Source organism: Vicugna pacos, chromosome 24 (assembly GCF_048564905.1).
Source record: "Vicugna pacos chromosome 24, VicPac4, whole genome shotgun sequence".
Taxonomy (NCBI): domain Eukaryota; kingdom Metazoa; phylum Chordata; class Mammalia; order Artiodactyla; family Camelidae; genus Vicugna; species Vicugna pacos.
The window spans coordinates 17,163,289-17,307,467 of record NC_133010.1 but is presented as its reverse complement, the minus strand read 5'-3'; the positions used below and the strand labels follow the sequence as shown (position 1 = coordinate 17,307,467).

Here is a 144,179-nt window from a genome sequence, read left to right as displayed (position 1 = left end):
TATTATCCATCCCTAGTTTCTTAGGTCTTTTTATCGTAAAAAGGTTTTTAATTTTCTCAAATAATTTTTCTGCATCTTATAAGATGTAAGTTTTGCCCTTTATTCTATTTACATGATGTATTACATTAATTGATTTTCAGATCTTAAACTCATCTTTCTTTCCTAGGATAAATCCCACTGGGTTACTGCATATAATCCTTTTGTTGCTGAACTTGATTTACTAATATTTTGTTAAATTCGTCTATATTCAATAGAGATATTGGTCTTTAGTTTTTTGGGGTTTTTTTTTAACCTGATGTTTCTGGTTTTTTATATCAGGGTGATACTAGGTTCAAAAAATGAGTTGGAAAATTTTCCCTCACCCTCTACTTTTTGGAAAAGCTGGTGAAGAATTTATATTAATTCTTTCTCATCAGTAGCAAGGGAATCCAGAAGGCAGTGAGATGATACACTCAGTTTAATGAAAGAAAAAGAAAGTCAACCAAAAACGGATAGAGATTATACAATCTGAAGAACAGAGAAGAAAGAACAAATAGTAAAGAGCTGAGCTTCAGAGAAATTAAGCACAATAACATATACAAAATGGGAAACATCAGAAGGAGAGGCAAAGAGAAAGGGGCAGAAAACACATTCAAAAGAATGGCTTTAAACTTCCCAAACTTGATGAAAAAGATCACTCTACACACCTATGAAGCTCAATAAATTCCAAGTAAGATAAACAGAGGAATCCACACTAACACATATTATAGTAAAAATGTTGAAGGAAAAAGACAGAGAAAATTCTGAAAGCAGCAAGAGGAAAAAGGACATGTCATAAACAAGGGAGCCTCGATAAGATTTCTCAAATAAATGTTTTTCCATTTGCTGTATGCCCTTAGGACAATTTCCAGGAATGTTACATGGTTGGGTTTTTTAAAATTTTTCATGGGTTAGAGTTGTGTACCTGAGGAGATCAGTAGAGCTCCTCAAATTGCCATTTTAGAAGTGTTTCTTCTCTATTTCTCTAACAGATGAGATCTGCCTTAAGCCAAGACCCAGGAGAGACCCCTTAGAAGAGGAACTCTGCCAAATCAGGAGATTCAAAGAGGAACCTAAGGTTGGAAAGCACCAGGGCTAACCTGCAGAATTGTGAAGGCTGTACACCCTGCTCACCAAGCCACGTGCCCATGGAGCTTGTCAGTCCCAAAGAAGGAGAACATTTTTCTAACATGTGTGAGCAGAGGGACATCTTTTTTCTAATTCACACAAAGGCACCAATGTACCTGCACAGTTCCAGAAGCCACAGAGACTCCAGCTGAAGGGTTATGTAGGATGAGTCAACCATCCAAAGCAGCAGTTCCCAATTCTGGCTGCTCATTAGGCTCACTTAGGGAGCTATTGAAAAATACCAATGTGAGGGTCCCACCTAGACCAATTAAGTCAGACTCTCTTAGAATGGGGCCCAGCCATCAGTATTTTTAATAGCCCCTCAGGGGATTCTAATGTACAATCTAATGTACAGTTAGAATTGAGAACCACTGATCTAGACCCTGGAGTCAGGGGAATGAGTTTCTTTGTCCCCAAATACCTCAAGAGGATGTAAGCTGATGATGGAGTTCCAGTGTTGGCAGCTATAAAGTGCTCTAAGTAAACAGTCAGTAAAACTGGCAGAGCAAAGTAAGTCAAATTACAGTAAGTAATTTCTGTCTTAAAAGAAATCACTAAAGTTGTCCCCAAGTAATATGAAAAACAGACAGTGGCACTGTAAACATAGCTTCCATACCCCCTACTACCAATCCTAATTGATAAGGTTCACCCAAGCCGGGTCGATGATGTCCCCTTGTGTCGTGATGATGGCTACAGTGGAAGGATTTGCCCACTCCTTTGGCCACATTCTACCCCATGCTATTCTTGGCTCAGATAGGATCAAAGGCTGTCTTTACAGAAGCATTAATTCCCAAATGCCAGAAAATACAGTACCTTATCCAAGGGACAGCCTATGATGCTTTAACAGAAGTAACTCTGTTTAGTTCCCAGAATTTTCTGGCTTAAAAAAAAAAAACTACTGTATAGAAATAAATCACTAGAGAAGAATAATGATGAGAGGATTTATGAAATGTTGGGTGGGATTCTCTAGGTCATTTGTGATCCCACCTTCGAATCCTGGATGTTCAGGCTTATAGACTGTCCTCTCTGTGCTCCATAAATGTTTTGTTGCCTCCTTTCCTTCTTTCAGAGACTCATGACTAGCCCAAAAAGATCCACAGGACAGTAAAATTGGAAAGCATAGTGGAGGAGATCTTCTATACACGGGAAAGCAGATACATGGCTTATGTGACCCATTCCCCCCACCCCACCCCTGTCTTTACTTCCCCAAATAACAGATACTGATTCACAGTGCTCTTCCTTGGCGACCCTCCTCCAGGCAGCCACTCCAGAGTTGAAAAATGAGTGGAAACTTCTTTACCTCTGAATCAAACCAAAGATAACTTAGTAGAGTGGGGAGAGTGTGTCCAAGAATCAGACTTGGGTTCAAATTCTGGTGTAACTCTTATAAGCTGTTGACCTTAAAAGGTTGCTCCAACTCTCTGAGTCTTGTCTGTGAAATGGGAGAACCAATACCTACCAGGGTTGTTGGATAAATTGATTTCAATGATCCACCTCAAAGTGTGCCTGATATATATCAGATATATCAGATACTTGCCCTCCCTCTCTTTCTCCCCACCTCAACACACACACACACACACACACACACACACACACACACACTCCTCCCCAGCATAAGAAAATGAATGAAGCCCTAGGGTTGAAATGACTTGCCAGTTAGTGACACACTGGTCAGTGGCAGTTACTAGTATTCAATGAAGGGATTCAATTAATTAAAAAATAACTACCTCAACTCAGGATAAAAGGCTTTTCAGTGTTACCTGGATGGGTCTGGTAGAAAAACATGCTCTTCCAATGCACCCATGTCATTTTAATATCTTGGTGTATTCCACACAACTGCCCAGTCAGAGAAACACACTAGTGGCCATTGTGTGCAGATTCTGGACTATGCAGGGTTTTGCTTGTACAATACAAAGAAAAGCACTGGATTCCTGCGCCTGATGATGAAGCTTCTCAGAAGGAATGTGTCACTCTTTAAACGATTAAAAAAGACATTTCTCTCAGCGGCCTTAGTTGGGCTTCCTCTCTTATCTTTCAGAGTGCCTGGCACATAAGGAAGTGCCCCCAGGAATTCTAAAGTCATCAGGAGACCCGTGCAGATCTGAGAGCAGCCTTCCCCCTCATTCCCTGCCTTACCCCCTGCATTTTTCCATCTCCCCAGCCCTCCTGTTTTCTGCATTTTTTAAAACTTCTTTATATTTATCCTCATGGTAGCCTGCCATGCAATAAAAGAATGGGGAAAATCTCATTAAAATTATATCAAAGGAAAAAGATGGAGTAGAGCTTGAAATTCCTGCAATCTACACACAATAACCTAATCAAGTAGAACACACAGGTTAAATGCAGTCCACCCTATGGTGAGCCCAGATGATTAAACCCCCTCTCAGGGAATTGCTACCTTCAGGATACCTAGTGGTGAGCCATATTAAAATGCAGTCATGAAAATACCTCACATTTTAGAGAACTTTTAACCTTCCCACTCACTTTCACAACTATTTATCTTACTGACTTCTGCATATGGGCCCTGGGGGGTGAGAAAAACTATTGCTATTATCCCGTTTTGATAGTTAAGGCAAAGGAGGCAGTGACATTTCTCTGAGGTCCCCTAGTTAGTGATGTGGAAGCCAGGCTAAGAGCTCAGTCTTGGTTAAAGTGGACCCCAGGCTGAAAAGATATCACATGACTGACCTAACAATTGTACTAGCATCTTCCTCTCCCTCGGCTTCTTGTTGGAATTTGGCATGGCCTGAATAAGTGGGAGAACACAGCATTTGCCCAAAATTGAAAGTCAGGGTCCTGAAATCTGTCTTCGCTTGGAAACACGAGAATAACAGGAAGAACAGAAATCCATATGCACAGTGCCGCGGTCAGTACACGGAATAAATAAAACTCTTACTAAAAGTGTACTGATTCTTCTCAAGGTTAATTCAAACTAGTTTCAGTCGGGGCATATTTTCTCAATCAAAGAATATTAAAAGTAGAATGTACAGGATAGTGGGGAGGTTTGAAAAAAAATTTTTTAGCCTTAAAAAGAGGCCCCAGATTCTAAGGGATTGTAAATCACTTAAGACTATTTCTTTGCTGACCCTCCACTCAAAATTCACCCATTCTGATTTCCATTCCTTCAGGGGCCTGATCTCTACTTTAAAACGATAGTAAGCTAATATGATAATATAATACATATTAATAATTTAATGCTCACCCTTCCTAGGTAATATATGTGCATTTTAAAATGAGCCTTTTTAGACAACACACTTTAATCTGAAGCAAACTTTCGAACGCATCGTTCTCTAGGTCTGACCTCTCACATGAGCTCCAGACCTGTATATTCTCAGCTTACTAAACATCTCCGCTCAAACCTCCCAGAGGCACTGTATTTCAGTGTGTTCAAAACTGATCTTCATCTCAGTCAATGACAACACCAATCATCTGTTTGTCAATGCCGGAGACCTGCGAGTTATTCTAGGTTCTTTACGACCCCACCCCCAGTTTATAGCTGGGTCAATCCATATAACTCCGCATGTCCCAAATTGTGTTCCATGAATATCCTGTTAAGAGGCAAAATAGTTTCCGTGATCAAATATGCTTGGAAAAACTGGGCTAGACAAAATTATTATAAGACTTAAGAGTTTCTAATACGTTGCCTGGCATTACAAATACTCAGAAGGAAAATATACTACTTAGTTACCATGATAAGATATATTTGAATTGTTTTACGATCTTGAACTGTCTCATGCAACATCTGTGATGTTGATGCGTAGTGTTATACCAGTGTACATATTTTTTTAAAATACTGAACTGCTGAGGCATTAACATGATTTGAAAGCCAGGAATGTGAAAGAAAACATGTCTTTCCAAATATTTATTGGAAAATCCGAGTCAAAATAGCACTGATATTTTGAGGGCACTTTTGCATGAAATGTGTTTATGTGCATAAGAACAGGAGAAGGTGGAAAGGATGGATGCTCTCATACAGGGAAAACAGAAGTTACCTCTGGGATGTGTTGTTAAAGAGGAAAGAAGGAGGTTGTCAAGGCGTGTTCTGCACCTGTCTATATGGTTTGACTTTGTTACAGCATGCATATGTTACTTTTGTAATTTGATTTCCTAAAAAATCAATACAGGAAAAAAACAAATAAATAAAATGCCTAGGATAGTAAGTATTATCTTAAAAAATCAATTTAAAAAAAATGCAAGAAGAGCTAAGATATTTCTTAAAAAACAAAATAATTTGAACTTCTCTTACCAATTATTATAATGTCCTTAAAGCCATAGTCATTTTTTAAATGAGAGAGTGACACGGGTATATCAACACACAGATGAGTGAAATCGAATATAAATAGCATAAATAGAATCGAGGAGATATGAAATTTAGTGCAGGCATTCCAAAGCAGTGCAGACAGATAAACTCGGCAAATTTTATTAAAACAATAGACTTGCCATTTCCCAAATAAATATGCTTGTATTCCTAACTTATTTATATACCAAAATAAATTCCAGATGGATCAAAGATTTTAAAGTTATCCATGAAGCCATGAAAATAATTGAGGAAAATGTGGATAACTACTTTTATAATCCTGGTTTGAAGGAAGCCTCTTTAAACTTATATAAAAGCCAGACATGAGAAAAACAAAAGATTTTATTTACAATCAAAAAATTATGCATCTGACAATTAGAAAATGCTCTAGAGCAAAAAACCACTCACTGCAAGGTTGAAATACAAACAATGCATAGAGGAAAATGCAACATAAATGACAGAAAGCTAACATCTTATTGCTTTAAAGACCCCTTTCAAATCAGCGAGAAAAAGCAGAGGCAAAAATTATAAGCCCCGATTTCTTAAACTCAGCTTTAATTTAAATTAAAGTTAAAATCAGAGGTCATAAGCCTTTCATAGCAGGAATATTGAGAGAATATTGAGAGAATATTGAGAGAATGAATCACTGATCAAGGCTTTCACATTTTATTTAAAGATAAGGAAGAAACTGCAGGATATTTAAAACTCAAACATTTATATTTAAAACTTGGACACTTATATTTTAAACCCAGGTACTTATATTTTAAACTCAGATAAAGATAAGGAAGAAACTGCAGGATATTTAAAACTCAAAGAAATTAAGAATAAAAATACAACCCAGATTGTAGTGAAGATTCTTTCTTATTATTTTTATACTTAGTCAGTGTCTTTTCATTATAAAATTAAACCCTGTATAGGCTCATTTGCAAGAAGTTCTCCTGTGAGGTTCTAGTTTATAAATAATGTTTTATTAACATACAATCTTTAATCTTGAAATTAATAAATGTTTATTTGTTATAGGAAAACTATTTATTCACTGCTCATTTGTTATGTAAAAAATGAATTTAAGTTAATTCATCGATGTAATATTTAACCCATTGATTTTTTACCTACATTATTCTAAACACTTCAAAATACTTAGGGGCACACTTCATTCTTCTTCAGGTCTCACAGGAAACCCCTTTCCCACAAAATTAGGATTTCTCTCTTTTGCTCCCCTTTCTTCATTGCTCGCCCAGGGGAGTCCTTTACTGACCCTCGTGGAGGAAATTCTGCCTCATCTTGATCAGCGGCATTGCCTGCATCGTGAGACTTTTGTTCCTGAAGCTTTAGCAAGATTTAGGCTTTGGAAATACAAAAACTAGAGACCAGAGTCTATGGTCGATGGGGAGACTCTGCCACGGTGAGAAAGATGGAGAGATAAAACAAACATTAGTACAAAATTATTTTCTCATCGCATTTGTTGTTCTAGTACATCTTCGCACTCCTGCAAAGGAAATTTACTCCTCCTCCAGGTGCTCCCAGCGAACAACATCTCTGTCCCAAACTAGTTTTTTGGAACAGTATGTCTCTCAAGCAAGTACAGGTGCTAACTTCCTCAGGCTCAAGTTGGTGAGCCCTTACTTCGGAGAAAATTTCTTGCCTCGCTTAACTGGGGGTCACTTAAACTAGGAGACACTCAGCTTCTCCCTTCTGCACTTACAGCCCTATCCACCAGAGAAAGTCTGACCACAGCAAGACTATTTCATATCAGTGTATAGTTTCAAGATAGTGGGTGGCTCTCTCCACAGCTGCCACGGCACTTGCTGGGGCACAGGAAACCTTTGTTCTTTGGGTGCTACTTTGTGGCTCAGGAATTCCTGCAAATCTGTGTATAGTCTCTGAGGACTGGCTGTCTCACCATCTCCCTCTGGTATTACCCATACAGCTGGGCACAGAGCCATCCCTCCAGCACCCATCAACATCCCTGCTCTTATCTTCCCAAGCAGTCCCCTCTACTCTCTGACCCAGGGGAATCTTCCTTTAGTCCAAGAGGAAGCCCTCCTCAGACCCTTTTCTACCAAACTCTACCTACATCCCAAGTCTTCTGGGTTCTTCCCAGGGCTTAGATTTTAGAAACCAAAGCTATTTCTCTTTCTCCTTAGATACCTGTCACATCCCTCCCTTGTGGCAATGACTCTAGAGGACTTACTTAATCAGATGGGGCAGTAGAGGAAAAAGGGAGAATAATAGCAGGGGAGAAAGAAAGAGAAAAACATCAGTTAATATTTTTAAATGCCATCACATTTGCATCTGCTATTACCTGATTTAGAACTGTCTTGTTCTTAAATCCCAGTAGAAATTAGTAATTGAAAGATGCCTTCCCTACAGGCTATTTTTCTTGTTCTCAGATCATAAGCCTTGCTCTTTGCTTATCCTCAGCCTGGAAGTATGTTTTACACCTTCACCAAGAAGCCTGGACCCATTTTTATAGCAAACACCTCTCTCTCCATTATTCCACTAAGGCATTCTCTGCCTACAGCTCCTGGACCACTTTACATTTCATTAGGTGCTTCATCAGGAAGGGGAGAAAGGAGTAGGCTTGCTCAGAATGACTGCCTTCATTTGTTGATTTCTTTGTTTTGCACCAGAAAGCATTTCTGCATCTCAGTTGGCATATTCAAGCACAGTCAAGAGAAACCCCTCCTGTCAATTCCAATTCCACTCCATTTACTGGCATACACAGTTGAATGAGCTGTTTAAGCAGGGTTGTTATGAAAAGAAATGCATTTGAATTTGCATTCCATATTCTTTCAATTATTTATCGGTTGGGGTAACCCATATCTGTGACTTTTCCCCTCTACCCTTCTGAATCATCAAGAGAAAGCAGAAGGAAGAGTAACTCAGCACTTTTTCAAGGCCTGATGGTGATTACTGCTTACTGTGCTGAACTGATCTTCATTAAGGACTCGTATCCTGGCTTCTCATCATAGCCTTTCAGACCTCTGAAGGTCTCTGGGTCTGGGGCCACCACTCTACGGAGCTAGATGAGATCAAGTGTGATTTGAGAGGCTCCACCAGATACCAGGTGTTCTACCTTCCCGAAATCCCCAATATTGAAGTTGTTTTTGAGGCTGCTTTCAAGAAAAGCCCTAATTAGTTACTATTTGAGTGATTCTTCGGGGGTTTGGAGCAGGCCCCTTAAAGGTCACTGTTAGAATGTATATCTGTGGCCTGACTGCCATGGGGAGTCTCCCCTAATTTTCTCTCATTATCATCTTAGCTAACCATCACCAGGGAAGGCTCAGAGAAGCTGGCCCTGCAAGGGAGAGTTTCTGTAAAGAACCTCAGGACTATACCCTGAACGGTGAAAGGATAGGGGTTGATTATCCATTATTCAGCCACCTGACTATGAAATTCAGGCATGCAAAACAGGTCCTTACTTTAGAAAACAAACAAAATGTATGTCTCTTCAATTAAACCTAGGAGACCAAGAACAAAGGGATAAAGGCAGTCACCCCTCATTCCAGGGCTGGAATAAGTTACCAAACTCGTATTGTTAATCCAGCCCCCTTTCAATTTAGTCCATTCCAATATTACTTGTTTCCACCAAAGTTTATGTAGCCATTTGGTGATTTCCTTAGGTTTTGTTTTTTTAATCTTTAAAAAAGGGCTGTGTTGGAAAACTGGGTGATGTGTCACTAGAAGCAAATACGAGATTATAAAGAACTGACATGGTAACTAAAAGTAGATTACAGAACAAAAGCCTAGAGAAAAGGAACATAAACAAAATTAAAGGGCAGCATTTGGAGGTCCTTTAATTGCATGGTAATTGGGAGTCAAAGCAGAATCTATTTAGAATCCACAAGGCCTATTAGGAGTCCAGAGGACCAACAGCAAGTCAACCAAAATTAGGAAAAGAAATCAGACTTTAATTGTAAACAGAAGACTAATCATTAGCTGTTCCCTTTCCCTAGAGTAAGTCATGGATAGTTGCCTGACATTTTACATTTTACTTTAAGTAAAAAAAAATTACACAAGTGGCCTACTCATTAGCAGGGTATTTTTTTGTGTTAGTGGCCATCAGAAATCTAGCTAAAGTCCAAGATTAAAAAACATCTTCCCAATTCCTCCACAATAACACACTCTCCAAATTGTCTTGTATCCACTACAGGTCTACAACTGTGATCAGGGGACACCACTTTTCGTATGTGCTCACCTGTGGCTTCATGCCAAGTCACTGCCTGACATGCAGACCAACTACACGTATGTTGAAAATATAGTTAGTCAACCCAAAGACTTTTGGAAATGTGTCTCACCACTAAGTAACAAAGAACTCTCTTCAGTAGCTGCCAGGGTCATATGATAGAGGTACATAAGGTCAACATAAATCATAATTACATACACATTGATATAAGATCAACAATTCTAAAACTGGTAACATCTTAATGACCATGCTGATTATATAGTAGTCAAATATGATTTTTAATACTTAACCTGACCATAACACCTTTAACTGCATTCGGGTTCCATTAGCCTAATACATTAGAACAACCTGTTGTTCAGTTAGAAATGAAATTATAACAAACACTGTTGAAATGGCAGATTATGTTGAAAATTACCAACTGCTAATATATATAAAATTCCCCCAATCTCTTAACCTTTGGTTTCATTTTAATACCCTACCATTCCTTTGTCAGATCCCTATAGTAATCTGCTCTGTGTAGGTTCTAGGAACATTCCTATGGTGATAGTAATAATAATAATAATAATAATAATAATAATAATAATAATAATAATAATAGAACTAAGTCTACTTTTTTATTTTAGTTTACTAAATATTAAGTTCTTTATTAAGTGGGTTTTTTTAGCTTTTGTGGAGGAGCCACAAAGTTCATATCCCAAGGACTTCATGTTACATAGTTTTAAAAAGAAAGCATTAAGTCTATCATCCATTTAAAAAGTACATGATGAGCATTGGAAAGACTACAAAAATGTATAAAGTGTCACAGTACTAATATAATAAAACAATGCCACAGGAGCTCAAGGAGGGAGAGAGAGCTTCCAGGGAAAGGATTAGGAAGACTACACAGAGGTGATAGAAAAAGAACAAGGCTGAGAAAAGTCAAAAGAATTCTGTTTGATAGCTGAGCTGATTGATATTCCATTCATTTATTTAGTGTATATCTCTTGAGCTAAAAAATGTCATGGGTGGATATGCAGAGGCAGATACACTCTGAATGTTGGCATAACTACCAGCAGACTGGCTAAGTTAGGGCTGTGGTCAGAGATACTGTTCTCAAGGTATTGACTGGGCTTGGACTGACTCTCTTGGAGGGCCCTGAATGCCAGCCTGACAAGTCTGGGCTTTATTCCGGGCAACATGAAGCCAGAAGAGAATGAGAATTAGATGATCTAACCTCTGGTGAGGTTTATAGCTAGGAGAGGAACAGTAGTCTCAGGTTTAACTTGGGTAAAGGGAAGGGAGTCGAGGACAGAAGGCAGATGGAAGGTGGTATTTAAAGCCACCAATTTATAGATTATCTAGGGAGGACCACATGTAGACTAGAGTGACAAGAAAGTAAGATCAAAGAGACCACACTGCAAAATACGAGACTGAAGGAGTGGACAGTGGTCAGAAACAGAAGAACTGGGGGAAATGGGGTCTCAGGCACCCAGAAAGTGAGTTTGATGAAATAGAGAGTGAACAATGCACCTTAACGCTACAGAGAGGTCACATAGGATGGAAACTGAAAGTGGGCAATTAGGAGTACTTGATAAACCAATGTGCACAGTTTTGTAGTTTTGTGGGAACAAAAGCCAGAATATTGTGGATTTTGAAGAATGAGTGAAAGGGAGGAAGAGACAAAAGCCAGGCAGAATACTCTTTGAAGAAATAGAGCTAAAACGGACTCTAGCAAGGAATAGTAGTATCTTGGCCAAGGAAAGAATTCTTTAAGATAGGGGAGATCTGAGAGCATTTATATGTTTTAGGGAAGGAGTCAGAGAAAGGGAAAATTAAAGCCACAGGGGTAAAAAATGAATCAACTGATAGAGTAAAAATATATAATCTAGAAAGTACTTTATAAGAAGCAATAAGCAGGGAACAAATGCCATGGTTTTCCAGGACCCTTGAAACCTACCACCACAGAGAGAGTCAGGAACAACATCAGCATGTTGAGAAAAAAAGACAAAGTTAAAAAAAAAAATAGGAAGCTCCAATCAGGGCCAGGAATGTATTGAAACACAACACAGTTGTCCAGCATGTGATGATGAGGACCTCATCGGGGGACCTGAACAACATTCCAGGATGACATCTCCGTACATGCCTACTGCCTCTACTGCTGAAGCATCACAGATGCTCCTGACAATCAAATAAGTTCCAAGGGAGGTTAGTCCCTGTTTTCAAAGACTGACACTTGTAGGCACTCCTTGAAAAGGGCGGGAGGGATTTCCCAGCTGTGGGTTTGATAGATTCAGCCAGGTCTGTGGAAGTGACAGGAAGAGTGAAGAAAGGTTCCTTTATACTAAAAAAGCTATAAAGGGTAGGCTGCCTTGTTTCATCTACCCTTGGACAAACTGGTATAATTCTTGATGGCATTTTAATTAAGTAGAGGAGAATTAGAATGAGCAAGTAAAATTTACCACATTATATAAATGACTTCCAGTAAATTCCTCAAGATGCAACCCCAAATACTTCACTGGGACAGTCGTAGCAAGTTAACTGCTGAATTTCTGAAGTGAATGCTTTGAGGACAGCACAGGTCTCTACAAAATCTCCAGTTACTCCCACTTTCCAAAGGGTACCTACCCACTGACCACTGAACAAGGTTATGTTGTAAAAGATCCAGGCTGAGCAGAGACCCACTGGGAGGGCTACAGGCTCTCTAAATTATCCCAGGGCCTCTTGGTTTTGCCCATTAGAAGGTTAATCCTAATTCCTGTAAATGAACCAGATTTGAAAATAGGTGTTTAGGAACAGAAGCGGCCCCAATGCCATGGCTCACAAAGCAGCCGGGCAAGTAGCATGTTCAGTGCACCGTTCAATGATAATAGGTTTATTGAGAGAAATAAAGGCTAAACTGGGGATAGGGGAGAGCATTTTACCCTATATGACCTCTTAGAAAAGTCACCTAGGGTGTCCTGGGGGAAGCAGAGCAGATAGGAGGAAAGTGGGAACATGGTCTCCCTCTACCTCCCCATCTGAGTTGGTGGCCCCTTGTTATAAAACTAAAATAGAAAAAAGAAAATATTTCCAATTACTTTTACAATTATTTTATTTGTCATTATTTTCTGTATTGAAGTGGGTCAATTATTTGTCAAGTTCTCTTGTTCAGTCTCCATTATTAGGACACAACAGAGCCCACAAACACTATCGGGACAGCATCATCTTCTCCAAATCTCTCCCAGCTCCTGTCCCTGAGGACACTCTCTGTCCCCACAGACCACAGATACACAAAGGCACACCCAGAAATCCTGACAGCTCTTCTCAACCAGAAGCTGGGCAAAAAGAACGTGGGTGGAATAAATCATAATTTGGGGGGTCTAAAGTTCCACGTTGCATTGCATTGTTTATTTCACCAACCCCAAAATTCTGCTTTAAAAAAAATGTTTAAGTCATTCTGTCTATGGAAAGAGAAAATTATATGGATTGTTAATTCTCTTTATGCCTTTTTGCATAAAGATCATTGGGTTTTCAGACCACTGATTCTGCACATACATACACACACCACATTTTAGCAGCCTGCATGTGCTTCTTTGCAAATGTTAATATCTCTTTGTTAATGGGAATTCTTGTAGTGGGTGTACATATGTACACTATATACTGTTTTTGAGTGATTTTTCCCCTCCTGCTTCCCATTATTTTCTAAAATAATATTTTCCCTACTTGCAAATGGAATACTTGTTTATTATAGAAAACTTAGGAAGGAAAGGAAAGCACAAAGGAGAAAATAAAAATCATTCATAAGCCCCTACACAGAAATAAACACTCTTATTTTGGTGTATATACTTCTAACCTGGTTTTCTATGCATAAATACAGTTTTTTTCCTTCCAAAATAGCATTATACTATGTATACTATTTTATAAACAGGTATTTTTCACTTAATATGTAACACACATTTTTCGATACCATTACATATTCTTCAAAGCATAATTTTCAGAAGATGCATAACATGCCATGTACCTAAAGTTATTCATCCCCTATTTTTGGATATTTAAGTTGCTGTCAGTATATTATTATTAATAGCCAAATTATGTTGAACATCCTTTTATCCTTGCTTAAATCCAGAATTATTTCCTGTAAACTGAGTTGCTGAGTCATTGGGATTAGACAATTATTAAGGCTTTCTATATACTGCTTTTCAGAAAGATTGTACATTTTACATTCTTACCAGCAGTATATCAGAGTGCATTTCCCCTCATTTTCCAACACTAGGTTTTCCAGTATTTTGACATTCTGTCCTTTTGGAATTTGACCATTGTCTCTAAACAGTAAATGAATGGTGTTAGACCTGTCAGGCAAAACCGGCCGTCAACATATTAAATCTGATCACTGAACACTGTTCTAATGTGCCTCCCATACCCTCACTTTCTATGGCTAATCTGTTCTTTTTCATCCACCAAAATGTTTCTGATCAGATACCTAAATGCTCTTAAGTAAAAATAAAGGCAATTTCAAACAGTTGGGGATAGAGATTCCAAATATGGTTCTATAAAATGTAATGAGGTTTTGAATTGTAAAACTCTCAGTTGAGGGGAGAGTTCTCGGCAATGACTGTGATACTAACAGGAAGATCTAAAAAGCAAACAGCTCAGATCCCTGAACGGACCTCTGAGGAACGAAAGCTGGGTAAAAGCTAGCAGGATTGAACAGAACAATATCAGAGTAAATAGACTGTACCGATTCCAAGAGATAAGATTGATGAAATCCAGTGTAGTGCTAATATAACCCACCCACATAGTTATATAAATAGGATTGTGGAAGACAGCTTATGGAAATGTGTGCCCTAGGAAAAAAGAAAAAAAAGGAAAAAAATTCAAGCTGTGTCAGGCCAAGGCAGCAGGCTTGTTTTATGTAATGAACAAACTCTCTCCCCAAAGAATCCTCCTAAAACTGGATCTGAGCCTGATAGGCTAATGTAAAATGGATGTATTGAAAATAGTTTCTTTCAACTACTAATGCTGGTACAGATGAAGTTATGATCTACAACCAATTTCTGGTCTTAAGCAGCTTGGAGCTCAGTAATTAGTATGAAAGGTAACTTCTAGCCATGTTTGACAGAGAAACCCATTATTTCTGTGCGAGGCCGCCACCTGGCCTGCAAGTCCACCAAAGTAGTAAATGAGTCCCGGGATGCTTAGGAAAAGCTGACACATGGAACTAATCTTTAATTTATTGATTCACTACCTCACTGAAAAAAAGTAGTATATCAATAAATGACTTCAGTTAAGAAGTTAAGGTCCAAGAAGAAACGATGAGGGTTTGCTGGAATACATTGAGTACATCAAGGTTTATAGAAAATAAAATCAAGGGCTTCGGGGAGAAAATTGATGTCTGGTAAGGACAGAAGAGCATCAAACAATATAAACTTTAAGATCAACAGACTTGAAGATCTATTTTATTATGTCCTTCCTTTTTTCCTGCCTTCTTATTTGTACAAAATAAAAAATAACAACAATAAACTGCAAATTTTCAAATAAACTAATCTAAAAACAGCAAGTGGAATGAATAATTTAGAACTCTAGGATCCAGCAAAATATGACTTTGTAATTTATACATAATTATAATGATCAATTAAAGAAATCACTGTATGAAAATTAAAAATAGGGAATCCTAAAATGATTAAACAAAAAAGGAAAGAGAAAAGGCAATGATGTAAAATTAAAATAATCCTTAATTCTGAAGATGAAAATGGTCCCTAAACATATTTAAATTACTTCTTGCTCTTGTAGTCTTATATTACTCTTTCATAAGAAAAAATTGTAAAATTTTTCTTTATACCAAGAGAAAATGTTGTTAAAACATATTTTGAGTGTCCATAATATGACATATTAATAATCTAGAGATGTGCAAAATTATTTCTTTTTAATAAACATGAAAAGCTGATTTTGAATAAAATTTTAGAAAAATTTTATAATATACATGTAGTGTAATTTTTGAGAAGCTTTAATGAAGAACAGACCTACCCGTGATGCCATTCTTCAACACAACTGTTAAAAATTTTGTGTATTCTTTTTCAACATTTTTATTCGTTTTAATGTTTATTATAGAGTTACCACCATAGTGTTCATAAAATTGGGTATCTTTTTTTCACTTACCAGTATATCAGAAGCATTTTTCATGTTACTGCATGAGAGCTACCAAATAGTCTTCGCAGTGTGTCATAATTTTTTATTGCTTTTGTTGGACATTTGAGTTACATTTATGTATTGCTATGCTATAAAAACCACTGTGATGAACATCTTAATGCTTTGATTGCCTATAGAAATTGATTGCAAAAATGCCAGCAGTTCTTCCCCTTTCAGCATCCATGCCCTCTTGCCATGCAACTGTTGAGTGCCCTCCCGCTCTGACTCAGACATGTGACTTACTTGGCAAATAGGATATTAGCAACCATGGTGCATGCACGTGTTTTCACATTGGAGCCTGCTCCCTTGCTCTCCTGGGAACTCTGCCACCATATCAACAAGCCCAAGCTAGCTTGCTAGATGATGAGACACACAGCCCAGTTGCTCTTACCCCTTCTCCAGACTTGCCAATCACCCCACATATAAGTGAAGCCATCCTCGATCACTCAGCCACCAGCCAACACTCCAAATGAACACAGAGATTTGAGCAAACGTTGAAATCAACAGAGCTGGCCCAGACAAGAAGAAATGCCAGTGACCCACAGAATCATGAGCCAAATAAATGGTTATTAGTTCAAACCACTTTGTTTTGGAGTGATTTGTCATACAGCAGATATAATTAATATAGACTTCTGTATTTCCTTAATGCTACTTTCCCAGGGATAAATTTACTAGGTCAAAGGGCAAGCACACTGACTATATTCTTTAGCTATCATATTCAGTGATAACAAATTATGGTTAACAATCCAACTTCTCAACCTTGAAGTGGCCCCAAGAATAGATTAGGCATCATGTAGCTATTATCCGAGTGGTTTCTACAGTCTTCAGACTCTTCTTCAGTGAGCCAGAATGTGGTATTTGGGATGTCAATCAGCTAAATGGGAATCCCTTGCCACGATTTCCTTAAGACCCAGAATTTGAACCTCCAACTCTGATAAAGAGACACATGTCCCGGGTCCCACATCTGCTAGTAATGTGGGAAGTTTCCTGTCCTTGGGCATCCTCACTCTCTGGTCTGATGAGGTCCACTCTGAAGCAGTGAAGTGGTTTCTCACTTTCTTTCACGCATTCACTCAAACACATTTATTTAGAGTTTATTAGATAATGAAGCAGGTAGTGGGAGGCAGCAAGAAAATGGTTCCCACCTTAAGGATCCTCTAATCGTCTAGAGGAGAGGAATAAATGCCTAGCCACGCAGATTCTGGCAGCAATCTCCAGACTTTCTATTAAAATATATCCTGAAACACACTTTGTTTACAGTCACCCAGCTCCTACTTTGATCGTAATTTCATTTCTCTTGGCTTCGACAGTAGTGAAAAAGTGATTTAGAACAAAAATAATTTTTATATGGACTGCATGGTGAAATGATAATCTTTTGGCTATATTGAGTAAAATAAAATAAATTATTAAACTTAATTTCACTTGTCTCTTTTTATTTTTTAATGTTATTATCAGTAAAATTTAATGCCTGGCTCACATTTGCAGCTCACATCATATTTCTATTGGACAGTGTTACCCTAAATTCTTTCAAAGTCTGGATGAAAAGGATACTGATTTAAACTAAGCAGCAAATAAATCACTTGAATGAAGTTAACTGCAGTCTGGACAGGGGTGAAGACTCACATAAAATAACAGGACTGGGTCAAACTGTGGATTTGGAATTCTCCCTTGGTGTAGAAACTTGGAAGATTAGCTAAGACTTCAGCTGCTGACACAGAATCATCATATAGCCCTCAAGCCCCACATCCCATTTCCCACCTCTGACCACATCTTAGCCATGACCAAGTGGGGATGTCAAGCAAACAACAAATGTATTAAAGCCTTACCAGGTCTGGACATGGAAATAAAAGACTCATCTCCATTAGGAAGGAGGGTAATGAAGACAGAGAAGGGGTCATGCAAAAAACTTCTTGTAGGAGGAGAGGAAGATTAGTCAGTGAAGGAGTGGACAAAGGGGTCAGAGACATATGAGGAAAATCGAGCATTATCAGTAAAACAAAGGATTTCAAGTGTGTTTGGAGAAAACAGGAGAACCATGGTACCAGACACTACAGGAAACACCAGGTTGAGAAGAATTGAGCCAAAACCACTGGATTAGTGATCAGGGAGTTATCCATGAATGTGAAGAATAACTCTTTAGAGAGATGAGAACTATAGCTAGAACGCAAGAAGGTAAGTAGTGAGTGGTGATGAGAAAATAGAAACAGAGAGGACAGACTACTCTCCTTTAAATGTTTGATAGTGAAAGGAAGGAGAAAGACAGAAGGGTGCTAGGGGATAGTTCAACCTTGTACAGAAAACATATTTCCAACAGCAAAATTCTAAAGCTAAATTCACGTTCTCTACCCAGGTAAGACCTCTGTGAAAACCACCTAATTCTCCTGGGCTCTGTCTATTCATTTTGGAGAGAGCCCAACAAAGCCCATATAATTATCTACAGCTTGTTCTCATCTGTTTGAAGTCTCTCCTTGATTGTAAACTCTGGATCAATTGTTTTGGTTGAATTCAAGACAAATGGTTCATTGTGTTATTGGAATTTTGTCAAAAATCCTATTTCTCCTTTAAATTTCCATGTTATTGCTGTTTAGAAGACTGTCAATTTAAGTATATTCCATCTTCTAAATATAATTTTAATTTGCAAGTTACCCAAGTAAAGGTTTGCTTTCACCTTAAAAAGGTGGAAAGAAGGGAAAGGGAGAGGAGGGTGGGAAAGAAATGGCAGCTGACTGTAATATCTTAAATATTATATATATATATATATATATATATATATATATAGGAAAATAAATAAAAATCTCTCTAGATTTGCTCATTAGAGTTCTTTGTCATTAATGAATACTCCAAGAAAATTTAAATTTACTTACATTACTTAGTTCCCTGCATCCTATCCACCCATCCCCAATCTACAGCCACTTTCCCTTCTCCTTTCTAGCTCACAGTCACTTTCAGGTTACAGCTGAACATCACTTCCCCATCGCTGCCCTTCCAACTGGGTTAGGATAAATGCCATATGTTACTTTCATAATCCTCAACATCCTTTATTTGCAATTATTTGTTTACTATCCATCTTTCCCACCAGTCAACAATCTAAAAAAGTAGGAACCATGGCTGTCTTGTGTAAGCTGGGTCAGCACTCTGCATAGTGCCTAGCATAAAGCAGGTGCCCAATAATATTTAGTTAAGTGAATAAATACATAAAGCTCTGAAAAAGGTGATCATCTAGCAACCCTCATTCTATCTCCTGTTCCTGACAGAATACAGCATTACTTTCTGAATTCATAGAATCAAAGACCATAGTACTTCTGTGATACTTAATAATAATAAGTGATCACTTAACAGTGATACTTAAAGGTGACTGGGTCTAAATACTTACTTTAAGCAACAGAAAAAAAAACAAACACAGTCTTATGAAGCACAGGTTGAGGGAACCAGAGCCTTGCCTGTTCTGCCTCTTATTTTCAAGGAAATACACCCACACACACCTCACACAGCTCCACAGAAACTTGGGGCTCCATGGACAACAATTATAAAAACCATGAGACTGGATTAATATCCACAGTATGTTAAAAAAAAAGGGGGGGGCCTAGAAATCAACAAGAAAAAAATGACAAATCAACCAATAGAAAAAATGTACAAAGGTTATGAAAAGGAAATTCACTGAAGATATACCAGTGATCAATAAAGGTATGTAAAGATGGTGAACTTCTCTGCTAATTAGGAAGATGCAGGTTGAAGCAACAAGGAAAAAGACTTTACCAAGGAAAAAGACTTCACATTGGTAAAAATGCAAATGTTATCAAGGTGAGAAAGTAGAAAAAAAAAAAAGGTGAGAAAGTGAGAAAGCATTGTTATGGAAGTGGAGATTGGGCAGCAATTCCCATTTTAAATTGTATTTGTCTTTTGACCTAGAAATATTACTTCTAGGAAACCATTCCATAGAAATTGCAGGCATGTGCATAGAAGTAAACATCCTTGAACATATCTTTGTGCATTATTCTTAATAAAGAGAAATTGAAAACAAACCTCAATGACTATCAGTAGAAGATTTAAATAAATTGTAACATTCATACTATGGAACACTACGAAATCATTTTTTAATGGTAGATAACAACAAAAACAACATGTATAAAAGTAATAGACGATAGAATGTTAAATTGGGAGTTTTAACTGAGGCACCAAGATGCAGTGAATATAGCATACCAAAGTTAGATATCAGCCTAATTTTTAATGCAAATAATCCAAAAACTAGTTACTGAACTCTTAAACATCTCTCCCTATTCAAAGATTAATTTATGGGAAATTAAGAGATCTGAGGAACACTTCTCTGAAAGGAATACTTTGCTGAAAGCCACAGATGTACAATGAGTAGGACCAAGGAGGAAGGGTTTGAGGTGCTCCCTGTATATCTCAAGTTAAAAGAGAGTGACTCCAGAGAAACTACTTAGAGAAAGAAATAAACCATCCCCTAGAGTTAGGGGGACAGCGGAGAGTGAACCGGTGTCTGATTCCATCTGAAATGTAGAAAATGAGAGACAAGCTGTCTAGCTACTGATGGATGAGCTGAAGGAGAAGTGGCTGTGCTGGGGGTGGCCTGTACTGCCACGGTTGATGAAGTAAAAAGACTTGAGTGATTCCCATGGGCCAGATGTTGTCCATGGGGAAGAAACAACCAGCTTGATGTCTTCTTGGGGCCTGTCTAATTGGGCTAGTTGAGAGGGTGGACAGGCTTCAGCAGAGAGAAGCTGAAGGCGGTAATATATTTCTATGGACTGCACAGTGGGAAAGCAGTTCATCATTCTTATCAAGGGAAACACAGGTGGGAACTCCCTCATGGCTGTGGATATCCCAAAAGAACCCATGCAAACATCCATAAGAGAAAGAGTCCATTGTTAAAAGCTGCCAGATTTAGAAAGCACAAAATCATCCAATCAATTTCCTGCCCCCTCACTGATTTCCTTCTCCCTGTTTCAACCCTGGAAGTGTCAGCGACCACAGAAGATGTCAGAAGAGGGCTAGGAAGATAAGATGAAGAAAGAGCTTGAACTCAATCTACCTTTCCCAGGACAGACTTCCCACCTACTAGACTGCTCACACATCTGGTGCTTCAGGACTCTTCTACATGACGTCCCTCTTTAGAACAGTAGCCTAGACTTCTTACATGGCAGCCATAAAAGACAGGAAGTAGAAACTGACAGTCCTTTATAATGCTAAGTCTGGAACTGGTCATCTTCTATTATGTCATTCTTCTGCCATGTTCTGTGGGTCAAACCAGTCCAGCCCAGATTCTAGAGACTCTGCTTCCCAGTGGCGGAGTGGCATTTGTGTACATGGAGGGAAGAACTCATGCCAGCCAGGTGTGGAATCAAGTTACCACAAGATTTCTGACCAACATTTAAATAAATCTGAGATCCTGTTGACAGGGAAAAAGTGGAAAAACAGATGTGAAGTAGGCAACCACTTCAGTATTTACTTGGGCAAATTGTCTCTGAGAAGAGGTGTGTTTGTATTCCAGCCTAATCATGGGCTCCATTATGAATTGCAAACCAGAATGACCATCTATGAAATAACAATATGGATTCCTTTAATGTACCCAATCACTTATTCAGTGTTAACTACCATAATTTTTCAAAAATCGTAAGATATTTTAGCTGATGGAAATTCATAGATCATTTTATCCAACAAATCATTTTACCCATCTAGAAGCAGGGATTCAGTAAAATTACATACTATGTCCAAGATAACAGTAAACAGTAGAGCCAGGACATTGACGACTAAGACTTGCGTATGTTTCAGGCCCTCATTCTGCCTTCACAATACAGAGTTCACGTCTCTGGTAACAGAGAACTGGATTGGGAGTCATAGACCAAGTCCCATGTATAGCATTGCGTGACACAGGCTGTTAGTGGCCCCTGAATATTCAGCCTCACCTTTTTCATAGCAAAAGACCTCCGCTTTTACTTAGGGCATGTGCTGGACTAAAACACTGCATCTCCCAAACTTTCTTGGCAATAGATACAGTCATGTAACAAAGCTCTGGACAATGAGATTTAAGCACAAGTGTGTGTCTTTAGGATGTAGCCTTCACCCATGGTCCTTGTCTTCCCCCTTCGTTCACCCTTCCTCTGTTCTGATGTCTGACTCCACCATGATAGCCAGACACTAGCAGCCAGGTGGGACCACACAGAAGCAGACAAGGGCCACACCCTAGGGAAGTGGAAGGAACCCTGGCTTCTGACAGCTCTGCACAACTACCCACAAATGATCTAACTTCCCCCCACATTTTCTTCCTGTCAGCTTCTGCAGCCTCCATAGTCTCCAGGTATAGCATTGCTACCCTCCCAGACACAAAACGACTCAAAACTCTGGCATCATCTTTAGCTCCCTTGTTTCCGTCATCAGACAGCAAATCCTTCACCACATCTTTCTGATTCTTTTGTCACTGCATGCTCTGGCTCTTCCCTCCTAGCCTGGATCTGCCTGAGCAGCTGCCTGATTGGTAGTGATAGTGACAGCAGCAACTAAAGCTACTCGCCAACCTCATGAGATGATGCTTTGCTCACTGACTTGGCTGTATCCTCTGCTTTTGTCAGTCACTGTCCATTGTGTTTTCTGTAGGCAGTGCATCTTATGAGGCAGAAAAGAAATGTCAGGGGTAAAATCTTCCAACAAACCTAAGAGAGTCTGCCATTCATACATTCACTCAGTTTTATCATGTATTTGTTCTGTGCTAAGACCTGAGCTGGTGTCAGGGGCGGGGGGTGGGGAGGCCGGGCAGGGGCAGAGGATGCCTGAGACATAGCCTCTGCCCTCAAGGACCACCACTTCCAAAGGAGAAGATAGTTCTGTATACATAGAAACCAGAAACAAATAACTAGATGAAAATTTATTTTCAAGAAGAAAGTCCCAAAGCCAAGTTTCTGTTTGCCATTCAAGGAAGAACAATGCAAACACCACCCAGAGTCTCTTAGGCCCAGTCTACACATTTGGAAGAGAGTCCCAAAGAGCCCATGCAATAACCTACAGCACAATAACTTCTGTTGTAATCTCATAGTGGTTGCAAAATGCCCATCTATCGTCTTAGCTAAATGGGATCTGGGTGATTATACTCCTTCCAGATCTAAATATCTATGTTCTATGAAATACATAACTAATGACAGTTATGGTTACCCAGACACAAATACATGAGTGCTTAGTGATAGGAGTGTCTTGTGATGGGCAAGTTAATCCAGGGGGGTTTAACAGAGGAACTACCCACATAGGCATTCCAGGAAGAATGAGAGTGCTTTCCTGCCAATAATACTTCCAACTGAGTAAACCACTATCAGAACCCTCACCTGCACGTCATACAAAAGTTTCCACATATATGTTTCATGAGAGAATGAGGCAAAGCTACTTAATAAATAAAATATTATGGTTTCATTGCACATTTCTATTTTTATACTTCTTCTAAAAATGGATTTCAAGTCACTGATAATGAAAAACATCTATACAATAGGAGGATTTTGTAACAGATAAGACAGCAAGAGACTTAGAACACTAGACGGATGGAATTGATCAGAACAGTCACCTCGCAGCTTCCCAGCAGCTAAGGCAAAATGTAAAACACCCTGGGCTACATCATTCTCATTAACTGATAAAAAGAAGGTTATCGGTTTATCAGGATCTCTTTTCAATTTTCTGAGGAGAATTTATTGTGTAGATCTGTACAAAAAGGACATTGAACAACTTGCAAATAATCTATTAAAAAGCAGATTTTAAAATACTTTAAATCAATGCTCAATAAAACAATGAAGCATAGTGTCGAATTGTAGTCTGTGTAGGACCACCTAATACAATGTCGCTGCTAGCTCTAGAACCTTATTTTTAGAAGAAATGAAGGTCCTGTCCTAGAGAATCTTTTGTAAAAACTGGATATCCCAGGCTCAAGAGCCCAACCAGCTGAGCTGTCACTTTACACAGATACGTTTCTGTGTGACCTGGAAATTTGCAGCAGGACTGTGAGGGGTTCTCTGAATTCTCAGTCAACACCTGCTGACCACTTGGTCAAGGTATGCCAAACCAGCCCACCAAAGTACTAGTACAGAGGGTCAGAAAGAATTCTCTGAAAAACAGCCTTCATTCTCAGTGGGTTCACGATGAACTCTGAGTGCTCTGAACTTCACTGAGTGCCACTGGCAGCACTGGAGAACCTTCCCAAATGGACCAGGTGCATTTCCACAATGCCAAATGACAGACTAGGGCTGCTAATGCTTCTTTGTTTTCTCTCCGAAAATTTAAGAGCATGGATTCCTCTAGTCCTCTGAGAATGCTGACTTGTCCCTTTGACATCCCAGGCTTGGTCCAAGCTTGACCACCAGACATCTGCCCAGTGGCTATCTAGCTTCTCATTCCTAAGAACGGAGCAGCCGTGCTCAGTGCCCAATGCAATTCGAAGAACAGGGACTCCGGAGACCAAAAGTAGACGTTCCAGAGTAAGACCGAATTCCAACAACTGCTGTCCAAACTTGGTTACCCAAGAGTTTTGGTGGGTATTTAGAACCCACTTCTTACTCTGAAATCTCCAGACTCCCTAGATCCACAAAGCAGAAGCAGTAAGCCCCAGAAGCCTTTAAAATTCTTTCCCTAAATCACTGTGGATCTCAAAAATCCCAAGTGAGGCCAGCAGAGGAGGGCAGAACTGAAGGTTGGACGGGTCCCTATGCCTCTGCATGTGTTTCTTCCACCTGGATGGAACTGCCTGTCTCTTGTTCATCTATCAAAATCCTACTCATCCTTCAAAACCCAGGTCAGACCTTATCACTTCTGGAAATATTTCCCTGACAACTCCCTCTCTCCAGGAGAATAAATCACTCCCAGTTCTATATTATTTCTTTATTTGTACAGACTTTACTGCTGCCTGTATCATTTTGAGTTTATTTCTCATGCTCAACTCTAAACTCCACAAAGGCAGAGATTTTTATTCCTCTTTGTAATCCTCAGTGCTAGCAGAGAGCTTACCATTTTCTAGGGGTTTAATTAAGAGTTTGTTGAACTCTCTGAACAAGGGTTTTAAGCATGACTGAAAATTCCAAGGGTTAAGAAAAATTCCAAGGGTTACATTAGGGATTTGTCAGCATCCCAGACAGCCTGGGTAAGGTCTTCCTACTTTCAGTGCTGTCTGCTATACTTCACATTAGATTCTTAAGTTGTGAGTTAATCTTTAAGAACTCAAGACCTGTAGCGTGACAAGTTGTGATAAGGAGGGATCGTGTGTTCAGTGAGGTAACAACACATTGAAGGAAAATGTTTTGAAATGTTTACTTCTATTGTTCCCTGGTTTCTCCCCATTCCCATCACAGGGCCACTAAATTCTTCCACTTATATACTGATAACCTCTTTTCCCCTCAGCTCATGGTCAAAAGTCTCTCACTATAAACTGACAAAGACTCTGTGCCAACTAAACCTTGACAAAGACAAACTTTAGTCGGGACCCTGAACCTTCTTCTAGACCATCTGTGCACCAACTTGTGAAAGTTAGTTTATGTAAGAACTCTGCTAAGTCAGCCTAGCCAGAACACCCCACCTTGCTATCTGATCACTCTTGTTATCTGATCGGGTTCTTCCTCCTTCACAACCCCCCAGGTATTGTCTCATCACCATGGCCTGTCTTCAGCAAGAATCCTGTCAGGTGGGTTTAGCCAGAAGCCCCCTTAGCCCTGATGGTTCCTCCTAGGAGCTTTCCTTCCACTGACCCCGACCCTGTTCCTGGCAGGAAGTCCCACTTGCCCATGCTGTGTTTGGACTTGAGTCCAATTTCTCTCCCACACTGTAAAATCCCATGCCAGTGAAGCTTGTATCTATCACGATGGTCCTGAATAAAGTCTGCCTTAACATCCTTTACAAGTGTCACTGAAAATTTTTGTCTTTAATAGAACCAGAAGGAAAAGCTTCAGGCACTTAACTACTTTGGGAGAAAATAAAATCTACTAACCTAAATCCAAGGAGAAAGATTCAAATGCATATTTGCACAGTGTGTTTTCCTGTTCTTAGAAATAAGAAAATATTCTCTTCTCAGCTTTAAATGGGAGAAAAGAAGGGAACGGAATCACAGGGGTGGCGGGGGTGCGTTTGAAAAGAAAACTGCTAAAGCCAAGAGCATGGAGCCCAGCCTCTCTCTCCTGCATTGGAGGAAACTCAGCTGACAGCAGCCAACCCATCATCCAGGCATTCTGTGGGTTGGAATGACTCTCATAAGGGCACTGGAATTTTTCCTACCCTCCACTCCTCATCCATCCTCTCACATCACCTTCATCCCATGGTGGCCCAGGACATTAATAAGCTCCTCTCAGAGTGGACAATGGACGTCATCACCTTCTGGGTGATGGCAGGAAGGAAAAGACCCCCAGTGGGCAGGGACCATACAGAAGCATTTGAAATCAGCCATAGCACAGCAGTGAGATACATGATCCCCATTACAGCAGCATTCTGCGATGTTCTGAAATATGGAACCTTCCCATGTTCAACATCAGGCAACTCAGGTACCAAGGCTCCCTCAGTCCCAACAGGACTCTAGTTAAATGATCTCTGGCTTGAGGAGGGAGCCGTCATCTCTGTCTCCAGGCAACATAGTTACCCTGGATTTTTAGGTTATGAAGACTTTCAGATTCTATCGCCCAGCTTCCAGCTAATACCCCAAGTGCTAACATTTTTAGTACTGGGGGCTCACTTCAAAACTGTGCTTAAAGTTAAAATCTAACCTAAAATATACATTTTCTACTTGGTGACTGAGGCGTGAAATGGAATCACGTAGGATAAGGAAGTGGCAGAGCAGAACAAAGAAACAATACCAACAACACAGAAATTAGTGTTTTCTGAGCTCTGGGAAACACATGTTTGAGAAAGCTAATTCCCCAGGAAGTACTTGCTACTGCGTTGTAGTTTTTTTTCCTGTTCTACTCTACCACATCCTTATCCCATGTGATTGTGTTTCATGGCTCAGTCACTGAAAAGAAAATGTATATTTTAATTTTGAAGTGTGAATTCTGAAACATCTTTGAAGTGTGCACTGGTGCAACAAAGCTGAATCCCTAGGCCTGACAGATCAACAGCAGAGGTGAGATGATTGAAAAGAAAGTTGAGAGCTCAAAAAGTTGATTCAGCAAGAAAATTTGGGATGACATTAGGTGGCAAGAAGTAAACAAGTGGCAAACTAACTGTTGCTCAAAGTCAGGTATATATTAAGACCACCAAAAACAAAAATTCAAGCGCCTCTAGAAGGCAGGTGGTAGCAATTAACAGGAGAACAAAGGGTTTTGTTTGGTTTTTTTTTTTTCTTCATTGATTTTTCTGGGAGAAGTACTGCAATGTTTGAGCCCAATTACAAGAATTCTAATAATAATCGCTTCACTTGTAAAGAAGAATAAATCCAAAGGAAAGGTGTATACAATAGTTTATTGTTTTTTAAATCAGAAGTACAGCATTTTAAGAGTCCAGTCACATTTTTTAATGGCAAAGAGGGCTACAATTGTTTTTCCAAGACAGTTATTCAATAATTCTTACACTCACTGTTTGCTGTTATAGAGAAAAGCTTTGGAGAGAGGGAATTGATGGTCATAGAGGCACAAGACCTGCAGAAGTTCCAACACAAAAATGCTCCTTATGTCTAGTTGACGGTTCTACCGGCGTCAACAGCCATCTGGGGCTTGAATGTCATTTGGCATTTGTATCTCTAAAATTTATTTAATCATTTCTTTTTGCCTTTCTAAAAAACAAAAATAGGGAGGAAAATCAACTTTTTGTATCCTGGGAGAAAATTTCACCCTCAATGGAAAAGAGCTTTATGCTTATATATGTTTTCTTAACAATAACAACATTTGTGTTACCCAAGCAGCCTTCTCCTCAGCTTTACCATAAAAATCTATTGTTTAAGGAGGGACATGATTCCTGAGCTAGTCATCATGCTTCAGTTTATTTATTGCACTAAAGGAGAAAGAATGTTGATCCCTTAAGCCCTCACTGCACTTCTGAGGGACCTCAAGATTCCAAAACTTCATTTGATGATTGAAAGAAAAAAATCCTACAGTGTTGTATATGGAAAGCCATGTTTATCCAATAGGCCTGAATGCTACGGATTCACCAAAACAAAGACATGACTGAAGAAAAGAAGTCTTGGAAAAAAGAGAAAAAGCATCCCTGGATAGCAACAGGCCAGCTGTTCCTCCAAAAAGGCCTTCAGTTGATGGCACATTTTTTTCAGACTTTTTCTGTAAACTAGTTCAATTATCTACTAAACCTCTCCTGAACCTTTCACTAGCAACTTTTCACTCCTCTCTGTTTCTTAAGACAAAGTGAGACAAATAGCCTAAACAGGAAAAGAAAAAAATGTATAGTAATGCTTACTAAAATCAAGAACTTAGAGTTCTTCCCTTAAAAATGAATTAACAAATTTTTCAAATCATGACTTTGTCCATTTAATATTTTTATTTGAGAACAAAGTGTACAGAGTCTAGAATGTACACACATGTGCAAATGGCTCAAAAACCATATGTACAAATTCAGAAATTAAATCCCTTTAGTGTTTCACATATTTGAGCTCACATAAGCCAATAAATTTTGAAGTTGTGGGTTTCTAGAGAAACAAGAATTTTCCAACTCCTGCACAGTGAATACTTTATACTTTTTAAAACATATAAGTAAATCCAAACTGAGAGACATTCTACAAAATAACTGATTTGTACTCTTAAAAAATGTCAAGGTCATGACAAAGACAGACTGGAGACTGTTCCAGACTGAAGGAGACTAAAGAGACTTGACAGTCGAATGCAATGGTTCATCTGAGGTTTTCTTTTGCTATAAAGGAAATTACTGGGAAAACCAGCAATTTGAAAAAGGTAGATCAGATAATAGTATTATATCAGTGCTGATTTTGTAAGAGAACTTCATTGCTTTAGGGAACATATCAGTATTTAAGAGTAAAGGGGCATTATGTCTGCAACCTACTCTTGAAAATACAGTTCAGAAAAACTTAATAAAATGCATATAGGTATGTGTGTGTATACATTATAGACACATACACACAGAATGGGGGCAGTATAAATTAAGCAAATGTGGTATAGTATAGAAATCTGGAGACTAACTGAAGGGCATACAAATTTTTTTTTTACTGTGCTTGTAAGGTTTCTGGAAATTTGAAACTATGTCAAAATAAAGAGCAAATAAAAATACTTTAAAATAAAAAAATTAAGATCAAATTTTCTACTACATACACTCTTACACAACAGTTAGTAGCACTTAAAAAGAGAAACATATTAAGGGGTCAAGACTTCTACTAGGCTGCTTTACCCTAAAACTATGTATGAGGGAGCACTATTTCAAGAAGGAAATACCTAACAATAAGTTAAACAAAAACAACAAGCAAGGATCATTACAATTACAGCCTGATATCTGGAAAGAGACTTTAGAATGTGGACAGGTTTGTTATGGGTTAGTAATAAATATATTTTAAAAGCTGAAGCTTACTCATTTCAGAAAATTATTATCAAAGGAAAGGATTGTCCCCCAAAAGATCAGTGCCTTTTAAAAGAGCAGGATATCTCCCCACTCCCTACTATGCTAAAGGAAGAGGAAATTTGGGGAGAGTAAATTGAAGGGAATGGAAGCAGGAATACCCCACAATGATAAAAGTCCCTGTGTAAAATGCCCTACGCTGGATCCTAGGGTTGGGCTCACTGGATGATTGCTTTAAGAAATGGTTTTCTAGGAGCATATAAGGGTTCTTCAACCTACTTTACACCAATCAGTGGATCCCTCCTTTGGAAGGGATTCACTCTCCCTTTTTTAATCGATATAGAGAAAAATACCAGTGCCAATGAAATGCAGTTGGAACAAAGAAGTCAAGACGTGGCCCTAAACAGTCTGCAAAATGCAGTGGTAAAACCAAGAAAAGCATATGCCTCCTGCATTATGTTTAATGTATTTAACATTAGTAATCTGGTCAGAAACTTAATATGACTTTTTCAAATGTCCCTAGTTCTTACATTAAGGTCTAGGAGAATAGGCTGCTCTCCTCAGCCCCTTAAAAAAAGTTCTCTAGGCTAAAATAAGAGAAATTCATTATAAAATGTGAAGAATATGGCTGCATTACTAATTCTTTTTTTTCAGTTTCAATAAAATTTCAAACCAAAGTGCTTCATTTTCCAATATATTTTATTAATATATAAATTTGCATTCAATTTTATAAATAAGAAAACTCCTGAGCAGGGAATAACATATTAAACTTATAAGCTTTTGCATAGCAAAGGAAACCATAAGTAAAACAAAATGACAACCTGTGGAATGGGAGAAAATATTTGCAAATGATGCAACTGACAAAGGTTTAATTTCTACAATATATAAACAGCTGATACAACTCAATAAGAAAAAGACAAACAACCCAATCCAAAAATGGGCAGAAGACCTAAACAAGCAATTCTCCAATGAAGACATACCAATGGCCAATAGGCACATGAAAAAATTCTCAGTATCACTAATAATCAGAGAAATGCAAATCAAAACTACAATGAGGTATCACCTCACAACAGTCAGAATGGCCATCATTCAAAAGTTCACGAATGATAAATGTTGGAGAGGGTGTGGAAAAAAGGGAACCCTCCTACATTGCTTGTGGGGATGTAGTCTGGTGCAGCCATTGTGAAAAACAGCATTGAGATCCCTCAAAAATCTAACAATAGACTTGCCATATGATCCAGCAATCCCACTCCTCGGCATATATCTGGAGGGAACTCTAAATCGAAAACATACATGCACCCCAATGTTCGTAGCAGCACTATATACAATAGCCAAAATATGGAAGCAACCTAAATGTCCATTAACAGATGACTGGATAAAGAAGTTGTGGTAATATTTATACAATGGAATACCACTCAACTATAAAAAAGAATAAAATAATGCCATTTGCAGCAACACAGATGGACCTAGAGATCATCATTCTAAGTAAAGTAAGCCAGAAATAGAAAGAAGTAAACCAGAAAGAGAAAGAAAAATACCATATATCACATCACTCATTTGTGGAAGCCAAAAAGAAGAAGAAGGAGGAGAAGGGGAAGGAGAAGGAGAAGAAGGAGAAGCAGGAGATGGAGACGAAGACAAAGAAGAAAAAAAGACAGCAATGAACTCATCTACAAAACAGAAACAGACTCACAGATACAGTAAACAATCTTATAGTTACCAGGGAAAAGGGGGTGGGAAGGGATAAATTTGGGAGTTCGAGATTTGCAAATGTTAGCCACTATACATAAAAATAGGTTTTAAAAAATTTCTTCTGTATAGCACAGGGAACTATATCCAATATCTTGTAATAACCTTTAATGAAAAATAATATGAAAATGAATCTATGTATATATACGCATGACTGGGACATTGTGCTGTTCACTAGAAATTGACACATTGTAACCGACTGTACTTTAATTTAAAAAAAAGTTATGAAAATGGTGACTTGTTTAAGCCTTACCTGAGTATCTCTAAAAAGTCACGTGAATTATCACAAGTTGTCTAAATGTCGGGACACAGGCTTAAATTTTAAATATTCCCACGTAAAAAAATACGAACCACTTTTCTCCTAATCTGACTTCATTTTCTTTGCTCATTGAGAACGCTACTCACATTCATTTTGAAGTTTATGGCTTTAGCTCTTTGAGTTATATAAGCCCCTAAAGGTCAGAGCACTTTTTTTTAGAGAAAAAAGTGTGTTTTTTCACCCTCAAGTGACTCAAGTATGGCTAAACTGACCCAGCGGAAGCTTTAAAAAGACTCACATACCTGTTGGTTTGGAAAGTTTTAACCTAAGAGAATATAATTCATAAACTAAAATGAGACTTTGCAGTAGCCTGTGTCAGAGAGGGGGAAATTTCCCCTTCTACCCTTGTTGAGTTCTTCTGGCTAGACTGATAATAAAATTGACGCAAGACAGATAAACAGGAGAAGGAACAAATTTTAATTCATGCGCATGGAGGTCTCATAGAAACGGGACTTAAGAAGTAGCCAAAGCAGGCAGCTTTTATACCTTTTAGACAAACAATAAATCAGTGAGGAATTGACAAGACAAAGAAACTTAGGCTTTGGGTGCTCAATTAGGGAAGAATCTAAACAGAGTCTGGGCTTAAGGCAGTGAACTAAAGAAGGAAAAAGGTTTGTTTATATAAGCTCCTAGGAGCTCCCCATCTCTGGTGAAAAGGGTGTCCTTGTGCCTCCAGATGCAGGGAGTGCACTTTTCACATGAGACAGTGGAGAAGGGAGTGGAAGGCAGAGGCTGATCCATTCAACCTAAAATAAAATATGATCCTAAAAGATAATCTAGGCAGCAGGAAAGAAACCTGTCATTTGGAATAAGATAAAGGAAATCAACCAGGAGTCAACGGAAAACCGTTTGGCATTCCTCAGGGGTTGCCTACCACTGACCTTGGGTCATTGTAAGGGAATGAAATCCTGACGTCGTCCTTCATTGACCAAAGTGCTCTGGACATCAGGCATAAACTTTGTATTAATAATGAGATGTAGGTGTTAAATAATGAGATGTAGAGGATAAAAGGCCCAGAGGCAAGTCCACCTGCTGGCTATCGCCCTCCAATGTCAACCAGTCGGCTCCGGAATTGGTACTTACCTCCCATAGACACTCTCGACTCCAGTGAGTGACCCCCATCCACTACCAAGGGCTAGCAAGCCAAGGAAAACAGTACCAAATCAGTGCTCCAGATGTAAACAAGAGGGACACTTTGGAAGGAAGAATACCCTTGCCGCCCCTATAGCAGGCTGGAAATGACAGATCCCAGCCACCACACTAGACGGCAGATGGTCCAAATAGACAAAGGACGCAGCCAGGGGGCTCCTAAGCTGGCACTTCAACTGATCCCCAGGCAGCCCTGGCTGACGCTGGACATGGTGGGGGAAGCCTGTGGAATTCTTAGTCGACATTGGTGCCTCTTACTCAGTTCTGAACACAAGATTAGGCAAACTCGGACACAAAGGTTGTAAAATTACAGGGGTGTCTGGAAGGTCCCAAGAACAGGCATTCATAGAGCCATTAGACTGCCCTTCTTTCCTATATGAACAAACTGGAGATTGGCGTCCTCTTAGACAAAGGGCACAATATATTAGGGGCTCAGGACAGACCTCCCTGGACAGAGCCAGTCCATCTCCCCAGAGGAGATCTGAGGTCTGGGCCCAGATGGCGGGCGGAGCTGCAGAAGCCAGTCCATAGTGCATCTAAAACCCGGACATAGGTGCCCCACAGAAAACAGTACCCTGTCAGGAGGCCCCCTTGGGCATTGCCCCTGTGGTATGGGGCCTGACTGACAAGGGCCTTATCAGATCAGGCCAATCAGCCTGCAATCCCTGAATTCTCCTACTAAAAACACCCAAGGGGAACACTGGATGGTACAGGACCTCAGGGCAGTCACTGAAGCCCCAGAGGATACACATCCGATGGCCCCCAACCCCTACCCGCCCGCTGGCCCTTCCATTTTCCCCAGGACCTGGTATCTGTATTAGATTCACCTGAAGCTTCTCTTCCAAAAAACACTCAAAGTGCGACAAGGGAGACTCCGGCCGGCGGGGCCTCCACATCCGGGCACTCTTGCCCACGGGCCAAAGACCTGGAGGCCTTCATTTTTAGGAAAAATGTGAGGAGATCATTGCTCTCTTGCTCACATGTGGGCCATGCATCCTGAATTGTCTGGCGTCCCAGGACTCCAAAAGGTTAGACAAATGGTGGCCACTCCGGGATACAAACGAGTGAGGGTCTGAGGCCTGGCGACTACCGCACACACCTGAAGGTGACTGAGGAGACGGTCTGCTCCTTCCCCCCGCGGTTACCGCGTCGCCCACACTCAGCAGGAGTCCTCACAGAAAACGGGCCTGCGCCCGCGGCGCCCCTCAAGACCCGCAAGAGACAGAGGGAGTGTCACCAGCAAAGCCCATGAACATTTCCCAGGGAAGTGAGAACAGAATCTGGGTAATAAAGTCTAACCTTTTTTTTTCTTCTCCTTGTGCCTTGTCTCCTAGTCTAGCTCCACTCGCTGACAGGGCGCCACGCGGGCAGAGGCCTCGCCCTGGGCACTTCAGACCAGCGCCTCGCGGGCGCGGCTGCGCGGACACCTCCGCTGCACACGCCACCTCAGCCCAAGATGGCGGCGCGGGCCGCGTGCAGCCGCGCCCCGACCGGCGCTGCGATGTGGGCCGCCAGCGCGCAGCTGCGCCGGCCCCGCGAGAACCCCGCTCCCGGCGAGATCGCTGTACAGCAGCCCCCACCACCGCCCGCCCCGGAGAGCCGCGGTTCTGGTGCACAGTCCTGAGCCGCTCTGCTCTCAGATCAGAGACTAAAACTTTCTTTTGCTTCTTGAACGGAACTCAGTCTCCATCTATCGGTGCACGCGACACCGAGCAGAAGGACCCTTGCTGGAACCTGATTGGAAAGAGTCGGTGACAGTAATCATCAGCTTCTGGTTCCAGCCAGTGTGGGGTCTTCGTCCTTGCGCTCAGCATGCAGTCACCATCCTCCACGGGGACAGGGGTCTCAGTCCCTGCAGGACAGCGCACAGGTATGTGGCAGATGTTTATACGTATCCCTTGAGGAGGAACCAGGACTCTTTTATCGCTGAAATGTTGTTACTTTTCTTGCTTCTTTTCCTTTGTTTCTGCTTTCCCTCACTTCCCTAATTAGTAAGTGCTGGGCCTGCTCTTTGGGACGGGGGGAGGCCCAGGAGTCTAAACAGGGGAGAAACAGGGGAGACGGAGAGGCTTTTGTACCTGGGAGGGACCCCCAAGGTCCTGCTCGGTTTCAGTCCCTACTTCTCATATTCCTCAGTCCTGAGGGGAACGGGCGGGACAAGAAAGGGAATAAAATTTTGGATAGAGACGTTAATCATAAACTCGGTAGTGGAACTCAGTTTTAGGGGGACTCAGTTTCAGTGGCAAGACGCATGGACAGTCAGGGAATGCTAAAGCTGGCAGTGTCAAAGGTGACTCCAAGTATCATCAAGTTCAATTCTTTCCAAACTCTGAAAACATGAAATTCCGAAGAAATGCCTCAGGGTCCCCAGTAGGAATCAAAGGGAGACAGCCCAGGACACAGAACTTTCCATTAAGTTAAATTAAGCTTCCACAGAATGTTTTATATGTTTTTTTAAAAGGATCCTGTAGGAAACAAAACCCCGCTCAAAAGCAGGACATTTTTTTTACAGAAGCCACTAGATGGCCTTCACTTTCTTATCACCCTCACTGTCTCTGCATGTTCGTTGACAAGTCACTTGTCCAAGACAACTCAGCCTGTCAGTGTTAAGCTGGGACTGGAACCAAGGTCTCCAGATTCCCAGCTTGGGGTTATGGCTGCCACTGTCTCACTGCTTACAGTTCCTATCGCCCTAAGTTTGATAAACATATGCTAAGTGCACTAATCTGTTCCATGGAAAAACGGATGCCCACTTCTAGGAAAATATATTCAGTTCTCTCATCATTGTTGGGCATGGCTTTTCCCGGGACCTAGCCTTGAGATGAGCTGGGATAGAGGTCCCAAGGTGGTGCAACTTGGAGAGGAGTGGCTATGGCAACACCCAGGAGGACCCAATTTCCAAGTCTTTTAATAGAGATTCCTGTTTATCACAGACTGTTTGTTCTTTCAGTACAAAGTTTTGCATCAGCAGAAGTCCCTTTTTCTCATGTAAATGTTCCTGGGTAGACCAATTCATTCAGGCATTATCAAAATGAATTAGAACACTGATTCACAAAATTGACTATGCATAGCCTTTTTCTTGGGTTCTCCTTTCAAAGCAGCTTCTGATGGGGTCGTTCTGGGCTGAGGCCTGAGTTTCTGCATTTCAGACAAGCTCTCAAGGGCCCTGGTGCTGCTGGCCTGAGGACCACACTTTGAATGGTCTATCTGAAATTAGCTAGTAAGTCTCCAGAAAAGACCTAGAGGGAAGCGAGCACAGGCATCAGTCTGGTGCCAGTGAGGCTTCCACGTGAGCCCCAGATTCAGAAAAGCTAGGCCTTGGGGGGCTCCTAGGGAGGGAGATTCTAAAAATCTTCTAAGAAGGGCCTGAATGTGGTCACGAGGCCCAGAAAAGGCAGGGCACCAAAGACTGTTTTGCTGGAAGCTGCCTCGTTTGAAAAAGGAAGTACAAAGCTGGGTTCAGCCAAGGGATTAGGTGAGTCTTATAATGAGCCATCCCTATGCTTAGCACCCACCTGGGCATCCATGAGAGCCTGGAGTCCTGGATTGTTTAATAAGACCCACTTCCCGGCTCCCTTGACTTTCAAGTTAACACCTCACGTAGGTGACTAAGCGGTAAGCATGCACTGGAGTCGCACCTAGCTCCGTGGCGGCAGCAATATTATCTGATTGGAGATGATCTTCATAAAGGCTGGGGGACAGGAGCGTTTGCTAAGTTGGTTTCAGTGAGACTTTCACAAAGCTCCTTAAGCAGTTTTCCTCATAGCAGGCAATATCCAGCCTTCCTCCCTCTGTGGCGTTATGTAGGGGCTTGGAGTTTCATTAGCCCCAGCTTAATTTTTACCAGATCCCTGCTGAGCATACACAGAAGCAATGTTTTTAATTGACTATTTTTTTTTAATATTTTGTACTTTTCTTTCTTCTTCTTCTTCTTCTTTTTTTAAATTTAAGCAAATACTATTGCACCAGGAAGATGAGTCACTGATGAAGTTTGAAGTTTTGTGTGGGCCTTTTTAAGGCATTCTGGTAAAGAATACTCTTCTTTTTTAGACTTACACGATTTATACATATATGTATGTATTTTTTCAATGGTGGGGAATATCTTTGTATAACAAAATAAATAAAGAAAAACTAGCTCTTAAATAATTTCCAAACTATGGTATATGTAAAATTACATTGTTCATGACTTTGCCCAATAAGGTATAATTTCTAGAAATGAGAGTTACGTATTTTGTACCTATCTTGAGAACATCTTTTATTGGAAAAGAAAACCCAGATCATCTTAGTTATTATTTGTCAGCTGTTAAGCTTGAGACAAACTAGAGCAATCTCATCTCTAACTTTCTGAGTTTGTTGATAGCCCTTCGCATTTCTATAACCCATATTGAAGACTCAGGGTTGAGGAATGGAGGAGCTTTAATCAGTCGGCAGTTAGCCCTCCTCCTCCCAGGAAAAGAAGTTTCTCTTTGCTGGTGTTCAGTACATTCTGCAGGGTTGTTTTCCTAGTTCTCATCTGCACTTCTCATGTTGAGGAGTCTTCCTACTACTTTCCTATTGCTGAAAAGTTAATGTTATTTTAAAATGTCCCCTGTCACAGCCTAGATTCTCCTGAGGAGCATATTCCTTTCCATAGAATGGGCATTTTTGCAACTTAATATCTTACATTTGATTACCATCGGTGCATATTTAAATGTTGTCTTGCTCATCTTGTTTATTACATATATGTATTAAAAACTAATAAAGGCAAAATAAGACAAAAAATGAACATTTCATTTTGGCATCCTCCCTACTACAAAACCCTGCAGATGTTTGGCTGCCTGTGATATATTTTGGAGGATGGAATTTGCAACTGTTATAATTAAGCAATACCATTAAGTCACCCGAGAGTAAATTAGAAACTAAACTGGTGCTGTGTGCTCAGGAACCCAAGATTATGGGCTGAGATCTCTATTCAGTGTCTGAAGTCAGTTCCCTTCAAATTGATTCTGAAATAAAAGGTGTTATTTCTATTCCCCTCCTCCAAAATACGTAAGTGTATTAAACATGTCCCTAATATTGATTTGGCATGCCAGTTGTAATCTTAAATTGTAGGGGGGAAATGTTTTCTTAAATAGAGCTATTTCTATTTTGCTACTACTGTTTCAGTTGTAATGGGCAAAAGAAATGTGTAGGTCTGGATTATTTCCAGGGATTTGGCTGAGATCCATGAACTAAGTGGTGGTTTTTAAAAAAAAAGAAATCAAGAGAAAGAAAAGGAAAGAAAGGAATCCTAGTACATTCATCCTGTTGCAGTAGGAATTGGATAAAGGTAATGTCACTTCTTAGAGTTTTCCCTGAATGATACCATCTGGAAAGAGACAATCAAATTCCAAAAACCTAAAATACAAATTGTCAGTAATCTGAATAGAACATTGATACAGCAGTTGTCACTAACGGCAGCTTGAACAACCTATAATCCAATAAATTTAGAATACCAGCAGTTAAAAACTTGTTAATAATTACCTAATAAAGTTAAACTAGATAATCTTGAACACGTCACCATGCTAAACTCCTCTTCGACAGCAATTTGATTAAACTAAGGCATAAAGGTCCAGCCCCTTGCTACTAGCTACTCAAAGTATGGTCTTTGGAACTAGCCCCTTGCTACTCCAGGTTTGGTCTTTGAAACAGTATTGTGAGCAGTCTGGGAGCTTGTTGGAAATGCAGAATCTTAGCCCCACCCAAGTCCTAATGAATCTGAATCTACATTTTAATAAGATTCCCCAGCTGAATCATTCACATATTTAAGTTGATCTAGACCCTTGGCTTCCCACCTTTTTTCAGGCACCCGGGTCAGCCCAAACACACAAAGCTTTTAGTCACAGGACAGGTGCATCCTTTTTCTACTTGCCCACTTGTCAGTCACTTCCTTGACTTTCACGATGTGGCTGATCTCCCAGAAGCCACATGCTATTTCAGTGGCTCCCAAGAATTCTTTACAAACATGACTGGTCTAGAGGTTAGGATCCCCTCTCTTCCTTTCAGTAGAGCAGCTTTTACTGAGCTCCTCACAGAAATACTGACAAGGTATTGATGCTATACATTTTCAGTTTAGTCCTCAGACTGATCTTTCTGCACCTGAACTGCTGTTAGGATGGATTGCTTTTCGCTCCGTACCTGACATATGCCTCCCCTGATCTAACGATCTGTTGTGACTTGGCAGTCTAAGTTTATAAAGTTTTCTATTCTTCTTCCAGTTTTTCTTCTGTAGATACTACTCTGTTTTTCTTCTTCATTTGTCTGGTTTTGATCTGATAGGCTTTATGCAAAAGGAAGCTCTTTGTAAAAGTGACATTTGTTCTTTATAGATATGGCCATTGAGGAATGTGTCCTCCCTTCGATGATGCCTAAGGCCTGCCTCCATGGCCTTCTCAGGCTCCCACTTTTTCGCTCTACCCTATCAACAGAGGTGGAACAGTGTTCCGCATTCTGTGTGATTTTGTTGGGAGATTGCAAAGGATATCGATACTTGAGGATATCAATACTTGAGGACCTCTCATGAGCTTTAAGAAAAAGGAAAAACAAATCTTCAAACCTCGCTACATGAGAGCCATTGCGTCATGTTCACACAGATACAAAAAGATGGAATGGTAGCAAAGTCCAGTGAGTCACTATGGTAACTAGTATATCAACTAAAAGGCCAAGTTCTGCTTTATACTCCAAGCACCCTCTGTAGATTCTTCTCCCCAAAAATATGCTTGCTTGTCAGCTGCCTCTATGATTATATTCAATCCAAGATTTTGCTACATAGGGTTTGCTTTTATTTTTCCTTGGCAGTTTCAGTTTTGCTGCAACTTCCGCAATCTCAAAATCATGAATCATTTGAGCAAATAACAAGCCAATAAGTGCAAATCCAAGGGAAATTTCTACAAAGCTGTCTTTTAACTCTATTTTCACATAGGGTGAAGTGTTTCTTGTCATGGGATAATAATCGGAGAAACAACATCTGACCAGATCCACAACTTCATTTTAAATTGCACGTTATTTTAATATGTTAGAATAAACATTCTTTTATTCAATCAACATCAATTCAGTGCCTACTAGATGCAAAGAACAGAAGAACAAAGGAACAACTCTTACAGCTGAATAATTTTTTTTTTCTTATTTAAGCCTGTTCTTCTCAAACCCATCAAAAGGGCCTTCTAGCTAATTGAAGGGTTTCTGTGGCTCTCCCTACTCCTAGACTGTTCCCATCAGCCCTGGGAGCACTATCAATTCAGAAGAGGCCTTGAACACTTGTCAGCTCCCCATGGAGGCACTCTCCCAAGCATCTAGAAGAGAGAGCTCTTGATGGCAAATCAAACATAATTTTAGTTAATATGTTTCTTAGTCATCTCAGTTTAATTTTTGTCCTCCCCCCGACATGCACCACTTTTCATACTACTTCCAATGGTAACAATTTCCCAGCCTCTTGAGATTCTATGTGCTCAGCACTGTAGGACCTAATCAGGTTTTCTAAGCAGCTCCACGCTGTGCTCCCAGCACTCTGGGACAATGGAAGACAACTCTGAAATAAACTGGGGGAAATATGTTTTTCTTTCCCTATTCCCAACTTAGGCACTTGGTTCTCAAGTTTACTTCTGATTCAGTAGCCAGTCATAAAACCTCATGATCATATTGAGAATCACTGCCCCCAAGATGCATCTAAAGGTACCGAGAGACTTCTGACACCAGACTGGGACTTGCACTAGACCAGGGACGGGGCACTCAAGAGACCAAGTCTCCACGCTGGATGCTGGATGTGTATGCCATTGCCTGGGTGGAGAGATGTACATTAAATCTCATTTTGTTGAAAGCCCTACTGGTTTCAGCTACCTGCTCCAATTTGGACTGTTTTCCAATAGAGATGTTAACTTGGAAGAGCTCTTCATTCTATTTTCCTAAAGGTTCCCCAGCAAATGCTTCTCTTTTGCATATGGTAAGTTTTTTTGTTTGTTTGTTTCCAAAGCCTTTCCTTCTAAGCTTCCCTGGAATTTCATATTAACCTCTTTTAGGAGATAGCGTAAAAGAAAAGCAAACCCAATTTGAAAGTTTTGACAAATGCTGCCTGATTCTAAAACTGAAAGCAAGTAAGATTCAGCCATCTAGAAAAACAAACCCTATTAATAATAATATGATGCTTCTCATACACCCCCTACTTTATACTTTGTGAATTAATCTGCCGTTCTCATCAGTCGCCCCTCAGGGTTGGCAAGAAGAGCACTGGCGCCCCAGGTAATATTTTTTGGCAACCCCTCCCCAAAACAACAAAGCCAGTCCCCCACTGCTCTCTCCTCTCCAGTCCTTAGGTTGCCCCGTCTCTCTAATTGGTATTCATCCAACGTGGAACAGTAGCTATCAGTGCTTGATGATTAACAGCCTTGTGAGACCTTGCGCTAGCAGCAAGAGTTGGCTCTTGTATCCCCCATTCAAAAGGGACCCCTGAATGTGAGATTCTTGTTTCAAAGAGGTACAGATGGATGGCACTGTGTTTCCACCATCTGAACGGGTCATGGGAGCAAGAGATGTGTGGTGGAGGGCGTCCACCGAAATCCCTTCTGTGCGGTATCCCTCCTAACACTGCAGTATACTGGGGAGCTTTCGGAGCTCGATCTGATTCTACACCTCTCAGACATTAATAAATCGCTTGATTGTCGAGTGTTGAGACACCCGTTTGTATTTCAAAGCACCTTACCATCTTTGTTCACTTTTCTCCCCCACGTTGATTTTTGTGCACCCCAACCCTCTTCACCCCCACCAACCCCAAATTCAGGATTCCTGGCTCTCTACCTTTTGCACCAGCTTCACTGAGTCATAGGAAATTGGATCTTCATCTACACTGATAGTCTTACTAGAGAGTAACCCAGAGTTACACACAGAATTCAACTTCTTTTCTGTATGATCCTGAAGGTTTCTAGTTACAAAGGATTTTGCATGTCAAGATGATGATCCCACCATATGGGACTCTTTGCTTTGCACTGGACTTTGGTACAGGATTTCAGAAACATGTTTTGGGTCTCATGGAACTACCAAGAATGTTTGGATGGCACCAGACTTTATAAGCCACAGAGCAAATTGTAAATACTTTTGGATACTGGTGCACGTTTTATAAATAATTCTGGCAGAGTTTTAATTCTCTAGGACTTCAGGGGTTTGTTATATCCCATTTTTCATTATTTGTTCATTTCCATGTGGCCTTATTTCTGCAAACATGATTTCTTGAAAAATGGAATTAGGTCCAGATTTAGCAAATACAAAAGGATGATTTGTAACATTCCTCTCATAAACTGGTTCTGAGCAAAGGCAAAATGAACTCATTTATACTTAGTGGAACATAATTGTAAATTTACACATAAACGTTGAAGGGAAAATTAATATTTTGAATTTCACCAGTCCCTACAGTTGTTCTCTTAACATCCTCGGGGTGACCAGGCTTCTCTCTTTGGGTGAGTCTTATGCCCAGAACCCCACAGGGCCCATATACTTGACTAGAGGAAGCAATGAGTAAGTAGCCCCAGTGACACGTTCCTCTCAGTGGCATGATTTCTTTTTAGAGCACTTCGTACTCACCACCGTGTGCTGGTTCTACGGAGTGACTCAAGCAGAAAGGAAATATAAACTGGCTAATATAAAAATAGTTTTTTGAGCTAATCATATAATTATGTTCCCTCTGCCTAAAATACTCTTGAAGTAGATAACACAGTGGCTCACTCCCTCTCCTCTTTCAGGTCCTTCAACTGCTACCTTCTTGGGGAGAACTTCCCTGACCACTTATTTTACATTCCAATCCCTACACCCCCAAGCCCCTATCCTCCTTCTCTGCTTTCATTTTATCCAGAGCCACTGTGCACACACAGACACACACACACACACAGACACACACACACACACACACACACACACACCACTAGGATGCAGGTGCTATGGCAAAAAGGAGTTTTGGGTTTTTGGTCACTCCTGTATCCCTGGTTCCTAGAATAGTGCCTAGCGCAGGAGAAATACTCAGTAAATATTTGTTGAATAAACAAAGGAATACAAATCAGTAAACGACATACATATATAAACATTCTCAACTCTCAACCACATTACCTGTGTAAAGTCCACACTACAATATTCACTTTTCCCCTAGCCTTTGCCTCAGCAGGACTGAGTCTATACTTGATACTCCTTCTAATCTGCTTTCATCTCTATAGAAAGGTTATATATTAAAAGCACCTGATACCATGTTTGACTCATAACAGGCCTCAAGAAATGCCAGTTCCTGTTATGAGCAAAGACCCAGAGAGCTGAGAGCACGCAGGAAGCCTTTATAGATGTATCTTCTCTCTTACCCAAGGTCATAAACTGGTACTCCACTGAGCAATCCCCTTCCTCCCATAATTTCCTCTCTGTTCCCCATAAGCTTTGACTTCTTGTTTGTCTTCACCAGAAATCTGCAATTTATTCATTTGTAGAACCCAGTGCCTGGAGGAGTGCTAGGTTTGTTGAGTAAAATTGAGCTAACGGGGTACTTTAATACCACAAAACCAAATAAGATTGATTATCAGCCCCAGTCTACATGAGGGAACTAGAGGTTCTGAGAAGTTATATGTAAGCCCCATCCTCACAGGGTCCTGGGTTAACCAGAGTGGGAACTAAGTCACGAAGGTTGGTGCTAGGGCTACATACTTTAATTTAAAAAGGCTAAGATTAAAGTGAGTTTGAGTCTACAAAATAAAGACCATAAGCAAATTCAAGTTCTAAAGAATGCTGGGAGTTAAAGGGTGGGGGGAGACAAAAGAATAGGATGCTTGGGAGCACATGAACATAAACCAAGCAAAGAGGGGTCTGGATAATTGCTACAAAACAACAGAGCTGTTCACATATCCAGGATTTATATTTACTGGCTGTTGGGTGGGATTGGTCTGAAAATATTGAGGCTAGGGCTCAATTTGAAGTCCTCTTCCTCAAAGTCAAATGCTGTTAACATTTTTTTTTTATGATACAAAGCTCTTGTTTGCCTTAATCCATTTTATGGATTGTAGATGTCACTCTCATCCAACAGCTTAATTAGTAACTTCCTTGTCTAGCTCAATCTTGAAAGATAATGAGGAGTCAAGAATATTTACTGAAGTAATTTATCTCCATGTTCATGTTAGTAGCAAAAGGGCAGGGGAGGAGGAAGAGAATTAGAGGGTATATGGCTTCAGATACCAAGGCTAGGGAAGGGTATAGCTCAACTGGTAGAGTGCTTGCTTAGCATGCATGAGGTCCTGGGTTCAATTCCCAGTACCTCCATTAAAAAAAATAAACCGAATCACCTCTCTTGCAAAAACAAATACCAAGGCTAATGGGGGGTGCCCTGTGTTCTCTGGAATTGAGCAGGGCCATCCCTTGCTGCTTAGTCGAGTTCTAGAAGAGCAGCCAAAGAACTGGCTGCTAAGGTCAGGCTGTTATTCTTACCACGCCTTCCAAGATGGCACTGATGCAACGGGCAAGAAAACTGCCTTCTAGGAAGGGTGACTTACAGAGAGAAGTGACCCTGTGTTTCCTGGGAGAAGGTAAAAATGATTCACAAGAGGGGAAGCGAGTAAATACGACAGACACAGTGACAATATTTGGGCTTAATAATAATGTGACTTGGAGGACTTTTTTTTTTTTTTTATGATTCCTGTTTTGGGAGAACTGTTTTAAAATCTTTCACTGGCCACAGCAGACCTGGTACTGTTAGCTAGACCGATTAATTTTACATCTGTTCTAACACAAATAGCCAACAGGCATATTATTTCCAGATTCCTAAAGGTTGGTGAATAGCAGTGGAATTAATTCTTGAGTGCAAATGAGAACATGCTCTCCCCTACTTATATCCTGTCAAGTTTTTTCCTTGTAGATGACACTGAGCAGAGCTTCCAGTCACAGACCCTGGTTTCTTAGGAAGGCAACCTGATCCATTTGAAAATTGGAACTAAAATGTTTTGCAGTTTCTGTTATATGATTGCTATAAAAACTGTGAAATTCACCAAAACTGTGATCCTGGATTTGCTTTAGGTAAGCCCCTAATAACAGAACTATTATAACAAACTGTTAAGGTTTGGTTTCCCTCCTGGGGTTTACTCTGACACTAGAATCTCTATCCAAGTCTAACCCAACTAGGGGAAGGGGATATATATATATATATATTTTTTTTTAAATACTACATTTCATTAGTTTAGCATTGACTCAAACAGAATTCAAATAGTAAGAATAGAAGAATATCACTGGAATCTTAGGCCTTCAGAGAATATGAAGTTGAATTAATTATAGTCCTTGCCCCCAAGAAGTTTATAATCTAGCAGGATAAGACAGTAGGCTTATATAAGAGAGCTTCAAACAAAGTGCAATGTTGGTTCAAAAGAAAAAGAAAGGTTGAGGGATAGACTTTGTTGCATTTGAGAAGGTTCTTGAAGGGTTTTAACAGGAGTGTATTGAGGGGAGGGCAAGGAATATGGAGTTGTGGAGGACATCCCAGGGGGCAGGACATCCCAGAGGGACACTCCCACTCCGTAACTCATGGTCCTGAACATTGATCTCTAAGAACTGCATGACTTATCTTTTTCTGAAAAAACAAACTGAGTATTAAAACTGCTGCACAGATTTTCAAAATTTTGTTTTGCCTTAATCATCACTGCTGTTGATCACCAATCAGTAAGCAAGTTCTTTTTTTTTATTGAAGTATAATCAGTTTACAACATGGTGTCAATTTCTGGTGTACAGCATAATGTTTCAATCATACATAACATACATACATTCGTTTTCATATTCTTTTTCATTAGGTTACTATAAGACATTGAATATAGTTCCCTGTGCTATACAGTATAAACTTGTTGTTTATCTATTTTATATACAATAGTTAGTATCTGCAAGTAAGCAAATTCTTAATGTGTTCTGGGCATAACAATGAACAGAACCTGAATAAATCAAGCTAATTTAATGACTAATGTAAATATGCTGGATCTTCTATTCACAGTTCACTTTGTTATTTGTCAGATGACCCCAACGTTGTGGTCCAGGAATAGACAACACGTAAGGAAAGCTCAAAGTTAGAACTTACCCTTCAGTCCATGCAAACATTGTGTTATGTTAGGCCACTGCCTCAGCTTTACCAACAGATGATGCAGCAACCACTCCCTTTAGAAGTACCTGGATGGACAATTTGTGAAGTTCTGTCACCCAGTGTTCATCTTTCCTTTCCCACTGATACATGTTTCCATCAGAAATGTGCAGAGAAAAAGCAAGCACGATATAATAAACATGATAATAACCCAACAGAACGAACTGTCACCAAGGAGAGGGGCTTTATCTAGTACAAGAGGTATCAGGGCTCTGTACTTGAACTCCGATATCCTCAAGTGATTGCCTTCTCTCACTCTGTGTTGTCCTGCCTGTAAAATGGGGCTAATTCAGCTCACCTGGATAACTCACAGACATGATGGGAAGATTAATTATTCAGGGTTCATTGAGTGCTTTCAATATGAAAAGCACGATGTATGTCACAAACAGAGGGTTCTGAATTCAGGGGAGACAATGAGCAGCAGGCACAGATGAACTTCTAAAAAACAAAGGCCCTATTCTCATGTAAATAGTCAATAATAAAGGCTATGGAACGAAAGCTGCAGGAAATACAAAATATAAACAGAATATTTTCCATGAGGAGTCAGCAGATTTTATCAAGTTAATAAATTATTACAATAGAGTATATAAAATCAAACTCATGCAGAATCAGACCAGAGAATATAATGTGTGGCTACTGGGATTATCTGGTGGGAAAGATCTCATTGATTTTTGTAGAGCATTGGATCTGGGAGATTTTTAAATTAGGCAAGGATGATGACCCAGTTTGGGTGGGAAAAGCTTAGAGGTTCCCAAGGAAGAATACAGCCCAAGAAGAAGTCTCTGGAGGTACAGTTATTTTTAACCTTTCAGACCTGTATGACACGAAGAGAATTCTGAAAACTGAATGCAAAAGGAGACATTTTTAGGACTTCTGTATCCGTTTCTCATTGTCATGACCCTAGCAAAGAATTTAAAAGGACAGGCAAAATTTATTTACAATTAAATAGGGATTTGAGGAAACTAAAATTTAGCTTGCTTTTTTATATTTAATAGTATATGAAGGAACAAAGTTGGATGAATTTTCTCATGGACTGTGATTTGTCTAAGAAACCTCTGAACAAAATAAAGACCATAAGCATCAAATACAAAACACATTAGAGGTAAGTATGCCAAATTAAAAATTCAGTGAAAACATTATAGGTACGCTAAGAACTTAAAAAAGACATTTGTATCAGTTAGCTATTGCCAAAATAGTGCTTCATGACAAACAACCACAAAACCCAGTGGCATATAACAATAAGCACTTGTTCTCATGGTTTTTTTTGTTTTGTTTTTATCATTTGGTCTGGTTCTGCTGCACTATGAGGCAGGACTGTTCCACAAGTCTCTCATCCTCTTTAAACCTGTGGGCTAGCCAGGGCATGTTGACCTCCTTGAGTCCTAGACTCAAACGAAAATTTCCACCCTATTTTGTCATCCAAAGCAAGGAATGTTGCCAAGCCAAAGTCAGAGAGCTGGGAAGTACATTCTCTCTGTGTTATGACGATCTAGGATGTGAATACAAGGAAGGGTGAAGAACTGAGCCCAAGAATTCAAATCAAATTTTGTTCCAAAGTTATATATCAAAAATCTCTGGAAAAAAAAATAGTCCAGAGACAGAGATCAAGATGGACCTGAGATAGAGAAGTACAACTTTTAACAAAATATTTATCATAATGGTATTTTCCATTTCTTTCCCATCTATGTGTTTATATTCACTTGTGCATATAATTCTAACGGCTGACATCAATCAGTTCTCTTCTTACTGATTAAAAAAAGTCTAAGGCATTTTTCTTTTTAAACTTAAAGAACTTTATAATGGTTCTATAATAGAGAGAGCTTAGCTTCTCTGAGAAACAGACCCCATGTACTGAAAGGTTTTGATAGTATCATTTCTGTATACCATAAGTAAATTCCTAAAAAGGGTTCTACCAAGTTTCTGTCTCCAACCATCGAGGTGAATTCCATTTCCACGAATTTGGGGAGATTTTCAAATTAATGAGGAGTAGAGGTAGGAGCCCAGGATTTTTATACCATCTTTTTCAGTTCAATGATACTTACAATAAGTGCTCAGAAAAGTTAACTACTAAGCACAATTCAAACTCGACTACTAAGAGAGTATTTTCCATCTGTAACATCAACTCTCTTGGTGTAAGTTTTCATCTTTTTTCACCAGGATTATTAAAAATAGGGTGCTGGAACCAATTGTGGTTTGGTTGAGGTCTGGCTTGTCTGCTAGTCCGGGCAGTGTCTATTCTTGGTTTAAATATCAATAGCTACAATTCTGGACTCACGTCTAGCTAGGATTTTAAAGGCAGTGCCAACAACCCCAGTTATCTCTTGGTTAATTGGTATCCACTTTACAGCCATGGAAATAAGTCTGAGAGACTACTGGGACGTGGCAACATACTCGCTGTCTCCTCGCTTCCAGAGATGCGGTTACCTGCCACTCCCCTGGCCAGGTCTCCATCCCAACCCATTGCCACCCTTCTGCCCCAGTATAAGAGCCTTAGCCTGCCCCTCTTTGAAAATGGGGCTGAGGGAAAACAAGAGTCAGTGCCAACCACTCTATCTGATTTTACTTAATGTGGGTGCCAGGCTTTACCAGACTTCAAATCACAGGGCTCTAACCAGATTTCATTCATGCATTTTACTCCGTGATGTTTCTACACCATCCCCTTTCATTTTCCCTCAGAGAGATAATCCTCCCTACCCCCATTGGCCGGCCCTTCAAGAGGCAGTTCAAATGCAGTCTCGTTTACATGAAGCCATAAAAATTTCCATCCTTAAATCCGAGAAAATGCTTCACTGTCTTCTCTGATCTTACCCACTACTTTGCACTTCCATCACTTCAGCAAGAACACACCGTCTTGCCCTGTGATGTACTTTGTAAATGTCTGCCTTCACAAAAGGTAGTTAAGAGTCTTCAGTAACTCACGAGCATCCTCATACCTCACCCTTTTCTCCTTGCACTACACTTACCCAGCAAAATCTCAACACTAGGTGAAGCCAACTGCCTGCCTTTTGCACTCGGACACTGAGTCTGCTGAAGAATAGCTAAAAGCAATGCTAAGTGCTGTCATTACCCACCATGGTCTCCAGTGGTCACTGGACCCTGACACTGCCCAGGGCAGCCCCTCCTACTGTCTGTGCGTAGCAGCTGCTCCAAACCTTCCCATCCTAGTTAAGCTCTGTGCCCCGACCAGGATCCTGCCTACCCTCGGCACTTAATTTGGATTGATCTTTGAGAGAGAGAAGACGCCCACTCATCAGGACCTGTCTCAATCTCTTCTCCCCTTCTACCTCTCCCCAGTGTACACCTATGCATGTATCCACACTAAAGTGCCCCACCCAGTTCCCCTTTACTGGCAGGTGCTCTGAGAGCTGGTTGTTTAAAATTCACAGGCACTGCCTTCCCTGGAGAATTGCCCTTGGGCCAACAGGACCCAACTGGTCTGGAAGGCTATGACCTAGTCCCCTGGCGAACAGACTTCAACCAATGAGTAACTAGCACAGGGGAAAAGGCCAGTGCTCTGCCTCAAGGTGGGTAACGCTGTGGTGCAGCTTGTGATGTAACCCTTACCTCCACAGTCAGACTGACATCAATGTCAAGATCACATTCTTGCTTAGCTTTCTTTCCTCCTCTATGGAGAAGATACAGAGTAGTATCAGAAGAGGAAAAGATTTTAGGAGAAAAATGAATTCCGTTTTTGACATGTTAACTCTGAAATGCCTATCATTAAACTTAAAGTGTGTTGTAGGCAATTGATATTGAGAGTTTCAAGAAGTGATGTGCTGGTAAATATTTAACTGGCTCTCTGGTGGAGGGTGGGAATGCATGCATCTATACATACATTAGTTTTATACATTTTCCTGATATTGCCAATGAATTCTCACAAAATATTTCTGCTCACTTTTGTCAAGTGCTTGTATCCACTTGTATAACCCACCTGCAACTGGCGAATGAGTGCAGTTATGATGTGAATATGGTCAATATTTATGTTTATGTTAAGAAGTAACAGAAAGTGAAACAATGATGAGTGGATCAGAATTTCTCTTGTTCATCAATGATATGAGCAATTTCTTTGCTAAACTGGATAATAATTTTTGAATACAAGAAGAACATTTCCTAAAATTTTTGGTGTTACAATGTAACAGCTATAGACATGACACACTATTAAGCTTCATCTACATTGTTAACATTTCCTCAATCACTTTCTTAAGTCTAGAAAATCCATAAAACAATAAATTAAGCTCTGATTTGAAGCATTTCCCCATTTCTGTGGCGTAAATATTCCCACTGTGGCAGTTTTCAAGTTACCAACATGACATCACTGAATGTGGAGTTGGAAGAGATGTGCAGTAATACACAGTCTAGTGTCTTCAACGTACACGTACAACAGACATACAAAATCTCAAGAGCATTGATAATTTTAAAATGTAGCAAAACTGTTTGGAAGGAATATGTTTTAAGTATTTATTACCTGTGTTGCTAATGTAATTGATTTCATTGTAAATTTATAGTAATAGCTGGGTTTAGCAGTCAGCTCACAAAATTCCTAAAAATTTAACAATCGGCTTGTGAGCTGGTGCAAGCTGGCTGCAGCACACCATTGGTTTAAAGTGAAGTAACGGGATCTGGGCTGGGACATCAAGTGTATAGGTGGTGGTCAAAACAGAGATATGGGTGAAATTTCCCCAGGGTGAATATAGTTAATAAGTAGGTAAGAGAAGGTAGTGAGGATGAAACCTTGGAGGAAACCAACATTTAAAAGCAGGCAGTAAAAAGTGAGCATGGGGAAGAGATGAGAAACAGCCAAGGGAGGAGTAGAAATGGAGACGGCAGAGGATGGTGGTGAGCAGGGCAAGGGAAAAGAATGATTAAGAAAGAGGGAGTGGTCACCAGGATGAAATGATGCTACAAGGTGATGACAAGGAATGAAAATTATACGTTCATTTAACATTTACTGATACTTCATTTTTTGCTGAGCACTCTGGAGTGCTTGGAAATCCAGTGTGTTATAAAGGGGGGACCGGTTAGCCTTACTTGAGGCTGAGGACCAAAACACACCCCAAACAGGGTGCTTACCACCATAGATATATATGGTTTTGAGAAGGAGGTGGCCATGACCTTTTCCCCAACACCCACCTTAAGGGCATAGAAGGAGTAAAGCTAAAGTGCCTTGAGCATCGAAAGTTCTCTGGAGGGTTTTCCGGGAGTTGTGAATGATACCACCATGCATATTCTCATCACTTAAAGCCCAGAGTGCCATTCAGAACTACTTTGGAACATAGCAACTTAAGTTCCTGGAGTTCTGGGGGCCTGGTGGCTGACTCACTCCAGAAAAGAAGTGTACACGTGAGAGGCAGCTGAAGTGGTCTGCAGGCACAGAGCAAGAGGCTGTGTCTCAGAAGTACTGCCTCCAATTAAGAATCCCAGCCTGGAGACTTCTGAATGTATCCTGACTAAGGGGCTCTGCCACAGGGCCAGGTGGCCTCTGCAGAAAGGCTGGAGGTGAATGTTTGGATAGAGAGATCACAGCTACCCATTTACTATATAAAATTGCCTTTCCTTAGTTTCTGGGACATAATTTCTCCCAGTTCTCGTATCTCTTGATTTCTCACATTGTCTCACTAATCCTCCTTACCCATCCACTCCCGCGACCTGCTTAGGTCTTCAGGGATTCAGTCCTTCCTAGGTCCCTGAGACTCCTCCATCAAATTACCTTCAGAAGGAAATTCCACTTCCTAGTTTGAACTAAGTATACTTTATTTCACCTAATCTAAGAGTCACGTTAGACCTGAGTTTCCAAACTGAAGTGATATTGATACAGCTTATTCTTTTCAGCCTGAATTTTCACACATCTTCCTTCCTCCATTGTGGCAAACTTACTGATGCGCCAGCCCAAATACAACTGTACAGATCCCACACATGCTTACCAAGGACTTCTTACTATCTGTTTTTCATAGAAGAAGACAAATTATGAGTAACAATTATGCATGCCAGGTCAGAAGCCCATCACACCTCATGTAAGGGAGCTGTCTACTAGAGGAACTTGGAAATGCTTAGAAGCCATAAAATGTTCATAAAGGAAACAGGTTTAACAGGCAACTTGATTGAACATGGTTGAGTGAATATTATGCAGTAAGGAAAGCCGCTTGGACTGTAACAGAATGTTTGAGGAGGGTAATAGATGGGGAGAGAAGCACTAGAAAATAGAAGGAGCATTGTTAAGGCAGAAAGGGCATGCAGCCAAGGCTACAAGAAAGATGTGAAGCGGAGAGGCCCAGGGAAGTTCAGGATGGCAAGATCATTATATGTATCATATAATGGCTCTAATGGTGAAGGAGCAAAATAGCACATGTTTTCCTAGCAAGTTGTAGAATCCTAATGGTTTAGCTCTGGGCACAAAATAGAGCATAACAGAAACCAAAATAAAGAGAGGAATGTTGTCATCAATGTCATCATTCGTCCCACAAAAATATACTCCCCCAAGGAGAATAATTAACAAGGGGAAATAGGATAAAGTTAGCTATGCCTACCATTTGATAACTATAAAATTATTGCAGTGCTGTAATTCATTAATAAATCACCAGTATAAACCAGGCAACGACCCTGAGCCTCCTTAAAAAATGAAATGTATCCTTCTGTTACACTGCTTAAGTATAGACATTTACCCAGGTTCACAATCCCTTATCTGAAACTCCTAGGACACGATGTGTGTATATATAGCATCTAGCATGGCACCTCAAGGGGAATCTGAGTCAGATAAAGACGGACTATAATTAACTGCACCGTAGGTCAGGCCAGGTTTTGCAGCCAGATGACCTCAGGTTAGGTCAGGATTAGGGAATAGTGGAGAAGGCATTGTGGACCTGTGTTTAAAATCTGACTTTTATTTTAACCCATCTATTTTATTACTTCATTTATAATTTATGATTCCTAAATTTCTGCATACATTCTAATTCATAACCAACATTCCTGATACTCTTTTTCAACTAATATTTATGGAACTCCTATTACACACTAAGCATTATTCTAGGCACTGAAGGACCAGCAGTAGACAAAAACAAAGTCCCTGCCTTCAGGGAACTGATAATGACTCCCTTTGAGAAATAGGAAAATTCACAAATGAGCTATAGGTCATTAAAGAATTCAGTTTGATTCCTAAATCTAGACATGGCTCCTAAAGAGCCACTTCTTACATCACACTTGCTATATTTAGTAATATTAATGCCAAACATCAAGAAGTTCATAATCAGGCTTGCTATACAGCTCTTTTATAGTGTAGTTTTAGAACATACTTGCAGTATATAGCACATTTGTAGTCATACTTCTCTTTTTCTTTCTACAACTGCTTACTTGTGCCTTAATATTTTTTCTTGGTCAGTTTATAGCTTTATTTCATTTTTTTTGATGATCCTCTATTTTTTGTTATATTTCATTATTTTATTATCTTTAGTATACCTTTCAAAATCCTTCCTTATTGTTATATTGTTTTTTCTGCATTTAGTTTTGGCTTCCTCCTCTGTATTCCTGAGTTATTATTTTCCATCTTTTTTGTTTTTACATAAAGGCATTTAAGGGTACCAGTTTAATTCTAAGAACCGCTGTATCAACACCTCACAAGTTTTGATATTGACAACTTTTATTATAGTTCAGTTCTAAATGTTTTAAATTTCTATTGTAATTTTCTCTTTAGCCACAAGATGTTTCTTAATAAATTATCAAAGTTCCTAGCACATGTACTGTTGTCACACAGTGACATATAATATTGATTCTTTAAAATTTGATCAGGTTTTTGTAAATTAGCATAACATCGATTTTTTTTTAATATTACATGTACTGGAAAAAAAGTACACTGTGTCAGGCACAGGATTCTGTATTTACTTATTAGATCTTCTGCATCAAGACTATCCAGTATGGTAGCCACTAAGCAGATGGGCTACTAAGCACTTGAAATGTGACACGCAATGTACTGAAAAAAAGAATGCAAAACATCTCATGAATTTCATATATCTTGAAATAGCATTTGAGTTACATAAAAAATATTATTAAAAGTTCCCCTGGACCAGAAGTTTATTCTTTCATTACATAACAACACAATTATTATTAGATTAAAATTTTAAAAAATTATATGTATAAAAGTGGTCACATGATTTTACTTGTGTAATCATACTAACCTCAGTCCTACATGGATAAAAAATAAAACATATCATAGTAAAACAAAAACAAAAACAAACAAAAAGTTCCCCTGCTTCCATATTTTTAAATGTATCTACTAGGAAAAAATTTAATTATATATGGAGTTGACATTACATTTCTATTAGAATCATTCTCTATTTTTATTGTTGTCTGTTTGAGCCAAGTTTCTGCTTGAAGTGGATTAAAATCCTTCCACTGTGGTTTTGGAGTTTTACATTTTTGCTTGTGATTCTCAGTTTTTGCTTTATATGTTCCAAGGTTATTACATCTTAAGTGGTTTTTCTATTCAATTACTTAGAATCCTTTTTTATTCCTATTACTGCTTTTGCTTTAAATTCTGCTTGGATATTAACATACCTGTGTTTACCTTCTAACTATTTGTTATATTTTGTTTTAGTTGTTCTCTCTTAATAAGAATAATGCAGTTGGGTTTCCCAATTTTATGTCTTTTTATAAATAAGCTTAATCTGTTTATGATATTGTGACTGATGTATTTAGACCTAATTCTATGATATTCTTATATATTGAAGTATAGTCAGTTTACAATGTGTTGATTTCTGGTGTGCAGTGTAGTGATTCAGTTATATACATATATATATATGTGTGTGTATATATATATATATATATATATATATATATATATATATATATTCCTCTTTCATGTTCCTTTTCATTATAGGCTATTACAAGGTATTAAATACAGTCCCCTGTATATAGTAGGACCTTGCTATTTATCTATTCTATACATAGTAGTTAATATCTGCAAACCCCTAACTTTCAATTTATCCCTCTATTCCCCTTTTCCCCCCAGGTAACCACAAGTTTGTTTACTATGTCTGTGAGTCTGTTTCTGTTTTGTAAATAAGTTCATTTGTGTCATTTTTTAAGATTCCATATAGAAGTGATACCATATGGTAGTTTTCTTGCCCTTTCTGGCTTATTTCACTTAGTATGACAGTTTCCAATCCCATCCATGTTGCTGCAAATGGCACTATTTCATTCTTTTTTATGGCTAAGTAGTATAAACATATTATGTAAATATTGTATAAACATACCACAACTTCTTTATCTAGTCATGTCGATGGACATTTAGGTTGTGTCCATGTCTTGACTATTGTTAATAGTGCTGCTATGAACATTGGGGTGCATATATCTTTTCGAAGTAGAGTTTCCTCCAGATACATGCCCTGGAGTAGGACTGTTGGATCATATGGTAAGTCTATCTTTAGTTTCAAAGGATTCTCCATATTGTTTTCCATGATGGCTGCACCAAACTACATTCCCACCAACAGTGTAGGAGGGTTCCCTTTTCTCTACACCCTCTCCAGCATTTACTGTTTGTAGACCTTTTAATGATGGCCATTCTAACTGGTGTGAGGTGATACCTCATTGCAGTTTTTACTTGCATTTCTCTGATAATTAGCGATATTGAGCATTTTTTCATGTGTCTGTTGGCCATCTGTACATCTTCACTGGAGAGTTGCTTGTTTAGGTCTCCTATTTTTGGATAGGGTTGCTTGTTTTTTTGTTATTATGATATTCTTTCATTAATTGGCCACTTTTCCCCTTTTTTTTCTTTGTTTATTCCTTCTTTCCATTGGATGAGTACATTTTCTCTATTTCTCCTTCTCCCTTTTTCCTTTTCCTCCCTCTTTTCTGGCTCTTAAATTTTGGAGTTATATTTGTCTTTTTAAAATAACGACATATTTTTATACTAACATTTTAAATATTACTCTTACAAATTCTACCTTAAAATTTTCCCAGAAAGTCTAAAGTTTTTCAGTCTTTCTAGTCCCCTGAAAAGAAAAGTCCCTTAGCATACTTTATCTATTCATTCATCAGGCTTCCTGCCTTGTATCTTGTTACTGTATCAGCTACCTGTTGCTTCAATAATGTTGTATAACAAAGAACCACACAGACACACAAAATCAGTGGCATAAATCAAAAAACATTTACTTAGCTTAAGCGCCTACAGGAACTAGCTGATCTACACTAGCCTTGCACCTGTGGTCAGCTGGCTGGTTGGCTGGTGTTGGCTGTGTTCACTTGGCTTTGTCTTTCTCTCGCATTCCTTCAGCAGTTAACCTGGGCAGACTTCCATGGCAAAGACAGAGGTACAGAGGGGATGCAGAACTATGCTTTTGATGCACAAAAGGGGATGCACCAGTACTTCTACAAGACTATACAAGTCATATCAGCTAACGTTGACCAAATCAAGTCACACAGCCAAACTCAGTGTGGAGGAGCAAGAATATTAACTCTGCCTCTTCAGTGAGAACTGTAAAATTATATGGTGCACGAACTCGGAGAAGTAAAGAATTGAGATCATGAATGCAACCAATCTGTCACATTTAACTTTACCTTTTCTTTCCACCCCAAAAGGAAGTGATCTGTTTCCTACGAATAACTACAGTTGACACGTTTTACGTCATCTCTTTCCTTTTTTTGTGTTCTATGCCTTCTTCTGGATAATGATGATTTTGCTAAAGTACTCTTCCATAGATGACAAGCTCTTGGTCTTTATTAAGTCCGAAAAGTTTTCTATTTTGCCTCACTTAAGAATGATAGGTTAGCTGGGTGTAACATTTAGGCTGACTTATTTTCCCTCAATACTTGACTCCACTGTATCTTTTGATTGTTGTAGAGTTCTCTTGTCTAAATTTTATTCCTTTATAGGTCATGTGTCTTTTCTCTCAGGTAGTTTTTAGATGTTTTTCTTCCTGAACACCATCATGGTGTATCTGAACATGGATTCATTCTTATTTGCCCGCATTGGACTTCGTGCAGATTAACAATCTGAGCATTAATAGAGTGAACTGTGGAAAACTGTCAGCTTTTATTTAAGCATAGCTTTCCCACCAATCCCTCCATTTTCTACTTCTGGAGCTGCCTTATTAAAACTCCACATTCACTTCTGTATCTCTTCAATGTTCCTTCATTCATATATATTTTAATCTTTTTGTTTCTTTGTGCTCTGGTATCACACTATCATCTAATTCACAAATTTTCTCTTCAGTTGTATCCACCCTACAGTTTATGCCAATTAGCTTGTTTCAATTACTGTATTTTTTACTTGTAAGATTTCTCAAGTTTATGTGTATGTGTGTATATATATGTATTTAATTTCTCCATGTTTTTGTTTTGTAATTTTATCCTTTTGATGATGTGAATAGATATACTTCCTTGAACATCTTAAAATTCATATTTGAAAATGTCAGACTGTTCTATAAAATTAATTTTATGTGGTGGGACTACATGTTCTGTCAAGTGATCTTGACATATTTTGAAGTTTTAGTTCATGGACTTATTTAAAGTAGGTTTTACTTGTATTTTTATTTTTTCTCTCTTCCTCATCCTTCTTCTTCCTTCTGTAATTCCGTTTGTACTCCTGGACCCCTACACAAAGTCCAGAACTAAATCTTTAAGAATTTCTTTCCCTACAATTCCTAAATTATAGGAACGTTTTATAAGTTCCTAAATTATAGGAACGTTTTAGACCTAATTACCAAAATACCTTGCTTTTGCTCCAGATTAAGAAGCTAAATATGTACTTTCTAACATCATTATACTCAGCTTCCTCAAAACAGGGCCTATGCAGTGGCCAGCAACAGCAAGCTTATTTTTTAAAACCTCATTTTATGTGTGGAAACAGTTGGAGAGAGTTGCATTCTAGCTGCCTCTGATTGTCAGGCAGTAAATCTGGCTCCAGGATCTGATCCTGTGTAATACTTTTAGTTTCTATTACTTCATAGGAGCCAATTTCTTAAGTATCACTACAGTATCACTATGTGCTTCTAAACTCAGAACCCAGGTGGCCCATGGTTTCAGCCTCATTCGCCAATTTACATTTTTACTCTATTTTTGTTCCACAGAGATGCTTAGTTTGTTTGAGCCAGGCTATCTCTGCTTTGGTTCACCTTTTTGTTTTATCTAATATTAGTAATAATATGTGTTTGGAGACGGTACATCGAAGCATGAACTACGCCTACTTTATCAGAAGTCTACATGGAATGTTCAAACATACACATATGCACACATACACACACACAACCCCAAAACAAACACAAAAAACCGCAAACATATTCTTTCTGACCTTGAGTGACTGACCTCGTTCATTTTCTATTCCCAAAGAAACTTTCAAGTCAAATGACATTCTTAGTGATACCAATGATTAAACATAAACTGTTACCCTCCAAAAAGACTATTTCGAATTATGGTTCAAAGACGTTTAATCATGGAAACACCTTACGTACGTTTTATTTCAAAGGACCAAAGAGTTTAGTCCCACTAATTTGCAGCTTGGAATTCAATTTCTTCTTATAAAAATCTAGTTATAACTTACTAAAACTAAAAAAAAATTTTTTTGTGGGGGAGAGCGGGGTAGAGGATGAATGACTTTCAGAATAGCCTGAGAGTTGTGAATAAAGAAAAACATTGCTGTGTTTATTTAGAGAGTATTACCCCTTGGAGCCAGCGTTTGCACTAATGCATTTTACATTAGCGTGCCGCATCAGGAAATCCTGACTTTTTGGTGCCAAGGGGGTAATTAATATCAGTTCATGTTTTCAAAATGGTTGTGTTTATGTGGGAATGAGGACTGAGCACTAACATGTTGAGCTTGAAGTATGAAAGCTTGCTGTGAAGCAAGATCTTTGGAAAGACTGGAATACTGAAATTAATGAACAGGAAGTAGGGTTTCTAGCAATAGAACAATATTAGTACCAGAAAGAAAGCTACAGCCGTACTTCCTTGCTCTTCATTTACTAAGCATTAACAGAAGTAATTCCCTAATATAGTCATGTTGATAAAATATAAAATCCTTGATAGCTATAAACAGTATTTTGATACATAACATCAGGAGTCCTAAAAGTTTAAAAAAATGATGTGTATGAAAAAGTAGATAAAAAACAATCATTAGTCCAAAATATCCTTCCATGGCTAATATAATTATACCTCTTGTTGACATAAAATTCTGTATATTTGACCAAAAGCTGAGTAACGAGAGCCACTATAGGTGTAAAATCAATGCTTTTAGTATATCTTTTTTTTTTCCTGCCAAAAAGAAAAGTCAGCAGGGAAACGAGAATCAAAGTACACATTTCATACGGTAAAAATTAGAAAACAAAGGAAATGGCAAGAAAGCATTAGAGAAAAAAGTCCAAAAAAACAAATTAAAGCAGAAATGAGAATAAATTTAAAAACCTAAATGATTTTATAAAATCCTACTAACACAATTCTCAAAATAAGTACTTAAAAGACATGCTCTTTATACAATTTATTACTATACAGATTCTAAAAAGATAATAAATACATTTTTACCAATATTTTAAAATTAAATCTATTGTTACTAAATATAGCATTCAATTAATTCAAGTGATGGAAGGCAGAGGAAATCTTAAAGGAAATATAATGAATTTTGTCCTATTTCATTAGTCAAGAATATGAACTGAATGATTATGAAATATACCACACACACAATACACTAACTCGTCATTCCTAAAAATGGTGACTCCAATCAGAATGCCATCGGGCAGTATGAACTGGCCCTCCACTACGTGCCCCTCCATCAGAATATAGGCTTTGCTGCTGTAACAAAGAGTTTAAATAAGACAGAACTGTTACTTCTCTTGTGTCAACGTCCAAACAGAGAGGAAGTAGACAAATGGGATTCATGAAGCCATTCAGGAGACTTTTGATTCTGTCTAGTTATACCGTCAGAATCTCTAGAGTGTTTTTCTAATCTATAAAGCCAAAGCTCCCCACTAATATGTCATATGCCAGCCCTTGGGGAATGGAAAAGAGAAAATGAAGCACACTTTAAACAATATAATCTAGAAACTGCACATGTCACTCAAGCTCACATTCCAGTTCCATCTGAACTTAGTCAGATGACCACATCTAGATGCAAAAGAGGCTGTGAAATATAGTCACTAGGTAGGCAGCCACGTGCCTGAGCAAAACTTGGGGATTTTTTTTTTAAAAAGAGAGAGGAATACTGCGGAATAATCACTATGCCCCAACAGAGACCAAAGATGATAAAACCTTCTCAGAATATACAGAATTTTTCATTCACCTATTCTAACATTAAGTAATTATTTATAACGTACTGTCTCATGAAAAACCTCTCAGTATGTTATCACAGTTAAAAAAATTATAGCCTAAACATGTATACACTGCTCACATATCCAAGTTTTTAAACTACAGATCTCTATCAGGAAAAAGATGTAATAAAAAAATATACAAACACATGTATCCACATAAGTACAAGTATATAACATACACACACATATATGTATATGTATGTATGTGTATCTGTATAGTATCCTTCTTCATTCTCAAGTTTCCCAGATAGAGCAATAAATTAAATGATCACCTTTAATAAGTTAACAAAAATTATATTGCATTGTCTATTTCCAAGAATTGGACTTTTAAACAATATAAAAGATTTTATATTGATTTGTTAATTTTTTTCTAGTTATCAAATTATGATACTTTGGGGCAGCCATGGAGGTAATTGGGCTGCAAAAAATTATAAAGCTTGAAAATGTCAACAAGCAAGAATCTCCAAGAGGTTCTAGTCTTTCTCCATAAAAACACATTTCAGTAATTCTCTTACAAGCAGCCATTCAATGTTTATACCCTTGTAATTAATTCTTATCCAATTAGGAAAAAAAAAAAAACTTTTGCAAGGGGGAAAAACTCACAACTTTATGCCAATTAAGTGAAGTTATACTTAAATCTAATTAGTCTTTGAAATGGCATAAATCAAACATGCCTAACTATAATTAATGTTTTAAATAAACAAAGTAAGGTGACATCTCAAATCAGTTGGTTTATTAAATAAAATGATATTGACACAACTGGTTATCCATATAGAGAAAAGTTAATGCTCTAAATCATACCATGTACAATAAATTTTAGAAAAGTGGAAACAAATATGAGGAATATTTTTATAAATTTGGAAGTTAGGGAGGTTGTAAGAAGCTATGAAATTGAATATGTAAAAGTCTTAAACCTTTAATACAGTGGAAGACATAACTAAAGTTAAAAAATAATGAACAGAGTGAAGAGATGTACAATATATAGAGACAGAATTAACATTTGCACACTTAGAACCATATATAATTTTATATATTTATGTATATGTGTTTAAATTATTTCCTTTCTATCTTACACAACAAACATCTCAAAACAAAAATGCACAAAGAACATTAAAAGGCATTTCACAGCAAAAAATAATAAAGTGTCATTAGGTATTTGAAAAGATGCTCAAAGTTACAAATAAATCAAATGTAATTCAAATTAAATTCTGCAGTAGCCTTTTTAAAAAAGCCTACTAAAACTGCAAAAATTAATGAGGCTAACAATCTGGTGTTAGAACGATGTATCTTTTAGGAAGACAAAAAAGTACACAGCCTTACACCTAACATATTAAGAAATTTAGTGTACAGAAATACCCCAACAATCATACAAAAACAAGAAACCCTGACAGTTTATGAAAGCTTTGTTTTTGCAATAGTAAAAAATTAGGAACACTACAGGAATAAGGAGCATTTAAAATATTTTTAACTTAAAAGTTGCAGAACAGTATGGCTAGTATGACTCTTATTTTTGTTTAAAAAGACAAAAAGAATAATATGTTGGCTTATGTGTATAAAACCAAGTTGGAAGAAGTATATCAAACCTTTTTACTGTTACCTTTAAGAGAGAAAATTATGGAGACTGTTCACTTACTATATAATCTATTTTTGCTAACATCTTAATTACTTAACTTAAATGACTTTTAAAAATAAAAGACAGTGATTTAGTCATACAAATTCTAAGATGGTGTCTAATCCATTATTGACACTGAAGATACAGAATTTCACAAGCAGGAAGAGCCCCTGGTACCAAGGTGTTATTTAAAAGAGTACTTGTCTTTTAGAGATACATACTGAAATAATTAAAGGACATGGTGTCTGTTTCAATTTGTAGGTGAGTGTATGGACAGTAAAAGATTGGCCATGAGTTGCTAAGTAGTCAAGTTAGGTTTCTGGTATATAAGCATCATTACACCATTCTCTCCACTTTGGTGTACATTTGAAAATTCCATTAAAAAAAACAAAACCAAAAACAATTTGCCACCACAACTCTACAGAAAAATGCTAATGTAGTCTCAAACAACTAAACTAGCACACTTAAATATTTTTAAATGTTGATCTCTTACTACAGTTTGCTTTTACAATTTCATGGGATGGGATGGTATTTTATTATAATATATTTCAATGAAATATTCAGTTTTAGAACATATAGTCAATATGACAATGTCAAACTTGGTAGAAAGCTACAGGTAAAGTTATTCTTACTAGGTATCAAAGGAGTAAGGTAATTTTTGTCACCACCAATTAGAAAGTTTTACGAAATAGGAGTGTTATAAAACAATTAAACCTTGCAAATGCACTAGTCTCCAGGAAGAAAGTCCTGGAGGAAATTCTGCTTATTAAAATTGCAATTTTAGTTTCCATTAAAAGGAGAATAAGACAACAGAAGATGGGCTGGCAAGACAAATTATTTCTTAATGTCAGTTGAGCTTATTTCAAATGAGATAACATATCTACACCAGGTTGGGTTCAGTACAATTTTGTCTCCTCAACTCATTTATCTAATTCAGTCATCTTGATTATAGCCTCATGGACTTCATTTTCAGAGAAAGAGTTCTGTAACAAACAGCCCACACAACATGCTGATTACTGAACGTTAATTCTAATTAACTTGGGCATGACAAGAGAATTTTGATAAAGTCCTAGAATACAAATACAGTCTGCTTATACCAGACTAACCTATAGAAAAAACCCACAGCATAATCTCCAGACAAAACAAGAGAGTCAAAGAGATCTAATTTAAAGAAACAAATGAGAAAATTAAAATCACAAATAATTTATTCTTCCGTTAGAGTTGATACAGTTTTAAATAGCAACAAAGTACACAGTGGTGGAAAATTGGCACAGAACCTATGAACATTTCAATCACAATAAGGCTGTCCATGCTTTACCTGTTCAAACTTGATGTCTGTTTTCTACTGACCACATTGGAAAAAACCCTACTCTGACCTTAAAACACACACTCTCTTTCACACACACAGAGACACACTGAAATTCTTCCTTTTGATTACAATATAGTAAGAACAGTACGTTTTGCTTATTCAAATTTATGGCACCCCTTCTGTTTTGTTTCCAGTTAGAAGTGGGAAAAAACAATTCAATTATAAAGAACGTATTCCCTGGGCATAGGCAACTGTGATGAAAATAGCAACTTACCTTTGGGCTAGATGTTTTCAGATTATGCTTAAATAATTACGGTTATAAACTTCTCAATGCATGATTTCCTGCCCAATGCAATATTCCTGAAATTAGCTAAAACAATCAGGCAGGCACAGGACAGTCTCAAATATGATTAAATGTGCCGTGCTAATAAACAAAGTGATCTAGGGTGCAACCTTATGCTTTTAACACAGATCAGAATGAACCTCACCAACAAGCATTTTCCTAAACATCTGTGTTATATTAATCAACATAAAAAAGGGGAAAACTTAAGTGTTCCTTTATAAATGGCATTATTTCCAGTTAAGAAAGTTGAAATAAAGGTTTTTAAAGTCTCCTGAACTATTCTAATATATAAACCAATTATCCTTCTAATGTTAAAAAATAAAATTGCTGAATCAATGTTGACTCTTCTTTGATATTTTTTATAAAATGTTTTGATATTACTAAGTTCCCTGATTACTCAAACAAGGTAAAATTAACACTTTAATTTTCAGTTATTGCTATTTTAGGAGAGGATTATCACTTCATTTACATGAAACTGCTACCAAGATTCTTCAGATCCCACATGAAGTAATTCTTATTGCCTCACATTTTAAAACTGTATTATAAATGAGCTTTATAAAAAGGTTTTAATCCACAAAACTGGAGAGCTTGTAAAAAAAAGTCTTTTTACTCAAAACTGTATCACAGTGCCCTTGATTATCTAACAGATAAAAGGATCTGAGTTTCCTCTCAAGAACGTAACAGTGGACATATGGTGTGCTTTGTCTTCTCCCTCACCTTTATCTTCACAGAACACCATTTTGAGACCAACATAGTCAAGCATCCACCATGCTCTGATCCCCATTAACAGAGGGTGTCTGATTCTGCCCAGTGCACAGTGTACCGCCTTGCATATTCACCACATGAAATAAACATAATATACAAAATATTGCTGCTGTAAAAAGTGTACATTTCCCTCTTCCCCTTACAAAAGAATCTGTGGAAAAGTATTAAATTCCCTTAACCTTCATAAACATACAAAGCTGTTCACACCTTTCAGTCTGTAACAGTTCATTTGAAACACAGTTCCGAAATCACTGCAAATTGGTTATGTCATTGTATTTTCTGTCCAATGTTGCCATCTAGAGTAGAAATGTGAAATCAAGAGTATTTTTGAGCTACTAAAGCCTTTTCATAACTAAGCCACAGAGGCTGCTTACTGATGAAACAGCCATTTATCCAGAAGGTTTTTCCAAAAACTAGATGGAATGAAAGGGTCTCTTCACAGGGAGGTGTCCACAGTGCTGAGGTGACAATATGGCTGCTAATAGATACTGGCTATTGGAATGTAAGTACTTTTCACTGCTGGTAATTTCCATACTGTCCCTAAAAGATAAATTTTAAAATATTATTAGATCATAGTTTGACCATGACTGCCTGGCATAAAAAATTATAAATCAACCTGAACATTGCCATACTACAAAAGCAACTACACCTACAACACACAAAAACTGTTATATATTTAGGTACACAGTATCTCTGTAATGTCTTCAATTGCAAATGGATTTCAAAGTCTTTGAGCCTAGTACAGCACCTGTCAGTGGGAAATTTAAGTGGTGAATTTTGCTGAATTGATCAAGAATGAGTGAAGTTCTGGTTCTAACCTCTGGCATGGTGTCTATTAGTGTATAAATCATATGCTAATGTAGCAAGTTTGTGACTGTTTAGATTATTATAATGATTTATGAATTAACAGTAAGGATATTTGGGATAAGTAGCAAAGATGGAAAGATATCTGGGAGATAAAGGGAAAAGAACCTTCTAGCCACACTATAGAATTTGGGCCTTTCCCTGAGGCCAGTGAGGTATCAGCAGAGGTATTAAGACAGGCAGCTGGTATATAAAATCAAAGAAAGATTGTTTTGCTTTTGTTGCTTTTAATAAGGTAGACTTGAAAGGCCTACAAGCTGACAGGAAAGGAAAGAAAATAAAGTACAGATATAAAGAGGCTATGAATAAAGTAGCAAAAGGCTACAAGGGAGGTAAATAACGCCCGGTATACAGCTGTTAAAGCTAGCTTTTGGAGAAGAGAAGGAACATCTTTTCTTCCAAAAGAGAAGAGAGGTAGAGGAAAAAAGAGACTAACAGGAAAAAAAAAATTCTTTTACCAAAACTGTCTTACATGTTTTTAAAATAAATGCTCATAAAAGCACTTAATTTCCCCAAAACAGTACTCATTGGGAGCACAAAATCATCTAATTGTTTCCTCTGGCTAAATATCCCCCCTCCAAGTCACATTAATGATTTTTTTTATCAAAAAAGCATTCCAGAATTGAAATCCTCCTGTATCATAAGAACTAGTACCCTAAAAGTTTATATTTCCATAGAAATAGATATACTTAAAAATCTGTTAAATATCACTATATATCTAATGGAATAATGAACTATAAATAGAATTAAAGTATTTAAAAGTATCAATGTATTGTACATAATTATATTCAGAAAAATTTAAAGTCAACGCTCATCTTGAAACATTTGTGAGTAGGATTTGGTTTAAAATACTCAAAACAGCATGGGAGGTATATAAAGCAACACTGGTAAAATGCTGCTAACTGTTGAAGTTGGCTGGTGGGTACATAGGGATTCATGATACTCCTCCTTGTTGTCTTTGTTTAAAAATTCCTATAACACAAAGTTTAAATTAAGAAATGCTTAGCATACAGGAACTTACTATTCAGCTGTCAGATTATCCAAATACTTAAAGCTGAGTTTAAGTCCCAACTCTATTATTAACTTTTTATTCAAGTCTAACAAAAGCTCTTTGAGAGTCAGATTCTTACAATGTGGAACTGTGACATCGCTATCTCTGGATCTCAATTTTCGTTCTGTTTATGGTTATACTAGCTCCTGTCTTATTTGTTTGTTAGGACACTTAAATAAGAGAAGACATGAGAAAGGGCTTTTAAACATTATAAATAAGCAAGTCTCAGTGCTGGAAGGAAATGCTCCCCTAGTGAAAGTGTGTAACAAGATATTAATAATGAATGTGCACATATTATGAATGATGTGAAAACCAGAAGAGAGGTCAAGAACTGGTGTGCTATATAAATAGAAGCTACAATTTATCTACTATATTATAAATTACTTGATGATAGGAACTAGGTCTCATCCATCTTTATGCCCCAAGTACTGGCATTATCACTACCATAATAAATTAGAAAACAGTGGACTTATAAAGTGCAATTATAGAACAAGTTGTACAAAAGTTCAGAAATGAAAGATTAGCACAGCTAGAATAATTTGAAAAGTATTTCAGAGACTGTGAGAGCCTTAAGAAAATAATAAAATTTGAATAGCAGATTAAAGAAACAGGGGCAATTCAAAAGGAAGAAATAGCTAAAGCAAAAGTATGGAGAAGAAATAGGTAAAGAATGCTTAGGATATTGGAGAGTAAGGAAAAATACACAATAATGAAAAGTAGAAGCTATTAATTATTTGGTAACACAGAGCTTGAAGTAATGGAAATAAGAAGTCTGGGTAATATAAATAATAGTTAACTCTTAATATATCTCAATTACTAAGACCTTACCATGTGTCAAACACCATAATAAGTGCTTTTGGTCCATCTGTTGGACAAATGGGATGTCCCTCATGCATTTATAGGAGAAGAAATTGAAGCACTGAGAATTTAAGTAACTTGACCCACACTCGATCACTTCACTATGACAAAATCAAATCACAAAATACTGTATATTTGCAACCATTAGCAAAGCACGGGTTTTGGAGCCAGAAATCAATTTCTAGTTTTAACTCTCCCACTTAACAGTTTCTTGTCCTTGAGACAAATTACCTATCTTCTCTTTCTTGATTTTTTCATCTCAAAAGTGAGGGTAATTATAATCCCTGCTTCAAAAAGTTATTCAAGAAGAAAATCATGAGAAGGCTCTGCAAACTGAACTACTTATTCACTGATACAACTGGAGACAGCACGGTACAGTGAAGGGTCTAGTCACTGGGGTCTCCAGTCACTCAGAATCTGCCATCCAGCTTGACTACTTCTTACCTCTGTCATCCTGGGTAAAAATCACTCCAACTCTCTAAGTTCCCTTGTAATTACAAAATTCCTGTTTCCAGAGAGTAAAGAATGAATGGGAAAGGAGGAAAGAGGACAGCGCGGGAGGATCCTTCATCCCATGATGAAGTTAGGAGATGTTAATGGTCTAAACAAAGATAAGACAGTGGTTAGAGAGAAGTGGATGGATTCAAGAATGTTTAAGGAATTCAGATTAACAAGATTTTGTCATTTATTAGATGGAGAAAGGGAGAGGGAGAAAGACTTAAATGTCAAATGTGGCACTTGGCACTCTAGCGTGGTGACAACACCCCTCTCCCTGGTAGAGAACACAAAAATACAAAAATTACATACATAATTACATACAAAAATTATGAATGTTTTGATTGTGTGAAATTGATATGATACATCTAAGTGGAGACATCTACTAGGCATCTGATTTTCAGAAGAGGTAAGTCAGACTAGAACTAGAGATTTGAGAGTCAGCAGCATGGTAAACTGAAACCATGTGAGTAAATGAGACTGTCTAGAGAGAGTGCGTGGAATGACAAGAGTCCCAGACTAACCATCTTTAAATTTCTTTCATTCATCTAATCAGATAAAAAGTCTTAAAATTATTCTGTCACAATACTTTCTAGGGGCTTCTTTCTTTCTGTATTATGATTACCATTCAAATTTAGGAAGTGAATGCCTTATTTATTCATTTATCTGTATTTATTTACCAATATTTATTGACTACTTGGTATATTCTACTAGGTGATGGCAACTCAACAGTGATAAAAACAGATACGGTGATGTCTTTAGAGAACTGACATTCTAGGGGAAGAGAGTATGACAACAAACAATAATTACACAATCTGTCACAAGGAGATAAATACTATGCTGAAACATAAAAACATCTAATGTCACACTTAATGAAACTTTCCTGCTAAATCAGGAACAAGGCAAGGATGTTCCCTCACACCACTCCTTTTCAACATTGTACTGAAATTCCTAGCTTATGCAATGGTATAAGGAAATAAAGGTAAACAGTTTGGGAAAGAAATAAAACTCTTTTTTTGCAGGTGACATGATTGTCTAGGTAAACAAAACACTCCTAAAACTAATAAGCAAGGTTGCAGGATACAAGGTTAACATACAGAATTCAATCACTTTCCTCTATATACCAGCAATGAACAAGTGGAATTTGAAATTAAAAATTTCAAATTCAATAATACCATTTACATAAGCACCCTCCAAAATGAAATACTTAGGTATAAGTCTAACAAAATATAGATAGATCTATATGAGGAAAACTAAAACTCAAAGAACTAAATAAAGGTAGAGATGTCTATGTTCATGGACAGGAAAATCAATACTGTTGAGATGTCAGTTCTTCCCAACTTGAATCTAAAGATTCAACACAATCCCAATCAAAATCCATGCAAGGTATTTTTAGATATTGATAAAATGATTCTAAATTTATATGGAGAGGCAGAAGACCCAGACTAGCCACACAATATTGGAGGAGAAGAACAAAGTCAGAGGACTGACAGATTCCAAGTTCAAGACTTACTACAGCAATCGAGACAGTGTGGCACTGGTGAAAGAACAGAAAAAAAGATCAACAGAAGAGAATCGACCAGAAATAGACCCACATAAATATAGACAACTGGTCTCTGGAACGCAGCAAAGGTAATACAATAGTGCAAAGATAGTCCTGTTCAACAAATGGTGCTAGAAAAACTAGACATCCACATACCACAAAATGAATCTAGACACAGATCTTAACACCCTTCAGAAAAATTAACTCAAATAAAATCATAGATCTAAGTGTAAAAATACAAAACTATAAAACTATAAGATAACATAAGAGAAAACATAGTTGACCTTGAGTTTGGCAATGACTTTATAGCTACAACACCAAAGGCATAATCCATGAGAAAAATAACTGCTAAGCTGGACTTCATTAAAATTAAAATTTTCTCCTCTGCAAAAGGCAATGTCAAGAAAATGGGAAGACAAATCAAGAAAACAAGGTAGCATTTATAAAAGATACGTCCGATAAGGACTGTTATCTAAAATGTACAAAGAACTCTTAAAACTAAACAATAAGAAAATGAACAACCCAATTAAAAACTGAGCCAAAGACCTGAACAGACACCTCACCAAAGAAGATATAACAATGGCAAACAAGCATATGAAAAGATGTCCAACATCACATGTCACTGGGGAAATGGAAAATAAAATAACCGTAAGGTGTCACTACACATATACTGGTATGGCCAAAATTGTGAACACTGACATTAAATGCTGATGAGGATATGGAGTGACAGGAACTCTCATTCATTGCTGGTTGAGAATGCAAAATGGTACCGCCACTATGGAAGATAGTTTGGCAGTTTCTTACAAAATTAAACATATTCATCATAAAATTCACTAATTATGCTCACTTCTTAGCACCTATCCAAATAAGCTGAAATCTATGCCCACACAAAAAACTGCACATGGAAATTTATAGCAGCTTCATTTCTAACCTCCAAAACTTGAAAGCAACCAAGATGTCTTTCAATAAATGAATGTATAAAGAAATGGGCTATATTCAATTCTAAAGAGAAGTATGTTATCAAGCCATGAGAAGACTTCAAATGCTTATTATTAAGTGATAAGCCAATCTGAAAACAGGATTCAAAGTATATCACATTCTGGAAAAAGCAAACTATGAAGATCAGTGGTTGCCAGGAGTTAGGGAGGAGAGAGGGAAGAAGGGGGTGGGCACAGAGAATTTTTAGGGCAATGAAACTATTCTGAATGATATTATAATGGTGGATACATTTGTCAAAACCCACAGAATGCAAACCACCAAGACTGAACCATCATGTAAATTATAGACCTGGGATGAATGTGATCTGTCAATGCAGTAGGCTCACTGGTCGTAACAAATGTACCACTGTGGAGTGGGATGCTGAAAATGGAATAGGCTACGCATGTGCAGGGGTAGGGAGTATACGGGAACTCTGTACTTTCTTCTCAATTTTGCTGTGAACCTAAAATTGCTGAAAAAAAGTCTGTTAAAAAAGTATGCTTCCAGTCAAGACTAATTTACGCTCCAGCCTCAAAAAAGCAAGAACTACACAAAATATATGAAATCATCATATTCAGAACACAGGACAGAAGGTAACAAAGGACAACAATCTATGAGAAATGGGAAACAAACGAGGAATGTGCTCTGATTATCGTATCTTACTGCACTGAGAGTTTCCATGCTGAACTGCATGGAGGGAGACTGAGGCTGAGTCTGAGTTAAGGAGATAAAGCTTAAGAGTCTGAAGAGAGAAAAAGGAGTTAGAGATCACAGGACACACTACCAGAGATGAAAGAAATGCACAGAAAGAGAACTGTGGAGATCTGCAGAGGAAATCTTTTGAGTATTCAGCATAGTACGGATATGCAAATGCATGCAAGGAAAACACCCAAGACTGGGGAAAGAAACACCCAGCAGGATGAGAGAAAGCAATACCTGAGCTCACAGAGGGACAGAAATCATGTTTATTCCCACCAGCCAGAACAGAAATATCCATCATGATGATAGATGCAAAAATTCTTAAAATTTTAGCTGATCAAATCCAACAACATATAAAAAGGATAACACACCATGACCAAGTGAGATTTATCCAAGGTATGCAAGGTTGAATTAAAATTTGAAAACCAAATAATATAATTTGACACACTAATAAACTAAAAAAGGAAAGCTATGATTCTTCAATAGATAAGGAAAAATCATCTGACAAATCTCAAAATTCATTCCTGATAAAAATTCTCAGCAAACTAGGGATCCAGGCAACAACCTCCACCTGATAAAGAACATCCACGAAAACCTTACAACATCTTATATGAGGCTGAAAGGCTAAATGCTTTCCCCCAAAGGTCAGGAATAAGACAAAAGATGTCCACTCTCAAAATTTCTATTCAATATTGTATTGGAGTTTCTAGCTGGGGGAAGACAAATGGAAGGGAGAAGAAAGCATTCAGACTGGGTAGGAAGAAATGGTCTTTACTTATAGACAACATGATTTCTGTTAGAAATTTTGGAGGAATCTACAAAATAGGAATTCTACAAAATAGAAATAATAACAAAGATTAGTAATTTGAGAAAATATCAATATACAAAAATAAATTACATTTGTATATAACCAGCAACAAATGGAAATTCACATTTTTAAGAAATTTATAACAGTATCAAAATAAATACGAAATACTTTAAATATAAACATGACAGAAGCTGTGTAAGACCTGTACACTGAAAACTACATAACACTAATGAAAAAACATCTTTAAGGGACATCTTCCACATTCATAGGTTGGGACAGCATACTGACATCATGTAAAGATACCGGTTCTCTCCAAACTGATCTACTGAGTCAATTTCCAAACAAGGGATCAATTTCCAATTGATCTATAAGGTGTTTCCAATAAAAATGTCATAGGCTTTTTTGTAGACACTGAGAAGCTGACTCTAAACTTCATATGGAAATGCATAATACCTAAAATGCCTAAACAACTTTGAAAAAGAACAAAATTGGAAGACACCTGATTTTAAGACTTACTACAAAACTATAAAAAAGACAATGTGGTACTGGCATAAAAACAGATAAATAGAACAATGTAATAGAAGAGTCCAGAAATAGATGCCTTTATGGACAAATGATTTTTGGCAAAGGTTCAAGTAGACAATTCAGTGGAGAAAGGGTAGTCTTTACAACAAATGGTATTGAGATAATAAGCTATTGGAGTTTCTAATTGGGGGAAGATAAATGGAAGGGAAAGGAAAAACCATGCAAACTTCAATTCACATTACATATGAAGATTAATCAAAATGGATCATAGACTTAAATGAAAAGCCTAAAAACCTGTTAGAAGAAAGCAGAGAAGAAAATCTTTTGACCATGGTAAAGATTTCTTACATATGATACCAAAGAATGATCTATAAAAGAAAAAACTGATAAACTGGACTTCATAAAAATTTTAAGGTTCTTCTCTTTGAAAGACACTGTTAAGAGAATGAAAGGACAAGCTAGAATGGAGAATATTTTTTGAAATTAAGCATCTGATAAAGGACTTGTATTCATAAGACCTCTCAATACTCAATAGTTAGAAAATAACTGCATTTTAAAATGAGCAAAATATTTGAATATGTATTTCAGAAAAAAGGATACATAAATGGAAAATATGCAAAAGAGAAGACAGTCACCATCATTAGTCCTTCGGGACATGCAAATCAAAGCACAATGAGATACCACTATGCATGTATCAGAATACATAAAATTAAAGATAGACCATATAATTTAGAGCATGTAAGAGGAGATTCACAAAACAATGACTGTGGTACAGATTACCAAGTCTGAGAAGTTTGGTGATGAGAAGAAGGCATTAATAATACTAGGATCAAGAGAACACAGTCACCTTAGGATGAGATACACTTCTACATATTTAAAGGTAGGAGAAGGAAAGACAATAGGGGAGAAAGAAAGATTGTTAGTACCTGAGTTAATAGATATGTGTATGGAAGGAGGCAACAGAGACAGGTGGTAAGCATGAATTTAAAGAGAAGGAATACCGTGGATGTGAAGGAAGTGTGGTGAAAACGCTGACGTGAAAATGAGAGTTAGTAACAGCACTGACTCAGAGGGACTCCACGTTTCAACAGGTCAGTGCTTAGTCCTGAGCAATAAGCATGCGGGAAATCAGAGAAGTTAGGGGCTTTAGAACATGAAATGATGTTTGGAACGGCGAAGGAAAGTATGCCTGGGGGGTAAAGACCAGAGAGAGAATATGAATGAATGACTAGGAATGAAAGCTGGTACTAGAAATAAGACATGTTTTATATGTTATAGCAACTATGCTTGACTGTGCTAGCATTCTATGAAAAAGACACAAGAGGAAGGAAAAATGAATCTTCCAGTGAAAAACATTCAACCTAACCAAGAGTGAATAAACAACAGGGCAACTGCACAGCTGGCCAAAGAGCTTACCTGGTCATATCCATAAGGCCTCTGCTGTGGTGGCTGTGGTGGTCCAGGCTGTGCTGGTCTGTAACCCCCATACTGCTGACCTTGTCCCTGTGGGTAGTTAGGATACTGAGGACCTGGACCGCCCTGTGAAGGACCTGCAAAACAATTAACACAAACAAAAGCCCAGAACAAATATAGTAAGTCCTAGAACTCTGGAAGGGATTTAGAATTAGGCGTTACTACATTCTCAAATTTAAACGAAAAAGGACAGTTTGATATCTTGCTTTTTGTCAAATGATTTTGAAATAAATTCCAAAGGTTATAATAAGTGAGACTATTGTAAGGATACCATGTGCCAAGAGGCTTTGATTCAGTGTAACTATGGTGCTATGTGTTAGCCATTAAGATTTTGTATGTCAAAATGAGTAAAAGAGACCCAGGAGTTATAAGGCAGGTTAACTCCATGATGTTAAGGAAATTCACTCATATCTCTACTAGAAAGTTAACCAGTGTAAGCAAGAAAAAGAAACAAGGAAAAAGATAAAAGGAAAAGCAAGAAGTAGATTCAAATGAAAATACTGAAAAAATTTCTGAATAAAGTTTGGAAATCCATGATAGTTACTGCTGTAAACTCTTAAGATTTATGCTTGCAATCATTGAAAAAAAAATCACAAGGAATGATTTTACATGTACATTCCAGATTTATATTCATAATCACCAAAAGAATGCTGTATGCTCTGCAATGACAAACTCACTATAACAATATTTTCAAACAGAAGCTAAGAAGACTTGAAAAACCACAGGCTGCATATGAAAAAACTTGATTCAAAAGTTACATTCTGTGTAGCAGTCACCTTTAAAACTTAACCCATAAAAATGAATGATTTGAAATTCCAGAGATGGCAAGGGACTAATCTGGTTCGCCAAACAAATATGTATGTTTCATAGACTCTGCCATTGTCTATTGTAAAGAACGCTTTATAAAGCATAAGCTGAAAAGCCTTGACACTCAAATGTTTTCTATCAAGGCCATTCAAAAGCTGTCATAAAAACCACTGACTGCAGAGAAAGGTGTCAAAGAGAACCACAAATTTTCAAGCTTAAATAAATTCCATCAGCCTACTATTTTATTTAATTATTATGCATCCAATTATTAAAATTGTAAATTTTCTATCAGAAGAAAGTTTGACACCCGAAGCCTACAGATAAGCAAAATGGGAATAACTCCTTTAGGGTGTATGTATGACAAAACAGCATTTAATTACTTAAACCAAAATTACTAAATTTCTTTTACTCTCTTTCCACTGACAATAATATTTATCTTAAATCAGTAAACTTACCTGACTGATCCACATCATATTTGTTTTCATACAAACACAATAAAATCAGAATACTCTATTTATTCAATGTACAAAATATTCAATGGTCATGAAATGGAAATGCCATTTGAGAGGAGAGCAAGAAAATTCCCTTGTACTTTATTGCATTTTTAGGAAAGAGGTAATTTAGTTTACTTATTTATTTTTAATGGGGGTACTGGGGACTGAACTTAGAACCTTGTGCATGCTAAGCACACACACTACCACTGAACTATACCCTCCCACTAAAGTCCCTTTGTAAAGACAAGAAATCCATGGAATATTTCTAAAGTCATATCTGGAATTAGGGAACCAGAACTCATCACTTTGGGGAGAATGCCTGACTGCCAATACCTAACTGAATTTTAATGCTTATGTTGAAGGTGCAAGAGAATTTCAGCCTGATCCTGGTTCTCAGATTTGCTATCATAGGTGGAGAGAGGTGCCCATAGTAACAGCAGAGCTTAAACCAATGATAAAAATAATAAGACATGACAGACGTAAAAGAGATCATATTAGTAAGAGATGATGTCAGATTAGGCAGCTACTTCTCCTATGGTAGGAACTATACTTTCCTACATCTGAAGTAGTTATAGTTGCCTGAAATTGAAGATTGAGAATATCAAGTCTTTATCATTCCCTAATCTCTATCCAATAGTCAGAAAGCCAAACAGTAGATATTACAGTGAATATATAATAAGAAAAGACTGCTGGATTTCCCCCAAACTCTGTAAGGTACAGTATCTGCAATAAATACACCCCTACGGGTGTGTACGCTGTTTAAATAGAGAATGACAAAAACATTTTCTTTACGCATTCCAAATAGATCTCATTTGTACCTAGAAAGTCAGTGTTATTTTTCATGGTAACAGTCATTGGTTTTAGAAACAAATTTGCCCAGCAGATTATATAGATATTGTTAATAATCACCCAACTCATCAGTTTTTCAAGCACATACAAAGCTACTGGCTGGTCGTGAAAGCTAAATAGGTTTAAGAGTTCACTTTAAATGGCTACATACCCTACCTTTGGTCAATGAAACACCTCTAGTTTATGTTTCTTTTTAAACAGATTACTAGTTTAACAACAGCATTTAAAATAAACACTCCAGTAGTAGTCTGAGCCAAAATTGTGAATTTTCAAAAATGGTAATTCTTAGAAAAATAAACATTAACTATCCACTTCCATATTTTAAAAGAGCAATCATCACATTCTTTTGGCGACAAAAATAAACTGCAGTAAGCTGTTACCGTAGCCCTGCTGCTGTCCTGGATAGCCCTGCTGCCCGGGGTACTGCTGCTGCTGGGGTGGATATCCCTGCTGGGGAGGTGGTCCTTGGTAAGCATCTTGCTGTTGGCCATACTGTGAGTTTCCTACAGGGTAATTGGAGAAGAGGGAAAAAAAAAACTGAGAAGTTTGCTTAATTAACTTTTTTTCTTCTAAGATGCATAGCCAACAACACAAGAACAAAATGAAATGCCATATTGATTTTAAAAGTTAACAAAACAAAGAAAAAACTCAAACCAAACAGAAGGGTTTCGGCCAAACAAACTGCAGTTAAAGCCAATTTTGCAAGGTTGAACTGCAGCATTTTCAGCGTCTCTGCCATACGAGCATTACATTTACTGGAACATCACAGTCATAAGATCATGACTATGCTAAATAAAATAAAAAAGACAAAATTAAAGACAGCTACAAGAGCACACACTAGCTACACAAGATCAGCAAGCTGTTTCCTAAAGGCACTATACTTATGTGTAAATTATACATATGTAAACACACACAAGAAAAAAAATTGGATTGATGGATTTATGTTCAAATAGAAAGTTTCCACTGAGGAAAAAATTATTTTAAAATGTTTTAGTCTTTTTATTTTTGTTAGAAATGGCAAGTCATGGTTATACATTTTAAATATTTGTAAGGAAATTATTTTGATTGTTCTAGGCTCCCTGTAACTTTCAAGACAGCCAGCAACTAGTATTCTACAAGAGCTTTGCGTGGGTAGAAGTTGTCTTATGCAAGAATTTTCGTTCCTGTAGAAGGGGATATATATGTGGATGTGTGTGAAGGTATATAGATACCTCCTTCGTAGTAATGTTGTGAGGAATCCTCATAAGGCCTATCGTAGCCTTGTTCAGGATACGACGGTTGCTGATAACCGTAATCATTATGACCTACATCAATTCGACAAGAGACAGGAAGAAACGTTAATGGCCACTGAGTGAAAAACCCTAAATATAGTTAAACTTTCAGATAAAACTGAAAAAGAGAAAAAGAAATGGAAATACATAAAAAATAATTTCAATTGCATTAGCCAAATATTTACCAAATGTGATTGTTTTCATATCGAGATAACGTGCAAATTTTTTTAAAGCAAAAAACAGTTTTAGAAACATTACACTTAGTCTTAACTCTGATAATCCTCATCAAGGAGGGAAAAGAACTTTATCTTTCATTTTTTTTTAAAAAAAGAGAATGAAAGCATTTAGGCCTTTCACATGTAAATAACTTGAATTAAATTAGAATGAACAAAGGAAGCAATTATCATATTTTGTCAAACACCTGTTCTGTTGGTCGCCAATTCCACAGCATATGCTAAAACAATGCAAAATATAAAAGAGCTCCATAAGTTTTTTTCCCCTGAAAGAAACTGAAACAAACTTTTCACATTTTCTGTTAACTTGCTTAGAGTATATGTACCTCAAAGTATTTTCAGATGCAAAAATATATTGCTTTAATGCTGCCATTCTAGGAGCTTTTAGAAAATATATCTAGAGTATCACAAACATGCACCTTCACAAAATTAATACTGTGATAAGTGCTAAGAGTACACCTTTAATTTTAAAGCATGATAAATTACACCTGCAAGATGACTGTAGACTTTGATGAAATCAATACTCTAGTCCTTTTTGCTAAGTTGCTCAAAGAAATTGCAAGAAATAACCTTTCAGTTTGCTAAAATCTGAACTAAGTTTTAGAAGAAAACCTAATTAAGGAAGGAGGAATATAGTTATGAATAAACGTGATACTCATTGCTCTAGTATTCCAGTGTTCGCAAGCCACCTCATAAACACCTACATTACAGACTGGCAAACTATGCCTGCAGTCTGAATACAGCCAGTGGCCTGTTTTTGTAAAGAGTTTCACTGGAACACAGTCACAACCATTCATATTTTCTATAGCTGTTTCCATGCTTATGACAAGAGTTCAGTAGTTGAGACTGAGACCGTATGACTTGCAAAAACTAAAATATTTACTCCCTGGCCCTTTAAGAAAAAAAGTTTGCCAACCCCTAATCTACACATTTACTGGTATAAGTATCTAAGCATAATAAGAAAACGTCCAATGCTATTTAAGAAAATTAACTGCTGTTATCAATGGAATAAATACTTTATGTAAATGTCAGACAAATATATTAATATACACCTATGCAAAAATGACACCACTTAAATTTTAAAATTCCATGATGTAATAAATTGAATTATTTATAGCATCTTTAAAGTTCTGCTATTTAGAAAAATAACATTTTGGACAGAAAGTTCATATTTAAAACAATATAAATTTCACATTTCAGGAAATACTCAGGACCAAAATAAAAATAACAGTGTTAAATTCAACTCAATTACTTAAAATGTATTTTAAAAATTAAACATTTATTTTCAGCAGCCTTCCTAACGTATAATATTTAACAACCTAGATTTCATTTCTTTTAAATATTGATAGTCGATAAATGTAGCTAAAGTTTTTACTTAAAAAGAACTTAATACAATGTCTACATGTGAAAGGGGAAAAAAAACCATTCTGAACAATTCAGGGCAAGAAAAACAGATTTTAAAAAATATGTTGTTTTCTAACCAGAATTATCCATACATATCATTACCACTAACAAACATGTACTATGTATGCAGAATTCTACAGGTGAGTGAGTACTCTGCCTGTATGGGAAGAATTTCTGCAGAAAAAAGCCAGTGTCCTTACACCACCTATGCGTTACACACTGACAAAAAAGAGCAGACAAAATGATTTTTTAAATATATCAAATTACATCTTGTTGCTAGCTTATATGAGCTTCTAGTCAAATGGTCCCAACACCTTAGCTGCAAGTTCTTAATTTCCTCAAGTTTGTGCTAAGTAGTTTACCTTAATTACATCAAGGGAGCTTAATATAAATGAAGATTTTGGCAAATCCTTCCAGACAAGACAAATCATTTTATAATGTGAATAACTACCTCTAATTGAGCCATTTTATCTGTTTGGATTATGTTTTCTTCAATGCTATATCACAGAATTTCCAAACATACAGGAAAATTGAAAGAACTGCATTGTCAAAGCCTACTTGTATGCTTGGATTAATACTAAGTACAGGAGTACATCTTTTACTGACCACTTTTTCACAAGCCACCTTCCCACTAAAAAATAAAAATACCGTTAAACTAAATAACTAAAATTAAAATCTGGTTTCCAAATACCTTTCTGTTCTACTAACTCTATAAACAGCCTTATTATGCATATAATTTAACTTCCAAAATCTATCCCAAATGCAAATGCTAATGTACAGAAACCACAGTTCTTTGAGATGTATGCAACATTAACTAAGGTGATGAAACTTGGAAAAATACTCAAGAACTATATTCTTTTCTTATTTATACAATGCATACAAGTAAACTGATGGGTAAACTTTATGGTATATGAATTAACTCAATAAAGCCGTTATTTAAAAAAGTAAATCAGTAACACTTGCTTTTCTGGTTCAAATGAACAATTCCAAATACAAAAGGATCCTTTTTCATATAAGAAAGGATTCCAGTGACAGAACATGATTCCTGATGGTACTAATGTAGAATATCTAAACAAAATATATTTTAAAATAGATTATAAATTAATGCTACCATTGATGCTTTAGATTACTGAAGTGTTTCTAAATATGGAAGAAACATACTGTTAGTTTCTTCATTCTCATTGAAATGTTTTGAGTAGTTATCTACATTAATACTGGGCAGGGATAGAAAATGGGAAAGTTAACATTAGGAGAGATTACCATCAGGGTAATATTGCTGGTTCATGCCTTCTGGAGGACCTTGTCCACCATGACTGTATTGGTCCCCATAATAGTCTTCCTGGCCTGAGTACTGCTGTGGTGGGCCTGAAAAACCACAACCAGTCAAGACGTAAATAACTTGTTCTCTATGTCATCAAAGGCTTTCTTTCTAATCTCATGTTAGGAGAGATTATTTCTCAGCTGTTGATTCCCCTCCCAAAGCTCTGGCGTTTTAGAGACTTTTAACTATTCTTATACACACACATACATAAAAACACAGCAGCACCACACACCACATTTCACAAGAATTAATAATGTTAAGACTATACATGCAATATTAAACAATACCAACTCAAAAAAAACAAACATTAATTCTTAAAAAGGTTCAAACTGATAGAAAATTAATTTCCTTTTTACTTTGGTATTAGAGCAGTTTGAAATAAATTAGGGTTTGTTTCTGATCATATATTTTAGTAACTACTCAAAAATAAAACAGTATTTTCTGCTGTAAATTCATAAGCTTTTGATACAGAATTTTATGATGTAGCCTTTTTCCAGAAAAGACTAAATAAAGCTATAAACCAGGAAGTTCATATCTACTTTATGACCCTTTGTACCTACTGTGCCCACTACCTTTTAAGAAAAATAATAAAATATAATTTTAAAAATCAAGAAACAAAAAGCTCTGACTTTATCTAGATAAAAAGTTCATTTAAACATTTAAAGACTTTCAACTACTGTTAAAAAAATTATCCAAATGGAATCTTACCCTGTTGAGGTGGTCTGTAGGGAGGAATCTGTCTCTGACCCATCATATGATTGCCTTGGTTAACTTGACCCATCATTCCCATAGGTGGCTGCTGGCCTTGGTAATGCTGCCCACCTCCCTGTGGCATATTGTATTGCTGAGAAGGAGGCTGCTGATGCATCATTGGACCTGAAAAAAGACAAATATTATGCACATTTTTTTGCACATAATTTTAACATATTAAGAGAAATTCAAAAATCTTTTATTATCATCTAATCCCTGAAATATGTAATTTACTGCAAAATAAACTGACTTCCAATAATAAAAAGAAATCTTTGAATTAAAGTTCACATGTCCAAAATAATCTGCAAACAAGGGAAAACAACTAACCCATGGTAGTTGATTTGAATTCCACTGGAGGAATATTTTACCAATTTGTGTAAAGACAGAGTAAATACAACATATGAACATCTTGAATGTATATATTTTTCTTTATGTAAGTATATTTATCTATATAATCTTTCTAGAAAAGACAGAATCCTTACGCCACATAAAAAAACATGCCAAAACAAAGTAAACCACAAAATCACATAGAAAATCAGCAGTTAAACCAAGGGAATGAAATCTGATTTCTGGATATCCACTTTTTTCCCCTTTTGCAATGCCCACTCATTATATAATGGTAGATAGAGAAACTACAAGAACATTTATAAATATACTACTTACATGGTGGAATTTCATAAAGTTAATTTTACAAACAAAAATGTAAGGGTCTTCTTTCCTTTTCCCAACTTTATAAACTAAAGATTTATAAACTAAAAAGGTCTTCTTGAAATCAAAGGGCTATACGTTGTTTCTTAATGAAGCTCTAACACACACAGACAAAATAAAGAAAAACACCCAGGCAGAGAACTACAATAATCCAAAGACTCAGAAACTAGAACTACGCAGTTTCCAAAGTGAGCAATATCAAGGTAGCCAAACTACCACTGACAAGGGATCACACTGGGAACAATGAAAATATATCACATGGTACAATCAACAAGGGCCACAGAGCTCTGTGGTGGGCCTGAAAGCAAGCAGCTCCTCAGAGGTTCACGGGGCTAAGTTACAGTATGGGGGGCTCACCCTTCTGCCATCATCACCACTGCTGTCTGAGAAGCGTGTATGAGTCCTTCCCCGGTTTACTGCTTACACAGCTACATACTCACTCCCCTTTTACTAACTTGGGGACAACTTAAGAAGAAAGAACAGGAGGCAAAGAACTAGAAAAGTTTTACTGGCAAACAATGACCAGATGAACCAAAAGCTCATTGTTTAATTATTGAAATAAAAATTTAAAACAAAGCATGCCCACCTCTCTAACTATATTACTGACCTACAATAGCAGCAACAACGTAAGCAGAAAGAATTCACTCTTTTCCAATCTGAAGAACTGGCTGGTTGGTTATCTACAGAAGTATTTTAGCGGTGCTGTCTTCCTCTTATTTGCCTTCGCTGTTCTACTTCCTTCCAAATTCCTTTTTCGTTCTAATTTTATCATAAATATAATCCTTTCAGTTTACGCTGGGACTTTTCTTTCAACAAGGAAATAAAGTCTCACAAGTAGGGAGAAGGTGGCTGAGTGGAGAGTGGAGAAGAGAACTCAACAGTGAATGCACTTAACACTGTCAGACACGCTTTCACATTTATTTCATGTAAACCGCTAACAACTACCAGAGGTAAGAATCCTAATTTTCAAGTTTTCAGCCAAGGACTCCAAAGGTCAAGATTACATAAGCTAATAGATATCAACTGGGAATCAGACAGAACTCAAGTTTGATTTCAGAGCACGTTCATTCCATTATTCTTCACTGCCTCTATTCAAGCTACAGCAAATTTAGTAGTTCAGAAGCAAATTATGCAATAAAAAAAGATCCAAAACATTAACTAGTTTAACTGAGGTTATAATTTGAAAAGTATATTTTGTATATAGTAAAGTACTGAATACTAGCATTCATAATATAATAAGCAGCATGATTGGTCATTTACAGGATTCATTTCCAGTAAATGAAGGCTTTGTCTTATCTTTCTTCTCCAATACTGATTAAAGACCTCTTGTCTTGAGATAACTATAAAACTAAAGCATATAATATGCACTGGAACCGAAATTTAAAATAAAGGAGGAAGAAAGCAAAACCATAATAGCCGGGGGAAAATCCAAAAGGATATGTAACAACAAAATTCTAAGCTTTGCTGTAAAGGAGAAAAGTAATTCTAGTTTAAGCCCGAGATAGAAAAGACCATGCCACTTGTGCTTTATCTTTTGGGACTGTCAGCAGTTCCAATCCCAGAGAGCTCAATTACCACCCTTCTTTTATTCTCTGTCACTTCTCTCCCTCTAAGGATCCTCAACATCATTCAGGATCAAGCCTAAAACCGCAGAGAATGGAGGGGGACAGCACCGCTAAAACACAATGCTTTCATCTTTTTCCTGGAAGCCTTATCCATTAAAAAAAATTATGACTTCAATTCTGATTGTTTAGGAAGCATATTGTTTTTCTTATGATAATGAAATAAGCTACTGTGGCAAATAAATGTGTCTTATCCCTTGAGATATAATGGAAATAAGAGAGCTGTATTTCAAAAGGTTACCCCAAAGTAAGTTCTAAAAATTTGTGCTAGAGTGAAGATTACAAAATGAGTCTATTATAACCATTTTCTACAAACAGTGACATCACACGTTACTATATCCTTAAAAGTTATTCTTTCTCTTTTACATAAATCATTCTGATGCTAAGACGTACTACCAAGTGTGGTATCATATATACTAAGAACCTACTAATGTCTTAATTATCTGTAATATGCTTTTGGAAGTGTTTTAAAAGCACATTTAATACATGTATATCATCACATTTTTTCTTCCCATTTGGAGCTTTATACCCAAACAGATATTCTATGGAAACCATGTCCTATATATTAAACACACATGAAATATTCCTAAATCACCATATTTTATATTACTGGAATTCTTTGCTCCTAAGAGACAGTTAATACTTAAGTTTTATCTCAAGTTACTGTTCAAAAAGAAGAATTTTTTTAAAGACTCAACTATAAAGATAGCATTAAGTTTAAAATAATCTGTGAAGAATTTAGAATCATATAAAATTTCTATATATATATAAATATATATATGCACATATATTCACATCTTCAGATGCAAACCAATACACTAAAACTCTAACCCATATCGTTAGTTGATGAATTATTTCAAATGAAGGTTAAAAAGGATAGCTAACAGCTAATGAGCACTTACTGTGGGCCAGGCACTAAGGGCTTTACGTCTATTATTTGTCTCCCCAGACTCTATGAAACAGATAGTATTGTTATCAACCTCACTTTATCGGTAAGAAAATTCACCACATACAGCATTAAGAACCTTACCTAAAGCTGCACAGCTAGGAAATGGTGAGCACTGTAAAGCCGTGCTCTTCACCATTATGTGCACCTCTTCTCCAAAGTCAAGTCACACTTCTTCCATGTAGCATCTCCCAGGAAAACAGTTCCATGTAACATTATCACTATAATATGAAAATCCTAGAATACGAGAAGTTTCTGCACCTCACCTGTGATCTCCGTGTTGTAAGACTGACCATGAAACCGCACAGATAAACCTTCCTCCAAGCCTATTTTCTTGTTCATATCATATCGCCTACCGTTCACACTTTACTGCTTGTTCCTTAACCATTCAGTCTCAAACTAAACCATTTATAGCTCTCATTTCAATCTATTACTAGTGGTTTATTTGCAAGAAAAAAAATTCTGATTCCAGTGAATTCAATTAGCTAACTCACTACCTATTAAATAGCCACTTAAAGTGAAAAGGATTCTTAACTTACCTAAAACATACATCCAACATCATCAAGAGTTTTAAGCAGTTCAAAATTAGACATTTAGATACAATACCAAGGATACTGTACCATAACTAACACAAACTTAGCTGAATTTCCTAGCAACCAATGAAGAACCATGATTGATTTTAGCTAGTAAAAAGAACAGTTCATTAAGACATACAAAGAGATACTTTTCATAACATGAAGGTTTTAGAGAAATCTCATGAAAGTATTAAAAAGTATTAAAATAGGGGGGAGGGTAGAGCTCAGGGGTAGAGTGTGTGCTTAGCATGCACGAGGTCCTGGGTTCAATCCCCAGTTACCTCCCTTAAAAATAAATAATAAATAAACCTAATTACCTTCCCCCCAATAAACAGAATTTTTTAAAAGTTAAAAAAAAAAGTATTAAAACATAATAGTATCAATAACTTTTGTTATTGTCGTTTGTTTTTCTAGTAACACAGACCATCCTTACATGTAGTTCCTTACAGTAACCACTTCTTAAAGCTCTAATTTTCAACCCTGGTGATTTCATCCCCAGGGGAGATTTCAGTAAAGTTTGCAGACATTTTTGTTTGTCACAACTGGTCTGGGGAGCTCCTACTGCCACCTAGTGGCCCCAGGACAGAAATATTCCTAAATATCTCACCATACACTGGACAGGCCTCCACAACAAAGAATTATGCAGCTCAGAACGTCAATAGTGGTAAGTTAAGAAATCTTGGATTCTCAAGGGCATAATCCTAAATCATAGGCATCTCTGCAAACTAGTCTGAGAATCAAATTATGTATTTAGCTTTCTGGTGAGTGAAAAATTGGGAAAGGGATATTTTGTAGCTTAATAAATCTGGCAAAGTAAAAGCTAGGCAATTTCTTAGTCAACCCTCTTAAACAGTTTCAACCATTTATATATGTATATGCTATATAATAATATACATATACACTACATGATAATATTAATTCAGAAACAAAGTCGCTGGTAAACATCTACTGCAGACTGAAAGGAATTCCAAAAGCTCTAGATTTATGAGACATAAGTAGCAATTTGTTGTGAAAGTGAAGATCTTATCTTGCCCAAGGAGAAAACCATGGAGATGGGCTACACTAGAACTTATAGCTTTGTGTCATTTAGCAGGAAAGCTCAAAAGCTATGAATCATAAGGTACAGAAAAGATTACCCTGCCCAGAAAAATCTTCTGAGGGAATGGGCTGTAAATAAGCATGACTTGGAATACTTGTAAAATGTAATTTCTAAAATTTACCCTTAGAGATTCTGATTTAGCAGGTAAGGGGTGGAGCAAAAAAAAAAATCTTGTTTTAACAAGATCCCCAGGTGATTCTGATCTGGGTAGTCCTGGTGTTATACACTGAGATAGAGTTCTAAGCAAAAGAGTAACCAGTCATTCCCTTTTACCATAAAAGAAACTAAATTATGGTTCATACAGAAAGTTTAAACTGGAGTAGAACTGCATCCCATGAGGGCACCTACGGTGTTACCTATAAAACGCACCCTAAGGAGTATGTGTTAAAATCCAGTGACTGATACACAAGATTTGTACATTTCACTGCATGTAAATATTACCTAAGAAAAAACTATTAAAAGAGAAAAAAGCAAAACTTTAATTGAGCTCTAATAATATGCAGACTAAAGTGTTCATGAGTAAAGTGTACTCATATCTGCAAATTACTCTGAAACGCATTTTGAAAAAGAAGATGCCATTAATGAATGAGATGGATGGACAGATGGATGATAAACAAATTTAGCAAAACATTAACTGTAGAATATAGGAGGCAACTATACAGGTACAATTCCTTCAGGTTTTCTGTATGTTTAAAATTTTGTATTAAAAAAACTGGGAGAAAAATTTAAAATTAATCCTAGAAGAATATATAAAGACTTCTCAAAACTCAACAGTGAAAAAACAATTCAACTAGAAAATGGGCAAAAGACACGATGAGACATTTCAACGAAGAGGATATACAGATGGCAAATAAGCACATGAAAAGATGTTCAGTATCAGTAGCCATTAGGAAGATGCAAATTGAGACAACAGTGAGATGTTACTACACAGTTTTCGAGAGCTAAGATTAAAAAAATTGACAATACCAAATATTGGCAAGGATATGGAGAAAGCAGATCACTCATGCGTTGCTGGTGGGACAGTAAAATGGCACAATCAGTTTGGCAGTTTCTGAAAAATCTGAATATATACTTATCATACAACCCAGCAATTGCACCCTTGGGTGTTTATTCCACCCAGAAATGAAAACTTATTTTCAGATAAAAACATGATCATGTACACGATTGTTCAGAGCACCTTTGTTTGTAAAAGCCAAAAACTGGAAACAACCAAAATGTCCCTCACTAGGTGAATGATTAAACAAACTATGGTACATTCATACCATGAGATACTGCTCAGCAACAAAAAGGAACGAACCACTGATGACAACAACTTGAATAAATATCAATCATGCTGTATAAAAAAAAAATCTCAAAAGGCATGATTCCATTTATGTAGCATTCTTAAAGTGACAAAATTATAGAAATGGAGAAAAGAGTAACAGTGGTTGCCAGGGCTTAAAGATGGTTGCAGGGAAGACACACAGGATCTCTCCACATTACTTTTGCAACTTCCTGTAAACCTATAATTATTTCAAAATAAAAAGTGTTTCAAAATGAGTCATAATCAAACTAAGTTTATAATCTGTTGGACAGAAATTCACCTAGATTCTGTCTCCCAAATCCAAAAGGTTTTGGTATGACTGACAATCATCTGTTTTATCTGACAGTAACTGACAAGTCTCTTCTTTGGTTCATTCCGGAAATGACAGTCTGTGGACGACAACAGTCTGTGGACGACACTACCACAGAGAAGGATGCTAGCGTTTTAATTTGTTATGGCAGCAGGAAATCTAACTAATCTATCAGTCAACAAATAGGATAAAACAGTGAACAAAACATGACAGAGCTCCTGAGTTAACAAAGCTTAAGAGTCTAAGGGAAAATAATTAAACAGATATTCACAAATAATTATGTAATTATAAGTACTCAAACAAAGACCCTAAGTACAGGCTATTTACTATTCGTAAGTGGACAGCACCCTGTCTGTGGAGTAATTTAAAATTTATAGAGCAACGTTATAGGTAATTTTTATTTTATGTTCTATGCTTTTCTCTTTTTCCAGATTTTTCATATTAAACATTTTTATAACCAGAAAAATGTCATCATTGGGGAAAAAAATTACAACCTTGAAAAACTTACCCACAACAGCAATAATAATCAAACGTATAAACAGAACATCTAATCTGAACTACAATGTAATGGCCGCACGTACCTAAAACTGTAACAAACAGGAATCTGCAGTATCAGCGATGTTGCACAGATTTATCAATGTTAACAGTGAAGAGAGATGAGGGTACACATAATTCTCACTTTTTCAAATCCACTATAGTTGAAATCTTTCATTTGTAGATTTTCTATGTTGTACTTGAAGGAGAAAAATTCAGTACAATACCACAGTGCTTTTTTTATATTGAAGAGTTACTAAGTTTATTGAGGATTCTTATCTGGATCATGCCCAGAGGGACTGGAGACTGGAGAGTGAGATCAACAATGTGAGCAATCAATCAATCAATCAATCAAATCTACATAACGGATCCCCAATATAAACTCTGAACACTGGGGCTCGGGTGAATTCCCCTGGTTAGCAATACTCTGTGCAAACTGTCACACACCAGGACAGCGGGAGAGAAACTGTGCCCAATATATCTGGATTTTTCCCTTGGCTGACATTAATTTGTATCCTTTCTCTGTAATAAATCATAAATCTTGAGTATAACAGCTTTCAGTGAGTTCTCTGAGTCTTCCCAGCAAATTACTGAACCTCAGAGTGGCTTTGGGAACCCTAAAACTTGTAATTGGTGTCAGATGTGAGGCCAATCTAAAGGACGAGTCTCTGCAACTCTATGGTTGGCTACCTTCAGAGGTGAGGGCAGTCCTGGGGACTGCGCTCTCAAACTCTTTGCAGCAGCTTTAACGCTGCCCCTGAAATTGTTCCTTTCCTCTCTCTTGCAGCATCAATCTCCTCCTTTCCAATGGATCATTCCTATCAGTATACAGACATGACTTAGTATCCTCCCGTCTTCAAAATAATCCTCAATCTTACATCTTCCTCCAGCTATTAATCCATTTTTGTTTTCCTATAACAAAAAGTACTGAAAAAACTGTCTTTACTCACTATTATTACCAATTTTCTTCCCATTTTCTCTTAAATACACTGCAGCAAGGCTTTTGCCCCCATCCCTCCACCAAAACTGCTCACCAGTCATAAAATCCAATAATTAGTTTTCAGTCCTCATCTTAATTGACCTATTAGCAGAATTTGACATGTTTAATAACCCCCCCCATTTTAAAATACTTTTTCCACTTAGCTTCTGACTACATTCTCTGGCTTCTCTTCCCACTCACGGGCTACTTATAATCAGTCTTCTGAGCCCGGGAAGGAATCTGTTATCTTCCCAAAGTCAAAATGTCGGAGTGCTCAGGGACTGAATCCTCAGTCCTCCTCTCCTCTATTTTTATTCATTCCTTAAATGATTCCTTCTAATCCAATGACTTTGAATTACCCAACCTCTCCCCTCAACTGTAGACTCATATCTCCAACTGCTATCTGATGTATCCACTTAGTGAATCATTCAAATTTAACATGTGTCAAACTAAAACCTTTTTATTCCCCTAAATTTGCCTTTCTCCTGGTCTCTTAATCTTAGTATATGGCAACACCATTCACCTGATTACTTTCACTGAAGTCATACTTAACTGTCCTGAACTACACATCCAATCCATTAACAAATCCTAGCAAACTATGGCAGCTCTACCTTCATATTATATGGTAAATATCCCCAAACTATTTCTCATTAGCTACATAGTATCACTCTATTCAAAGCCACCATCATCTCTTACTCGAATACAGAAAGCCTTTTAAAAGGGGTCCCTGCTTCCACACTTGTCCAACTACAGTCTGTTTCCTATACAGAAGCCAATGGTATCTTTTTAAAACATACATTCAGATCATGCTATTCCTTTGTGGAAAAACTTGCTGGCAGTATCTCCACTTTCTCAGAATAAAATCTAAAACCCTTATGGACTACAAAACAAGGTCTTTCATGGCTTGGCTTTCAACTCTTAGATCTTCTTCCCACCTGCACTCACTCACCTTCAGCTAGACTGCTCTCTTTGCTATTCCTCAAACACACTAAGTATGCTCCAGCTCAGGGCTCTTGCTGGCAATGCAATGCTCTTTTCCCAGGTATCTGCTCACCACCCTGAAATAGCACACATATCCCCATCTTTCTCTTTCCCTTCACTTTGCTTATTTTTCTTTATAGCACTTATCATTATCTGACATACTTCTATCTTATATGAGTCTTTAGAAAGAACAGGAAGCTCTTCACAATATTAGAAACTCAATAGCCTTTCACAAAATATATTCTGTAAAACTTCGTAGTCCTTTTAAGTTTCGACAGGAAATTTTAAACACTATCAAACAATCGTACTTTCCTCATTGATTATTAAGATCATTTTGGCATGATTTCAGCTGGCAAGGTCATTTGTCTGGAGGAGAATTTTAAAAGACAGAGTCAGAATTTCCTCACTGATTAACACCCTATTCTTTCTTGAAAAGTAACTCTTATTTCTTTAAATCAGATCCCTATTTAGTCATTTTTATACAGTCCATTTTCTACTAAGAAAATCATAAATTATAAGAACAAAGCAAATATAACTGCTTTTATATAATATATAATGGCTTTACATAATATATAGTTTTATGTAACTGCTACAGCAAAAGAAAAAATCATACATCAATATAAACTATCACATTTTTGAAAAAAACAGTTTAGGGGGGTACTGGGGAGGATGAATGAGGTGGGGAAGAAGATTAAGAACTACAGACTTCCAGCTATAAAATAAGTAAGTCATGGGATGTAATGTACACATAGAGAATATAGTCAATATTTAAAGAACTTTGTTCAGTGACAGATGGTAACTGGAGATGGTAACTTATCATGGTGATCATTTCATAATAGGTAAAAATAGCGTATCATTGTTGTACACCCGAAACTAATATTCTATGTTAATTATAATTCGATAAAAGAAAAATTATTTTAATTAAAAAAATGAAAAGAATAGTTGGTCCCTATGTTTTGAACAAAAAATTCCTACGAACACCTCAACTTCTTTCTCCGTAAACAGTAATTATTTTCTATACACACACTGCTGCACACATTATTTTTTCTTCTTCGGATTTTATGATGTCATATTAAACCACGCTGCAGCAACATCCATTTTTGCACACATCTTACCCTTCCTTAACTACAGTTTCTAAGAAGTGTGCTATCATTACTATAGTTGCTGGAAGAATCATCAATTTTCTTGCTCCCTTTCCTGGTAACCAAACTATGTGGAGAAGCATCCGAACTCCCATCTAATCTAGCCTGACTGTATCTTGCTATTTTTTGAACATTTCATTGACATAATAAAAAAAACAAAATACTCCATCATGGGTACTAAACAACCTTGGGGGTAAAAAAATGGAGCAAGTGTCAGTTTTGTGAAACTAAATTTACTGAAAATTTGTTCTATTAGCTTCCTTTGTTTCTGGTGTATTTTACCAGTATTATAGAAGATATCTGTATTAATATTTTAAGATTATAATATATTATTTCATCAAAAGTAGTGATCAACAGATCACATTAAATAACTTCCTTTATCTGTGTGTACTTTAGTGATTTGTTTTTCATAAGCAAAATCTAGAAAATTTTATTGCAAATACATTAAATTCTATCGTGTACTCTTAACCTCACCACATTTCATAATTGAAATAGCTTTAGGCTGGCAATAGGCCAAATGTTTTAACAGGCAATTAGCAGAACAGAGCGCCACTTATTGGTTTTTAGTTACTATTCACAAGAATACTTAAAAGAGAAACATGATAACAATTTCATTCTCTGAGATTGGTAATAAACTTTAATAAGACTTCACACTAAGAATACAGGAATATAGCAGCACCTCCACTGAACATTCTAATAACAAAGTATGTTAAAATTACCTTTAATGCCAAAAACATTAAATCAAGGGAAATTCATACAAATTAATCTAACCTTCACAAGTGAAATGAACCACAGTATAAGTAGATGTTTTTTAAGGAGTGTACTTACAAAGATAAAACTACATTTTCTCAATTTTCTAGCCCTAACCAAATGTTTGGTTACTCCTTGAGTAGCTTAAAAAAAAATCAAGAAATATAGAATCTCAAATAAATGGTCCAAAAGACATCAAAATGAATAAGCTTAAAAAGCTAAATAGAGCAATTTAACTTCTAAATGTAAAAGAAAATTATTTTAAGCTTGTTTCAAACAGTGTTCCTTTTCTATGGCTATAACTGTAACTCACTTTAACCTTTATTTTTGTAAATCAGCTAACATTTTGAAAAGTGTTCAAATTTCAAAGGCTAATATGGCATGGTAGTCAAGAATGATATAAAACGTACTTACCCTGGTTCGGCTGCATATTCATATTTGGTCTGGGGCCATAGTTTGCCATTGGCTGCCCTTGACTCATCGTCATCTGGTTCTGTACTGGCATGCTCTGTGATGATGGCACGGAATGGTTGTAACCTCCCATGGATCCATGGCTACTTGAAGGCATGTTCATGGAACTGTTTGTCATATTGAGTTGATTGGGTCCAGGTCCCTGCATAGGCATATGGTTAGGCCCTTTGAAGAAAAGTGATCAGAACCAAAATATGAAAGTTAAACAGATGATCTACACAAAATTACCTTAAAAAGCTTTTTTTTTGTATTAATGTAATACTAACACCAAACAATAGCCTGAGTATTTAATCAGCAGCAAACAAAGTAAATGTTTTACATGAATGAAAGCAAATACTGTTATTTGCTAGACGTTATTATTCTCATTTTATAGATTAAGAAACTGACGCTTTTGAAAAGCTAGGAACATTCTGAAAAAAAAAAGTAATGAAAGAAGACTTGCTTTATGAGAGACCAAAACATATAAAGTTGCAGTAATTAAAAGTGTATAGTACTAACACATAAATGAATTGATAAAACAGATCAACAAACCCAGAAGAGAGTCTAAAAACTCACACAAATGCATAATTTGGTAAATGACAATTAGTGGTGATATAAAGTATCAGTGGGCAAAAGAAAGATAATTCAATAAACGATGCTGTGACAACTGAGCAGACATCCGGAAAAATACAGGTTGGATCCCTACCACTTTCCTTCTACCAAAACTAAGTCCAGATGAGCAGAAGAATTAAACATTACAAAAGAAGAAAGAAAAGGCAAAGGAACTATAAGAGTATTGCAAAACGGAAAATTTTAAAATTAATGTTGGAGTAGAAGGGCCTTCTTAAGTATGCCAGAACACCCAGCCATAAAAGATCAATAAACTTAAAATCTTGAGGACATAAAAAGTACATTAAAAGAGTATGTAAAAAGAAAACATTTGCACATATCCAAACAAAACAAAATTAAATAATAAAAAAAAACTAGTAGAAAATTATTTACAAGAAATATCACAGACCAAACTAATCACTGAGCATACAAAGTAAGTAAAAGACCACCAGCAGTAAAAGGGCAAAGCACACGAATGATCGGTGCACACATAAACTACAAAAGGGGTAGCAAGCATGAGGAAATCGCTCGCTTCACTTAATATAATAAAAAGGCAAGCTGAAATTATAAGACCCATGTTTCATCTTTCAGATTTGCAAAGATCAGAAGTTTTGCTCCACTTATATTATGAAGAAAGAAGCACTTTCACATACTGTTGAGAGAACATAAATACATAAATAAGTACTATTTCTATGTAGACCCACTTGGCAATAACTAACATATTTAAAAATGCATATACCTTTAAACCAGCAATTTAAGTTCTAGGAATTTACCATATAAATATACAAGTTTTTGTGTGCATGTGTGTATGGATGCAAAATTATGTTTGTTTGTTTACTTATTTATTTATATTTTACAGGCATATTCACAACAGCATAGGTTTTAACACCAAAGGACTACAAATAACCTGTATTTCTATCATGAGAGAAAACTACCCAAATGAATTAGAGGTGTCCGTAAAAAAAGGCATGTAATGCAGTCACCGAAAAGGAGGCAGCTCTTTATATACTGAGTGGTCTCCAAATATATCTCTTTATACTCACAGTCTCCAAGATAAATCTGTAAGAGGTAAAATATATATATATGTGTGTGTGTGTATGTATATATATATATATATATATATATATATATATATATATATATATATATATAATGCTATCTAATGTTTGCTACCATTTGTGTTTTTTAAAAAAGAATAAGAAGAAAGAGAAAAGAATGTATATATACATATGTTTTATACAAAGAGAGTATCTCTTAAAGGATAACTAGACAACAATGACTGCCTGAAACAAAGTGCCTGGGTGGGTAGAGACCATACGCCTTTTTGTACCTTTTGACTTTGGTACTACAGGCATGTATTACCTAATCTTTTTTTCAATCAGTTAAATTGTTTAAAAAGAGAACCTGAGATTGAGAGGATGTGACCAAGATCAAACAGCATGTAAATAGCACTACAACTTAGATTATAAAGTAAAATATTAAAAACAAAACTACAATAGGAAATTAAAAGCCTAGATACAAATCTGTATGCATAAAAGGGTTGGCTAAATGCTATAAGAAACTCACTACAGACAACATGAGTAACTGGACTTTCAATTTCTCCTACACCTAACTGTAAACTCTTTAACTAATAAACTGTTTTTGAAGCTCTGGACAACCTAGGTCATAAGGGGTTGAAAATTTCTGAGTCATAAAGAATATAACTTATTCCAGATGGCCTTACACAAAAACCAGTATGTTAACAGTAATTATACTGATGCTCAATTGCTTCCTGAGCCTTAGGCTTCAATGTTACCCGGAGAAGTTGAGTCAAAATCCTAATCAAAGGTACCACCATAAAAAGACACAAAAACTCCTTTAATTTGCTAAGTTGCATTAGCACAAACCTTCTGGTTTTAAAAACAATGTGTCCTGATGTGCTAAGTGTGGACTGAGCAAGAAGCTTCCTCCCGACTACAACCTGACAAGTAGTTATGTCTTTACTTCCACCTCCACACGCGGGAAGCCTTGGCAGGAAACAGAAGACTGCCAGCGAAACACCACCGCCCTCTACGTGACCAATCACACATCAATCTGCTATCAACCAGGCTGCCTGGCCTCTTCTGCTCTGTGCTCTTTTGCTCCATTTTGTCCACCCGTTGCCCCTGGACACCGATGCTACCAATCAGCTAAGATCATACTACCCTAAGTATACTAACTGCTAATTTTAAAAATAAACTGTTCTATTATTTTAATTTACTGTCATTACTGTTATTTGTATAATATTTTCTTTTTAAAATGAGTATAGCCTTTGTCTTTAGAAAGTAAAAATATTTTTATATTAAATGTAGAAAATGCCCCACCAAAAATCATGGGTATGGGTTGTGGCTGTTGCTATAAAAACAAAATAGTTTAAAGATACTTTTCAGATTGAAGATTCAAACCAGCAAAAGGTAACTAAATAAGCATCCAATGGTCTGAAATATATTTTCAGTGGCTCTAAACTTAAAATGGATAAATAGTAAAGGGAATGGTTCATTATATAAGAAAGCTAATACTTTTCAGCTTTTAACTTTACTTCAGTAGCAATATCTCTATTTATATCATGCTATTTATGTTATCTGTATTTATATTATGCTATCTATGTATTCATCAAAATCCATGCTCAGTTTCAATGACATCAATGAGGAAATAATAAATCCATTAGCACTTAAGAGATTGTTTTGTTTCTCCCTCATGTGTTTTTTCCAGGAACACTGTTTCTGAAATCAATAAATTTCTAAGTAAATACAAAACTCAGGGAAATGTTATAATACATTTTTATAAACAGATTTTAATTCTTAAGCCATGGCACAATGCCTTTTTTCCCCCCAAAAAGCTACTAAAGCCAGCTGTATTGCATAGTTTCAGACGGACTAAATTTAGCCAGTTCTGTTCATCAGAGGAATGCTGTGTGTCAGCTACATCAAAGCCCAAGGGCAGCCTGATAAACACTGAATACAGGTCACGTAGCTCTGTAGCTAACAAACTCTAAGAGAGCCTGGACTCGGGGGCATTCAAAGCAGTTTTGTCATCAACAATCTAGTATCCCTTGAGCCCCCATGTCGTTTCAGTTGCTAAGCAACTCTGGTGTTAATGTCTTAGAGGAGAAAAACTTACCAGGCATCTGGCCGTTCATCTGGTTCTGCATGTGTGGTGCAGGAGGACCCCCACCTACCATTCCATCTGAAGGCATGTTGTGCGAGCGTGGAGGTGGGGGAGGGCCGCTCTGATTCATCCCTCCAGGACCCATAGGCATATTCTGTGTGGGTGGCTGAAAGAAGACAGTTTAGTAAAACAAGAAAAACAGTTAGACTAATACATTAAAGATGCATATGGTATAAGGGTTGCCTATATTACTCAATTGAACAGGAACAAAAACACAAATGCATTTCAACTTATTCTAATGCATTTTAATCATGAACTATTAACATCATATTTAATACACTCCCAAAAACTTCACAAGAACATTAGCATGAATATATCATCTGATCACCTTAGACACTGCAATTAAAGCGTATTTTACTCTACAGTGAAAATTAAAATTTTTAACATTCTAAACAAAAAGAATTCTTATTTATTTACATATAAGGATTTCTAAGGTACCCATTATTGTTACTTAAATTATGTTTTAAAAATTAAATCTTCATTATTAATATGTTTGGATATATTTACTATTACTGACAGATCTCACCTGAAAAGATACAGTTACAAAAACCTACATAAAGACCAGAAGATTCAAAACATAATGTATTTTATACTGTTGAAGCGGGGGGGGAGTAGTTTTGGAGGGGGAATATTTTAAACCATGAAGACTCAGCTCAGCGCAACATTTTTGTGCCGACTACTCCTATAGATCGGAAACATTACTGATGGCCTCCAAGGGTACAGAGACAGCTGCCTCAAAAGGATGCCTTTGGCAAATTTCCTAATGAAAGTGTGAAGACTCTCACTGACTAACCTTGAGAGTTCACAAAAGGGCGAAAGGAAAAACACAGATACGAGGTGCTCTGAAACACCTGACCCTTCTCGGGGCTATTTGGGTGGAGAAAGCAAATAATTTCTTTCTAAACCCCTATTTTTAAGCCTGCAGAAGGATAGGGAAATACTGTTCTCTGCAGATCTATTTCTGCCTTCGTTCTCTACTTGTCTACGTTCTAAATATAATGTCCATTCCTATAACTTCAGTTATATAACTCCCTTCCTCCCACAAGTTTACTGGGTCTGTACCACCCGCAGTTTGTGAACACAGTCCTTCCTGGCACACTTTTTAACAGATACACATTGTTCTCTGGCCATCACATGTAAACACTCAAATCTCCAACCATCTAATAACCACTAACATTACAAAAATAGTCAAGTGCTACTCTAATAGTACCCACGTCAAATTCATAATCTGAATTTCTTCACTACTAAATCCAAACAATAATTGCTTCTCATTAAATATTTTCTCTTCAATTCTCATCTTAAATTCTTTACCCAATTTGCATTCTTTAAACACTTCATGACCTTTGTTCCATTTTCAAAAAAATTACCAAACATCAACTCAGTGTCACATATCTCACTTTTAAATCATCCCTTATCATCCTTCAAACATGGCTAACTCGAGCCTCTTGTTTGAAAATAAAATCCCTTTCTCCTATATTCTTGTCCAAATTTTGTTGACAATTCATGTTCTCACTCTCAACAGGTATCAGTTTTTCATTTGCTTGTGATTTAATTCATAAAACATCAATATTCGCAGTTCCCCTCATAATAGAGTAGCATGTATCAAACTAACCCTCTTGTTAATAAGTGATAAAATCGAGACCAATGTAGAAAATATTTGAAGGCACTGAAGAGTACGGCACACAGAGAGGCACAGGAGGGGCTACAACTCTTGCAAGAAGGGAAACATGGAAGATCAGCTCCACAGTCAGCTTGGCTTCTCCGTGGCTCTGCTGTATGACAGGAAAACAAAGCCCAAGGAGAAAGCGGCAGTCCTACTGGACGGAGAGAAGCAGAGCTCCTGGCTACCAGGGAGCTGGGAACTAAAGCCTGAAGTCCCAAAGTGGAAGACACACAGAGAGGGGAAAATTCGAGAAAACCAACAGAAAACAGCAGGTAGGAGGCCAAAGGGCTGAGCAGAGAGAGATTTCAGCTTCCGCCCAGTTCAAGGGAGACAGAGGCAGGAGTGTTGGCCCCACAAAGTCAGAAGGGCCTCCATAACAACTCAGTCCCTCTACTGAGACTTCAAAAAAGCCTCTCCGTGGATCAAGGTCAAAATTGAAATAGATGAGTCCTAACAAGTCTACAAAGACTCAATTAAAAGTTACAAGGCATCCTTAAAAATAGGAATAAATGGCCAACACCCATTAGGATGGCTATATTAGTTTTAAAAAAATATAGAAAGTAACAAGTGTTGGCAAGAATGTGAAGAAAATATCTCTCATACAAGCTGATGGGACTGTAAAAGGGTGCAGCTGTTGTGGAGAACAATTTGGCAGTTTCTTATAAAGTTAAACAGAGTTACCATATGACCTAGCAATTCCACTCTTGGGATAGACCCAAGAGAACTGAAGACATACAAAACTTGTACATGAATTCACAGCAGCACTATTCATAACAGCCAAAAAGTAGAAAACACCTAAATGATGAACGGATAAACAAAATGCGCTAAATATCCACACAGTAGAATACTATTCAGCCACAAAATGGAATGATAATACATGCTGACAGATACATACTACAACATGGATGAATCTTCAAAACACTATGCTAAGTGAAGAAGTCAGACTCCAAAAGTCACACACTATACGAGACTTTTTTAACTTAAAACTCATAATGAATTAACTGAAAAGCAAGATAAGCAACTCCAATTAACCATCAGTCTTCTTTTAAAATTAAGACATGCTTATACACTCAATATTAGTGAATGGCAACACTACCAGTCGAGTCTCCAAATTCTTTCCCTCATCCCTCATATGTATTCAGTAATTGAACCCTGCTAATCTTCTTTCAAATACTCCTGAATCTGACTCCCCTTTCCATTTATATGCTCCAGTTGTGTACTACCTTCATCTTCCTCACCATCAGTATTTACTGAGTACCTCCTACATGCTGGACACTGTGGATTGTTTTATTGAATCCTCATTATAACGTTACAGAATAAGTATTACCTTCCTCATATTGTAAAAATGATCATGGTATGCAACAGGAAATGAAATTGCTACTATAGAAATAGGAATCATATTTTTCTAAACTTTTGCATATCCTCAAACATTACTGGATACTATTTTAAAAGCATGGAAATGTAAGATCCCCAATTCCTAGCTACACAATAGAACCACCTGAAAAGCTTCCAAAATGTGCAGCCAAGGTAAAGACACACTAGACTATGTGATTATCCAGGTTCTTTCAGCTCTAAAACTTTTGATTCTGTAGAAATATATCTAGGCTGTATGCCTTAAAATGACCTACCACAGTAGAAAAACTATTTTCTCCCTAAGTTTTTTTCCCAAAGGAAAATTAACAGATGAAACTTTTCTTGACTTAAACTGTTCTCCCATAATTCTTTTCTACTTCATAATACTGGCAGATGAAAAAAATAAATTAATAATAACTAACACTTGGTCAAAACTTAGAAATGTAATTTCTTCGAAGTATGTTTGTAGGAAGGATTTATAGACACACAATGCAGTCATATTTTCTACTGGTAAAATTATTCCTAATTCATATGATGAAAATAATTATGTTAATAGTTTACATTACTTCAGAAAGTAAACATCAGCTCTGAAAACCAATATTCCAATGATGCCTCCAACATTTACCAAGAAAGACAGGGCCTTATATACCTACATAAATGGAGCCAGAGCAGTATACATTCTGCATCATGTCAGCTTTGTATAAATATGTGGTCTCTCTCCAGGACCCCTTAGCTGTCAGGTGACACTGCCTGTAAGGATGCCTCCCTATGCTCTGTCAGTTCTGATTTTTGATTGGTTGCTACTTGCTATGGGCTTAAAATTGAAAAAGCAGACTTGTTAAAATATGTGTAAGATTAAGAATAAATAGTTTCTGTTACAAACTTACAATGCTTCCGGGATAAGAATACCCAAGCCCCAAACTAAGAAGTACAATGACTAAGTGTTAATATGCTGGCTTTAGAAGTTATTTTTCTCGTTTTAGGTCTTTTCCTATTTATGTCTGGTTTTTTAATTCCTGGGTTTCTTCCAAATAGGAGAAGCTTGCTAGATCTAGCCTCGTTCCAGATACAGCAAATATTACTAACATACATAATTCCTATTTTGGGGAGATACAAAAATCCTGAAAGTTGAACTTACATGTAATTATGGGCACATTTCCAATTCCCACAACCAGTTAAATAAAACGAAAAACTCCATTCTGGAAAACTTCAGTAGAATCACACTAAAACATATAGTTCTTTTTTAGGGTCAAAATTTCTCCAACTACAGTTAGTAACTAGTATATTGTCCCTTCTGGCAGATTGCTTGTATTCATTATGTGTTCTGCTGTTTTAGTTTTTCCACATTCATCTCTCTTCCTGTTTCACCTCCAATCCAATTGCTTCCCCTCTAGCTGATTTTTCCCCCTCTCCAGCCCTGCTTTTATTTATTAATTCAACCCTCTGCTGTTCCCCTACTATGAGAATCTATTTATTTCTGGTCTTTCTAAAACCCCTTCTCCTGTTAACTTAAACTTCCCAAGCAACTTAACCCTCAAAATACCCATTTTTTAAAATGAAAATTTGACCATGTATTTTAAATAATACTTTGACCAATATTAAGAGGGAAAATTTTTATTTCAAAATATACTAATGGCAATGTTTATATTCTTTAGTAAAACATGATGTAGAATGGTGACTCCGTGTGAAATGAATCTGAAATAATGGTAGGTTTGTAATGAAATGTGTCTCTTTCCTTTTTTGGTGGGAGGATAATATAATACTGTCCCTGAATATAAACAGTAATCATTTTTACTCTCCTGTTTGATCTATAGGGAAAATTTTAAATTCTATTTAAAAATACAAAAAATTCAGTAAGAGTTTGTAACTTAGCAATAGGTGAGAATGGATTAGTAAATTCTGAGCTAGAAATTTTGCAGTACCGTAATGAATTTCTATGGTAAGTTTATTTTACCACATTGGTTTCTCAAGAATTACTACCTTCCTGAGGACAGGCAAGAGAAATGAGAAAATAAATCTCAAGATACATGGTATAACCCAACATTTTTGTGTTCTTCATAAAAGCTAGAGAGAACATGGGACACTTTTAAGAAGTTGTAATGTTTACGACTTTAAGGCATTTTCATATTTTATAAAGACAATACTTCAAGACAAAATGACAAAACCCAGAATTGCACAGTATCTTAAGTTACGTAGCGAATTTCAATTGGCTGGGTAGAAGGGATACGGAAGGGGTAACAGAATCACCTGAGAACGCTTGGCAAACTATCCCTACTCCCCCACCACCCACGAGATTCTGGTAAGACTTTCTGGAGGGAAATTTCCCCCCTCCACACTCAATGCCCTGACTTGAGAATCGCTGTCATAGTGCATTACTGTTACTGATGAGAACGTGTTCAGAATGTGTCACATCTGTCAGATGTACCAGAACAACAACAAAAAGGATCACTGAGTTATAGGCCACCATGGTGATAATAAGCTGAATTCTTAACCTGCCTCTTAAACCTATTACTATACTCCCCAAACAATCAGCAGACCCATTCATTTAACTTTTTTTTTTTTAACTTAACACCTAAGTACAGGAATAATGCCAGACAAGAGAGAAACAAAAATGATTAAGGCATTCATTTCCACAACACAATACAACAATCAAATTATTGCACGCTATAAAATTTTGATTCAAGCTCTAGGAAAATCTAACCAAGTCTCACCCTGATACACAAACGTAAGAGCAAATGATCAGACTTTTATTTCCATTCCATCCAAGTAGCAACATGACTGTTTTCAGGCCTGGGTTCAAATCCCATGCTACCACTTACCAACTACAAGTCTCTCGACACATTCATTAATTAATTGGATTTAGTTTCAGAATGGGACAAATATCTTAAAAGATTCTGGGGATGAAATAAAACACTGAAAGGACCCAATACTCAGTAGTCCTTCCACAAGTGTTTGTTCTCTTTCCAATGAAACAATCATATCTGAGAAGCCATAAAAATAACTGGTATTCTTTGGATAGCTAAACAGAATTCAATTTTAATAGTTAAAAGAATCACATAAGGTAATGGCAGATTAGGTCATTCAGGCCTCCACTGCAGACAACAGAAAAAACTGGACAAAGTACTTTAAAAATATGGTTAAAGATATGGAAGAGCAGGCAAAGTAGTAAAAAATGAACAGACCAAGATTCAGGAGAAGAAAAAAATCCAGAGACATGGGCTCAGACTCAGGGGCTACATTGGCTGTGGGCATGTTATTTCCCAAAACTGATAAAGTCATCAATCCAGAATGCAAAAATCTCAACAAACACCAAGCAGGATAAATAAATAAAAGAAATGCACACCTAGAGATCATAAACTGCAAAAAAAAAACTTCAAACAAACAAAAAAAAAAACAACAACAAAAAAACTCCAGACAAAGCAAAAAATCTTCAACACAGTCAAAGAAAATAATCAAATTGCCTTCAAAATAGCATTTATACTGACAACTCAATTTTCAAAGATACAAGCCAGAAAACAGAGAATGATGAACTTAATATGCTCATGTCCCAACCTGAAATTTGTCCCTGGTAAAAACATCTTTTAAGAATGATAGTGAAAAAAGGGTATTTACAGATCAAAAACTAACAAAAAAAGGCCTTAAGGTATCTGTCACCACCAAACCAATGCTAAAATACTGAAATATGTTCTTCAGGGAGGAAAAAAGCATCCCCGGGTGAAGGGAGGAATGAAAAGCATCAAAAATGGTAACAATGATAACTCTAATGAATACTAACTTTAAAAAAAGTTAACTATCACTTGTGAAGAAACACCTACAGATTTAAAATGCGTAACAGCAATAGATAAGTTATTGAAGGAATGAATGGAAATAAAGTATCTAAGAGTCCTTGAATTATAAACTATATCATAACCTCTAAATTATTACTTTCAAACTAGCAAAGAAAAAAGGGAATAAAAAAATTAATTATAAAGACAAAGAACAGAAAAAAAGGGAATATATGACAGATGAGACAAACACAAAGTGCATCATTATATGATGGCAGGTTTAAACTCAGATATATGAGTGATTATACTCAATATAAATGGAATTTAATGTTTCAATTAAATAACAAAGATTGCTAGAATTGGATTGTTTTTTTATCTACATGCTGTTCCTAAGACACATATCTCTAACACAAGGAAATGGAAAAATAGATACACCATGAAAATTCTAAAGAAAGCTGACTGAGCTACACAAATACACATTTGTAAAAGTTGACCATAAGCTGGACTGTAAAACAAATCTCAAAGAACTCCCAAGAACTGAAATCATACAAAGTGTTACCTAACCACAATGCAATGAAGTCAGAAATCATTAAGAAAACAATAAATCCCCCTGTGTTCGGAAACTAAGAAATATATTTATCAGCCCACGTAAAAAAAGAAGAAGTAACAATGGAAATTAGGAAATATTTAAATAAATATGAATATACTAGATATTCGTCACTAAGAGGGAAATTTATGCCCTTAAATGCACATATTAATATGGAAGGATGAAAATTGATGAAGCAGGTATTCATCTCAAAACTCAGAAAAAGAACAGCAAAATACACCAAAAGAAAGTAAAAGGAAGTAACAAAGATAAGATCAGAAATTCATCATAGCCAAAAACATACAAAAGAGCAATGGTTCAAAGTGTGAGTCTCAAGATTCTTTTAGGGAATCCGAAAGGTCAAAATTATTTCCATAAAAATACTAAGATATGTTTGCCTTTCATGCTATGTTGATATTTACAATATCATGGTGCAAAAGCAAAAGCGGATATAACTGATGGACCCTTAGCATGAACCAAGGTATTGCTCTGCTGTAACTCACTGTATCAATGACTGCCACTGACCAGCAGTTAAAGAAAGGAAAAGTCATTTTCACTTAAGAATGTCCCTGATGAAGCAATAAAAATGATTCATTTATTAAATTCTCCAAGTCAGTTAAGTATTGTATGTGATAAAATGATAAAATAATAAACATATCTGCTGCAAATCAAAGTCAAATAAAAACTGTGATTGAGCCGCTTGCAGATTCAGGCACTGTTTTCATGGAACACCAATCTTACTTGAAAGAACTATTTCTAGATAAATTATACTTCTCCAGGCTTGGGGACTTGGCAGGCATTTTCTCAAAACTGAACATAGTGAGCCTGGAAGACAACTGACAGCATTTGTTGCCAATGATCAAATTTGACTTTTCAAGGAAGAACTGGGAATTTGGCAAACCTGTATCTACTGTCCTGAGCTTGACAGCATCCCAATACATAAAAGAGACTTTTCTGATTAGCCTGGGGTGATTTCAAAAAATGTGGTTTTTGGTATCATATAATGAAATATGTCAATATTTGGAAAATATGAATAACTAAGTAAACTTACATGTTCTCAGTGATGAAAGCATGATGTTATGAAATCATGCATGAGTAGAAGATCCACCCAAAATGCAAGACAGAACAATGTACTCTAATGTACCAGAGTAAGAAACACGTATTGCTATAATTGCTGCGACTAATCCTTAAAAAAACACTTACTGAGATCTGCTGTTCTACCAAAGATTATCTACAAGCTGAAAAGGCTATTAAAATATTCTTCCCTTTTCACACTCCATGTCTGTATGGGACTGGATTTTCTTCTACTTCAAGCAACACATATTATGCTAGATTAAATTCAGAAGTGGATATGAGAATACAGATGTTTTCTACTAAGCCAGACATTTAAAAGAAATTTGCAAGATCATTAAACAATGCCATTCATATCTCACTAAATTTGTTCTCAAAGATATACTTTTCCTTTTTCTTTAAAGAATGTTATTTATATTAACATAAAATAGGTTTATTATTGTTCATTTTAAATGAACTAATATTAGCGTAATAAATACCATAAAAAATTAATATATCAATATGTATCTATAACCCACATAAAGCTCCTCAGAATACCCAATAATGTTTAAGTGTACTGAGGTTCTGAACAATAACTTTGAGAAATGCTGCAAAGAGAACTATCAAAGCCAAAAACTGATTCTGTAAAAAGACTAAAACAAGAAAAATACAATGAACACTTGGCAGCAGTGATCAAAAATTATTTTCAAAGAGAAGGCACAAATAAACTACGTTGAGAGTTAAAAAAGAAAATACCACTACAGAGCCTACAGACATTAGAAAAAAGAGATTATTTCACGAACTTTATGTCAACAAATTTGAAAATTTAGATACAACGCTTAAAAGCAGTTTACCAAAATAGGCAACTCATAAAATATAGAAATGTATAAACTCTCCTATAACTATAAAGAAATTAAGTAAGTAAATAAAAGCCTTCTCACAAAGAAAACTCCAGATCCAAATGTCTTTTCTAAAGAATTAGACCAATCATTTAAGAAATAGCTATACTATGCAAATTCTTCCAGGTAAGAAAAAGTGGGAAAATTCTGCAGCTCATTTTTTGAAGCCAGCATAACCTTAAAATAAAAAGCAAAGGCATTATAAGGAAGATTAAAAGTCAATTACTCTCATAAACAAAAACACAAAAATTTGATCAAAATTTTAAACTGCATACAGCAATTTTTTTTTAAAAAAACCTGACCAAGAGGGTCATGAATAAGTAGGTTAATTACAAGAATCCAAGACTGAGCATGAGGAAGTAAATCAATGTAATTCACCACGTTAACAGATTTAAAAAAAAAAACTATGATCATCTCATTAGATGTAATAAAAGTACTTAGTAAAAATTTAACATCCACTCAATATATAAACTCTTAGCACAATAGAAACAGAAGGGAACTTCCTTAATCTGATAAAAAGTATCTACAAAAACTACAGCAAACATCATACGTAATGGTCAAACAGTGCAAGCTTTCCCTTTGTGATCAGGAACAAGATAAGATGTCCTCTATCACCACTTCTATTCAGGAATGTACTAGAGGTAGGTCCTAGCCAGAGAAGTAAGGCAAGAGAAAGAAATAAAATGCGTAAGGACTGACAAGAAAGAACAAAACTCATTATTCACAAGTGATACGTTCGAGACTGTAGAAAACCGAAAGTATCTACAGAAAAACTGTTAGAAACAGGAGTTGAACAAGACCAAGATTCAAAATCAACTGTGTTTCTATGTAAACAGCAATCACAATTACAAAATAAAACTTAGAAAACACAGACCCCATTTAAAATTGCCTCAAAATATATGAGGTACCTAGCAACAAGTCCAATGAGAGATGCACTAATCCTCTGCAGGAAAATCATAAAATTTCACTGAAAGGTATCAAAGGACTAAATAATGAAAATATATGCAATGATCGTGATTTGAAAGACTCAATATTGCAGAGATATCAATTCTTCCCATAGTGATTTAGAGTCAAAGTAATGTCAATGAAAATTACAAAAGGATTATGTTGGACATACTGATGTTCAGTGTATATGGAAACGCAAATGACCAGTAGCCAAGATAGTCTTGAAAAAAAGTAAGGAAATAAGTAAAGAACTTCTCTAACATATATCAAGACTTCTTAGACTCTGACAAGTATGACAAGAGAGTGGAATTTATAAAAAACTAGCCAACAGCACAGAATGGAGAGATCAGACACAGACCCACACATATAGGGAAACATGATATATGATACAGATGGCATGACAAAATAGGAAAAAGATATTTTGTTCTGTTTTTCCAGTAGATAATGCTGGGAGCTGGTAATTAAGCACATGGCAAAGATCACATGAACATTCTTTCAGATTCAAAACAAAACTTACTAATTATATATCCCTAGTGAGATATATCTAAGGACAAGTATATTACTGTTAGTTGCAATCTTGGTGGTGTTAGACTGAAATTATGTTACATAGACAGTAGTATAAAGCAAATAAACAGCTATAATAATATTAAGGTACCAAGATTTTTAGAATAAGACAGAAGAGAACCTAACACATAAAATCAAACCTAAGTAAAAAAACCCTTTCCTAAAGTGGAAATATCACTAATACAATATTTTCTTTCTTTTTTAAAAAGTGTGTTTACTATCTCTGCCCACTGAAAATGCCTAGAAACAATGGAAACTCATTAATAACGAATGCCCAAAACATCCAAATTGTGGTCTCTAACATCAGTTCCCATTGGAAAAAAAAAAGGCAGGTTGAAAAAAATAGTTGGGACAGAATAGTTCTGGGGCAGAAAATATAACCAGCCTGATTATCTCTCACAAATCCTGGAGCAGAGACGCTATACCAGAACACTGGAATCATGTCCAAACAACACAGGAGCCAAATGAAGAGGTTCCCACTGACCAAAGATGAGACAATTTGAGTATCATAAAGAATGACTGCAATGGATTTAAACACGTTAAAAATATAAAAATGTGTAACTTGAGATAATAATTTAAAAAAGCCAAAATCCTTGGTCATCCTTCTCAGATTGCTAGAGACCAACTTGTTATTCTGAAAATTGGTAAAGGAATAGAACCAAGTCTTTATCATGACTTTGCTATAGGGACCCTCTATTTTAGGATAACCGAATATCTGATGCAAGGAAATTTTTCTCTTTAAAAGAAGTACAGCTAATCCATGCAGGAGGAACTGTAAAATTGGAAACTTATCATTCTGAGATCCCAAAAATCAAACAACGGATCTGGTCAACAGGCACCAATGACTGCTCAAGCCATTAACTGAAAGGTATATGGGCAACTTTATAATGGACTGATCAGACTAGTATCGACTGGGCACACTGATTAATCTTAACATCACTAAAAATAGAACAAAATATGTCCCTCCTGCTGAGATACAACAGGCAACACACAGCACCACCAGTAAAATACTGAACATAAAACTAAACCTAATTATAATCAAGCCTCTCTATCTATAAATTAGCAGTTTATAGGAAATAACAGATGAGATGGAGGAACATATTAAAGGACCATGAGGACCACTGTTATCATCACCCAAATCCAGAATGTAAGAAATTCTACAAAATATGTGACCCAGTTTCTTCAACAAATAAATGGACAATAAAAAAGATAAACTGATAGAGATTAAAAAAGACTTAAGATATATATCAAACAATGCAACAGGTGGACTTGTTTGGATTCTGTGGCAAACAATCAGTAAAACATTCAAGTTTTTTTTATTTTTAGATAACTGGAGAAAATTGAAAACATCCTGTGTATTATAAGATATTAAGAGATTTTGGGGAAAAAAAGAGATTTTGGCTAATTTTGTTGCATGGGATAATGGTCCTTATCTGCTAGAAATATATATTAAATTATGTATATAGTGTTTAGGGATTTGCTTTAAAATATTACAAATTTATTCCTAAGTTATTTGTGCAATTCCAAAATTAAATAAATAAATACATGGGTGGGTGGGTAGATAGATGGATGGATGTAACTTTCTGGGGGAGGGAATCAATGCTAGGTGAATTAATTCAAATCAAATATGAAGGCAAAACAATAAAGCTTTTAGATCATATAGGAGGGCAGAAAAGGGCAGGATTTACTAAGCAAAACTCAGAATCATTAAACAAAAATGTGTTATTCTGTATAGAACTCTATAAAAATTATCTACTTCACACTGTTTTAAAGGTACTTACTGCTGGTAAAAGAGACTGCATATTTTGATTAGAATCTGCTATTGTAGCAAGGTAGACCAAATTTGTATGCAACATCTGCTGATACCTATTAAAAGAAAACAAATATCAGTATTAAAAAGTAATTTCCTTCCTGTTCACACACAAACAGTATTCTACTTCTCAAGTATAATAAAAGATTTCTGTTACCTGAACATCAAAAGCAGTTCAATTTTTTCCTAGTCCCTGTGCAAAATAATTCCAAATAATAAGCACAAAGATAATAATAAACACAAAGATCTTACCACATGCTAGATATTGCTACAGTTGTTTTATTTAATGTTTTAAATGTTTTTTCCTTTTTATTTTTTATGGGGTTTATTTATGTTAATGGAGGTACTGAGGACTGAACCCAGGGCCTTGTGCATGCTAAGCACACACTCTACCACTGAGGTAGAGTGAGGTAAAGGTTCTTAATTTCTCCATTTCACAGATGAAGAAACTAAGGTTTAGACTTGTACAAGATTATGCAGCTCAGCTTACATGGAATAACTGAGAAAGGTACCGGCTCTGTACAGACTACACATGCGTCTCTCAAATAGATCTAGACTGAAGAAATTCAGCAGAACCGATATGCTCATTCCCTCCTCTCTGCCATTTTCGTGTTGCCCACATCCTCAAAGCCAAGCACAGTTAACATGCTCTGCTAAAATGTCAGAGAAGGGGAGGAAACCATTCGTTTCTTTCCTTCTCACTCCTGCAGCGGTGACCAGCAACTCATGCCTGCTGTGGTCACGCTGCCCACCTATCAGCATACAGAGGACAATGAATGGTGTCTCTAATTACAAAAAAAGGAAAAAAAATTATATGCTAAAGCATAGAGATGGAGGAAATAACAGGACACCAACACCATTACGAATTAAGTTTAAGAAATAAAGCAAATTCTCATTATTAGAGTTAAGTGAGTAAACATGTTATACTTATGAATTAGTTTTGCCTAGCCTCTCTTCATAATTTTAAAAATTAACTCAGATAAAACCAGATTAAAATTAGTAGTGATCCAATCACTAGTGTATGTTAAACCCATAAAATACAAACTTAAAACCTGTATCAAATTGTCAGGCTTTTAGAATCTCATTTACTAATAAATACTACATCTAAATTAAAATAATAAAAATAAGTCAAGAGAATTTTATTCAGCTAAAATAAAGCCTTCTAATACAGATGCCAAATGAAATAATATTCCAAAGCAGACACCATAAAAGGAATCCTTTGCTTTTCTTTGCTGCATTACGTTTCTCCTGTAGAAAAACTGGTTTCATTACTTTTTTCTTATTAGAGGGGAAAAAACCTATTACTCCCTGAACTTAAAGTTCCTTCATTAACACGATTATGCTTTTTTAGTTTGCCTGTCTGCTTTATTTATTGCGGTATAACTGATATATGAAGAACTTCACATAGTTAATGTGCACAGTTTGATGATTTTGGACATATGTGAAAACATCACCACAACCAAGGTAGCAGACATATCCAACACTTCCCAAAGATTCTTTCTTTCCCCTTGTTTTTGTTTTTGCTGTTGTTTAAAAACAAGTCTACGTCCTTAACGCTCCTCACATACACACTATGTTACTCAATCAGACATGATATATTGTTATAATGATCCTTATATAAACAATGACCAAGAATGATCATTTTGTACTAAATTATTCATTAAAGGTAATTATGTCATTGAAATTCTTCAAACAGCACTAATAGACACCACTAGCTGTGAACTATTTCATTATCCCGTAGACATCTGAAATGATACACAAACTTTGCCATTTTTTAAAACATCAACCAATCATTTTTAATTAGAACATATAACCCATTTCAAAGTCTACTCCATCAAATTTGCCTTTCCTTTTCTGAGTATTAGCATGGCTCTATTATACGTTCTCAGGTATTTGCTGAGAGTTGCTGAGTGCCCTATCAAAAATAAAAATACCAACCATACTAAGAGACTGGCTTACTCATAACCCTGCAAGAAAAATGCTTATTAGTACTTTAATAAGCTAGTGTTAAAATACTGTTAAATTTAATCTGCCACACTCTGAAGGCCTCATTTATAAAATAATGGGAGTTAGAAGACTTCTCTGAAGTCCATGGTGGTTCTAAATATCTATAAATACAGCAACTTTTATAAAATACTTCATTTTTAAGATATTTCCTCAGCTATCAAATCTTTTTCATTTTTAATCCTGAAATAATTTCACATTTACAGTTTCCAGAATAGTGTAACAACTCCCAAGTATATTTCTCCCATAGCATCTTTCTCATCAGCATTTTATGTCTTATTCTATCTCTAAATACACACACCAACATACACATGCATGCACACACTTTCTTCCAAAACCATGAGTCAGACATAATACCCTTTTACTCCTAGTACTTCAGTGTCAATTTCTCAAAAACAAGGACATTCCCCTAAATAACCACAATACAACCATTATACTGAGGGAATTAAAACTGATACAACATTACCATCGAATCCATAGAATTCATTCAAATTTCTACAGTTTTCCCAATAGCTCTAAAGCTTTTTACCTAATGTAAGGAAGTGGGTAAAAATGATCATTTTTAATAAATCTTCTCTAACTTGAATAGGTCTTCTTTTTGTAAAATTGCATTCTTTTTACAGCATTTATCAAATAAGCTTATTCTAAGATTCTTCTACAAATATTAAAGAAACATTTTCTTGATAAACTTTTTATTTTTTATTATATAAAAACTACTACATTTGTCACTGAAGCAGTTACTTTTTAATGCACATGCTTATTACTTCTAAAATGTATACATTAATAAAACAGTATATAAATTAAGGAGCAGATATAAAACATATTCAACGTTTTATGCTTGATGATGGTAACTTCCTAATAAATACTGGCAGACATTTCCAAATACCCTTAATTATTAACCTATTCAATGAGAGGCAATTTCACTTCCCAAAGATTCCACTATGAGCCACGAGATAGATTACCCTGGTTAGAGTAGAATAATCACTATTAAATTTATTGATACAATTACAAAATGAATTTTAGAAAGTTAGGTTTCATTTTGAAAAAGAACCCTTTACCTACAAGCTATGAAGTGTGTATTTACGAGTCAACAGAAATACAATTTATAGAATAAAAGTTACACTTCTAACTAGAGATTTAAAACTAAATTCCTTTACAATATTATGATGAATACAAATTCTTTGCTTGAGAATTGTTTATGGCACACTCTGAAATATCTGCACTCACCCTGAAATACAAAAAAATAAGGGCTGATTTAAGCGAATACATAGGTGGATTTAGAAAACGCTCAAACCATACACCACAAGAGACTTAAAGGGAAGAGGATCTGGGCACAGGAGTGCCGCAGGTGACTCTGCCTTACCTGACTACGCGAGTGTACAGGGTACGCAGATAAGGACAGAGCAATGCACACAAAGATGGTACCAGCGAAAAATCTTTGGGTGGCGAGAATATGGTGTTCATTCTCTAATTTTTGGATATCTGTTTTCTAATTTTCTACAACACGTATCTGCTTTCATAAAAATCAGGTTATTTTCAATTTTAAAAAACACTGCTTCAGGCAGTTCTCACATCTTAAGAAATCATTTAAGTAAAACTGAACTATCAATTCCCAGATGGCTGTCATTTATTGATGTTTCTCTTTATTTTCCTTTCATTTCTCCTACGAGAAACAAGAACATTTATTAAGGTTGAGAGGAGACATTTTTTTTCTCTTCACTCACAAACCAATTCTGATAAGAACATCTGGGAAGAACTCTAAGAATGAAATTAAATGTAACAGAATGGGCAGAATTTAAGATTGTACTTAAATCGATGTAAGCTCTTATTATACCTAATACACATTCGTGAGAGAATGTGGTCTATTCCAATATGCAGAGAATGAGGGAAACGATCATACACACAAAAAGGCTGAGACTATAAAGAATAAGACAGTATAAACGTTTGCTGACAAGTTGGGCAAGTGGGTTCTAGATCTGGGTATGTCTCATCCACGTCACATACTGTGACGCCCTGTAGGAAACTGAACTCTCCTATGCCTCGTGGCTCTACCTGGCATTTTAAAAAGCCACAGGTGTGGTGATCATTTTGTAGCATATAGAAATATCAAACCACTATGTTGTGCACCAGGAACTAAAGCAAGCAAGCAGACAAATTCACAGAAAAACAGATCAGATTTGTGGTTACCAGAGGTGGGAGGTGGGGAGGAGGGAGATGGATGAAGGTATTAAAAAGAAAAATAATGTTTTTGAAAAACCATAGGTGAAAATAATTATTCTAGTCAGTGTCTCTAAACTTGCCATTCCATGGCTGATCTGAGGCAGTGATCTCATTACACTGATGATTACCCACAGTCGTGTTAAAGAAGTATGTCAACTAGTTACTTTTTTGAAAGAATGTTTTCAAATATAAGCAGACAAAATTCATCAAAGGAACAATATGCATTTTAAAAAATGTCAATGGTCATATAAAAAGCAAAATGTACAAGTGATCAGAAAATAAAATACCCTCGCATTCAGGTCTTAATTTCTAAATATCATTTTTCAGAAAAAGAACTAGGGCTTGGAGAAATGGAATATTGCAGACTGGGGCAGAAAAAAGTACAAGATGAGCCTGGAATATTCCAGACTTGGGCAGAAAAAAGTATTTTGTTGTGCAGAAAGATAAGAGCAGGAGTTGGGAAATTTATTCCTTACAGTAGGATTCCAAAAAGCGGCAGAAGGAAAAAAAGATAGATTCAGTCAGTTTGGCAACCACCACAAGAGTAACTGTTTTAGTCAACAATCACTGGTGGATGCTAAAATGAATATATGGAGATAGGATAAGAAACAGCATTATGTGTGACCCAAGGTATCTCCCCAACACACACATAGGAATTATAAAGGGAAAAGCAGTAACTGTACAGTCGGGAACCAGGTAGGCACCACCTTAACAAAGTGGCCAAAGTTATGAATATTGGGACAAACTGCTATCACACGGCTACTGAAGATACACTGAGGTCACAGCATCTTGCCTGTGGTACTCCTGCTGAAAATGCAAAACGTGAATCCACTCAAGGAGAAACACCAATCAAACCCAAAGTGAGGGACATGTCACACAATAACTGGTCTGTACTCCTCAACAATGGCAACATCATGAAAGATAACAGAAAAACTGAAGAACAGTCGCAGATTAAAGTATGCTGAAGAGACAGAACTAAATGCAACATCTTCTTCTACACTGGATCATGGAGTTGAAAAAACACACTAATGGGACAATTGGCAAAATTTTTAAAAGGTCTGAAGGTTAGATATCAGTACTGAATTCTTGATTTTAACAGTTATACTCTGATTATTTAAGAAGTGTGCTTGTTTTTATTAAACTGAGGTTATAAAGGTAAGAGAGAATCATGTCTGCAATTTTTTCTCAAATATTTCAGTAAAATACAAGAAAGAAAAAATGATAAAGCAAGTGGATGAATACATTAACATTTGAGGAATTTCAGTGACGGTAGATAGGAATCTCTTGTACTACCTTTGACACTTTTTTATAAAACTGAAATTATTTCAAACTTTTAAAAGTTTTAAAAAGAGATACCAAGTTTCACCAACCAGATGTGTAAAAGCTTTTTAAAAGATGGCTAGGATCCACTGCTGGCACAGGTAGTTGAAAACCAAGACTTTAAAACCCGTTGGAGGAAAGCAAACCAATATAATCTCTTTGCAGGGTAATCTGGTAATTTAGCATAGTCTTTAGTCCAGCCATTCCATTCATAAAACTCTAACCTATTAAAAACAAGTATTCGTCTAAATGTGTTTATACAGATATGAGCACTTATGTGCAAATGTACAGAAAAATGTTTAGAAAGATAGGTACTACACCACTGTAAGCAGTTACCTCTGTGGAGAGGACAGAGAGATGAGAACGAGAAGTAAAACATGACTTACTTTTATCTCTACAAACTTCTATGCTTTATGATTTTCTCAATTCAAAAATAATTTTAAACAAAGGGGAAAAAGACAAAGTAAGTCAAAGGGACTCAAAATTAGGTAAAGGGTTAATCAAGTGATAGCAAGAGAGCAGCACAGCACAGAAACCAGGCAGAGAAAGAGCCAGGGTTGCTGAAAACATCTGCCTGAGAGCAGACCAATACGATCTCTCCGCAGGACAGGAGTGTCCCAAAGCACCGGTGAGGGTGAAACATTCTAGAGCGAGTTGTCTAATACTTGAGCGACTAGACACATTGAAATTGTGGCTAATACAAAACGAAATGTTAGTAGAGTAAGGTACATAATGGATTTCAAAGACTTAGTATGAAACAAAAGTAGGTAAATTAACTCATTGGTATTTTTATACTGATTACATACTGAAGTTACAGTATTTTAGAAATACTGAGCTAAATATATTATTAAAATTAATTTCACTTGTCTGATTTTACTTGTTTAATTTGTCTACTAGCAAATGTGGCTCACAATGTATTTCTACTGACAGTGCTGTTCTACAGACTTCTGATAAAATACTCAACTTTTTTCACTGTATCAGATTTTGTTGATGGATAATGTTTACTTCAGACACATCATCACTTCAAAATAAGAAGTTCGGTTCTTATGAGTAATAATCAATTTTCTGTTTATTAGATATAAGCCTTGCTTTCTCAACCACATACAGCTGACCCTCGAACAAGGCAGGGTTAGGAGGCACTGCGCCCCCCAACAGTTGAAAGTCTGAATATAACTCTACAGTCTGCCCTGTGTATCCATGGTTCTGCATCCACATATTCAACCAACTGCAGATCATGCAGCACTGCAGTATGTATTCACTGAAAAAAAATCAGCATGTAAGTGGACCTGTGTAGTTCAAACATATGTTGTTCAAGAGTCAACTGTATATGGATGTAATTAAACATGTGAGGATCTAACCTTTCCTCAAATGAGACTATACAAATCTCAAGTTTTTATACTGTATTTTATAATGTAAGGTTAGTTTAAGAAAAAAACTGATACCCACTGCATCCCAAACAAGTTTTTCTTTTATAAAAGTCAAGAAAAGTCACACAAAAAAACTGCACACAAATGTTCACAGCAATATTCATCACAGCCAAGAATCACAAACAACCCAAATGTCCATCACTAACGGTAAGTAAAATGTGGTATAGCCACGGAAGATTATTCAGCAATAAAGAGGAGGGGGGTACTGATACCAGTTCAAAAACATTATGCTAAGAGAAAGCAAGCAGTTAAAAAAGACCATCTATTATGTGAATCCATTTATATGACATGTCCACAATAAGCAAATCTACAGACAGAAAGCTAATTAGTGGTTACCAGGGGGTGTGGGACTGGGAGGTGAGAATGAGAAGTAACTGCTAATGAGTATGAGGTTTCTTTGGAGATGATAAAAATGCTCTAAAATTGATTAAAGTAATGGTAGTACAACTCTATAAATATACCAAAAACAAAATAAAGCAAAAAAAAAACAAAACACCAATGAATTGTACACTTTAAAATAAGTGAATAAAGAAAAGTAAAAATTAACACAGAAAAAGAAATACAAGAAAAATTCCATATCAATCTTACTGAGAACACTCCGAGGTCTTTCCTTTATTCTGATAGTCCATTATACACTGAATAAGATGGTTGTTTTCATCCAACATCTGAAATAAAATTAGAAAAAGTTTACTGTAAATCTAGTGCATCAAGTAAAATTAATTAAAAAAATTCTTCAGATTCCTAGGAATGTTTATCCACATAGGACATGAATCTACACAAATCTTTTTTATACATACTATATAGCTCAGCACAAAATATTTATTTATACGTCTGGAATGTTTAATCAACATTTTTAATACCTCTATTTCAATTATTCTCCCTCTGAATATTACCTGAAGCCCAGCACAGAGAATTTGCTGTTTCTTTTCTATTCAAACATTTAATTACCTGTAGTATCTGTAATAGAAGCTCTAGCTCATTAAGACTAAAAGTTAACAGTCCAGGTTGGCTTTACATCATTGTAATGCTTTATCTTACTGAAAAATTCTATCTTTATCCAAAATGAAGTAAATACATAAAAACTTCTGCTCAAGAGGCTTGAGATAGCTGGCAAATTTCCACATTTTATACAGCATGGTTTTGTGATTCTCTAAATATGCATTAATCAACTACAATAATTTCTATGCATGTACTGTAATATTTATTGCAGACTCTATAAGCTTATCTTACAATTAAGTTGTCCCAAAAGTTTAAAAACAAGAAGCTTATGGATTTATCATACTGTGATTTTATGACAATTCAAAGCAAACTGGCTTTGAGGGTTAAATAATTCACCTAAGCAAAGTGGCACTGAGGAAAGAGTACTGATGTAGCAATTAAAAGGCCAGTTAGTTTTAGTGCCAGCTTTGCTATCCTGTCCGAACTACTTAAGATTTCAGGGGCTCAGATTTATTATGGGACAAGAGTAGCTGTTCCTCCTGAAACTGCCCCACCCTTCCAGGATTCAGTGAAAGCATTAAGTATAACACCCTAACCACTCTTTCTCAGTAATTTAGCGTACGTAATTCTTTTAATTAAAAACGAAGATCCATTTATATTGTGACTTTTTTCTGCATATGAATCATAATTTTCACTCGCTGGAAAAAAAATACTAACATGCTCATCTAAAAAGTGGTTTTTCTCTTACAGAAAATCATCAGATGCGCAAAGAAGTCTTTAAAATGCATTATTCAATCTCCAATCTAACAATTTCACATTATCTTCTAAGTAGATTCCCCAACCTAATAAACTTCACCATTAGAGTATCTGTCTCATATCTCACATCAATCTTTCATTCACACTATAGAATGGGGTACTTTATTTATAATTCATTTTCTCTCCTCATTTGAGAATGAAAACTTTTAACTGTTCAGCACTTCCTGAATTAATCACCCATGATAAATATCTTCAGATATCTATAATAAAAATTCTTTATTGGAAAAAAGAAAAACACAGAACTTTCTACAGTCCAAAAATGAAAAAAGTGAACCTATCCAGAAACACATTTTACATGTATGTACGTGAAGTTGTTTGCTAGGCAGCAAATTTAACCCAGACGCTGTATGAAAGCACTGCATTTTCAGGCACTGCCAAGCGGTTTGTTCATGAAATAAAGCAACAGTTGGGCGAATGTCAAATGCCACACTACAAAGAAGCTGAGAGTCAACTGAAGCCGATTAACATAATCTACTGGGCACAGGATGCTGTCCTGAGTGGTACTAAAAACTGACTTTTCTTCAATTTTCATCCTTGTTCCAGTGCATAAAACAAAATCGAAATATTTAAGGTAAACCGTGAAATTTAGCGAGAAACTTTTCAAAGGCTGGTTGACTAAAACTGCCTTGCTCACAGTCAACGAGGGCTAGAGGACAATAATGAACCTTTGTGTCCCCAACTGGCAAGTAACAGTAGCGGCAGCGCAGCTCCCTGTGTATTTATCAGGATTTGTGCAGGGGTCACGGCGCTCAGACTGTCCCCACCTCACAGGGACTGTAAGCTCCTTGAAGGCAGGGGCCACGGCTCACCACTGCAGCCGCCGCGCCTATGCTAAGCGCTCAGGGAATATCTGCTGCACATGCGAACGGATAAGGGGTCCCCGAGAGTAACCCCGAGGTCCAGAGGGTTTTGCCTCGCCCGCCCTTGAGCCTCGAGCAGGATTCCCGGCAGCATCCCCCAAGTTCTGCTGAGAGCTCTCCAACTCGGCCGGAGTTTGCAGCGCGGCGCGGGGAGCCAGCAGGGCGCCGACTTCCCCTCGGCCCCTCGCGACCCGAGATCGGGGCTGCGCGAAGCCGCCGCGGCGCGCGGGGCGGAGCGACGCCAAAGTAACTCCGGAGCGACGCGCGGGGCCGCGGGGGGCGCCGGCCCCCCAGAACAGCCCTTCCCCGCGCGGCCGCCGCCGCCGGGCGCACGCGCCCCGCCGCCCGAACGCCACCCCATCCCTAGAGAAATCGGGCAGCGGTTACTCGGGCTTTTGTGCCTGTAGGAAGGAGCCCAAGCGCGCGAAGGACTCTGCGAGAGAACCGGTTCGCCCCCTTCCGCCACCCACTCGGGCGCAGCCCGCGGCTCGGGTTCCCACACCCGCCAGCCTCCCAGCAGGCCCGCCTCCGCCCCCGGCCCGGCCGACTCCCGGCCCGGCTCGGCCCCCGGGTCCCTCCTAAACACGGGCCGGGCCTGGCATCCCCGACCCTACGCGGTTTCACCTTCTGAATCGCAGCCGGAGTGATCTCCCCCTTGCCTCGCTGCCTCGGGGCCGCGAACGCCACGGACATGTTGCCGCCGTCACCACTATCGGCAAGTCCCGAGCGCTCCGGGTGAACGGCAAACTGGGGGAAAGACGCCGGCCTCTCGGGCCGAACCACGGCGGGAACGCGGGGAGGGGGGATGCTTCAGCGCCCTGGACAGACGGCTGGCCAGCCCGGCCTGGAGGAGGAACGCTGGCCCGTACAAGTCCAGTTTCCGCCCGACACTTGGGAACCTCAACCTTGGCAGAACTTCCTGGCTCTTGATCGGCCTCCTGTCCCTCCACCGTTCTTACCCCGCCACCCCCGGCCCTTTGCGCTCGTGGTAGGGCCGCGCCCCAGCCCTCCCTCCGCTTCAGCGATTCAGGAAATGGTCCCGCCGCCGCGGGAGAGGGAGCGGCTAGGGCAGCCCCTGTCACAGGAAATGCGAGCGCCCGAGCCGGCCCGCCCCCTTCGCGCGGGGCCACTTGCCTCCCTCTGCGAGCACGGAGCGCCCCTCCGGCTGCGTTTCGGCGCTCTGTTCTAGACCTCGTTCAGTTTTTCCAACTTCAGCCTCGCCCCTCCTGGGAAGAAGTGGCCACTGGGAGCTGTCCGGGCACCCGGGAGAGGGGAGGAGGAAGGTCAGGACCCGGGAGTTCGTGCAGACCCGGGGAGCATCGGCCGAGACGAGGCGGTGGGAGGACTAAGGGAACGCGGATTCGCTGGTTTGAATGGCTGGGCTACGCCCCGAGTGCGCACCTCCGAGGCCACGGTCTCGCGCGCACACACACTCGTGCCGAACAATTGCAAAGTAAGCGCAACCCAAACTCGGGAGACGAAGGCTGTGTCCCGTACTCGGGGGCAGTCGGCCAGCTCGGCTGGAGCGGCCAGAGTTGAGTTCGCCTCTTAGGATGAACCCTTGACAGAAATGTGGGTCGGTTTCATCTGACTTGAAAATTTGGAATTAAGTTTTGAAACAGGGCACCCTCGCTCTTTTCTTTTGCAAGTATGTGTTTAGTGGCTTGTAAATTAGGCTCAAGCTACCAGGCTTACAGTCAGTGTGAGGAAAAAAGCCAAAGCCTTCAAGTTATGGAAGGAACATGCGCAAATGTGGCTAATGTGTTGGTGTGGGGTCTTTGATTATTAATGCTGTAGACTTAGACTTCTATGTACCACAAAGGAAAAGTTTATATAAAATGTCACGCAACATTATCAGGCTCAAAAATCAATCCCTCAGTTTATTTATAAGATAGACTGGAAAAATACAGAAAAAGGATTATTTTAAAATTTATCGTTCAAATAAATGCTCTTCACAAAAAACAGGTTTTGAGTTTCGTTCATTCAGCAAATTTGGGTGCATTCTATGTGCTAGGCTTTATTCTAGGCACCTAGGGTACAACTGTGAACCACCTGGACGTGGTACCTGCTCTCAAGGAAATTATATTCTGAAAGGGCTGAGAGAGCAGAAACAAGTAAGCAAATATGTATGTATGTAAAGTGCTTAGAAAGACTAGCAAACAAGGGACTGATAAAGAGTGAAGGGCACTCATGTGGTTTAGGGTGGGAAGTCATCTCAGTTTTATTTAAACAGAGCTAAAGGATGGAAAGATTCAAGCCACCCTAAGAATAAAGGGAAGATAGTTTGTACTTCTACAAATATTAGTTATTCTTAGGAATTTAATTCTTGTCTTTCACCACCCTAAGCCTTGAAAAAACACTCTGGTATATTTGGGCATACTGTAATCACCTCAAATTAGAAAAACTCCTATTGAATTCAGAACAGAAACTTAAGTCTCGTCCACCAACACTGTCTGACACTTGGCTTCCTTCATCGTGTCTTGATGTTTACACAAATGTGGCTTCATAGTTAAAAACAATACTTAAGTAGGAGAAATGAAAAATAGTCTGCCTATTCAGTTCTATCTGCTATCTTAAAAGAATAAAATGAACCAGCAGGAACACTCTGAATTTCTATATCCCAGGAAAAAAAGAAAAGAAAAAAGTGCCAAGGAGATTCCTATTCCAAGAAGGTAACTAGAGATAGGTACCTTTTTTGTCTAAATTATAGCTTCCCAACAGCAAGAAGGGAAATCAACCGAGAATAGGTAACAGATCCGCACAAGACATTTATTCCTTCAGAGTAGCAGTGTAGGACCCTTGGGCACCCACAGCTTCTGGGCATGGATAACCACACTGTGGATTTTTCTGTGATACCGAGTGTGCTATAAAAATACCATTACTTTCTGTGAGTCCACCACATGAAATCAGTTGGGAAGCATTGGTTTAAAGGTCCAGCCCAAAATACAAATGATCTCCCCAAGAGAAGACACTGAAAAGGTACCCTACCTTACTCTTAAGCTTCCTTAGTAAATCCAATCAGTCAACTTGACCTGGAAAAGTATGATTCAGAGAGTGATAGGGAAGGCTTTAGCCTGAAAAAATTTTCCTAGAATTTTAGGGTGTTTGTACCTGTTAAGAGCCCTGAGTTAGGGGAAGATAGAGGCATCTAGTAAACCCTGTTTCACTTCACCATTAGTTAAGAGAGAAGAATCCCAAGGTACAGATGGAGTGATAGCAGAACTGGGAGGGAAAAGGAAAATACAGAGTCCCCAGCATTTAGTTAGTGAGAAAACAGAGAATGAATACAGGCAGTTGGTCCAAGTTTCAGAAATGACTCTGGAAACTTAAAAATGAGCTACCCAGGCAACCATTTCCCCAACCAGAAAAATCAGTCCCATTATTTGACTACTCTTGGATTGAGACATCTGAAAAAAGAACTGAGGTCACATAATGAAGAGGTGAAAGGTTTTTACAGAATATATAATAGCTCAGAATAAGTAAAAAAAGTCTGCATGATCAATTATGTCTTGATTATTCACACTAATGAATGTAGATATGCTTAACAAAAAAAAGGTGATAAGGAAATTGTCCATGTTTAATTTTCAAATATGTTTGAATTTTTTATTTGTTTTACATGAATTTGTATTCCTTAATGTATTTCACCAAAGTGATAAAGTGATATGCTCGATATTTAGTGAAACTATATAATCATGGCATTAAAAATTATCTTAATCCCCAAAAATCATATCATGCATGTGCAGATAATGGCAATAACTTTTGTTTCATACTAGCATTTACTTAATACTTAATGTTTTATAATTAATAGAATCTCTGTAGTATTAAATTTGTTGATACTTTAAGCCCTTGTGCTGCCATAGATTCTTATAATACATTGAGAAGGCAGAGACCAAGCCTATCTGGTTGTAATTGGGCCCAGAGCAAAACGCCTCAGGTAATATCTTTCAAAATATTTCTGCTCACTGTCACTATGGCATTTGATGAGTCATTCTGAGTTGTGGCTTCCACAGATTTCAAGACCATAAGGAAAACAGCATCCATCTATATATATATATAATTATTCTAGGCAAGAAAAAAATCACCTTTACCAATTCTCCATAAAACATTCTCTTTTCAATACTCCAGAAGATTTCATTCCAAGTCGACTATAACTTAGCCTCTCTGGCGCATTTCCAACTCTTACAATATCAAACAGAGAATGAATTAAGGAGGAGATGAAGCTATTATATTTGGGGGTTTAATGTTACAAAAAAAGTATTGCTTCAAAAAATTAGTTTCTATGTGAAGCTCTAAGCAATCTTAACTCACTATTTTGGCAAATGCACAAGTCTGGAGTTCCTAGTTCTTCCACCTATGGCATGATACCCAACAGCACATTCCATATGTCATTCATCCTTCTGCAAAACAGCCGCTGTATCTAAAAAGCTATTAGAAATAACAAGATGTTTAATTACTTAGTTAGCATTTATTATGCAAAGCCACTGTGCTAAGTGATAGTCTTACATTAGATTCTTAAGAATGCCCCAATTTTAACAGGTAAAATATGCAGAAACATGTGACATTACAAATTACTAAAAGATTTGTACTTAATAATCTAAGGATTATTATAATAATCTAAGGAGAGAAATACATGCTTCAAGACTAGAAATGGTTGAAAATACCTGATAGTGCAGTCTAACCTTGAGATATTTTCTGGACATTATTTAGAGATCACATTTTACTTTTTCATGTTCTCTGACTGATGTGCAGTTACTCTGCCTTTAGTAAAATAATATAATAACTGCTCATGAACGACTTCACAATTTATAGAAATGATTATAATACACTAATTTCCCTATGAAGTGTTAACTAAGTTCCCTATGAATGGGTGAGGTAGGCAGAATAATTTCATCCCCACAAATATGACTACCCCCCAATCCTAAGAACCTATGAAGATGATAGCTTTCATTGCACTGTGGAATTAAGGTTCCAGATGGAATAAAGGAGGTTAACCAGCTGACCTTAAAACATGAAGATTAACTTGGATTATTTGAGTGAGCCCAGTATAATCTCAGATATCCCTAAACGGAAAACAGCAAGGTTGAAGAATCGTAACCAGAGAGATGGCACCTTGAGAAAGACTTGACGGGCCGTTGCTGGCTTTGACTATAGAAGGGGATCATGAGCCAAGGAACTCTGGTGGCTCTAAGATGCTGGAAAAGGCAAGGAAGCAGATTCTCCCCTAGACCCTCCAGAAGGGACAATCCTTGCTAACACCTTAAGTACAGCCCAGTGAGGCCTATTTTGGACATCTGGCCTCCAAAACTGCAAAGTAAAAAATGTGTGTTGTTTTAAGCTATTAAGTTTGTGATAATTTGTTCAAGCAGCAATAGGAAGCTAATACAATGTTTTTTCCCCGTCTAACATTTATGGTTGAATTATGCAATGTGCTCTAAAATATCAATGTTATTCAATATGTTATGAACTAGTGTCCTAATTACATATTAAGCTAACCTATCAATCATTTATTGCATATTTTCTATAAAAGAAAAATAATAGCATAATATTATTGTGCAGTCCTATAGACAGTATGATTTCGGCCTTCTGGCCTCCAGAATTCTGAGAGAATACATTTCTGTTATTTTAAGCCATCAAGTTTGTGGTAATTTATCAGCAGCCATAGGGAACTAATATAGATGACAAGACAATTCAATGGAAAATAATAATAATAATAATATTTAAACTTACCTGGCTATTACTATCCACTATGCACCATTTTAAGTTATTTGTACCTGTAAACACAGTAACCCTCAGAGCACCATTTTGCTACCAATTTTTACACAGGTAGTAATGTTGTACCAGGTTATACAGACTTTCTAGCATAGTTAAATTTGCAGATATTTTTCAAATGGTATAATTTGGGCCTTTAAAAAAAGTCTTTTATTAAAATAGTATTATCTTAATTCCTATTATTAGCATTAGTTTGATAGACTATTTGCTCATTTGCTCTACTTCCATCACGATTCTATCTATCTATCTATCTATCTATCTCAAGGAACAATGAAAACTCTTAAGTTACCATTTCTTTCCTCGGGTTAAAACAACATAAGATAACAAGAGAGGGAGAGGAAGAGTGGGAGATAGAAGGAAATTTAGAATTTGAAGCCAAAAGGAAGAGGTGGAAAATTAACTTACCACTGGTTCTCTAACAGGTTTGGGAAAACAAAACTGATCTTGGAAGTTCTCACTGTTAAGCACTAACTTTGAGGTCATTTTTATAACCCCACCCGCTGGGGCAACACCAGGGTGAGAGAAGTAGGACACAGGCGCCAGGCCCTAAGGGTAGCAGAGGAACACGGCCAGCTCCTAGACACAGCCTCGCAGCAGCGGACGGGCACGTGGACTCCTGAAGCACCGGCGAAGAAGGGCACGACACTTCCGGCGGCGCCTTGAGGAGCGTGCACAAGCACTTCCGGGTTGTGCGTAGCCGCAGGCGCGACCCCCGTGCCGGCCTCGAGTTTGGTGTCGTGCGACGCACAGCGGGAATCGCTGTAACCCTGCGCTATGTCTCGGTACGACCGGGCCATCACTGTCTTCTCCCCAGACGGACACCTGTTCCAAGTGGAATATGCCCAGGAAGCGGTGAAAAAAGGATCCACAGCGGTGAGCTAGCAATTTCTTGACCGCCCCCTCCCCCGCCCGTTGTCAGGCCCTCGTTACCCGCCTGCGCAGCCCACAGCTCGCGGTAGGGGAACGGGACGAGTCTCCCACTTGTGAAAATTGCTTCCTTCATTTTTCTGAAGGAGATGCTGTTTCTGAAATTTGGCCTGGAAGGGGCGGAGTTAAGAGTTGGTAGATAAGTTTCTGTCGTGCAACTGCCTTTAACAATCGTCGTAGCAGCTTAACTGGGAGTGTATGTATCTGTGTGTTGTAGCCTTGATTCCACAAGAGATATGAACGCTGCGTCTGACAGTAAGGAACAAAAACACTTCTTTTAGCCTCTGACAGCTTACCTGAATGCTGAATGCACACGGCCCACTTCCTCGGGATTTGGCAGACACACGGGAAAGTTTCTTCTTTGGGGAGCTGTTGTTTGATAATAGTTACAGTAAAATTAAAAATTGATCATGGCTGTTACTGAAATATGGTCTAAATTGATGTAAAAGTAAATCTTTGTTGAGGAAACGGTTGAAAATGCTAGTCCAAACACTTTAACCTGTTAGAAATTATTGTCCAAAAATTTGCTCCCGAGTGTTTGGCCCCAAGAATCTTCACTCTTGCCACTTTCCACATCTTTTTCTTTGGTTTTTAAATAATACTGAAATTTCTTGAGAGCTTATAGCTTCCTTTAAATATCCACATTTCTGAAAAACTTTAAAATACTCAAGGTAGTAGTAATACTCTTGCCAAATTTTAATTATATTCAATAATCTTAGTGATTTATAAAAGGAGAAAAATGATCTGAAGACCAAAGATCTATCACCCCAACCTTCCAAATTCTAGCCTTTGAATTCAGAAGAATCCGATTTTTTAAAAGCTTTCAAATTTCATGAGCATGTTTTTTGTGTATCTTGGAAATTCAGACACTAGCTATGAGAATACACAGTTCATTTGTAAGGCTGTATTTTCTCTTGCTTTACATACCAACTTAGTTATGGAAGGAAATAATTCACTTTTATTATAAATCTATCAAATGTAAAGTGGTAAAAAAAAAACATTAGAAAGAACCTTACCATCATTTTTTAAAGTATTTTTCTATTTAATTGGACCCTCTAGTTTTACTTCTGTTTTGTAAGTAATTTTTTTAGAATTGTAAATTTAAGAAAAGCCTGATGTAGCTTAAACCAAAAGGGTACCATTTTGATAAAAACAAAAAGTTATAAAATCCCCAGCATGGCATGAAGCATATGGTTAGAAAATAATGCCCAAGTTTTAGAGCCTAAAATAAAGGGAGTAATGGGAGAAGACTGAGGTGTAATAAGAAACCACATGGCTATTTACAATGTTTTAAGAATGCTATAGAACTGATTGATAGTTCCTTTGTAATGAGCTGTAAAAGGGTAAGGATATAAAAATACCTATAGTGGGCATTTTTAAAGATACATTGGAAGGGTGAGACAGTTTTGTCTCAGGATTCTGAAATTATAATTTGCATCTTTGTATGGAGTTATTCATTGTGTTTCCTGGAGGGTGCTATGACCTTTTACATGAGGTAAAGTTTATAATGACACTTGTTCATTAAAATATATCACGGAATGTTTGTGTAAGTGACAGTTGACATGATGAGTTATAAAGAAGCTGAGGTTGGCCAGTTTTAACCAGTATGTAGTGGCGATATTATAGTAATACAAAAAGTTATGTGAGCCACAATTAGAGGCCTTGGCTTCTGCTTTCTTCTTGATGATTATCTTACAGCATGAAGTGAGGCAAGAGGCCTGTTTTCTTTTTGCTTTAGTTCCCTTTTATTTAAATGAAAAAGATGTTTGAATAACATTTTGGAGAGGTAATACTTTTCTTTTTAGGGAAGAAAAAAATACATCCTTCACAATATTCCCATGAAAAAGATAAGATTTATTGTCATTCTTCACTCTGTCCTTTTCCTGACCCCAAACTGTTATTAGCTCCGTATTTTCTACTTTATCAAATCTCAGCTCCACAGTCTGGCCATCAAAATCTTCCATGATCCACATCCACCCTCTTTAACTAAGGGGGCAGCTTCATGGTTTTACCAATATGTGTTTGTGCCCCCGAAGGTAGGGAGAGGAGACGTCTCTCTCACTCTTCATTTTAATTATCCTCTAAGACTGCACATTTTGCCCTCTTTGTGGAGCTGTCTGATCCCCTCCAGTCACTATGGATCTCTTTTTTCTAAATTTATCATCTCTACCACAGAGCAGTGGATAGTATTTACTGTTTGGCCTCATATTCTCTTTAACATCAGATATACTTACGTAGTAGGCTTCTCACGCCAACTAGATAGTAGGATTTTGAGAATCTGGATGGTGTAATTCCTTTTGTATTTCTACTACATGATACACTGTGGAGGGGCTAGGGAAGAAGTAAACTACCATTTAAGTAATACTTATTTTGTACCAAGTGTTTCATGTACCTTAGCTAAAGTTAAGAATGGTATTTAACCCCCTTTTTAATGATTCAGAAGCTTTCATAGCTTGGTGAAGGTACCCAGCTAGAAAGTGAAGGATCCCATATTCTCAGTTAAATTTTTGTCTCTGCTCTTTGCATTGCACCATGCAATTTATTCCAAAATATTCATATGTTAATTATTTATCCATAACATAGATATCAAGACCAAGCAGGAAAAGACAACTATGGTGTACAAACTTGAAGGCATTCAGAATTGCTGAAGCAATGGAAAAGTGGGTAGAGTCAAAGCTAGAAACGGGAGCCAGATCATGGAATGCTTTTAAGGGAATAAGAGACCCTGAAGGGTTTTGATGTGGCTATTGCTGTTTTGTCTTTCTAGTAACAGACTGTATCTGTCCCACCACAGAGATACTCACATGACCAGGCAGAATCACTCATAGTTTCTGTCCTCCTGGACATAGTGATGAGCATGTGACTCAAACCTAGCCAATGTAAGTCCATTGTTAGGACTTTTCTAGCCAGAGATAGTGGTAGATTTTTTCCTCTGGGAGAGTTGTTGGGATGTGAGTCTAAGGTTTCTGAAGGCCATCTTTTTTCTGTACAGATAAAGTCTCTCTGCATTAAGAGAGCAGAAGGCCAATGTGTAAAAGTAAATATTATAATACCTAGGTCCTTCTTTCCTAGGTCCAGCTCTGGGCTGTCTTGATTTGCCCAGTGAGAAATGTTCCCTACTAATACAAGTTTTAAGTAGAGGAATGCCACATTCAGATTTTCTTTTCTTTTTTCTTCATATTTTTATTTTTAAGAGATTTCTCAGACTGCATTGTGGTCAGAGGATTGGATGAAATCAAGAACTGGTAGCAGAGAGACCATACAGGAGTCCCTGAAAGGGTGAGATTTAAATTGAGACCTGAAATAAAAAGAGACGCATTCCAGGCAGAGGGAATACAACATGTGAAGGCTCAGAGGACGGAAAGAGAAGTGTGTTTGAGAAAACCTTGAAAGAAGGTAGTGTAGCTGGTGCATGATTAATAGCAATGGCATATGGGAGAAGTAGCCGGAGCCGGATCATGCCCAACTCTACAGGCAAGACTAAGGAGTTTGAAAAAAGTTTCTAAGTGCAGTGGAAGGGTGTTCAACCAGAGAGTAATCTGACCCTATTGATGTTTTCCAGTGCTCATGCTGGCAGCTTTGTGGAGACTACGTGGGGTTACAAGGAGCAAGGAGGATGTAGGAAGGAGGGTACGAGAGGTGGGAAGCAAGAGAAGAAACTGGAAAACCTATTAGGCTATGCAGTAGTCCAGGCAGGAGAATGTGGCTGCTTTTAATAGAGTGGTGGTAGGGGAAGGATGACAACCAGGTTTTCAGATTGAACGGTTGAATGGATGGTGATATATGTTATTCTGGCTGCTGGTTTGTGATACTTTTAACTAGTTGTGAAATAGTCTTCACAAATGATCTTCCTGCTTTTGTAGTGTTATTTTTTAAATTTAGATATGGATGTTGAATTTTATCATGTCTTTGTAGTTTCATCATTTACTTTTTTTCCTTTTTAAAAAAAATTTCTTTTTGTTTGAGGAGGGAATTAGGTTTATTTATTTGTTTATTTATTTATTTATTTATTTATTTATTTAATATTGGTATTGGAGATTGAACCCAGGACCTCATGCATGCTAATTGTGCACTCTACCACTGTGCTATACCCTTTCCCCCATCATTTACTTTTTATTTTTACTGTTTAATTGTTTCAGTTAGGACTATTTCAGTTGCAGGTATCAGAAATCCAACTCAGACTAATTTAAGCGAAAAAGCAAATCTATTGAACCGAGTGCCCAAAGGGAGCAGTGGTAAACCTTGCTTTTAGGTTCACCTGTGTGGCTGCTAGGGCATTAAATGTCAGCAGGACGGGTGTGTCTCTCGCTCCCTCTCCCTTTCTCTCCTCTCTGCCTTTCTACCTCTTGCTTCCTGTCCATATTACTTTCACCCTCAGACATGACATCTCTTAGTGGTGCCTCCTAAGTAGCTGGAGGCTCCAGGCTCCCAGCTCTAGGTACTACAGAAGGGATTATCTTGGCTCCAAACACTGCCAGTAAAACTTCAAGGATTTACTGTTTGGCTAGCCTAGGTTACATTACAGCCCCACCTAAAGACTAGTATTTCTCCAAGAACAATTGAAGTGCTGTTGTTATCGGAGGAAGGCCAAAAATAACAGATCTCCACTATCCAGTATATCCAATATAAATAACATTTATATTAAAAGATTTACTTTTATTGATGTTCCTAAAATTCCTGGAATGAACCATACTGTTTATGGTATATTGTTGTTTTTCTGTACCTCTGGATTCAATTTATGAGTATCATTTTGAATTTTTGGCATTGTATTTCCTAAGTGAAAATTATTGGTACTTTTCACCAGATATTAACATTGTTATATAGCTTTCCCCAAAACAATGAGAAGCATTTCAATTTTGATCTGCCCCATAGAATGATTTAAATATCATAGAAGATTAGATTAATCCATGAACCTTCTAGGTCTGACACTTGCTTTTAAGGAATAGTTCTTTTCTGAAATTATCCCATATTTGTTAATGAGAGTGAATCTTCTATCTTTTCTTGTGTAAGTATGGGCAGTTTAAAATTTTTCTGATCTGTCATCTTCTTCAGGCAGGTTTTCAAATTTATTAGAGTTAGAATTTTTAAATTCCTACTTTTTCACACTTACATATATTTATTTTATTCTTTCCCTCTCTTGGCTTTAGTAACTGAGATAACTGGTTTTAATCATTTCTTTAAAACTAAAAACTTGGTATTATTTATCAATTGTATTATTTTCCCCCAACCATTAATTTCTGCTTTTGCCTTATTTTGCCCCTTAAGTTTAGCATAATATTTTTATACCTTTTTGACTTTCTTGAATGAATTCTTAATTTTATTTGTTTTATAAAGTGAGATTATGAATTCTCTTCTGAGCATAATTTTGTCCACATCCAAGAGACTTTGTTTGTTTTGTTTTGTTTCGCTTTGCTTTGTTTTTGTGTGTTTTTTGTTTTTTTTTTTGCATTTGTCTTATTGTATTTATTTTTTGAAGAGGAGGGTAATTAGGTTTATTTATTTATTTACTTTTTTTTTTTTTGACAGTCACTGGTGATTCTACCCAGGACCTCATGCATGCTAAGCCTGCACTCTACCAATGAGCTATACCTTCCTCACATCAAGACACTTTGATATTAGGGTTTATTATAAACATTTTCTAAATAGTCTGTGTTAACAGTTTTGTTTACTTTATCCAGTCAAAAATTGTTTAGATGAGAGTTATAAAAATTATTATGTTGTCTTGTGATCAGTGAATTTAATTTGATTTATTTCAATTTGGGGGAATACTGAGATTTTCTTTGAGTCCTAATGTATGTTAAATTGTTATAATATCCCATGGCTTGATAGAAAGGCATATTCTCTGTGGGGCGTAAAGTTCAATACGTGCTTATTAGGTAAGGATGGGATGTGGAGGGAGGGTTGCTGGTTTTAGATAGGATGGTAAGAGAAGGACTGTGGGATAAACTGACAGACTTGAAGTGAGGAAACAATAAGAGCAAAAGCCTTGATAAATTGTCTGTATTTTATTTAGTTGAAGGATGTAATCCCAGGTCAAATTCTATATATTTAACTTGTTCTATATTTTTACTTCAATAATACTAATTGAAGCACACCTTTTTGCCTAGTTATGTTGTATAAAACAGTACTAATTTCACATTTAGTCACAAGGCAATCATAAAACACTAATGCCTCTCAAAGTATTTAGATTACCATTTTATACAGAATTAAAATTCTCATAGATTACTCTTGAACCCCTGAGAAAATAGTCAGGTTCCCCCAGAAGTCCTGTCTGAGAACTACTACTCTTATACATTATTCATCAGACTTTTTCCTACTTCCTTCCCAAGGGGAGGAATGGAGGGAAGAGCAATAGTGATTCTTCTTGCCATATTCATGTTTCAGTTGAGACTCTGTTTATCACTGATCTAGCACGAGGGCATTCAGTCTTTTCTCTTGGCTGTTTATGGCCCCTGATCCTCATCCCTCCAAATTGTGAAATACATGGAAGAGCTTTCAGGAGTCTGTCTACTGACTTTCTGTACTACTTCTGCTACCACCAATACTGGTACTGCCCATTCTGCAAGGAAATCGCATGTATTCCCAGCATCTTCTTTCATTTTGGTTAAAATTGTTCTATATTTAGATAGTACTTCTTTAGCTGTATTGTATGAGATTAGGACACTCATGTAGCTTCAGTATTGGTGGTATCTTCTTCTAATTTGTATCTATTTGTCATCTTTGCTTTGAGTTTGGGGAATGGACTTCCAATAAGCCTATACCTATGCATCTGTTTTCTTAGAAATCTGCTTTTCTCATTTTTATTGAAGGCTAAAGAAAAAGCCTTTTTTGTAAGCTGTGTGTTAGAATAATTTGATTTTTGTGTTAAAACTGACAACTCACTATTTTTTTAATGACTTAACAGGTTGGAATTCGAGGCACTAATATAGTTGTGCTCGGCGTTGAAAAAAAATCTGTTGCCAAGCTTCAAGATGAAAGAACTGTGAGGAAAATTTGTGCCCTTGATGACCATGTCTGCATGGCTTTTGCAGGTACTTCGCAACCTACAGTAATGATACAGAGTATCTTGGTACAGTAGGGTAATGCATTTGGCCTCACGATAGCTATTATGCTATATCTGTATAGCATACAGAGTTATACTCTATTGCTTATTAAACACAAATAGTATGCCTTATCTTTTCTGGGAAGTCACAGTTCTGTAAGCCAGGATTTCTGATAATGAACTTTACTAAAACATAAATGTTAAAAGATATATATTACCCTAATTATAACTTTCTCCCTGTTTTCTTTTTAACCTTTTTACTTTGAGATAATTATACTCAGAAAGTTACAAAAAAAAAAACACAGAGAAGCCCCTTTACTTGTTACCCAGTGACCTTCAATGGTAACATCTTTAAAAACCAGTAAGTTGAGATTGGCACAAACCACAGAGTTTATTCGGATTTCACCAGTTCTGCATGAATTGATTTGTGTGCACCTGTGTGTGAGTTTACATTTAGTAGACTGATTGTGTACGTTCATGTAGCCATCACCAAAATTGAGATGTGCAGCTTTTCAGTCACCACAAGGCTGCATCATGCTATTCCTCCTTCTTGTTTCTGACATCTGGTGACTACTAATCTATTCTCCATCTCTGTAATTTTGCATGAAAACGTATGCATATAACCTCTTCATATTGGTTTTTCTTGTTCAATATAATTCCCTTGCAGTCCATCAAAGTTACTGCATGTATCAGTAGTGCATTGTTATTTATTGCTGAATAGTATTCTATGGTATGAGATATGCCACATTTTGTTAACAACTCATCATTTAAAGGATATTTGAATTATTTCCAGTTTTTGCCTTTTATAGATAAAGCTGGTGTGAACATTTGTGTACAAGTTTTTGTGTGAACATAGGTTTTCATTTTTCTGGTAAAATGCTTGAGTACAATTTTTGGATCATATGACACTGCATGTTAAGTTTAATAAAAGACTGCAAAATTTGTTCCAGAGAGGCTGTCCTATTTTATATTCTTTCTAGCAATGAATGATTCATTTTCTCTGCATCCTTATTAGTATTTGGTGTTGTTACTATTTTTTATTTTAGACGTTTGTTTACGTGTGTAGTGATATCTCGTTGTGGGTTTAATTTGCATTTGTCTCATGGCTAATGATTTTGGACATATTTTCATGTGTTTATTTGCCTCTGTATAGCAAAATTTACAAACCTTTAGCTACATGGACTAAGAATAAAAGAAGACTCAATTAAAATCAGACATGAAAAGGGGGACATTACTAATGATTTTACAGAAATAAAAAGGATTATAAGAAAGTATTATGAACAATCAGATACCAGCAAATGAGATAAATGGATAAATTCCTTGAAATATACAGATTACTTGAAATTACTCAAGAAGAAATAGAAAATCTCAACAGATATATGTTGAGTAAACAGTGAATCAGTAATCAAAAACCCAGTAAAGAAAAGTTTAGGACCAGATGTTTTTACTGGTAAATTTTACCAAACATTCAAAGAATTAGTACCAGTACTTCTCAGACTCTTCCAAAAAATTGAAGAAAGAACACTTCCAAACTCATTCTGTGAGGCTAACATTATCCTGATACTAAAATCAGACAGACACCACAAGAAAACTACAGATCAATATCCTTTATAAATACTGATATAAAAATCCTAAACAAAGAATACTAATAAACCAAATTCAGCATATTAAAAGGATTATACATGGTGACCAAGTGGAATTTATTCCTGGAATGCAAAGATAGTTCAACATACGAAAATCTAACAGCGTAATATACCATGTTAATATAATGAGGGAAAACTACATGGTCATCTCAATTGATTCAGAAAAAAACATTTGACAAAATTCAACATCCTTTCATGATAAAAAATACTCAACCAACTAGTTGTAGAAGGAAATTACCTACCTACTTACCAACATAAGAAAGATCATGTATGAAAGTCCATAGCAAATAACAGTCATAGTCAATCAAAAAGACTGAAAGCTTTTCCACTAAGATCAAGAATAAGAAAAGGATATCTGCTTTTCCACTTCTGTTTAGCATAGTAATGAAAGTTCTAGCCAGAGCAGTTAGGCAAGAAGAAAAAAAAAAAGGCATCCAAATTGGAAAGAAAGAGGTAACATTATCTCTCTTCATATACAGCACGGTCCTGACTATAGAAAATCCTAAAGATTCTACACAAAGCAAGTATTAGAGATAATAATTGAATCACACAAAGTTGCGCAAAGTTTGTACAAAATCAACACACAAAAATTAGTTGTGTTTTTATACTGAACAATCTGAAAAGAAAAGTAAGGGAAATGAGAAACTAGAAAGACTTGTCCCCTGAAAACTATAAAACATTGCTGAAAGAAATTAAGAAGACATATGTATGGAAAGACATTCCCTGTTCATGGATTAGAAGGCTTAATATTGTTAAGATACCAGTTCTACCCAAAGCAATCTACAGATTTAATGCAATCCCTGTCAAAATCCCTATTACATTTTTTTGCAAAAATAGGAAAATCCATCCTAAAATTCATATGGAATAACAAGAAATCCTGAATTGCAAAAGCTGTCTTGAAAAAGACCAAATCTGAATGACTTACTCTTCCTGGTTTCAAAACTAACTACAAAGCTACTGTAATCAAAACTGTGTAGTAGTAACATAAAGAAACACACATAGATCAGTGGATTAGAACAGAGAGCCCAGAAATAATCCTCAAATATGTGGTCAATTTTTGATAGGGATGCTAAGACATTCAATGGGGGCAAAGAAAATACTTTTCAACAAGTGGTGCTGGGGAAACTGGATATCCACATGCAAATGAATGAAGTAGAACCTTAACCTAATAACATGTGAAGATTAACTCAAAATGGATTAAAAACTTAAGACCTAAAACTTTTAAACTCTTAGAAGAAAACAAAGGGCAGGCAAAAGCTTCATGAGATTGGATTTGGCAGTGATTTCCTGGATATGACACCAAAATCAGAGGCCAACTAAATAAATAAATAAATCAGTCTATCTCAAAATAAAAACTGTAATGCTTCAAAGGACACAGTTAACAGAGTGAAAAGGCAATCCATGGAATGGGAGAAAATATTTGTAAAATCATCTGATAAAGGATTAATTGCCAGAATATATATATAAGGAACATTTAACAACAACAAAAAAGGAAACAACCCAATTCAAAAATAAGCAAAGACCTTAAATGGATGTTTTTCCAGAGAGGATATAAAAATGGTCAATAAGCAAATGAAAAGATGCTCAGCATCACTAATCATTAGGGAAATGCAAATCAAAACCACAATGAAATATGTCACACACATTAGGACGGCTGTTAACAAAGAAACAAAATAACAAGTATAGGCAAAAATGTGGAAAAATTTTAACCCTTGTGCACTGTTGGTGAGAATATAAAATGGAATATCCCTTTTTTTTTGTAGCAAGTATCTTCAAACTCTGAAACAGTCACTTTTGAAAACAATATGGCAGTTCAATAAAAAATTAAACATAGAATTACTATATGATCCAGTAATTCCACTTCTGGATATAGACCCCAAAGAATTGAAAGCAGGGACTCAAACAGATATTTGTACACCCGTGTTATTCCATTAGCCAGCATTATTCACAGTAGCCACAATATGGAAACAACAATCTCTGGATGGATGGGTGAACAACATGTGCTGTATACATACAATTGAATATAATTCAGCCTTTAAAAGTAAGGAAATTCTGACATGCTGCAACATGAATTAACCTTAAAAGACAGTGTGCTAAGTAAAATAAGCAGTCACAATAGGACAATTACTGTTTGATTCCAGTTACATGAGATACCTAGAGTAGTCACATTCATAGGGACAGAAAGTATAATGGTTGTTGCCAAGGGCTGTGGGGGACGGGGAATGGGAAGCTGTTGTTTAATGGCTTCAGAGAGTCAGTTTGGGAAGATAAAAAAAGTACTAGAGATGGATGGTGGTGATTTCCCAAAAGTGTCAATATACTTAATTCCACTGAACTATACACTTAAAATGGTTAAAATGGTAAATTTTATGTTGCATGTATTTTACCATAATAAACAAGAGTTTGTGACTGCAAAAGACTGATGGTTATGTGAGAAATGGCTGTGTCAGAGATTTTGTGAATGCATTTTTTGGGCAATGTAGTATTAAGAGTGGAAAAAGAAAGTGGTGATGGGAAAGTCAAATACCAAAGGAGTCTTTAATAGAAGTGTTTGCAACCATTGAAATCTGTTAAGTTTTTGGTCAGTTTGTTTTTCTTTTGATATAAACACATTCTATCTCCTTTTAGAAGTGCTGAAAATTAATCACATGATATTTTGGTATGATAAAAGCAAGATGAAGTGTTTTCTTCTGTTTTAACATTCTTGATTTTCAAACTCTTAATCTTGGACAAAAAGCTGCGAAATGACAGGTCATGGTTATATTGAATGCAGACTGAATTCAGTAGATATATGTTTGATAATGAAGTTTCATAAGAAGAAATCCAGTTTACTTCATGTTTTGTTTTGGTTTTTTTCCAGGTGGTGGTTGGGGGTAGGGGAGTTAGGATTGGTAACATACATCCAGCAGCTTCATGGTTTAGATAAGTGTATTGGGGAAAAAAAAGGTATATTGGTTCTGGAATCAGGATAGACTGTCAGTCTTTGAACAGTCTGCTATTGACATCTTCTCAAAAAAGTTTTTAAAAATATGACTGCAGAGATTTTTTTTAAATTTAATGAAACCTAGTAACCAAACCGACTACTATGAATTAAACCATTTTGATCTTTGGGAAATAGTTCGCTTAACATTAGTGTTTAAACATTATTCTTTAAAACCATTTTCTTTACGAAATAAATAATGGATCAAATGAAGGAAACAAATCGAGTTAGGATGAATAGTGCTCTATTTTACAAATTGTTTTTAAGAGATATATATTGGGAAAAACAAAGGATGTTATAAGACAGATATCATGGTGGCCAAACTCCTTTTGACAAGGAAAAAAAGTCATCCTTTTTCTATAATGTTTCAACTACTTTTATAGGACTGACTGCTGATGCTCGAGTAGTAATAAATAGAGCCCGTGTGGAGTGCCAGAGTCATAAGCTTACAGTTGAGGACCCCGTCTCTGTAGAATATATAACTCGCTTCATAGCAACCTTAAAACAGGTAAGCCAGTATTCCAAAAGATTTCTTCAAGTTTTCTCCTTTTGCATCATTATGGGTCCTATCATGGGAATATTATGGTCACTCCAACCTGTTTAGTCTTTTAAATCTACTAAATCTCTTGTTCTTTCTCACACTTACTTCATACTCACATTCTTATTCCAATGGAATAGATTGATTTTATCACTAGAAATCTCAGTCATTATCAGTTCTAGTAATTATATTAAATTTTTAAAAAGCATAAAGTCTAACCTTTAAGGACATTTCTATACTTCTGGAGATATAGTAGTGAGAAACATTTTTTAAAGTCTTCCAAAGAAATATCTATGATTCTTTCAGTTACAAAGCTAACCACAACTAGTGAGGTTTAGATATGACTTCTTCTGAATCCATGTGTAGCTACGTGATTTGATGTTAAATATAATCATGATGCATACGAGTATTTTTCATTTATTATCGTTTTCTATATTCTTTACATATATTAACGTGGTCCTTGTACTTACCATTCTTACTGACTATATAACTATTTCTTGTAGCTATCTGGTAATTATTTAGATTGTTTCCAGTTTCTTTCATTATCCCTTCTCTTTCTCCCTCTCTCTCTCTCTCAATTTATTACTTTTAATAACATTACTGTGTCTTTGTCACAGCTTTCATTTTTCTTTTTAAAATTATATTGTTAAATTCATTTTCAGTATGGGAGTAGTAGATTAGAAATTGTAATTAGTTTTAAGACTCTTGTTATATGTGACTAAATTGCTTTCTAAAAAGATTGAACCAATTTTTATTGTGCAACTAGCAATGCATAAATGCATCCCCGAAGAATCATCAGCATTGGATTTTTCATTTTTCTTTTATTTTGCAAATAAGTGTAACAGAGTACTATAATAGTTGTTTTAATTTGTATTTTATAATTAGTGGTGAGGTCGATTTTTTTCCCACATGTTGGTTTGCTATTTTCATTTCTCTTAGTGTAAACTATCTTTCCTTTTGACAGTCACTCTAGTGGTTAAGAATGTGCCCCCAGGAGCCAGAATTTTGGGGTCTGAATCCTGACTTTGCTAATTCTTAGTTTAGTGCATTAGGCAAACTGTTTAGTGTGTTTTGCCTTAATGTTTTTATTCATAAAATGAACATTACAATAATGTTTATCGAGTTGCAGTATGGATTAAATGATTTAGTTCATTTAAAGGATTTGGAATACTTTCTGGCATAAATTTTACCCTTTGTCTATGTAGAGGTTTTTTTATAGATTCTATATATTCTAGATATTAAAGCTTTAGGTTACATACTTATAAGAAAGTATCCTATTTTTTAATTTAATTTATGTTGCAAGAAAGTTCAACATTTTTATGTTGTTCTACTTTTCGTTTTTATTTGCTTTGATTTTCCCAGTCATTAAAAAGTTACCCACCAAAAAACAAGGTGCAGAGCACTGTGTATACAAGGTTCCCAATTGTGGTTTTTATATTTTCTTTTGGAAATATAAAAGCTGTTATGTGTAGAACTTTAATTGAAATATACATTATAAATCTGTAACAGTAGGGTTGCCACTGGGGAGGGACCTGACCCTCTGGGACAAAAGAATTATCTTTCATGTACACCTTTTGTAGTTTTAAATTATTTTAAGCTTGTACATGTATTACCTTTTCATTAGAAAAAGTGGTTAAGCAAGTAAAGTAAAAATATCTCTTCCCTAAGGTATAGTTACAAAACATCTACTTCATATCTAAGTATGAACTAGTAACATTAGGAAATACAGAGAAATTAAGACAGACCCTATTCTTTAAGACTTTATGTTATAGCCCACCTGGCATTCAAAATTTGAAGTGGCTTGTAAAATACATATAATAAAATTAAAATTAAAAAATAGATTGTTACATAGACAAATCCAAGAAGACAGAGAGTATAAAGCTGTCTCAAGCCACAGACTTGTATATGGTTCCTACAGCTGCCTACAGATGCAGTCCTGAGTTTTCTGCCAGGGCTGACTCTTTGCACAACTTCTAGGGGCACTAGTCTCATAATTTGTGTGACTTCTTCTCCCTGGACCACAAATCTAGGAAGTTCCTGGCACTAAAGATAGAAATACAATTAGTTTCCAGTGCCCCATTGTCAGTGAGGGAAAAACATGCTTTTTCTTCAAAAGAAACAACAATTTCATTGTCATAGGACTGAAGGAATGTCTTGGTTGGGTTTTTATGTGAAGGTAACTTAGTATATAGTGAACAGAATATACTTGATAATAATATTATCAAGTAAGAATATTTGATGATCATAGTAACAAAGTGTCCCTCAAAGTAAACCAAGGACAGGCTTCCAAGGCACAGCTCATTGAAATCAGCTTTACCGGGAACCAGAATGGTGTGACGTACACAATTCTCTGCTATAACAAAAAGATCAGCCTAGTTATGATGCCAAAATATACATAAGGCAACAAGAAAACAAATTTAAGACCATGTATAAGCAAACTTATGATTGTATTTTACATACTGTGTACATTAACTTCTTAAAAATTTCATTATGGATCGAAGTTAGTCCAGAAAAGATCAGGAAGAGGATCTTGAAGTTATAGAGAATACGAATTGATAAAGAAGATTATTTTGCCAGGAATACTTTACTTATTGTTAGAATTTGTTACTTGATAAATAATAGTGTTATCCTTTCTTTGGCCTCATAGAAAGTAGTTATGAAAACATTTTATTTTTCAGAAATACACTCAGAGCAATGGACGAAGACCTTTTGGTATTTCTGCCTTAATCGTAGGTTTTGATGATGATGGTATCCCAAGACTATATCAGACTGATCCCTCTGGTACTTACCATGCTTGGAAGGCGAGTCATGAATTTGTTAATATATTATAGAAGTTGAGTAAATGTACTCAGTGTAAATGCCTTATCACTTTCAGGGACGTGATAAAAAAAGATAATGTATTAAAATATTGATGGTGGTATAAACTTTAACGATTTAGCTAGTCAGAAACTATGATGGTTTTTGATGTTAGAGAAACATTTTTTATTAATTACAGCATCTTTTCCTCACTTTTGAAAAATGTGACAATCCTAAATGTGTATAAATGGCCAAGTAAGGTAAATACTCAATTTCTATTCGTTGTTCATTCTTCTGTGTTAGTATTGTATATATGGATGCCTGCTTTGAGTAAAAATTGTCTTTTTGCTCTTAATAAAGAATTAAATGAACTTTTAATGGGGGAGGATATAATTCAAGTGGTAGAGCACATGTTTAGCATGCACAAGATCCTGGATTCAATCCCCAGTACCTTCTCTAAAAGTTAAAATAAATAAACCTAATTACCTCCCTCCCCCCAAAAAAGAAAAAAAAAGAATTAAATGAACTTTTAAACCCCATACTGAAATCTTTAATGCATCCTCTATTCTAGGAGAATCAAAGCACCCCAAACTGTGAATCTGTACTTAGGTGTTAGTGTGTTACAATTGTATCCACCTAATTTCTGGAATATAGTTTGTTTTCTGGATAAGTTGTTATTCTTATTTCAATACCCAACTACTAACTTTGTTTAATGGTGCACTCAAATCTAATACAAAATTCTAGGGTCTAGGGAAACTAGTGGCAGTTTCCAGAAGTGAAATTTTGTATATTCTCATACATAAGAATAAAATTACACTATAGAACCTAAGTGATTTTGACTTTATTTAAAGTTTAAATACTCAGGCTTTAAATAACTTTATGAAATTTATTTTACTATTATTAAGAGCCAAATAAATTAATGGGAAATACTTTATCTTTAAGTCTCTATTAACTAAAGGATTTGATTTGAGCCGACTATATTCAAAAGATGCTGTTTTATGGACCAATTAACCAGGCCAATAAAAAAGTGGATTAAACTGCACAGAAATATAAATACTAGTGTTATTAGCTACACAACTTAGAAAGCTGCCTGGACAATCTAAGTGCTAACCAGAAGCTATTAATTTACCTGATGCAAATACCAGACTTTTTTTCTGCCAGTTGGAAATCTTTTACAGGTACTAGATTTCTTGTGCCTCCCAAATCCCTAAACAAAGCAAGTTATTACACTCAGTCTTTCTCTAAATATTTTTAAGTCTGTCATCTTCTATTTGCATTTATCATTAATGTTGTGACCTTTCATTTCAATGTCATAACCCAGTTCAAGTTTATGTAATTTTCCATTTTAATTTGGTTGCTCCCTGGAGGTTATACAGAAAACCATTTCCTTTTTATTTCAAAGTCAGTTAGTTAGGTAAATCATGGTACTTTTTAATTGTTGGGGATTTCATTTATCATCTAGGTCTGAAAGTATGCTTTGCTGTGGTGTGGTATGACATGTGGTGGAGGAAGGGAGGGTATGTATGAATGGCGTGTGCATGTGCAGACACACATGTATGCTCTATTATCATTTTAGCAATACTACATATTGTACTTTCTAATAAGATTTTGCCAAGAAATATTGGCGTAAACTAACCCTCTAAACTTAGTAACCATAAATTTGTTCATATTGTAGTGATATTAATAATTGTCTTCTATTTTTCAAGGCAAATGCAATAGGTCGAAGTGCTAAAACTGTCCGAGAATTTCTAGAAAAGAATTACACAGAAGATGCTATAGCAAATGACAATGAAGCTATCAAATTAGCAATACGAGCTTTGCTAGAAGTAAGTGATCTAATAAAGGATATTCAGAAAAACGTGGGTTTTTTTAATTTATTCAGTTGCTTATTAGAACACAGAATTTCCTGAAGTAATTCTGATACTGCATTTGTTCTACATTAGGTTGTCCAGTCTGGTGGAAAAAACATTGAACTTGCTATAATAAGAAGAAACCAACCTTTGAAGGTAAGTCATTAACCTAACAAGAAAAAAAAATCTGTAGTATAAGGTGACAAAAGTTAATGTGTTGACATCTGTTCATCATAAGCCTGAAACATCCATTAGATCCATTGACACTATGATGACTTCTGTTTTGTTTCTATAGGCTAATATTCACTAATTTTATGTGCTTATTGCAAGCAGTTACCTATCTCTAGCCCTTTGTGAAGACCTAGAGGTACTGAGATCTCTGTATAGGTCGACCCCATTTAGTATAGTTGTTATAAGTAGGAACCCCTGCTGAGTTAGTCCTGTGCAGGGTCAGTGTAGCATATGCCCTATGGAGAGTCATTCTAGCACAATGTGGAGAACAGTTACTCTTCTGTCTTTTTAGATCTTCTGAAATCAAGATACACTTCCAGCCAGTGTCATTCAGCTGCTATTTATATAATTGTTGGCCCTCCAGGCTTCTAATATGATGTTATCCTTCATTATGTCAAAATGAAGCACTCTTTCTTGATTGCCTACTGGTTTTATCTTTTTTTTCTACTTTTCACTTTTGAGTGCCTTGAGCTTCTGCAAGACTTACATTTTAATACCTAGTGTGATGATCTTTCCATATTTTTTATGGCAAGTCTAGCACTATTATTTGTACACCCCTTTTCAGCCATTATGGGTTAAAACCACTGGACCACAAAATTAATTGTTCAGAACAATGTGATAAATTGTTCCAAACATTGTGATAGAGGACTCATTGGTAAAGAGCACTTGAAATGTGGTTCACTGTTGCTCATTAGGGAGAGCTGCATGCTATGGTTTGCCAGCTAGCTCTCTTTAGCTGAAAGTGTACAAAAGCACTTGCATGGGGAACTGAAAAGTGCACTAAAAAAGTATTATTTTATGTATACCTTTTCTTTGTTTTACAGAAAATATTTCAAGGGAAAATAGTGTTAAAATCAGTGCTGTGTGGAGCAGTGAAGTTTTTCCCTTTGCTTTTGTTTTTTGGCAGTATTGCTGTTGTTGTCATTATTGTTTTGACACCAGTGGATGAGGACGCACGGACAAGGCAGGAGCAAAATTTCAATGAATAAAAGAAAAGGGGACAGGGCGGTTGGGTCTGTGCCTGTATGGCTCCACATAAATAACCAGGGTGCTGAGCAGAGGATGGAGATGGGATCAGGGCTGGGCTTTCACCCTGCTGCCACAGACAGGGACAGATGTGCCAACACCGCAAGTACACAGAACCACTGAGTCCAGAGCCGCCTCTCCAGCCCCATCACATACATATGTAGACAGCTGCATAGACACACATGCACACACACACACTGATATACACATATTTTTACTTATGAGTGGTAGGATGGTAAATACTGGCAGCGGAGTTACACTACCCTTCCACATGATACTTCAGAATAGGCTGTGTGGTGAATAGGGCATGGGTTTTGGAATTGGATAGACCTGGGCTTAACTTCAGCAGATAAATTTGTTTAACAGTATGACCTTGAGCAGGTTGCTCCATCTTTAATTTTAAATAAAATAAAATGGATTTAAATAATATAAAAGCTGTTTGTGCTTTCTACTTAGTGAGGGAGTTGTAAACAAGGCACAGTGTAAATCATCATTTTCCTACTTCTTCAGCTAGTCTATGAGCTGATAAAATAGACAGACCCTATCAAGAACCACACAGTAGGGTAGAGGTAGGAGTTCAGTAATTAGTTGTTTCCTCATGAATAGAATAAGCCTGGCGTTAAAATGTTTTCAGAGTTATGTGAACATACAGGGTATGTAATGAAGTATTACATTGGCCCTGCTTCTGTTTTAGCACAATGGTAGTGGAAATGTCATAGAGTTCTGGTTTTGTCCATAATTGTTATGTTGCTTTTGAACCTTCTGAAATATTTCATTATATATTTGAAGTTATAAGATACAAAGTTACAAATTGAAAATATAAATGTATAAAATACAATTGGATTCCTTTCACATTCTAAATATTTAGAGATTATTGCTGTAATCGAAATTTGCTTTTTAAAATTTTTTTCTCTTTTCAGATGTTTAGTGCCAAAGAAATTGAATTACAGGTAAATGAAATAGAAAAGGAAAAGGAAGAAGCAGAGAGGAAGAAATCAAAGAAGACTGTTTAATTCTTTGGATAAGCAGTGGGAATTTTAATATTTTGTTGTACTCCTTAGAACTATTTAGTGAAATTTTACAGGAAATAAGTTGATTTGCAACATAACATTTAGTAGTTATGTGTTGTTTTGAGAATTTTAGATTTGTAGCTTTCTTCAGTCTGTTACATGGACAAATTTACATTAGTGTGAAGATTTTCTTTGAAAAAAAGAGTTCAGAAATTGTTGAAAGCAGTCATAATTTTACATAGGCCTGAGATTATACTTTATAACTTACCCAGCATGTTACTTTCTTCATATGTGCAAGCTTAAATTTAAAAAATTAATAATTTGGTGCCATTTGAGCGTTGACTGTCAAAGATAGCTGTTCCAAAATAAACTGAATATAATACTGGGTTGCATTTCTAGATGAATGATAAAAACATCCTTGTGTTGGTAAATTGCCACAATTTTGTCAGAGCCTTCTTTATTTTTAAATATTTTGTCATGTTTATTTTACCTTTGTTGTTTTATAAGTTGTAGTACAGTCATCTCTTGGCATCCGAGGCATATTTGTTCCAGCTCCCCTCGTGAATAACAAAACATGCAGATGCTCAAGTC

The 144,179-nt window shown here is 36.8% G+C and overlaps 2 protein-coding genes across 5 annotated transcripts; one reads left to right on the top strand and one right to left on the bottom strand.

Moving 5' to 3' along the window:
* Nucleotides 1-62,709: 62,709 nt before the first annotated feature.
* Nucleotides 62,710-119,033, bottom strand: SS18 (SS18 subunit of BAF chromatin remodeling complex). 3 transcript variants are annotated; one of them, XM_072949081.1, is made up of 11 exons: nucleotides 118,911-119,033; nucleotides 115,750-115,826; nucleotides 108,162-108,246; nucleotides 95,509-95,662; nucleotides 91,726-91,947; nucleotides 80,321-80,488; nucleotides 79,552-79,656; nucleotides 76,595-76,687; nucleotides 75,764-75,886; nucleotides 73,177-73,310; nucleotides 63,513-64,479 (listed from the first exon to the last, which is right to left on the bottom strand). In XM_072949081.1, exons 2-11 carry the CDS (start codon nucleotides 115,824-115,826, stop codon nucleotides 64,453-64,455), a joined length of 1,188 nt encoding a protein of 395 aa, XP_072805182.1. In that variant the 5' UTR covers nucleotides 118,911-119,033; the 3' UTR covers nucleotides 63,513-64,452. The 3 variants fall into 3 exon arrangements, with proteins under 3 accessions (XP_006205154.1, XP_072805182.1, XP_006205152.1); XM_006205090.4 differs by lacking the exon at nucleotides 118,911-119,033 and adding an exon at nucleotides 118,401-118,575; XM_006205092.4 differs by lacking the exons at nucleotides 76,595-76,687; nucleotides 118,911-119,033 and adding an exon at nucleotides 118,401-118,571 and having other exon boundaries at nucleotides 62,710-64,479.
* Nucleotides 119,034-124,241: 5,208 nt separating this feature from the next.
* Nucleotides 124,242-143,973, top strand: PSMA8 (proteasome 20S subunit alpha 8). 2 transcript variants are annotated; one of them, XM_072949080.1, is made up of 8 exons: nucleotides 124,242-124,418; nucleotides 131,377-131,503; nucleotides 136,521-136,645; nucleotides 139,354-139,476; nucleotides 141,178-141,297; nucleotides 141,415-141,477; nucleotides 142,460-142,516; nucleotides 143,499-143,581. In XM_072949080.1, exons 1-7 carry the CDS (start codon nucleotides 124,320-124,322, stop codon nucleotides 142,499-142,501), a joined length of 699 nt encoding a protein of 232 aa, XP_072805181.1. In that variant the 5' UTR covers nucleotides 124,242-124,319; the 3' UTR covers nucleotides 142,502-142,516; nucleotides 143,499-143,581. The 2 variants fall into 2 exon arrangements, with proteins under 2 accessions (XP_072805181.1, XP_006205151.1); XM_006205089.4 differs by lacking the exon at nucleotides 142,460-142,516 and having other exon boundaries at nucleotides 143,499-143,973.
* The last annotated feature ends 206 nt before the right edge of the window (nucleotides 143,974-144,179 follow it).

Bases quoted from the DNA above. Each gene is read 5' to 3' on its own strand.
- PSMA8 (XM_006205089.4), top strand. From the start codon at position 124,320: ATGTCTCGGTACGACCGGGCCATCACTGTCTTCTCCCCAGACGGACAC. The intron at 124,419-131,376 runs GTGAGCTAGCAA...ATGACTTAACAG, and splicing joins TGAAAAAAGGATCCACAGCG to GTTGGAATTCGAGGCACTAA. The intron at 141,478-143,498 runs GTAAGTCATTAA...TTCTCTTTTCAG, and splicing joins GAAGAAACCAACCTTTGAAG to ATGTTTAGTGCCAAAGAAAT.
- SS18 (XM_006205090.4), bottom strand. From the start codon at position 118,469: ATGTCCGTGGCGTTCGCGGCCCCGAGGCAGCGAGGCAAGGGGGAGATC. The intron at 75,887-76,594 runs GTATCTATATAC...ATTACCCTGTAG, and splicing joins ACAACATTACTACGAAGGAG to GAAACTCACAGTATGGCCAA. The intron at 73,311-75,763 runs GTAACAGCTTAC...ATTGTTTTGCAG, and splicing joins AGGACAGCAGCAGGGCTACG to GTCCTTCACAGGGCGGTCCA.